The sequence below is a fragment of the Lampris incognitus genome, chromosome 16 (genome assembly GCF_029633865.1).
Source record: "Lampris incognitus isolate fLamInc1 chromosome 16, fLamInc1.hap2, whole genome shotgun sequence".
In the NCBI taxonomy this organism is placed as follows: domain Eukaryota; kingdom Metazoa; phylum Chordata; class Actinopteri; order Lampriformes; family Lampridae; genus Lampris; species Lampris incognitus.
The window spans coordinates 11,701,114-11,845,292 of NC_079226.1; the positions used below are offsets into that span (position 1 = coordinate 11,701,114).

The following is a 144,179-nucleotide window of genomic DNA, read 5'->3' on the forward strand; positions in this document are numbered from 1 at the left end:
AACCTTCCCAGGCTATCCATATCAATCCCAAACTGCCCAAATCAACCCCAAACTACCCCAGGCTATCCAAATCAACCCCATACTACCCCAGACTGTCCAAAACACCCCCCAAAACGGTGCTAACCAACCCCAAATGACCCAGACAACCCCAAACCACCCCAGGCTATCAAAGTCAACCCCAAACTGTCCTAAACAATCTCAAACGATCACAAACCACCCCAGACACATACCTCAAACAATCCAAAACACATACCCCCAAAACCCCAAACAATCCCAAACCATTCAAAACAAACCGAAGCCACCCCCAAATTGCCCCAAACTGTACCACATCCCCCCAAACAACCCACACACTGCCCCTCTCCCAAGTCACCCCAAAGTGTCTCATTCAACCCCAAATGACTCCGAACAAACCCTAAATGTCCCAAACAACCCCAAATTATCCTGAAGAACTCCAAACTACCCCAAACAGCCCACCCGTGGCCCATGTGTGCCCTCTGCTGTGTGGAAACGGAACTCAGCAGCGCCGCATCTGCAGCTATCACTAATGTCTCCCTAACATCCTGCAGCTGCTTGGAGGAGCCGAGTCCTTCACATCCAGTCAACGACAACCGCAAGACACTGTCTCGTCATTTTATCGACTATGTAGTGTGCACCAGCACCATGTCGAGACACACAAGCCGCCTAACTGCATCTCTACATGAACAGGACACAGGATATGTCCTCCTGGGGGAATTACGTTCACATCAGATTTCATGAGACTGGACGAGAGACAGAGAGAGAGAGAGAGAGAGAGAGAGAGAGAGAGAGAGAGAGAGAGAGAGAGAGAGAGAGAGAGAGAGAGAGAGAGAGAGAGAGAGAGAGAGAGACAGAGAGAGACAGAGAGAGAGACAGAGAGACAGAGAGACAGAGAGAGAGACAGAGAGAGAGAGAGAGAGAGAGAGACAGAGACAGAGAGAGAGAGAGAGACAGAGAGAGAGAGAGAGACAGAGGGAGAGAGAGAGAGAGAGAGAGAGAGACAGAGAGACAGAGAGAGAGACAGAGACAGAGACAGAGACAGAGAGAGAGAGAGAGAGAGAGAGAGAGAGAGAGAGAGAGAGACAGAGAGAGAGAGAGACAGAGAGACAGAGAGAGAGAGAGACAGAGAGAGAGAGAGAGAGAGAGAGAGAGAGAGAGAGAGAGAGAGAGAGAGAGAGAGAGAGAGTTACCTGTGAGAGACAGGAGAGAAGGCTTATGGGTAAAGGGCTTGTTGATGTCGGACGGAGAGGGACTTAGTGCTTCAAACTCTGTGTGTGTGTGTGAGAGAGAGAGAGAGAGAGAGAGAGAGAGAGAGAGAGAGAGAGAGAGAGAGAGAGAGAGAGAGAGAGAGAGAGAGAGAGAGAGAGAGAGAGAGAGAGAGTGTGTGTGTGTGTGTGTGTGTGTGAGGAATTCAGAGTACTGGAGTTTGCTTCCCCAACAAGACACTGGGTCTGGGTCTGGGTCTGGTCTCCGCTGGAGCTGAAAATAAGGACCAGCGGCAAAATGCGACGAGTCCGGGATGAGAATGCGTCCTTATTAAAAATTCAGCGCGGGAGAGCAGACGTTATTATCCTCCCTTCAAGTGACTTGCGGCTCCAGTAAGAAAGGAGAGAGAGAGCGAGAGAGAGGGGGAACACACACGCACGCACACACGCACTCACACGCACGGACGCGCGCGCGCGCACACACACACACCGCTTATGGGCCGTTCAAACGCTGAATGGGGCAAACGAGAGGAATTTCCGAAACCGAGTCTAAAACGTTTGGAAGCGCCCGAAACGGAACGAGAGGGGAGGAGGAAGAGGAGGGAAGGGAGGGGAGGGGGGGTGCAAAGAAAACGCCCTTTATTGCCTGTTGCTGATATCTCTAAATTCAAACTTTTTATCGCCGTGTGGGACTTGCGTCCATCAGTTACGGATCCGTGATACTCCCGTCAAAGCTTTCCGTTGGAGAGATCTGATCGGCGGCCGAGTTTTAAGGAGATCAGATCCTCTCCCGGGGGAATATTGAAGTTTTTTCTTCTTCTTCTTCTTCTTCTTCTTCATCGTGCGTAGTGTCCTATCGGGGAGGCGATTTGGGTGGGCTCGAGAGTCCGAGGCTGCTGCTAGCTAGGCCCACGGCCATTGCCCATAGGAACAAAAGAGTTCGTCCCGATGTAAACGTTAGCTGTTTTTGTGGGGGGGGGGAGACTTCGTCGTTATCTCGGTTTTTTTTTGTTTTTAAACCGGGGGGTGGGGGTGGGTGGGGGTTTTAGCTAGATTGGACATATGTGTATGTAACCGGCGGTGCAAAGATGTCAGTCGGCGCGGAGAGGAGGATGGAAACCCGGTTGAAAAAGCTGGAGGACATGATCCGGATCCGAGGTCTGCCGTCAACTTGGAAAGTTTGGTGGTGAGTCTGCCGAAGTGCTCGTGGGTTATTAATGGCCATGCCTCCGTGCACCAGGAAACACTAGACAACTCTGAACAGGCTTGTAGCGCCGGTGTGCCGGCGGTCTTTGTTTTGTCCGTTTCTCTCCTGCCCGGGCTGCTTTGACCGCGCCGCGGTCGTGAAACCGCGGGGTTGCGCTTCATTTGCGCATCGCCGGTCGGTAGTTGCGCATTTTTAGACGTGCGGCGAGTAACCGTCACGGCTTTAGGACGCAACCTTGGTAGTTGGCTGTTCGTGGAGGTGCCCCGGGGGAAGGGGGGTTTCTAACCCTTTTTTGGGGGGGGGGGGTGATGATGTATCTGTAGGCTACTACGACTACTACTGCTTTCCTATACAGCCAATGCATAGTCGTACACAATCGCACTTGCAAACAAATGGACCCCCAGATAAGAGCCCATGCTCGATGGGCCTAAATCATAATTAAGCCTTGGTACAGACAATAATCCATCAGTATAGTCTTTGCAGATTAGGATTAGCGGGGAATGTGCACGTCCCAGTCAGACAGTGTGTTTATGGAGACGTGAAAATTTCCGGCCGAAACTCCCGCCTGGAGAGGAATTAGGGCCTCTAGTCAGGAATAAATCCAGTGCCTGCCTGCCTGCCTGCCTGCGGTCCACTGCTGGCCATGCACTCTTGACAAAGCAGCGCTCAGACCCATGCATCTGCAGCCCCCCCCCCCCCCCACCCCCGTGATAGATGGATCACAACAGGCAGGGCGGTTGTTATCGTTGTTGATCTTAGTTTTTTTTGCAGCCTGGTTAAGATTCCTGCGCACGAGCTCTGCATCTTTATTAGACTTTTGATTGTTTCACGCGTCTCGGCAGTGACCGCGTCAGATGTGAACGCAGCACCCCTTGTAAGTTTGCAGGACTTGTCAGAAATCCTGATCTGATAACCCCTGTGTGGTGGGCCTGCAGCCTCACACACAACAGAGATAGTCTTTAAACGAGGAGGAAACAAGCAACGCTGCTGTCATGTTCTGCCAGTGTGCTTTGTTGCACTTCAACTCGGTACAGTCGTAGTGAACATACTCCAGCTTTCAAAGCACTCACGAAAGCTTGTTACTGAACAGAAAATAGTCTCTCTACTATGCAAAACATGAATTACATAGGTGCCGCTCAGGGGCTTTACCCTCTGATAGTAATTAGAGGTGTTGTTCCCTCCTGCTCTGAGTCTATTTGGTGATGAGTTTGGGGTTAAACTTGTGATTCCCAATACAGACGACTCAGCTGATATGTAGTTCAGACTTAAGCCGTTGTGTTTGCATTTCCCCTGTCATGTGCCACGACATAAATCAAGGAGTACAGACTTTTTCTGTCTTTTATCATTTAAGGATGTACCCATTACTCTATTGGATGTTGGGCCTAAACCAAACTGAAACCATGCATTTATTTTTTTTTCAATACATTTTGACACAGGGAGCCACGCACGTGTCAGAAGCTGTTGCAGAATTATTTCATTTCCTCCTTTTTTCCCCCACGTGGCAGATGTTTGACCTATAATGCAAATAAGCCGCCATTAAAAGTTTCTATTGTGCAGTAACTTGCTCGGCAAGTAGTGGCAGGGAACACACGCTGAGAATGTGTTGTGGTTATACGGAAATGGTGGCATCCACGCATACACTTTGGTGGCCTTGGCTTGCCTCATGTCAGGCCCCTGAGCTCACCTTAAGACGTTTTGAAGCTGAATATCTGGCTGAAGCCTGCTCCTGCTTACTCCTGCATATGAGCCGGAGAGATGGAGGTGATGAGTGTTTGAGACGAACGATGAGTGGGAAGCATGCGTCGGAGGGAACAGGCTGCAGTCGTCTGTTTTTAGCTACCTTGGTGCCGTCATTGGAATGGAGAAGGTTGGCCTACTGAGGGTGGGCTTCTAACACACACACACACACACACACACACACACACACACACACACACACACACACACACACACATGCAGGGCTGAAAAATGTATTTTTCTCTGGCCTGTGGCATCCATGCTCTTCATTCGTAATGGCACAGCAATAAGAACCAGGCTTGTTTTCAGTCAAGAATGAATCACAACATCGATGCTGTATTGGCAGACATACAAATGAGGGGAAAAAAACAACACACTCAGTAAAAGAAACAGAGTCGGGTTGTATTTGTGCAGTCTTACTGGAAACGAGCTCGGAAATAATGGCTCACTCAGATAAATTGATTGCTTAATTTCGCTGCGGTAATGAATTTCCTCTCGTTTGAAGTTCAGCTGAGACTGTGGCTTTGCACCCCGGGGCTACAGAAACCTGGCTAGGTGTGAATGAGCTCGTGTGAGAAGGCATTCGACCACATCACTCAACAGTGATGAATGGCATGCTTTTAAAGATATTTCCCATCCTTACTGGCTTTCATTGGAATGTCTCGGATGTGATGTAATTCGTTTTCGGGATGCACAGATATTACCTTCCCACTTCCAGTCCTGATTCCGAATGCAGATCTTCAAATATCGGCTGATACTGAGTACCTGAACGGAGCAGACCTAGATGACCAGTTTGGGGTTACTGGGCAAAATAATTCAGATAGATTTTTTTTTTCACTGTTAAAGTAATACTAGGGATGGGCAAAAATATCGATACAGCTAAGTATTGCAATATTTTTTTTCACGATACTTATTCATGTTTTAAACGGATTTCAGTTCAGTGTGTTCTGTGACACAACAAGAAAGCTTAATATGCCCACTTTATTTGCATATGATGTTGTGCCATTGACGTTGTAGTTCAGTGTGGTCAGTGACAGTGTGCACCGGACAATGCAAATATCATTCTAATATATTAGAATGGAAATTTCGAATTAAGTCGTTTTGACTCGGTTTGTCCACTGAGTTATCAAAATATAATGTGACGTAGTTATTTAAACTACCCAGGTGGTACACAGCAAGTTGTATTTTCAACTTTTTTCTTGAATTTTCAGTAAATTAGGTAGAGTATTGCAATGTACCGTGACCCTTGCATCATGTCCTGAGGTCATTGCCAATACCCCAGCCAGAAACACTACTGACCTCCGTGTTCCAGAAATGCAGTAAATGCTGCACCAATTTTGCTTTTATTTATTGCATGTTACTCATGACTTTTGGTAGAAGATTTTAGTTTTGCATAAAATCTCCGATACCGATCCTCCATTTTAGCCTGGTATATGTCCCAATATCAATATTGGTGCGTCCCTTAATGCTATAGTAAGAAGCAGGCCTAACCTTGCAGATCAGAAAGTGGCCATGTTTATATAGCTTGCTCCTGGTTTTATGTAAAGGACTGTATACCATTTCTGATCAAACAGAATTCAGATTCATTGTCCTTTTCAACAGGTCATTCACTAGTGACGCAGGCATACAAAATCTAGTCCTTTTACAATGAGGAATCCACTCAAAGTAGTTTTGCAGTCTAGAATGAAGCTGAGCTCTCCTGTGAAGAGCCATGATAAAGTCATCTGCAAACAACAATACATGCTTTAATGCACCTCCTTCACTTTCAGTTACACTTCGGACACATAAATCCTCAACTGTCCACTACGGTGGCTCTCTCAGCATTAGAATAAAAGGAAGCCAATATATCAGCAAACATTTTCCCTGTGCAAGTTGTAATGATCTCTATTTGGCAGTGGGCCCCTGCTGACTTAAGTACTGGACTCACTAGGCAGCTAGAGGCACGGTGAGTGATTACCGAGGGCAAGTGAAAGAAAAGGAACGTTTTCCTGATAAAGAAAGTATGAGTATTTTTGATTGCAGTCACATAAGTTTGCTTTCTGCCATCTTTAAGGAAATGACCTCACTGGGTAAATAGTTGGCAGCTAAATATGGGGCTCAAAGTCCCTCTGAATGGCTGTACTTTCCCCCTTCACGTTTTACCTTCTCTCTTTCTCTCTCGCTCTCTGTGTGTGTATGTCTGCCTATCTCCCTCTCTCTCTCCTCCCCCCAGTGCTTTCGTCCTATTACCATTAACTTGTGTATGTATCGGTAGATGTTGGGGAAGTTCCTATTTCTTTTGGTGCATAGCTGTCAGTGCCAGATCATTTCAAGCACAGTCATTCAGAACGCTGGGTCGCCGCTTGGGCGAGAGTGCGAGAACCACATAACCAGAAATCTTCAATAGTCACGGAGATGAGAGCTGCCGGACGAAATGAAGCGTTTATATACTTGGGTATTACCGTCGTGTCATTGCCTTGTATTTCTTGCATGAATTAGACACTCGTGCATCTCCCACTTTGATCCCTTCTGAGGCGACTACTAAAGGAACGTGAGACTAGATGTTCTCCCCCTTCATCCCCTTGTCCATTTTCATCCCTATCCCTTCGCCTCTCATCTTCATTCTCTCTATTGTACTTTCTAAACCTCTACCCCCCCCCCACCCTTGGAGCTCTGTCCTCTTAACCCCCCCCCCCCCCCCCTGTCTGTCTGTAGATTGCAGGGCAGTGTCCAGTTTGTCTGCGAGTGCAGCTGAACTGCTTGCAGGCAGCAGCAGCAGCAGCAGCAGCAGTCCCGTCTGCAGGGCTCTAGCAGGGAGAAACACTGCCTTATAAGGCGCTGGGGACGGTGGCCTGGGCCAATTTTTTTTTCTTTCTTTTTTTTTTTTTTTTGCAAAACAAGCCAGTCTCTCTGTTCCACACCTCCTCCTCCTCCTCCTCTGGTGAGACTACCGGGTCTCTCCATGGCCTTCTGGTTTTTTGTTGTTTTTTTTTTTGTTGCTCCATTCTAATGAAGAAGACCTTGTGTCCTTTGAGTGTAAACGCCCCTTATCGTTGTTAAGATATACTTCGAGTAAGGACAGTGGCTTATTCAGAAGTCAGGGTTTTCGCCGGGTGTTCATCTGTGTCTTTTTAATAAAACCCAAGTCAAATTGTGAATGCCAGGAGGTTGTGCCAAACGTCATCTCTGCGTCAGTGTTTTATTCTGTTGTAGGACGTTAGAATATGGGAAGGCGGTGGAAGATGCTGCATAAAGTCTCTCTCAGACCAAAAACCGGGAATCTTCTTGGATTTAAAATCGTGGACTTGTTATCGAGACACTTTTCAGACCGCTAAAATGATTGCAAGTTTACCCGGAAAGCCCCCTTTCAGATACGCTAAGCAGATCCGTGGATTTTCGTTATCGGTCCCTGTTTTGTGCTGCGATCGCTACCAAAATCTCCCCATGGTGTTTATAACGAGTTTCAAAGAAGTGGTGCGTGAACGGGATTATTCCCATGTGTTGCCATTAATTATATATTGCCAATACTTGCGCAACATGTAGTGTGCTTTATTTGTTGTAACTACATGAACTCCAGCACTGCAGGGGATTACACAGGAATACTTGGCAATGACAACATGAAGCTGACCTTTTTACTTCTGCTGAACAAAACAAACCATTTTTTATTGGTTGTTTAAAGTAATGTCAAACACAACACATTGAACATTTAAATCCTGGGATTCTGTTGGCACTGTTGCCAATCCGTCCCCTGGATTGATAGTCCAGGATTTTGATCCGCTGATCTTTTCCGACCCTCTCAAAGGCAGTCCCTGTTTGAATAGGACGAGGTCAAAACCTACTGTCTGGCTGGACAGTGTATGGTCAGTGCTGGAAATTTGTCTATTGTGTAAAATCCTGTATATTAAATGTTCATCTGCAACTTTCTGTTGTGGTGTCAGTGGTATTTGTTGTTAAAACGTGCTGAAGTGGCATCTCACTTGACGTGGTTGAGCTAGTCATAAATGCAGTTGCAAGAACAATACTTTCCACTCGTATCTTGGGATGTGTGCTTTGAAAGTGAAATTAATTTAATCGCAAGTATAATTATTCTAATTATCTGTTAACTCCCCCTCCTCTTCCATCCACTTCTATCTGCGGATGTCTCTCGTTTTTCTAAAAGCCCCTCTGTACTGACACGTGAATTCACAGAGTGGATTGCGGCCGCTGGTGTGATAGCGCCATGACGGTTGCAAGGTCCGAGTCACAAGATATTGCACTAATGATATTGCGGCGCAAACACGCCCATGAAGTTTTGCAGCTGAGTGCAATTTTCTCTTGTTTTGCATCTGATTGCAGTTATCCTTGTGGCAAAGTATAAAAGGTGGCTTTGCGCCAAGAACACAGTAGTCAAATTAAGTGTCAACCCTGATGTTATCAAATATGTAGCAGGGATTGTTTGACCTGGCAAACTATCTGTGGATGATTTCAGTCTCGGTTAAGTCAAAAAGTGATATTCTCCTTCTGAATATCCGCTTGCGAGCACGCCCGGCGTGACGAGGCCTTCACCTTAGCTACCATCACTGCTGCCATGATGACTGGAAAGTCTGGGCGCCAGTTACCACCAACTCTATGGAGACGCTAATAATTTTCACTGGTGTTTGTGAATTGGACTTTTTTTTTTTGCAATGAGGCTAATTTGCATAGTAAGGGGCTGATTTTGTGCCAAATGTATTCATATTTCATTCATTCATATATTCATATATTGTCCCTGTGATGGACTGGTGGCCTGTCCAGGGTGTCTCCCCGCATGCCGCCCAGTGACTGCTGGGATAGGCTCCAGCATCCCGCGACCCTGCGTAGGATAAACGGGTTGGATCATGGATGGAATGGATGTGTTCATATTATCTAATTTAAATATGTGCAAATAGCACCGGTCCACCGAGACACTGTTTGCTTGGCAGTGCAGTTAGGGGTGCATTTCACCCTTTACATGTGTTTTGAGAATTACGGGGGTTCTTTTCGTCTTATTTGTGCAGGTTTAGTGGCCACAAAAGTCACGCAGTCCTTTTGTGACTTCGCCAGTGAGTGTTTTGTCAGAGTTGTCATTTTTTTTGGGGTGCTTTAACTGTGTGCTCTTCCTCATACCTCTCGGCGCTCGGCCGACCAATTGTGTATCTTCAGTGATGTTATTTGGTCACCTGATCGAGGGGCCCAATCGTGTCAAACATTATCACTCAGTCAGTCAGTCAGTGACACTCGTATTTGTAGGGCTGGCCCACTAGTCCGATCCAGCAAAAAAAACAAAACGGGGTTTCAGTTTGGTCTGAAAGGAAGATAAGTATTGGGAAGCTGTTGCTGTATGCCATTCTCCAGATAGTTTCCCCATTTATCATCTACACCACCCCCTGAGGCCCTGACAGCACTTTAATATACCAGCAATGGATGAGACAACACTAGTCCATGCACAGCACTGATGGTCGGCTCCTCGGCGACTGTTTTTGGATGAACGGCATTAAATAATTCTCTTTTTAAAAAAGGAACCAGGACGTTGTAGTGTGCTGTAAAACATCCATCACAGAGACACAGCCTTTACACATCTCCGTCTGATAAAGCAGCGAGCATGCATGTAGCAGCACTTGATAAGACCTTACGTAACGCCCAAGACAAATGGCAAGAGACATTTGCAGGTCATGACGTCAAGTCCAAGGTCCTGCAGTGCAGGCAAAATAATTGTCCCCCATTAGAAATGAATCGTTGGGAGTTATACATGCAGAAGACCGTACCTCAGTTATCCAATACCTGAACGTTTGGACCTGTTGGTAGATGGGAGAGGGGTGTGCTGATGTGTTTGTTGTGGTGAGGGGTTCGTCTACCGAAGAAAACATAATTTTGCAGCCTGAGAGGAGACTATCTTAACCATATGGATCTTATTGTCTAGATGCAAGGCTTCTGGAGAGGCGATTCGGCAAAGCGTAATCCATACAAGAATAACCGCGCGGGTTGGGGCATATCACCTTCAATTCAGTAGGAAATTCTAAAATGTAAATTTAGAGAAAACTTGCTTCATGCATGATTAAGAACGACTTAAATCCAGCCATGCAAAAGGGACAAAATGGTGTGAGAGTTAAAGGATGTATTGCTGCACGAAACATCTCTTGCGAACTGTAGTTTTGTCTTATGCAACGCTGTCACATCATTATTCTGTGAATATTTAATGAGTGTTTTACCTGATTTTGACTGTATTTTTGGCTCCGGGTTCAGGGATGGGAACAGCACAGCAAAGAGCAGAGACTCCTACGCATAAGTTTGAATCCATCTGGTCTCGGCATTAACCATTCTATCCCAACCTGCTGGTGAAACACAACCTCCCACTCACATACTCTGTCTCACACACACACACAGACGTGCACACACACATGCTCACACACCCTTCCAAGCATGCATGTGTGTATACAGGCTAAGACACTTGTGCTTTATGTACACAGGATTGTATAGATTCACACACATACACAGGGGAGAGAGAGAGAGAGGGCTTCATGACTCACTTGATCTCAGCAGCGCTGAAGCTGCTCTCTAAGTAACTACTAGTCGTGTTGGAGCAAAATCCATCCAACTTCTCCTTAAAGAAATGCTGCACTTTCAACCAGCATCTGCACTTTGCATTCTCTCCCAATCCGCATTCCTCGTTATACTCCTCTGATAAAGCGTGGGCGCCAACCAAGAAAGCAAGATGGGACACAAACAAAAAAAAATCTGTCAAATGAAAGAATAAGACATACTCTTATTATCCCCCGAGGGGTCGTTAACCGTACTATTTGCAACTCTCTTCATCTCTCTCTCTATCTATCCATCTCTCTATCTAGGATTCTCGCCATTCTCTGTCTTTCCCCGGAAAGATATGGGCCCTGCCTGGCATGGTCCCCTATTCCGCCTGGCCCTCCGCTTATTCCCCCCCCACAACTATTTTTAAACGTCTGGAATTCCATCAAAACATTAGCTTTCTGCCCAAGCCTTTTAAAGCCCAGAGAGGATGACTTGTTTTCTGATCCGCATGCCGAGGGGGTGAAATGGGTATAGCGGGGGCGGGTTTTTACGGTAGATAATGAGTGCGAACGGAGGGGAGGTGGGGGTTTGCGGGTGGAGGGTGCGTTTTTTTTTTTGTCGGGGGCTTTGGATAGTTTGGTTATTCCTCCCTGTGTTTATCCCGCCATGCTTAACATCATCACATTCCACACCGGGTCGATCTGTGCGGCCTTTTTTTATAGTGATAAAGAGGAGACACAGCCAAAGGGAGAATGACAGCGCGGTCAACAGCAGGTTGAGTAAATAGAATAGAAGAGAGGAGCGTCTAGTGAAACCAGACTGTGTACGAAAATGAGGCCTGCTACTCCTCTATGGCCCCCCCCCAAACTAATTACAGCTTCTTCTTTCTTTTTTTTTTGTCTTTCCTGGAGTTGCCGAGCAACGCGGCTCCTACAGTATGGCATAGATAAATAGATGGAAAGCTTTAAAGATTAAGTCCCAACGATTTCAGCTTGAGCCACACCAGCTTTATTGTGAAATATTAATGTTAGGGGTGTCATTTTTCTCTTCAGCTTCAGAAGTATCATCTGACTTGTTATGACTGCTTTCCAGCACCCTCTCCGTCTGGACGCGGCCAGTTCACAAGTCCTTTGAATGATAACTAGCTAGCTCGCTAACTCGCATGATGTTGCCGGGCAACTGTTTGAACACAGAGTGACTGAGACTGATGATGACGTTTCATTGTTCCCTTTTTCACTCGCTCACTCATTCACTGTTCCCTTCAGTATGAAACTCTAATGAGGCTACTTTGTACGCAGTAATAAGTGGAGATTTTGGATGTTACTCAATCATCCTTTTGTGGCTTCTTCCCGTCCCGTCAGGTGGCGTTTGACAGTGAAGAGACTGCACGAGCAGAGCAGAGTCGAAGCAGTGCATTGTGGTATTTTTAGCATAAGGCCATTCTGAAAATGGCCTCCAGAGGTGGTTGAGGCGAGGTAAATGTAAAGCGCGTTTCACAGCGCATTTCACAAAATCCAAAACCATTGCAGTTTTACTGAATTACCTCTCTGTATTTGTTCAGTTCTATAAAGGCTGCGTCCATACTACATTGAAATTTATCAAATGCAATTTATCCATCCATCCATCCATTATCTGAATCGCTTATCCTGCTCTCAGGGTCACGGGGATGCTGGAGCCTATCCCAGCAGTCATTGGGCAGCAGGCGGGGAGACACCCTGGACAGACCGCCAGGCCATCACAGGGCTGACATACACGCACATTCATACCTAGGGACAATTTATTACGGTCAATTCACCTGACCTACATGTCTTTGGACTGTGGGAGGAAAGTGAAGCCCCCAGAGGAAACCCACGCAGACACGGGGAGAACATGCAAACTCCACACAGAGGACGACCCGGGACGACCCACCAAGGTTGGACTACCCCGGGGCTCAAACCCAGGACCTTCTTGCTGTGAGGCGACCCGCTAACCACTGCACCACCGTGCCAACAGTGCAATTTATAGTTATAGAAAATTGAGCCTTAATCTCTTAATCTGCGAGTGACGTCGTCATGTCACACATGCACAATGGAGAAACGTTGGTTTTGATTGGGTCTTGTTCAGCCAGCACGGCCAGTCAGTGTTAATTAACCTCACAGCCACGGTAGCGCGCTTCTTTAAAAAAAAAAGTATAACATTGAGACTCCAGTGGCCTTATTGATTAATAGAGCTTGAGAGGTAGCTTGACATGGCACCTGCCAAAATCAGAAGAAGAAAAAAACTAAAAGATTCCCAGTTGTAGAGTCCCGCAAAGTACATTTTTAGCCAGGTAGGTGTATCTCGGCCCCATCTCGCCCATTCACTTCAGATGCTGTTTACACTTAACTCGTGGCAGAGGGCGCTTCCTAATGAAGGAATAATGGAGAGAGGGCAATTGGCAAATCTCATTCAGGTAAACCATCTCTGACTGCGTTTTCAGTTGTATTGTGGGAATTTTTGAGGGCACTAAATAGTGAAGGATTTTTGCAGTTAGAATTGGGACACTAAACAAAATTGAGGAAGTGAATATACTGCACTATATAGCGAATAGGAAGTGATTGTGGACACAACTGTAGATTGTCCAATCAAATCAGCGCAAAAAACCCCCAAAACTAAAAAACACTGTGATGATGAATTACTTATTTACAGTCAAAACACTGTAAATAAGTAATTCATCATCAGAAACAGGTTGGTTTTCTGAATCAGTTTGGTTATGTTGACAACCAGGACAATAGTTTCTCAAGGGGCTTTAGTCATATTTTAACAAGAACAGCAGTTCTAACATGTTGGTTAACTTAATTCAACAAACTTGTTAAATATTGCTGCAAGCAGCAAGTCGCCATGGCAACTTGATGTGATCATGTCGAAAGTGTGGCTGTAAGCACTGATAGCAAAAAGTGTTCCATCCATCAATCCATTATCGAAACCGCTTATCCTGCTCTCAGGGTCGCGGGGATGCTGGAGCCTATCCCAGCTGTCATTGGGCAGCAGGCGGGGAGACACCCTGGACAGGCCGCCAGACTATCACAGGGCCGTGGTTAAAGTCTCCAAGAATAAATTTGGGGGTTGTTGGAGGTGGAGGGGGTTATCAGGCTCTTATTTGATGTTGTGTGTTTTGGGGAGTTATTTTGCTCTTAGTTTATGACTAAATCTGATAAATATGACTTATTCCGCGCTAACTACGTGCCTCGTGAATTTCAACAGCTGTTCTTCACGATAGCAAAAAAGTTGTTTTTGCCCATTGCAGCTCCTCCCAGTGGCCACACAATGATGCAAAAAATTTTGCACATTCTGAGGAAGGTATACCGAGTCCATCTATACCAAGTTTGATGTCAGTACATCAAAGCGTTGCTGAGATATGCCCTCATTTCCTGTTTGGCAGCTTCGCCGCCGATGTTGATTGGCAGTAAGAGTCTTAACTGTTTTGAAAATCAAAAATTCATATAACTTGTGTGAGGCTTGGTCTGAACATCATCTGTATTCAGGAGAGTACTGTGAGGTTTCAGTCAGGGCCTTCAACAACAAACTGCCAAGCACCCCCCCACCCCCACCCCACACACAAATTTCTCATATGGGTGCCGATACACCTAACACAGCCACATACAAAGTACACTGTCACGCACTACTGGCTCAACACCAACAAGACAGCTGATCCTCAACAACCACAACGCACACCACTGTACACTATAGCAACTGTTGCAGCATTACCATCAGATCTTCCTTCATGTCACTTAGCAAGCACACCACATGGCACAAAAACAACTAGAAGAGTGCACTCAATAGAGTGCAGAGCTCCGCCAGGCATACATCCCCTTCTCCGGTGCTTGGCCTTGGTGACAAACCACTCCTTTTTTCGCCTACCAGGAGAAGGAGCCCTTATTAAAAGACTTCAGATGTGTTTAACCGTTGCGGTTTTCATGATATAAAATGAATGTATGAATCTTCGTTCCAACCCTCACCTATGGTCATGAGCTTTGGGTAGTGACTGAAAGGGTGAGATCGCGTATACAAGCGGCTGAAATGAGTTTCCTCCGTAGGGTGTCTGGGCTCAGCCTTAGAGATAGGGTGAGGAGCTCGGACATCTGGAGGGAGCTCGAAGTAGAACTGCTGCTCCTTCACGTCGAAAGGAGCCAGTTAAGGTGGTTCGGGCACCTCAACCTCCTGGGCGCCTTCCTTTGGAGGTTTTCCGGGCACGTCCAACTGGGAGGAGACCCCGGGGTAGACCCAGAACAATCTGGCCTTGGAACAGCTCGGGATCCCCCAGGAGGAGCTGGGGGGCGTTGCTGGGGAGAGGGATGTCTAGAGTGCCCTACTTAGCTTGCTGCCACCGCGACCCGACCCCGGAGAAGCGGCTGATGATGAATGAATGAAAATGAATGTGGGCAAATGAGTTAAATGCTAAAGCAATAATAAAACGGTAAAAAAAAAAAATAGCTCACCAAGGGAAATGTTTCATTGTAGCTACTGAGTTGACTTGTAGCTGTGGCTGTGATTAATCCTACCCTTGAACTTGTATTTTTAATAGCAAGAGTTTTTGCACTTTGACATTGTCGTCTATGGCACTTCCATGTCTAATTCCCCTCGTGATGTCAGTTAAACAAACATAGCGGCGAGGTGCATAAAGCGAATTATTTATGGTTCATCTATTGTTCCTCCAGTTTTCTTGTGCTGAGATCAGCAGGGAATTATTTGCTGATTTACAAAATACGATCAACGTCTCGTTTACTTTCAACACTCATACCCGAATGCATGATGGGGACTGTTGCTGCCCGAGCAAAATCAACTCTGTGTGCGTGCAGTGACAAAGAGCGGCACTGGGTCGAGTCCGCTAGGGTGAATGAAGAGAGGGAGCGGCGATATCGAGAACAAATGTTTTCTTAAGGTCTTTAATCGCCGTAACCATGAGAGCTTCTTCCTCATACAGTCGTAACTGTGCACAAAAATTTTAGGCTGATAGTCCAGTAGTTTGCAAGATTAACCGCAGATGGACACACACACACACACACATGACCAAATACACACCACCTGGTGGAGATAACAAGTTTCCACAGTTGATGTAGTGTCCACCAGTCACTTGTGCCTGGCGGCCTGTCCAGGGTATCTCCCCGCCTGCCGCCCAATGAGATGCTGGGATAGGCTCCAGCATCCCCGCGACCCTGACAGCAGGATAAGCGGTTTGGATAATGGATGGATGGATAGCCACAATGTTGTCAGTGCACTGCCTTCAATTCAATAAGAAAAATGTGCACAAGAACCTGGAGTTGAAGTTCCACCTCACTTGAGAGACTTGTGGCAGCCATCTCTCGCAAAATTCATCCAGTAATTTAGCCTGTTTGGGAGAACGTGTAAAAAAAAAAATGCAGACAATCCTACCAGATTTGCAAAGAGAATAAACGCTAAGTAGACCGGCAACAAGATCGTCAGTAGCTGTGAATGTGGCGGCCATTGCACTTAGTTTGCTCATAACCCGCCAAAGGCTCGCCTGAAAGTTGATGATGACACCGGGGCTAGTACTGACACATCGCAGGGCCCCTGGGGCGTTCAGTCACTCATCATCATCATCAGTTCCATTACCTATGGAGGTTGTAGGAGCACAGCTGATGCCTCAACAAGAGGTTGGGTCATCATTGTGTTTCAGTGGGGGGGGGGGGGGGCTGGTGGTCCCTGTCTCCTCTCCAGGTATGGGTGGCTGATGGTTCACAGAGGAACTCATCCACCCTTTGACAGGTTTTGTTTTTAGTCCTGCTGGGTGTCCACACATCCGTCTCACAACAACCCAAGGGTTGAAGTGGGGGTACCGGTTTTTAGACAGAAGAACTAGTGCAGCGACCAGGACACATACCCACAACCGGCTCCCCACCCACAGACACGGCCAATTGTGTATGTAGGGACGCCCGACCAAGCCGGAGGAAACACGGGGATTCGAACCGGCGATCCCCATGTTGGTAATCAACGGAATAGACCACCACGCTACTCGGACGCCCCAGCGCTACTGTAATTCCTTTACAGCTGACAGCACAGATATATGGCTGTGGTGCAATAACTGACATTGTGGTTTGTAATTGTTTAGATTTATTGTCCCCCCCCCCCCCCCAGAAGAGATAATCCTCTCGGGTTAAGATGAGCAAACATGATTGTGGGTGAAGAGCAGAGGAGCAGCACTGGCAGTCTGGAACAGGTCCAAATATGTCTGATATATTAAAGTTTGACCATCTTTCCAGTCCGGCTTTAAACTTCCCCCGGACTCGACCGTTGAGTTTGTTTTGATATTTATAAAACGCTTGCTTTGACTGAGTAGCCGAGAAGTGTCCTCCAGAGGCTTGTTATCGTTTTGCGACAGCTATGCTGGTGGAAGCAGCGGGGAACGGCGACGTGTAGCTGCTCCATATGTGTAGCTCGGATACGCTGCTCGACTCCCTAACGTACGAGCTGTGTCGAAAGAGTTTTATTTGCAACAGGATGTGCTCGGTAATGATTTGGGCGTGAATCAGCACCCGCTATAAAACTGTTCTGCAGCTTTAAATGTGTTTGGCATGCAAAGTGTGCGTGCGTCTGTGTGTCTACATGCATACGCTTTTATGCAGTGCCTGTATTACGTGCTCGGTTGTGTAAATTTTGTTAGGGTTTGACATTTGGGCTGTTGCAGCACAGTAGTAAGGGAGATACTCTGCCTCAGAGGAAATGGCATTCACACCAGGACTTGCTTCATGGCACAGTGAAATTATCTTGTCTGCTCTGGGGTGGGGTGGATCATTTCCCATTTCCTGTATTGGTGAGCGCAAAGGGAAATCCTTGTGTGTGTGTGTGTGTGTGTGTGTGAGAGAGAAAGAGAGAGAGAAGAGAGTATGTGTGCGGGTGCCCCCGCAGTGTGTACCATTTTCCCTTAAATAGTAGTTTTGTGTGAGGTCAGTCCTTTAATGGGGAAGTGAGGTTTCGATGATGAAACGGAGTGTGCAGCTCACTGCAGGCCGACCGGAGCAGAGCGAGATGGAGGGAGCAGGAGAGGCAGATAAGATAGAGTGAGAGAAGAGGCAGAAAGGGGAGCGAAAGAACTGCGGTGGAAAGGGAGACCGGTGGGGGTGCAAGGTGGTGGTGGTGGGGGTCACATGATCCTGCTAACATGACCAGCATTGTGGTCACCGCCGGGAGGGGGCGAGAGGGGACAGACGGAGTGTGAACGAAGCAACTTGACACCAGTGGATGAGAGCTGGGTTGCCTTTCCACTCTGTTGTCATGTTTGGTTTGGTCACACCAAACCAAACATGACAACAAGCACACACACACAGAGTTTTGGACAGACTTGACTGAGGAATGTTGATGAATGACTTCCTGGTTTCTGATGTGTTGTTGTGGTGCTCGGCGGTTCACATGTCTGCCTTTTGCTTACTTATCAGTTGCCATACTTCAGCCGGGGTCAGACTGGGTCAGTATACAGTCCCTGCTGGAAAAAATACCTCCAGAAACCATAAGAAGAGCCCTGATGATTTCCAGTAGAGAAAACCCCATCACAACCATCAGGTTTTAGTGTGTTTTTGGTTTCAATGGTTTCCATCAGAAACCATCCATCTGATCTTGACGGTTTCCAGCTTGCTCTGATGGTTTTCCAGCACACATACCAACACAGACAATTCATTGCATACCATCCATAACCATAAAAATTCCCAATAGAACCGTGCAAGCCATCAGAAAACACTGATTACAGTGTTTTTGTTTTTTTTTCAGTAGGAGGATAAAAAAAGATTGAATATAGTCCAAATTCTTGCGCTCAGATAAACAGAAAACCTTAGGTCATTGTGACATTTTTGATTTCCCAACCCTGTCCCCCTTATGAGGCACGTTTCAGATGGCGTTCATCTTAAATGGGGAGTACATCGCCACCTAGTGCTGGGCGATGTAGAAAATATCACAATAGTCGTGGGAATGTGCACATCACCGTCGTATGTCACGACATTTGCTATGCAAAAACAGCACATTTAAGAACCACACCGGTTCATTATGTGGAACTGTTTGGCAATGTAAAAATGTAATATAAAACCAAGATGAGTTTTCAAATAATACTGCCTCAAACATGACAAAGACTTCATTTTGTGAGACATTTTAGGCAACAGATTTTTGTTATCGTTAATTTACACAGCAGAATTCTGCATCATGACGTGACAATGTCCAGATTTCATCCTAGTGCAATATGATTTAAAGACGATAAGGGATATCCTAGCACCACCCATGGCAGAGCTTTTACCCCTAAATTCATTTGCTGAATTTCAGATGGACCAGCAAGCCTCAGCAGGAAATGAGATTTTGATGAATTTGGTAGAAAGAGCTTTTGTTTTTTTTGGCCATTTGTTTTACATGGGACCAGACGTGGGCGTGATTTGACCGTTTCGAAGAGAGCATCTTCTTTCAGTGAGTTTCACCCTTCGAATATCTATAGAATGTGTGCGTACTCATCATACACTACTATAAAACGTGGACTATGGATGAGCATGGTGCTGTGGTGTTTTGCAATAGCTAGAATTACTCATATTGATCCCCATAATTTGTTTCTCCCTGTATTCCCTGAAATTTCACCAGCCAAAGTGTCGACCAGTGATTGGGGGGGGGGGGGGTTGCTTGAGTCAGACTGTGCAAACAACAAACAGCAGATATTCATAAACTGCCTGATTCTGAAGACTGACACCCGGCTGTTGTCCTCATGTCAGACTGGAATAACAGCTGTTTGGGTGGTAGCTTTTATCTTTTCATGTCACGGGGAGGTGGGCTTTCAGTTCAAACTATTATTTGTTCTGTGTTTGTTTGTGTGTCTTGTTGTTTACTGTTGGATGTGGCTGAGTGGACTCTCGGAGAGGAAATGTCACTATTAAAGGTTACTCTAGGTATTTATTCAGACACGCCTTCCACTCAGCACATCCTGCTGTGCGTCGAGGTTCTGCTGGTTTCTCTGCAGCTGTGAGAAGATACAGAAACGTGTACAGTTTGGGTGTCCGGGTAGCGTAGCGGTCTATTCCGTTGCCTACCGACACGGGGATCGCCGGTTCGAATCCCCATGTTGCCTCTGGCTTGGCCGGGCGTCCCTACAGATACAATTGGCTGTGTGTGCAGGTGGGAAGCCGGATGTGGGTGTGTATCCTGGTCGCTGCACTAGCGCCTCCTCCGGTTGGTTGGGGCGCCTGTTCAGGGGGGAGGGGGAGCTGGGGGGAATAGCGTGATCCTCCCACACACTATGTCCCCCTGGTGAAACTCCTCACTGTCAGGTGAAAAGATGCGGCTGGTGACTCCACATGTATGGGAGGAGACGTGGTAGTCTGCAGCCCTCCCCGGATCGGGAGAGAGGGTGGAGCAAAATGCGACAGCTCAGAAGGTGGGGTAATTGGCCAAGTACGATTGGAGAGAAAAAAGGGGGACGGGGAATCCAAAAAAAAAACATGCAGTTTGGACATAGGTTCTGTATTGCTCTGCATGCATGTCCCATTTGGTTTGGCCAATTATTAATATTATTTATTTGTTTTGCATGAAAGTAATAACAGGATTTTCTTTTCCGGATGGACCTGCGATTTAGGATCACAATATGTACCATTATGCAGCATTTTAATATCTAGATACTGGTTTTCACCTCAGGAAAATGGGTAGATTCAGTGATTCAACAATGTTGTTAAGCAGCTTCAAATGCTATTGTGTAAGGATGAAAATTTGATAGTTGTAGTACACAAGTGAATGATCTGTAACCTACACTTTTGCTCGAACTGAGGTCAGATATAATTCGGGGAGTACTGGCCTTGGTGTGAATTGTAATTCATATGACCAAACAGGTCAGTCAGTTGGACTCACTTGTGTGGTATTTTTGTATTTGTAAGTGGATATCATGGTGTATATCAACGTTGTGTAAAAGTCCCAGTGATTTTCACAATATTTTCCATATTGCATGGCACTAGGTGGGGGTGGTGGGCGGGTGGGTGGGTGGGGGGGGGGTTAGGTCGTAGCTATTCTCTCCTTTCCAGTGTCGGTATAGATTGACTTGATTGGTTAACATGATCTTGCAGACTTAAAATATACAATAGATTTTGTTACATACAGTCGATATTACACGATGCTGCACATCAGCCATGTCCGTCAGTCAGAAAGGGACCACAGCCGGGCCTGGTTTGGTTTATTCTGGTTCCTCTCTCTCCAGGTATTGATTGCGGTGACCGCGCTGTGATCTGGTGCTCTAAAATGGCCGTGTGTGTCCAACGTGATATATCGCCAGATTTTCAGCAGTTATTCTGAGTTTTCACAAAATGGCTTTAGCAGAGCGACTGGCACGGAGCTGCGAGGGGTGTTGAGCTCACTGCCACGTCTTCTGTCACTCAGCCGTGTGGTGACTGGTGTCTCTTTTCTTCTAGGACTCTCTGAACGCTTTGGTGTTAGACCTGGACTACCCTGCACTCCGCAAGAACAAAAATATTGAGACCTTTTTAAACAGATGTAAGTACTTTGTGTAGTGTGTGTGTGTGTGTGTGGTGTGAGAGAGAGAAAAAGAGAAAATGTTCCTCTTGACTCTTTGTTTATAGTTTTAACTTGACAATTTTGTAACTTGTGGGAACATTAGTTTGCCTCCGCCGACTTCTGAATGGGTACTGTCTTTCTTCAATCTCAGATGAGAAAGTCATGAGACAGATCCGGGACCTTCAGATGAAGTCGGAGGACTTTGAAAGAGTCAAAGTAATCGGCAGGGGGGCATTTGGCGAAGTTCAGCTGGTAAGTCTTTTACTTATGTGAAAAATACTCTTAGGTTAATGTTGATTTGATTTTTGTTTTTTTCAGGGTGAGCTCGAAAGTGTTTGGATTTGTCGTCCTCGTCTGTAGAATAAAGATTCACATTGAAGGGTGTCCGGGTGGCGTGGCGATATATTCCGTTACCTACCAGCACGGGGCTCGCCGGTTCGAATCCCCATGTTACCCCCGGCTTGGTCGGGCGTCCCTACAGACACAATTGGTGGTGTCTGGGGGTGGGAAGCCGGGTGTGGGTATGTGTCCTGGTCGCTGGGTTAGGGTTAGGGTTAGGGTGCACTAGCGCCTCCTCTGGTCGGTCGGGGCGCCTGATCAGGGGGGAGGGGGAACTGGGGGGGATAGTGTGATCCTCCCACGCACTACGTCCCCTTGGTGAAACTCCTCGCTGTCAGGTGAAAAGAAGCGACTGGTGACTCCACATGTATCGAAGGAGACATGTGGTAGTCTGCAGCCCTCCCTGGATCGGCAGAGGGGGTGGAGCAGAGATCGGGATGGCTCGGAAGAGTGGGTTATGAAAGGATGGAGCATTAAAACAATCAAAATATTGAACCACAACAGTTCTGATACCGTGATCCATCCCTCCATTATCCAAGGTGCTCATCCCGATCGAGGTCACGTGATGCTGGAGCCTATCCCTGCAGTCACTGGGCGGCAAGCGGGGAGTCACCCTGGACAGGCCGCCAGACCATCACAGGGCCTCTAATATTTGGAAAAATAACACCATGTGATGAATCGACACTACGATATTGTAATATCATTTTGAGAGATCCCCGCCAATTCCCAGTCCGGATATGAATGCTGTTCTGTATAAGGATAATCTAGCACGCCATGTAAAATATACCCAGTTGCTATGCTAAGTTTGAGCGTGAGGGAATGTGATTGGATAGCACCTGTCCTAAGTTGACCCTGCCCCCTCCCTCCCATCTCAGGTGAGACACAGAGCCTCCCAGAAGGTCTATGCCATGAAGCTACTGAGCAAGTTTGAGATGATCAAGCGCTCAGATTCGGCCTTCTTCTGGGAGGAGAGAGACATCATGGCCTTCGCCAACAGTCCCTGGGTTGTACAGGTAAGACTCACTGAGGCACACGGTCGGTTTCAGGTAACGGTTTAGTCCCTCCAGGTTTTTTCATGGTAACTTCAAATCACAGGCCGTTCATCACACTGAAATAACTAATTAATATACAATTGAAATCGATGTAATTGAACTGATGCGTGACAATATATGAGTAAAATAGGCTTTTCTGTATCTCTTGTTTGCTTCCTTGTCATTATAATGTGATGTTAAATATATTCTACATCAAACACTGTGTGGGATAAATCACATTGTACCAAGCACAAGTATTATAAATCCTCTCTGTCACACCACCTTGTGTGTTATTATCTGTTAAACTTGAACATAAAGTGAATGTTGAATGTCCTGCTGAGTAACACAACCATAGTAAAGATAGCGCCAGATAATTACTATTTATTCCTGTGACACAAAGGGTTCACAATACTTATGTTTGGTACAATGTGATGTGTGAAGTTACCCCACACAGTGTGTGATATAGATTATATTTAACAGCATATTATAAGGACAGTGAAGCAAGCTGGAGATAAAGGGGAAAAACTGTTTTACTCGTATATTACTCAGTAATTCCAATTAAGTTACATCTATTTTACTTATATATTTGGTTGTTTCCGTGTTATGAACAGCCTGTAATTCAAAGGGTAACCTTATTTTCGCTTCCAGATATTTTCAGTTAAGTCTGTTCTGCTTGGTGTGACGATTCAGTGCTGTAGCTGTGCCACTCATGGCCCAAGATGTCACATTCTCTGTCCTGTTGAATACAGAATGTAAGCACTTGAGTACATTGAATGGTGTTATTTGAAGGACCAGAGATTATTATCCTGTGTTATATTTAGTATGAATTGCCTCTCACACTGAAAGCACCCTGACCAGCACACTCTTACATTCCTCAGCTCAAGTGTGCGTGAAAATGACAAACGCACTTATGTTAAATAAGTGTGTGTGTGTGCGTGTGCATGTGTGCGCGTGTGTGTGTGTTTTCAGTTGTGCTGTGCCTTCCAAGATGAGCATTACCTCTACATGGTGATGGAGTACATGCCAGGAGGGGACCTGGTCAATCTGACCAGCACCTATGACGTCCCGGAGAAATGGGCCAAGTTCTACACGGCCGAGGTGGTAATGGCTTTGGACGCCATCCACTCGATGGGCTTCATCCACCGTGATGTCAAGCCGGACAATATGCTACTGGACAGACACGGGCACCTCAAGTTGGCTGACTTTGGCACCTGCATGAAGATGGACTCTGTGAGTTGTGTCCCGTCAGTAAACCAGTTTTGTCTGCTTTCCCATAGACACCACTTTCTCTAGTAGGAATTTGCATTGAGTATTCCTAAAAGTCTTACTGAGTGCTGTTTGATGTCAGTAACTACAGTTGTTGGCCCTAGCAGGCTAACTATTTAGAAATGGATTGAACAGGGGTGCCCGGGTGGCGTGGCGGTCTAGTCCGTTGCCTACCGACATGGGGATCGCTGGTTTGAATCCCCGTGTTACCTCTGGCTTGGTCGGGCGTCCCTACAGACACAATTGGTCATGTCTGCAGGTAGGAAGCCGGATGTGGGTGCGTGTCCTGGTCGCTGCACTAGCGCCTCCTCTGGTCGGTCGGGGTGCCTGTTCAGGGGGGAGGGGGAACTGGGGGGAATAGCGTGATCCTCCCACGCGCTACGTCCCCCTGGTGAAACTCCTCACTGTCAGGTGAAAAGAAGCAGCAGGTGATTCCACGTGTATCGGAGGAGGCATGTGGTGGTAGCCTGCAGCCCTCTCCAGATCGGCAGAGGGGGTGGGGCAGCGACCGGGACAGCTCGGACGAGTCGGGTAATTGGCTGGATACAATTGGGAAGAAAAAATGGAGGGAAAAAAATGCAGTTTTTGGTCCTAGCAGGCTAACTATTTAGAATTGGCTTGAATAACACTGTGAAATGCAATGTAATTCTGTTATATACAGATTATTAAAGATGATTTTTCTGTTCTGTTTCAAAGTGGAGCCAGGTAGCTGATAGCTGAAAATCTGGAGTCTGAGCAACACTTGCTATCCCTCCTGTGTTGGTTGCTCCAAGATTAGACAGTGCTGACTGTGAATATGCCATGTAACTGTAAAACTCACATCATTACTCCAAAGCTACTCAAGAAAATGGAAAATGCCCATCCCATATTTTCAGTTATCCCTCAGTTAACGTTTTGTCAAGTGTAGCAGGGGTAAAGGTGTCCCTTTATTCAGACTATTATTACCCTTTATTTAACTTAAAAGGCACTTTAAAAGGACACTGATTTGTGCGTAATGCTGAAAAACATCAGACACTTAAGGTAAATTTAATGGTCCGTGCTAGCGTAAAGGACACATAAGCTATAAAATAAACTAAGCAAAAAGCTTCTTTTTTTTTCTTCTATCAAGAGTCTTGGTTTGAGCCAGAATTTCAGTATCGCTGTGCAACAGTACATCCATCACCCTGTTGGCCGTTCTTAAAGTTTTCAAGGCCTACTTGTAAGAGTTTCAATTCTGAAGACAACTGAATTGTGGATTCTCTGTGTTACAGACCGGCATGGTCCACTGTGATACGGCGGTGGGCACCCCGGACTACATTTCCCCTGAGGTGCTGAAATCTCAGGGCGGGGATGGATACTATGGGAGGGAGTGTGACTGGTGGTCCGTGGGGGTCTTCATCTATGAGTTACTTGTTGGTGAGTAGTTTAAAAAAACCATTCAAGGGCGTCCGGGTAGCGTAGCAGTCTATTCTGTTGCCTACCAACACGGGTATCACCGGTTCGAACCTCCGGCTTGGTCAGGCGTCCCTGCAGATACAATTGGCTGTGTCTGCAGGTGGGAAGCCAGGTGTGGGTATGTGTCCTGGTCGCCAAACTAGCGCCTCCTCTGGTCAGTCGGGGCGCCTGTTCGGGGGGGGAGGGGGAACTGGGGGGAATAGCGTGACCCTCCCACGCGCTACGTCCCCCTGGTGAAACTCCTCACTGTCAGGTGAAAAGAAGCGGCTGGTGACTCCACATGTATGGGAGGAGGCATGTGGTAGTCTGCAGCCCTCCCCGGATTGGCACAGGGGGTGGAGCGGCGACCGGGACGGCTCCCAAGAGTGGGGTAATTGGCCAGATACAACTGGGGAGGAAAAAAAAATTCCAAAAAAAAGACATTCAGCTCACTTATTTCACTGAACAAATGGAAGTCAGGCTTTAGATACTTACTAGCCTTGTGAGCTTTGAATTGTTATCAATAATATACTACATACTACACTACACTAGTAAGACTATGTTACGCTATGCTCTATCTACGATACAGTGTTTCCCAACCCAGTCCTCAAGTACCGCATGTCCTGCAGCATTTTCTGTTGCACTGCATTGGTCATTGGTGGGTTTGCTTGTAGTTACGTAACCAATCACACTGTACCACTTCATTAAGCCAGCGTGCCAAATCGGACATAATTAAGTGTTAATTGGTTGAATAAGTACAAGCAGGCCTACCTATGCAGGGTTACAGTGAAAATCTGCAGGACGCGGGGGTACTTGAGGGACTGGGTTAAAAAAGAAAACCTCTACTATGCTGTACTATTCTTAATATGGCGTTTCTAATCTTGGTCAGGTGACACGCCGTTCTACGCTGACTCTCTGGTGGGAACCTACAGTAAGATCATGGACCATAAGAACTCCCTCAACTTCCCTGATGATGTGGAGATCTCCAAAGATGCCAAGAACATCATCTGCGCTTTCTTAACTGACAGGTATTAGGAGCTAAAAGACATAACAAACTGACTCCTGTCTGCCTGTCTACTTCTCTGTTTGTCTGTCTGTCCATCAGTATACCCAACTTAACTATTAACTTTTCAAAGCTTCTGTAGCACATTTTAAAAGAGGATGAAAACTGCATTAAATGATTCATGGTAGATAAGTGCTAAATTGATTCATCTCTCCCCACAGTTTAAGAGATCATATGGACAAACTGCAGCTGTAGTCACTGGTTTACTACTTATTCAATCTTTTTGTTTTTTGAGGGAGGTGCGATTGGGCAGGAACGGCGTAGAAGAAATCAAGAGACACCCTTTCTTCAAAAACGACCAGTGGACGCTTGAGACCATCAGAGACTGTTAGTATAGCCAGGATTCTTTATTTTTGGGTGGGGGGGTGGTCTAGGTTTGGGTAGAGTTTGGGTCCTCTGATGTGTTTAGCTGCTAAATATGAGGCTTTGGCTGTTTCGCACGGATGCTGTTTTTCAACTATTTTCAGCCAAATTTTTGGCAATCATTTGCAGTCTATTACTTACTTAGTCTATTACTTACTTGATAGTTAATATCTGATGTATTAATGTGTTATAAATCAGTATTATGATGTTAGAATGCATTCATAAGACGTTTTAGGTTGTCAGGTTGGGAGCCTGCATGGGGAGAATCTCCATAGACATTATCTTGGAAACCACGTGATGAGATGAAGATATCTAAATAACTAACCGCTATTTAACCTTAACCCTAAAATTAACCCTTGTGTAACTGTAACCTTAAACTTCACCACTACCCAATTTTAACTTTAAATTTAATCACTGTCTAACCGTAACCCTAAAACTTTAGCATTACTCAATTTTAACCGTACTGTTGTTGCTGTTGCTACTGTTTGAAAACTGTTTTGCATATGTATTTCAGTACATTTTCAGTAGTGAGAGTAGGGAGCAGGTTGAGGAGAGGTGGAGATATGCACTGGAGAGAGGGAAGTCAGTATGAGCAAGACAGAATACATATGCGTGAACGAGAGGGAGGACAGCAGAATGGTGAGGATGCAAGGAGTGGAGGTGACGAAGGTGGATGAGTTTGAATACTTGGAGTCGACTGTTCAAAGTAACAGGGAGTGCAAAAGAGAGGTGAAGAAGAGAGTGCAGGCAGGGTGGAGTGGGTGGAGAAGAGTGTCAGGAGTGATTTGCGACAGAAGGGTACCAGCAAGAGTTAAAGGGACGGTTTACAAGATGGTAGTGAGACCAGCTACGTTGTATGGTTTGTAGACAGTGGCACTGATGACAAGACAGGAGGCGGAGCTGGAGGTGGCGGAGTTGAAGATGCTAAGATTTTCATTGGGGGTGATGAAGAAGGACAGGATTAGGAATGAGTATATTAGAGGGACAGCTCAGGTTGGACTGTTTGGAGACAAAGCAAGAGAGACAAGACTGAGATGGTTTGGACATGTGGAGGGGAGATGCTGGGTATATTGGGAGAAGGATGCTGAATATGGAGCAGCCAGGGAAGAGGAAAAGAGGAAGGCCAAAGAGGAGGTTTATGGATGTGGCGAGGGAGGACATGCAGGTGGCTGGTGTGACGGAGGAAGATGCAGAGGACAGGAAGAGATGGAAACAGATGGTCCGCTGTGGCGCCCCCTAATGGGAGCAGCCGAAACAAGAAAAAGATTTCAGGACATTTTCAGGTCATGTTATTTGTGTACTGCTCGCTGAGAGTATGAATCAACAGTCCTCGCTGGTCACGTAATTTCCGACAGAATTTCTATTAAGACTCTTGTATTGATAAAATGTGTACTCCCAACCTGCCACTGATCTTTTTATTAACCCGTTGTACTATTTTATTACTTATTTATAACACATAAACGAGTGATTCACATTATGAAAGTGATAAATAGTCACTAATATGCCCTGTATGAAGTATGCTTAAAGTTGTAAAGAAATTTGTTCTCGGCATAGAGCTTCCTTTTCAGTGTCCTCTTTTTGGTTTTAAACAGACATCCTCTCTCATGTCGTCCATCGCTCTCTCTCACTTTTTCCGTCCTTCTCACCCCTCAGCGGTCGCCCCGGTGGTCCCAGAGCTGAGCAGCGACATAGACACCAGTAACTTCGACGAGATCGAGGAAGACAAGGGCGACGTAGAAACCTTCCCCACGCCCAAGGCCTTTGTAGGGAACCAGCTGCCCTTTGTGGGCTTCACCTACTTCAAGGAAGACCAGTAAGACGTCCCCGTGTTTTCCTGGTCGCTTCGTGTTGGTCACTGAGGAACATTTTTTCGCTCAGTTTAATTTCCATTTGGGTAATTAGACGGGCAATGAAATATTTAAAGGATAAATGAACTGAAGCATTAAAGATGATGTTAAACGGCATTCAGAGCATACCTTGCTTCTGTAATGTGATGTATTTTTGCAAGGAGAACAGGATGTTGGGGCCGGACAAAAAGTCGGGAGGGATGTGATTGGATTGGATTGTGGAAAACATTTTATGATATTATTAGTTGGAAAGTTGCCTACCCGCCCACTCGGACTTGGTGCCGCAATCACAAAAACATTTTTTAGACGAACTTAGGGTGGTTTGATTTTAACGTAAAATAAGTAAACTGAATTTTTGTCTTTTTTTGGCATAAGTTGTTGCATAGGTGCGTAATATGGCTGAAGAAATGAGCTAACAAGGTTAAAAAAAAGGTTTTCGTATCTAGTCTTTAAGGACCAACGTTTTTTTGTGTTGCTTCACATTTAATGTGGATCATGAATACTTTACTGTGATTGTCCGCTTTCCCTTTGTCCAGATTACTAAGTGCCTCAAACAATTCCTCAACTCAGGACAACTCGCCAAACATGAAGGGAGAGGTGGGTACTTGTGCTTCGCTCGCCATGGGCGTTTTTCTACATTCGGGGCTAATGTGTACTTAACAGGAGATGACTACACCCAACATAGTTGTTGATGTAGTAATCATTCTGATTTTTTTTTTACAACACAATCATCATGAACTCAAAGTCCAAAGAGGATTTGTTTTTGCTGAGCCGTCGTTTAGGATGCATTTGTGGTGTGGTTCCTGTGTTCTTAGCCGCGCTTAAGCAGCTTTCGGGGAACGTGGCTAAGCTAAAAGCCAATCGGGTGAAATCCAGCTCTCGCTGAGCTGAGCTGAATGGTTTACACCCGTCATGGTCGAAACTTAACGAATAACCTGATTTTATTTACACCGTGAAGTATTAGATTGAAGAATTTTGTTGTGAATATGTAGTCCTTAGCTTCTTATTTTTTTTGTGCAGTTTTTGTGTAATATCAAAAAGAACTGACAGAATGGCGTTGCTAAAGATAAATGTGGTAATTATTTTGAGCCTGTAAGAGGTTTGTCTCCATGAACACTGCAGTAAAAAAAAATTCCTGAAAGTAAATATGATTTAGAAAATAGGTGCATATTTTCCAAGTTTTAGACTTGCGTATATTCAGAACCGTACCGTATGGCCATAATTCTTTAACAAATAGCAAATATAACACGTCATGTTGTTTGATTTATCAGTTTGTCATCTTTTTAAAAGGCATATACTGGGGTGTCCCCGGTGGCGGAGCAGTCTATTCCATTGCCTACCAACACGGAGATCGTAAGTTCGAATCCCCGCGTTACCTCCGGCTTGGTCAGGCATCCCTACAGACACAATTGGCTGTGTCTGTGGGTGGGAAGCTCGATGTGGGTGCGTGTCCTGGTTGCTGCACTAGCACCTCCTCTGGCCAGTCGGGGCACCTGTTTGGGGTGTGTGGGGGGGGGGTAACCGGGGGGAATAGCGTGATCCTCCCACGTGCTATGTCCCCCTGGTGAAACTCCTCACGGTCAGGTGAAAAGAAGCGGCTGGCGACAACACATGTATCAGAGGAGACATGTGGTAGTCTGCAGCCCTCCCCGGATCGGCAAAGGGGGTGGAGCAGCGACTTGGGCTGCTCGGAAGAGTGGGGTAATTGGCTAGATACAATTGGGGAGAAAAGGGGGGGGGGCGTATACTAATTGACATTTTATTCTATTGACTTATATCTAGAGTCTAGATCTGGACAAACAGTGCGTGATGGTCAAAAGGAGCCTCGGTGACGTGTGAGAGTCCTTTAAGATTGAGTTAGTTTCACAGTATTTCTGCTTTATTGGTGTATTAGTCAACGAGGAAGGAGGAATTGAATGAAGGTACCAATGGCTTGCAGCTAAGACCGTCGTCATGACTTACATTGTTCAGATGGTTTGTGTGTTTGCTATTGTGGGTGTTTGATTCTTGACTTGTTTGGTTTGCTTCACTCCACAGTCGGTGGCGCTGCAGAAGAAACTTCACCAGGTGGAGGGGCGGCTAAATGATGAGTTGCAGTCCAAAGATGAACTCGAGCACAAATACCGGTAAAAGAGACACAAAAACGGAACAATCTAGAAGTATAACTGCAGTGGCGAACCGATAACGGCGACTTCAAGCAGCTGTAACTGTCTTAACTGTCCTCTTGTGTCGCTTTTCCAGAACGGCCAGCAGTCGTCTTGAGAAGATCTCCAAAGAACTTGAGGAAGAGGTCGGTGAATCAGAGCTACGAGAAATGAAGACCAAAACATCTGCTGCCGTTAAAGATTAACTTTGCCTGCGTGGTCCAATTTCATTCTTTTGTGTTTTTCCAAAAATTCCTATTTGACTCATCACGATAACTTCTTCATAATGCAAGCCTGATGATGTGATTCACCAGAGCTTTGTTATGATTTGGACGCTGTAGTTTACTGTCAGGATGCAGAAGTCATTGCCTCATTTAATAGCATGTTGTTTATGCAGACAACAGGATGTGTTGTTAAATAATACCAAAGGGCCACAAAACAATAATTAACCTTAATAATCGTATTAGTTTATCTGTCCGGTGCTTTATCTTGTTAGGTCCCACTAGTAAACTCGAACAGTAATTCTTGTAAAACTATGGTATGACAAAACAGGGTTCCTTCATGTCCTGGAAAATTATAGATGTTAGTTTTCCAGTTGTAGAAAACACCTGGGAAATGGGCAAATTGATCAGATGTCGAGGAAACAGTATTGAGGTCATGCAAAATTGGGAAAGTTGGGCAATAAAGTTGTCTTTTTACCTGCTGGGATTGCCTGTTTATAGCATACTTCTTAGCTAGGATCACATCTTTTTGTAACCAGAAAAAAATGGGGGGGGGGGGGGCCCAACAGGCCCAAAAAAATAAACCAAACAGGGAGCTTTTTGCTTACAGGCATGGTGTATTGTTTATTCAAGCTGAGATACGTGGAAAATAAAGGAACGCACAAAGAAAGCAGGGACACAGATAGGCACGTGCACAAGCGGCACATTTTCTTTTTCCAGGCAGCGTGTTTTCATCCATATTTTGATGCAGATTTCCAGCAGCTGAGATGTCACGTCAGTATTGTGTAGTCTGGGCTGTGTGTTCACGGAGCGGCTAAAAGTTACACATTTAGAGATTGTTGAGACTTCCTCTGATAGTTAATGCTGAATAACGTGACCTTATGTGATCAACAGCTGGGATTCAGGTCTGAGCAAAAGTCATGGAAAATGTGCTTGAAGGGTCCTGGAAAATAATTTCCCTAAAAAAGAGCGGGAACCATGATGAGACCAACCGTTTAGGACTCTCGGACTAGGACGTGTAACGATTTATAGATAATGGTAGCTGTTTTAAGATAAGTGACTGATTTGCTGTCAACTGGCTGTAGGTGAACAGCAGGAAGAACCTGGAGTCCAGCCTGAGGCAGCTGGAGAGGGAGAAGGCCCTGCTCCAACACAAGAGCCTGGAGAGCCATCGCAAGGCTGAGAGTGAGGCAGACAGGAAGCGCTGTCTGGAGAACGAAGGTGAGAGGACACACGTGGATAGGTGAGACACACATGCATGTGTGTCCATGCTCATCACACACACACATGCATATTTAAGGTATGTGAGGCTTGGCATCTATCTGTTGAGGTCACCAGAAGGTGTCGACGAGTTTTAAATGATTGAAGGAGAACTTGGATTTTCCCTCGTTGGATGGAAGAGATCAGTTGAGCATGGACGGATTTACCAAGAAAGGTGGACAAGTTTTGCAAAATAAAGAAGATTTACCCTATTGTATAGTTGTATTTTCGTTGCAACAAAGGACAACTGTGGAAAAGAAAAGCAGTTTAGAAACATCTGTACCTACAGTCTCCAGTTGTGCATGAGTTGATGTGATGACATGCTGGGTTTTTTTATGTTGCCATGTGGTCAACAGTCAGGCCCATGTGGTGCCATGTGGTCAACAGTCAGGCCCTTGTGGTTGACTATAAACTAGAGATTTGTCAAAATGGTCCATAAACATGCTTGGTAGTGGCACTAGTCCACGTCTTTACTCGATATTGTTTTGCTTTTGCTTCGCTTTCTGAGTCATGTACTTTTTGTGTGTTTACAGTCATGCAGTATGTATGATGTTCTGTTGCAAAGTGTTTCTGTTCTCTAGATGCCAGAAATTCAAGTTTTGCAACGGACAAGGAGGAAAAAGTAGCTCATGAAAACTTTGTCTCTCAACATGTCACTTAATATACCAGTATCTATATATACTATCTATATCTATATATCTATATCAATCTAATCTATCTATCTATCTATGTAGATGTATATATATCTATATCTATCGATATATATATATTATCACTTAATATACCGGTATATGTAAGGCCTACATCTTGTGAAATTCTGTTGTCTGTCCTTTCACGTCTATTCTAAAACCTATTGGCTGTTAAGTGCAGGATGATTTAGTTCTGAAGAGTGAAAATAATACAAATCAAAAGTCATCTTGTAGTATGTGGAACAAAAGATTTGTAGTTATTTTCTTACCAGGATGATAGGAACGCGAGTGTTGTTGGAGTCAACGCGTTTCTTGTGATTTTTTTTTTTTTGGTTGTTTTTTTTGGGAAGGAAATCTACTCTAGACTTGAATTGCAAGAGAGCCGTCACACAAAATAGATTTATTCTTCACATTTTGCAGTCAACAGCCTACGAGACCAACTGGACGACATGAAGAGAAGAAACCAAAACTCGCACATCTCCAATGAGAAGAACATCCATCTGCAGAGACAGGTCAGTCAGCCCGGACAGACATCAACTTACTGGTCATTGTGACTCATTTTCATTCCAAAACGAGAAATCTGCCATTTAATGAAGCTATGCCTCAGACCGACAAAAATACCCCACGGTAAAGGTGAAACACATCTTTGAATAATATTAAAGTTACATCTACTTTAATCCCTTTAACGCATTTGACCATGTGTAGATGGATATAGATTATTTATTGTCCTTGTTGCTGCATTCTGTACAGAAGTTTACTAAAACATTACCTCCATGCAGATTCAGATATATACATATTTGCATACATGAACTCACTCCTGGATTCAAAGGTACAACTACATACTGCTGATGTACATCCATGATATTGGACAAAACACCAGACATCTCTTTTTTTCCCCAAAATGGAGGGATGGTGTCTTGGAAATAAATCCTTCACGTGGACGGTGTTCTCAGATAGTAAACTGTAGCCTGCCTGTACAGCAGCACTTCTCTATTATGAATCGGCATTTCTCATTTATAACACGGCAAGATGCGAATTTCGAGAAGTAACTTAAGCCTTAATGGATCACATTAGACAAAATGTGTTGGCCAGTACTGACTGTACCAAGTCCAACCCCTTTATGTTCTGTGTGAAACCAAAGACTTTGACCAGCCTGTCCTCATGTGTTTGTTTTTTGTTCACTAATCTTAAGTTTTGTTGTTTTTTTTTTCCCCCAATGGGCTGAGTTTGGGGAGTTTTGTTAGAAAATCGCGTGATATGATAAGCAACGTTCCCTGTAAAATGTTCACTTCCAAAGCAAACAATATGAACTGCTTGTGGTTGAATGCAATAATAAAATGTAATCATATGGGCGTCCGGGTGGTATGGCGGTCTATTCCGTTGCCTACCAACACAGGGATCGTCAGTTTGAATCCCCGTGTTACCTCCGGCTTGGTCGGGCGTCCTTGCAGACACAGTTGGCCGTGTCTGCGGTGAGGAAGCCAGATGTGGGTATGTATCCTGGTCACTGCACTAGTGCCTCCTCTGGTCGGTCGGGGCACCCGTTCAGGGGGGAGGGGGAACTGCGGGGAATTGTGTGATCCTCCCACGCGCTACGTCCCCCTGGTGAAACTCCTCACTATCAGGTGAAAAGAAGCGGCTGGCAACTCCACATGTATCAGAGGAGGCATGTGGTAGTCTGCAGCCCTCCCCGGCTCAGCAGAGCGGATGGAGCAGCGACCGAGACGGCTCGGAAGAGTGGGGTAATTGGCCGGCTACAGTTGGGGAGAAAAAGGGAGGAACTTCCCCCCCCCCCCCCAAAAAAAAGTAATCATATGTGCCCCTGAAATAAACTATGAAACCATTGTGCCTCTCTGTATGTTTCTGAGATATGTAACTTTCGGAGGATCGCCTCATAACTTTACCACACCTTCCATCGCCGTACTACAAGTAACATCTCTGCCTTGACCGCTGTTCTTTCAAGTGACATTCGCCAAAATAACTCTTAATCTTGATGAATTGATATCCCTCATTACTGGGACTTAAGTGGAGAAATGAAGCGCCGGAGCAAATACAACAAATTGAACTTGAACTCACAATGCGCCTTTTTCATGTCATCAAATCAAGTCAACTATTTGTATAGCATGTTTAAAACAACCGAACTTGACCAAAGTGCTATACAATTATAGCGAAAGGCACAATAGCGGAAAAAAACAAATACAAAAACTGTGAGAACAACCAAAGGCCATTGACAACATATACGTTATCTGTTTGGGCCTATCATCCATTTGCTCAGTAGATTAGTGGGAAACATGAGTGGGTTCTCTGGCTCTATAATGTTTGTTTTTTTTTTTTGACAATTCTGTCTTGTCTAACAGCTGGAAGAGGCAAATGCCTTGCTGCGGGCCGAGTCGGAGGCATCGGCACGCCTCCGTAAGGCCCAGACGGAGAGCAGCAAACAGCTGCAGCAGCTGGAGACCAATGTCCGCGAGCTGCAGGACAAGTGCTGCCTGCTGGAACGCAGCAAGTTGAGTCTGGAGAAGGAGTGCATCGGCCTGCAGGCGGCGCTGGAGGCCGAGAGGAGGGAACATAGCCAGGGATCCGAGACCATCACAGACCTGATGGGTGCGTGTGTGTTCTTGTACTTCTATCTAAGTGAGGACTAGTTTGAGGTTTGAACCCTCAGAGGGAACACATTTTGGCTGGTCCTCACTTTAAGGGTCTATTCAGGGTTAGGACTTGGGTTTTAGGGTTAGGCATGTAGTTATGATGGTTAAGGGCTAAGGAATGTGGTCAATGAGGTCCGTACAAATACAGAAGTTACGAGTGTGTGCACGCGCGTTTGTGTGTGTTAAGTGTTGTACAGAGCTGCAAAGGACATGAATACAAATTCTACACAGGGAGAACAAACTCAACTCAGATTTTAAGATAAGACAAAGAGCTTGTTCCTATTTTTCTGCGTTAACGTGCATCTGGTTGAGGTTTATTTTTCTGGGGCAGGTGTACTGGGGATATCCAATCACACACACGTATTTCACAGCGACTCGGTTCAACTTCCGCCTCATACTACTTTCCTCTTGGCAATTCTAGCATGTTCACACTTGCATACCACCTTGAGAAAGGCGATGAAGCAGAAACCATGGTTGACCCGGTGGTTCAGATGAGAGAGGATGAAATTCATTCATTCCTGTAGGGGATTTGGTGTTGCACATCAGTAAGCAGGATCAAAGTGATGTAACGGTGTAGACATGGCAAAAAAAGGACTTAACACAACTATTGTAAAAGCTATACACATTACAAGTTGTGTGTAATGTATCATGTAGTATAGTATAATATGTGCATCACATAGTAAAGTGTGCAGAAACGTAACAATATACAAGAGTGTTAATAAAAACTGCCTGAGAGTGGAAAGTAGGAAGTAAAGTACACTACATGGCCAAAACTGTGTGGTACCCAAATGTGCTTGTTGAACATCTCCTTCCAAAACCATGGTTATTTATGTGGAGTCCCCCCCCCCTTTCTGCTATAACAGCCTCCACTCTTCTGGGAAGGCTTTCCACTAGATTTAGGAACATGGCTGCAGGGATTCACTCCCATTCAGCCACAACAGCATTAGTGAGGTCGGGCACTGATGTTGGGGAGAAGGCCTGGCTCACAGTCAGCGTTCCAGTTCATCCCAAAGTTGTTTCCAGTTCATCCCAAAGTTGTTGGATGGGGTTGAAGTCAGGGCTGTCTGCAGGCCAGTCAAGTTCTTCCACACCAAACTTGACAAACCATGTCTTTATGGACCTTGCTTTGTACATGGGGACATTGTCTTGCTGAAATAAGGAAGGGCATTCCTCAAACTGTTGCCACAACGTTGGAAGCACAAAGTTCTCTAGAATGTCATTGTATGCTGTAGCATTAAGATTTCCCTTCACTGGAACTAAGGGGCTTCGCCCAGATCATGGAAAACAGCCCCAGTCCATTATTCCTCCTCCACCAAACTTTACAGTTGGCACTATGCATTCAGGCAGGTAGCGTTCTCCTGGCATCCGCCAAACCTAGATTAGTCCTTCGGACTGGCAGATAGTGAAGCGTGATTCATCACTACAGGGAACGCGTTTCCACTGCTCCAGAGTCCAAGGGTGGTGTGCTTTACACCACTCTACCCGGCACTTGGCATTGTGCATGGTGATCTGAGGCTTGTGCCTGGCTCCACAGCCATGGAAACCCATTTCATGAAGTTCCAGGCAAACAGTTCTTGTGCTGATGTTACTTCCAGAGGCAGTTTGGAACTCGGTAGTGCGTGTTGCAACCGCGGACAGATGATTTTTACACTTCAACACTCGCCGGTCCGGTTCTGTGGTTTTGTGTGGCCTACTGCTTCACAGCTGAGCTGTTGCTGCTCCCAGACGTTTCCACTTCACAATAACAGACTTACAGTTGACTGGGGCAGATCTAGCGAGGCAGAAATTTGACCAACTGACTTGTTGGAAAGGTGGTATCCTGTGATAGAGACATGCTGAGAGTCACTGAGCTCTTCAGAACGACCCATTCTACTGCCAATGTTTGTCTATGGAGATTGCATGGCTGTATGCTCGATTTTATGCACCGTTTAGCAACAGGTGTGGCTGAAATAGTTGAACCCACTAATTAGAAGGGGTGTCCACATATACTTTTGACCATCTAGTGTATGTTCAGAGAGGTGTAAGTGTCCATATATGTGTACTTGCTTGGGAAAAAAAAGGGGGAAGGGCCCAAGAAATAGAAACATAAATGTATAACATGTGTGTGGCATTATTTTTTAATATGACGTTATAATCCCGCTGTAACTCTGTGCTCCTTTTCTCCTCACCCCCCGTCCTGGTGTGTAGGAAGGATTTCTGGTCTGGAGGAGGAGGTGCGTCAGGTGCGACAGACTCTGTCCAAAACTGAGATGGAGAAGAGACAGCTCCAGGAGAAACATACTGATCTAGAGAAGGTAAACTGCGTTGATTGATTTGTTCATATCTATTCATTTCCCCTCTTAATATTTGGTGCACAACATGATTTGTCAGGATTTAGTATCTTTGCCCTTTTTGCGAGTGATATATTTTTACTTGGGTTTAGGCCTGCTGTAGGTTTCGGGCCTAAAAAAAAGTCCTCTATGAAACGATCCAAACATGCTGTATAGGGATGCTCCAATATCACTTTTTCATGACCATTAGTTTGGGATTAATTGGAAAAATGATTGAGATAGAATATTTTTTTCCACCACTTAAATGAAGGCTTCCATATGCCAGAAATGCAGTAAATCACACCATTTTGTTTTTATTTATGACATATTACTTGTGGCTGTCGGTATTGGTTTAGGTCTTGGGTAAAATCGCCGATAGAGTTACTCCAGGTACCAATACCAGTATCTGCACATCCCTAATGCTGGAATGCTTATGATCGGTTTGAGGAAATAACCCCCTATCTCTCCGTTGATCTTTTTGTTTTCTCTGTTTAGGAGAAAAGCAACAAAGAGATCGATTTGACATACAAGCTGAAGGTGCTGCAGCAGGGCTTGGAGCAGGAGGAGGCCTCCCACAAAGCTACCAGAAATCGGCTTGCCGACAAGAGCAAGATCAAAGAGACCATCGAGGGAGCCAAGTCTGAGTCCATGAAGGGTAAGGGAATCGTTTTTCACACAAACAGTTGGGGTTTGCGGATTTTGGGTGCGCTCCATTCCAGTCAACTGTTCCCTCCTGTTCACTGGAGTGCACATCTCCTAGTTTTTTTCTTTGCATTGCAAAACAACGAGATGGTCCAGTCAGATCTTTTTTTAAAGGAGCGATCACACATATGAGGTTCACAACTCCTCAAATGGAGTATTGCACGTCGAGGACAACAGCTCATTTCACTCAAGACCACCACTTAACTAGGTAGAACTAGGTAGAACTTTTGGTGCAAATTCTACTGAGCTGGCCGCCATAACTGTGGCAATTTGGTATCTGCACAGTACATAAGTCAAAGAAAATAACTAGTTTGGAGGGGGGGGTGCAGGTATGGAGTTTCTGTGGTCAGCACGGAAGCCACCTTTACTCAGTTTTCGTCTCTCTCACCCCCATCCAGAGTTGGAGCAGAAGCTGGCGGAGGAGCGGGCGGCCAAGTTGCGGTTGGAGAACCGAATGCTGGAGCTGGAGAAGCACAGCAGCATGATGGACTGTGACTACAAGCAGGCTCTGCAGAAACTGGATGAACTCCGCAGGCACAAGGACCACCTTACTGAGGAGGTATGTGTTTGTGTGTGTATCTACGTATAGGTAAATCTTATACAGTTTGGGATGTTTGGAGTGAGGAATGAGCCGGGGAAAATGTGCTATTTAGACTATGATGTGCAGATAATGTGCACCACACTACAGACCCCTAAAGTGCAATGTAAATTTCATGCCTCGATAAGGGACTCCGGATTCAACCTTGTTTCAACCCAATGTCAAAATGTATAGGGGTGTAAATAATTGTCCTTCACTATGTCTATTGCTAATATTGACTCCTTGCTCTTTTGAGGCTTGATCTTTTATGCATTTCTAGACTGGCTGAGGTGGAGTTTGATGGGTTCTGAAGCTGCATTAAGAAATAAATAGCAATTGTTATCCTAGCATGAACTGTATTTGCCCCTGACATCTACCGGCAGCACATGCAGAGCATTACTAGTGAGCCCAGTGACACAACATCTGCACCATGGCTGTTGGCAAAATAATTCTTAGAAATTCACTAATGTGTTTAAATATCTAATTATCTCATCATATGTCATTTCTGCTTATATTTCTTATTACATTTTAAAAGCAGGATGGTTGGCAAATGAGATTCAAAAAGCATAGCCTATTCATTTTCACCAAAGATGAAAAGTAAATGGATCCGGATGTAGTGTGAGAGTGAAGAGAGGTCTTCGTAGGTCTATATGGAAGGGTAATACCGTGCAACTACTTGATTGCAGAGCAGTATGAAAATGTATGACAAAGCAATGAAAAGTGCTTTACAGTCATTGAAACAATTCCAGACACATTCCTGAAACTGAATAAAACATGGTCAAGGAAGGGATTGAAACTATTTTACTATTCTGAGAAGAAGCAACCACATTCTGATCAGGCAAAATCTAGAGAAATATTGATGGGTTGGCACCGTCGGTACCGCTTCATCAGAACAGTGCCATCATCTTCCATTCCCGACCTCTGAACCTCTCCGTCTCCTCTCCCCTTCCTTCCTTCCAGGTAAAGAATCTGACCCTGAAGATTGAGCAGGAGACCCAGAAACGTAATCTCACCCAGAACGACCTGAAAGCCCAGAACCAGCAGCTCAACGCTGTGCGGACCTCCGAGAAACAGCTCAAACAGGAAACTAACCACCTGCTGGACATCAAAAGGAGCTTAGAGAAACAGAACCAAGAACTGCGCAAGTCAGTCTCTATTCTTCACTTCTGCTACTACTACAACAAATAGTACTAAGACTACTACTATATCTAATTTGTGGCGATGCGCTGATATCACTGGCACACTGATTCAGAGTATGAATCTTTTTGGTATTGGCCGACGCCGAGTATCGATCCAATCCATTACTTACAGTGCAGAGTAAGGCCATTAGTTTGGAGTCAGTGGGCAAAATTACTACTACTACTTTCAGCTGCTCCCATTAGGGGTCGCCACAGCGGACCATCCGTTTCCATCTCTTCCTGTCCTCTGCATCTTCCTCTGTCACACCAGCCACCTGCATGTCCTCCCTCACCACATCCATAAACCTCCTCTTTGGCCTTCCTCTTTTCCTCTCCCCTGGCAGTTCCATATTCAGCATTCTTCTCCCAATATACCCAGCATCTCTCCTCCACACATGTCTAAGCCGTCTCAATCTTGCCTCTCTTGCTTTGTCTCCAAACCGTCCAACCTGAGCTGTCCCTCTGATATACTCGTTCCTGATCCTGTCCTCCTTCGTCACTCCCAATTAAAATCTTATGGGCAAAATTATTTCGATAAACCCCCCCCCACCACCACCATTAAAAGAAACACAGGCTTCCGTGTACCAAAAAATGCAGTAAATCAAGCCATATTTAATTTTTGTTTAGTGTCTCAGACATCGATACTCCATTTTAGGCTGGTATCCAGTACCAGTATCGGTGTAAGTGCATCCTTACTAATTTCAGCTCTTACAAACGAGTTTTTTTTTCTTCACCTTGTGAAATGTGAAATATGTTCAGGTTGCACTATGAATAACCATGATCTGCCACCGTGACATACATGTCATAGAAATTCTTTCATAGTCTATTTTTACCCATCGTATTTGTTGTCACGTTTACCGATATAATGTTTTGCATTGCATTTGTGTATATGTGGATTATAATGCTTTAATGCACCATACCTGGCCTTGTAAGGGTTGTGTTTAACAAAAATATTAAAAGTTATGCAAAGGTGGGTGTCTGGGTAGCGTAGCAGTCTATTCCGTTGCCTACCAACACGGGGCTCGCCTGTTTGAATCCCCATGTTACCTCCGGCTTGGTCAGGCATCCCTACAGACACAATTGGCCGTGTCTGCGGGTGGGAAGCCGGGTGTGGATATGTGTCCTGGTCGCTGCACTAGCGCCTCCTCTGGTCGGTCAGGGCGCCTGTTCAGGGGGGAGGGGGAACCGGGGGGAATAGCGAGATCCTGGTGAAACTCCTCACTGTCAGGTGAAAAGAAGCTGCTGGCGACTCCACATGTATTGGAGGAGGCATGTGGTAGTCTGCAGCCCTCCCTGGATTGGCAGAGGGGGTGGAGCAGCAAGCGGGACGGCTCGAAAGAGTGGGGTAATTGGCCAAGTACAATTGGGGAGAAAAAGAGGGAGGAAAAAACCCAAAACTATTGAATGTGCTGTTGAAATGCTAGTAGCTTCCTGTACATAGAAAACCATGCAGGCTACGTTTTGGTGATGCTTTAAAAAAAGATGGCTGCTTGTATATCCTTTCTGAATCATAAATAGTGTCTCCACTCTGTAACTGACAGGAATAGATAGAAATCAGTTTTCTCAAAAGGCCAACAAAGCCTTTACTTTATGTTGATTCCATCAAAATGACAGGATGTCATGTGGAATTTATCCGTCAGGGCTTTTAAAATCTGTTAAATGACAGAAAATTCCCAGTTCATGCCACCCCTGCGCAGCCCTTATTTGAATTGGTTCACATCAGCATCATGACAGCATGTCTTAAATGGGGAAATTTCTACCAGGGGGTTGAGGAGGGAGGTTATGTGGAGCAACCTCGGAAATAATCTGCCTGTTGTCGTCCGCAGAGAAAGACAAGACTCTGACGGCCAGATGAAGGAACTGCAGGACCAGTTGGAAGCTGAACAGTATTTCTCTGTGAGTGTGTTGGCCACCCTGTCATTTGAATTAAGTTAGTAGAAAACTGCCTTGTTTATAATACCATGGTTTGTGAATTCCGCTGAGTGAGTGGACCACAATGCACCAGCAGCTTTACGTGGTTAGTCGTCCTTTTGGCTTTAATTAGGTTGTGTATTTTAGTGGTGAATGTGGCGTCACTTTCAAACCTTTTTTGTGTGTTGTGAAAACATGACTTAGAGAACGCTCTACTCTTCCTTTTCTGCTGAGCAAGGCTGATGGAGCCTTTGCATATTTTTCCTTTCTCAAAGCAGATTTATGGGGCGTCTGGGTAGCACAGCGGTCTATTCCATTGCCTACAACACGGGGTTCGCCAGTTTGAATCCCCGTGTTACCTCTGGCTTGGTCGGGTATCTCTACAGACACAATTGGCTGTAGGGATAGGGATTCTTTTCACCTGACCTCACTGTCAGGTGAAAAGAAGCGGCTGGTGACTCCACATGTATCGGAGGAGACGTGTGGTAGTCTGAAGCCCTTCCCGGATCAGCAGAGGGGGTGGGGCAGTGACTGGGATGGCTCAGAAGAGTGGGGTTACTGCCCGAGTACAATTGGGGAGAAGGGGGGGGGGTGGATTTATGGTTTTGCTACTTATATTTTGTTTCTTTCCACGACTTTGCTGTTATGTTCAAATATCTTCATTGCACAAGAAAACAAACTCCTGCTGGTTGATTTTTATGGATGATATGAACTTCTGCCTTCATGAAGCCATCTCTTTTATTTAGGGGTGGGGGGAAAATCGATTCACTGAAATAGCATGATTTTTTTAAATCAAATTTTTGATTCCTGAATCAGGAAAGGACAGTTTTCAAGTTCACGTTTGTGCTGTGTGCAGCTTCAGGGGCTGTATTCATTTTGGCCGAGCATCTTATTTTATTTATTATTTTCTTACGGCGCTAGCTCAATGAGCAGGAACAGCTAAGTGTAGCACTTCCCCTCAGAAAGTATTTTGTCACTTTCATATGCAGTACATCAATGATGCTGCTTAAGTAAAACTCAGACAGACTGACTGACACGTGATGTGCGTTGTTTTTTTGGCAATATGGCTCATAATGGGTCGGACCCTTTAGTTGGCTGGTTAACATTGTTGCCTGTGGTGCGGTAGACCCGGGTTCGCGTCCCGGCTGCGGCGGTTCCCGCCTACCCCCCCTGAACTCGCTACATTGGTGTCAGAAGCGGGACGGTGAGACCGTGAGGCCATCGGAACACTGATCTAAAAAAAAAAGACTGGATCGCGCAACCCATATTTCCGTGCCACCAATTTAAGAAGGCCAATTGAACTTCATCGGCGCCATCTTAGGTAGACCAAAAAGCGATCAAATTGCGTTAGAATTGCCAGCTAAAATGCTGAGTTGCGGTGCATACAAGTGCTCTAACCGCACAGGGTCGAAAAAAAGTGGCAATTCAGATAATATAACATTTCACAAGTAAGTACCCTTTTTTATTTGACTCTTGCATTCAAGATGCCATAGCAACTGCTGATTTAAGATGCCTTGATTTGTCCAAAAAAATTCTCCAGCTGGCTCCTCACATGTTCGACACTGCTGTCACGGATAATCATGTTTTTATTCTTATAAAAGTAATCTTGTAATTATTGCAAGATACGACTGCATCATCTTGGCAAAGAATGCACTGCAAAGCTAGCTGGCAAGAAGCTGCGAAAACAGCTGACAAAACTTCTAAATGTAAATGTAAGATCATGATGCAGAACATGAGAATATGAGACTCTGTTGTTTACAAACAACAGACTCATTGGAAAGTTTAATAGTCTTGCTTGCACATATAGGTGATCGTAAAGTAGCCTAGTATACTGTCATTTTCTTAGGTAGCGAGCTAGCGTGTTGCAGCGATGGCGAGCAACGGCCTGATGAAGCCAGGACGCACCGCTCTCTCCCTTGCGAGCGGCACGCTCTGTGTCATTCTTTCACGCACTCGTCTGAGGAGCCAGCTCGGGAAAAACATTTTGACAAATCAAGGCATCTTAAAACAGCAGTTGCTATGGCATCTTAAATGCAAGAGTCAAATAAAAAAGGGTACTTACTTGTGAAATGTTATATTATCTGAATTGCCACTTTTTTTCGACCCTGTGCGGTTAGAGCACTGGTATGCGCCGCAACTCAACATTTTAGCTGGCAAGTCTAATGCAATTTGATCGCTTCTTGGTCTACCTAAGATGGCCGCAAAGTCGCCCATGCCGGCTTCACTTCATATCGCGAGTTGCTCGATCCAGTCTTCTTCTTTTTTTTAGATCAGTGCATCGGAAGCGCGTGTGCCCAGAGGCGTGAGGGAGTGGGGGGTAGTGTAACGTGCATGGAGAAATAGACTCGCTAGCCCTCGGCTAACGGGTCAGACCCTGTAGTCGACTGGTTAGCGCAGTCGCCTGTGGTGCGGGAGATCCGAGTTTGCGTCCCGGCTGCAGCGGTTCCCGGGCTGCCGCCTGAATTCACTACATCGGTATTGACGGGTCACACGAGTGTCTACCCAATACCACAGTAATTATGAGTCATACGGTCTCTAGAAGTGCATGATTTCAACCATGTTTCTCATGGTCTAGTGTTAAAAAAGCAAACAAAAATCGAAATAAATTGTTATATTGAATCACAATACTTGTAGAATCGCCATACTTAATAATTGTAGTACATGTTGAATCAGCACCTAAATATTGTGATGGTATTGAATGGGGAGACAAGCATATCGTCCCAGCCCTACTTGTGTTCCTCTCTGAACATACAAATGAACCATCAATGAACCAGATGTATGCGGTATGCATGGGTCGTGTGTGTGTGACTGTATTATGAGGTTTACGTTTTCTTCTGTGTCTTCCAGACGCTGTACAAGACCCAAGTACGTGAACTGAAGGAAGAGTGTGAGGAGAGGAATAAGCTTTACAAAGACATACAACAGTCTCTGCAGGAGCTGCAGGAGGAGAGGTGTGTCAGATTAACTCAACTGCTTTGGTTTGTAATGACACAAGCAGGGGATTTATTTTTCTATTTTTCATTGAAAAGGGTTTTATTTATTTATTTATTTATTTGTCTATTTATTTATTTATTTATTTATTTTATCTCCTCCCTTAGGGACTCCCTGGCGGCTCAGCTGGAAATCACGCTGACCAAGGCCGACTCGGAGCAGCTGGCGCGCTCCATTGCTGAGGAGCAGTACTCTGACCTGGAGAAGGAGAAGATCATGAAGGAACTGGAGCTGAAGGAGATGATGGCTCGCCACCGCCAGGAGCTGACCGAGAAGGACATCACCATCAGTTCGGTGAGCCGCAACAATTTCCACCTTGCTCCTCCTGACATCGATTACAGAATTAGCTGATGACCTGTCCAGCAGAAGCATGGTCATATTGTCATCACATTTCAATCCTTTTCCCTGTGTGAGTAAGAATGTGTTTGCCGCTGCACCAGTGTTCATCCTACCCAGTTAAAAATGGCCAACAGCGGTATATGTAGAATGTCTCCACCCATGGGTAAGACGCCAGTCAAGAGTATTATGGACCCTTACTCCATGGTCCAGATGGATGATAGCTGTTAATGGAGAAAAAAATCCAGAATTTCAGCTTTAAGGGAAGATTGGTGATAGTGACCATCCTGAGTTTGGGGGGACAAGAAAAACAGACGCTCCATTTCATAGCTGTAGGTTGATTGCTTGTTTGAGACCCTGAAATATTTCTCTTAATTGCCATTAATATAGTAGCTACGTTCTTTGCCCTGTACAGTTGGAGGAAGCTAATCGTACGCTGACCAGCGATGTGGCTAATTTGGCCAACGAAAAGGAAGAGCTAAACAACAAACTGAAGGAGACCCTTGAAGGTAATACACCAGTATACCAACCCTTTCTGTTCCAATCATCCAACATTTCGTCAGTGGCAGGCTGCACATTTATAATTTCATTTGTGTACTTTGCTTTCAGACACGGAGCGGTCGAAGGATAGGGAGCAGCAGATTAGCCAGATGAGGCAGACATTTGAAAAGCAGCTGCAGTCAGAAAGGACGCTGAAAACCCAGGTAGGTCTAAACAGGCTGTAATGACAAAATGACATTTCCCAAAGTGGATCAATGGCAGTTGTGCATATAAAGATCCTGGAGAAAATGATCTTAGATTAGCAGTTTGGCTGTTTTCAAGTAGTGTAAATCGCAAAAGATCAACATCCAACAACACAGTTGTTGGCATTCTCTGATGTGTTTGGGCTTAGTTTTGTAACAAGATAAGATCTATTTGCGGTAACCCCTTGAAAGGCAAATAGAAACTTCTAGACCCAGTCAGATCATGAAGATCCGGCTGTTTTGGCAAACTATGCCAATGAGCTAACGGTGACTGCACCTGTGTCTACCTGCAGGCTGTTAATAAGCTGGCAGAGATCATGAACAGGAAGGAAGTACGCGGCGGAGGAAGTCGCCGTGGCAACGACACCGACATGCGGCGGAAGGAGAAGGAGAACAGGAAGCTCCAGCTTGAGCTGAGGTCGGAGAAGGAGAAGCTCAACAGCACCATCATCAAGTACCAGCGAGAAATCAATGACATGCAAGCGGTCAGTGGCACAGAATATATGATTACCTCTCATGTGTTCATCACATCTCTCAAATTAAAACATGTTATAGGGTCAAATACCGTCTCACGCCATCAGGTGTTTCACAACTTATTTCATGATGCAACATGATGGTAGAGGATTTGCAGTGCACAATAAAGGAGGTCAGCAAACTTGTTGTGGTGAAAGGCCACTACTAAAAGGTACTCATTAAGAACATGCAAGCAGTCGATTACTACTACAGTTACTATTACTACAGTTTCTGCTACAGGTCCTACTAGATCCTGTACTGACACAACCACTTTATCTGTGTGTCCACCCTGTGCCATACATCAACTATATAGGAGCAAATAGAAACAAACCAACATACACAATAAAGTATAGACATCGTGTATAGAGTATACAGAACAAAATGAGACAAAATCTGTAAAAGCGAAAAAAGTGCATAAAGGAAAAATTTCCTTGGATTAATTTCAGAATCATATTTATTGCCAAGTACAAGAACATACAAGGAATTTGTCTTGATGTGTTGGTGCACGAGGGAAAGATTCACGGTAAAGATAAAAGTTAAAAAGAATAATAAATAAAACATATATACGAGATAATATAAAAATAAAAAGTAAGGTGCAATCACTATGGGTTCAGAGTTGAAACACATGGCAACCTCTGATGCTTGGCACTGGGTGGCAGGAGCTGTGTTTACAGAAAGTTAAAACGAGAGTTTTAAGTTATTTGCAGAATAAGAGTTTTTTACAGGGTAGTGCGGGCTTTATGCAAAGTGTCCATATACAGAGAGCACAGTAAGGAAGAGAGGTGGGAGGTGGGAGGGCGGCAGTATCAGTAACTGTGGGTGTCTGGGGGCTTGTTAGAAAGGCCTACTGCTGTGGGGCAGAAGCTGTTCTTGTGGGGTGAGAGTCTGGTTTTTATAGACCTTAGCCTCTTGCCAGAGGGGAGTGTTTTGAAGAGACCATGGCCTGGTTGAGAAGGGTCAATCTTTCCTGCTCTCCTCAGTGTCCGGGAGGTGTACAGGTCATGGAAGGATGGCAGGTAGCAGCCATTCGCCCTCTCAACAGAGTGAATGATGCACTGTAGTCTGCCCTTGTCCTTGGCAGTAGCAGCAGCATATCAGATAGTGATAGAAGTGTGAAAGTGCACCATCATTGGCTTTGGCAAGTTGGAATTTTTTAGCTGCTGCAGGAAGTACATCCTCTGCTGTGCCTTCTAGGTGAGGGAGCTAATGTTCATTTCCCACTTGAGGTCCTGGGTGATGTAATGGGTACCCAGGAAGCGGAAGGATTCCACAGTGTCAACTGGGGAGCCAAACAGAGTGATAGAGAAGGGTGGGGCTTGGTTCTTTCTGAAGTCCACAACCATCTCAGCTGTCTTTAGAGCACTGAGCTCCAAGTTGTTTTGGCCACACCAGGACACCAAATGGTCAAGCTCCCGCCTGTACGGGGACTCATGCCCACCAGATATGAACCCAATAAGGGTGGTGTCATCAGTAAACTTCAGGAGCTTGACTGAATGGTGACTGGAGGTGCAGCTGTTCGTATACAACAAGAAGAGTAGAGGAGAAAGGACACAGCCTTGAGGGGAACCGGTGCTGATCGCATGGGAGTCAAACATGTTTCCCCAGCTTCACATTTATTTCAGAATATACAGTTGCTCATTAAAAAAACAGTATGCTAGAGCAGAGAGATTGTCACACACACACACACACACACACACACACAAAGGCTTAAAAAGAGCAAAAATCTGAATCTGAAGTTGGGGAAAGATATATTCCTTACAGCTTAAGGCTGCAAAAGCTTTGATGGTCTCCCCGGCTTAGTTCTACCTCCACCCAGTGAAAGGACTCTGTTTCTCCTTTCATTTGTGTTTTGTAGCAAATAGCGGATGAGAGCCAGATGCGCATCGAGCTGCAGATGGCTCTGGACAGTAAGGACAGTGACATTGAACAGCTGAGGAACCTGCTGCAGTCCCTCAGTGTTCAGTCGATGGACTCCACAAGCGTCAGCAGTGGACCAGAGTTTGACACGGATGATGCGTACACAGGTAATACCTCAACTGGTTGAATGAACTGGTTGAATAGGGTTAGATACTGGGGGGAAACAGTACCTATTTGGACTGTGCTGAATTTTGATATTAATTTGACAAGTTTACTACTACTACTACTACTACTACTACTACTACTACTACTTCTTTCGGCTGCTCCCATTAGGGGTCACCACAGCAGATCATCTGTTTCCATCTCTTCCTGTCCTCTGCATCTTCCTCTGTCACACCAGCCACCTGCATGTCCTCCCTCACCACATCCATAAACCTCCTCTTTGGCCTTCCTCTTTTTCTCTTCCCTGGCAGCTCCATATTCAGCATCCTTCTCCCCATATACCCAGCATCTCTCCTCCACACATGTCCAAGCCATCTCAATCTTGTCTCTCTTGCTTTGTCTCCAAACCGTCCAAACTGAGCTGTCCCTCTAATATACTCGTTCCTAATCCTGTCCTTCTTCATCACTCCCAATGAAAATCTTAGCGTCTTCAACTCTGCCACCTCCTGCTCTGCCTCCTGTCTTTTCATCAGTGCCACTGTCTCCAAACCATATAACTTAGCTGGTCTCACTACCATCTTGTAAACCTTCCCTTTAACTCTTGCTGGTACCCTTCTGTCACAAATCACTCCTGACACTCTTCTCCACCCACTCCACCCTGCCTGCACTCTCTTCTTCACCTCTCTTCTGCACTCCCCGTTACTTTGGACAGTTGACCCCAAGTATTTAATCTCATATGCCTTGGTCACCTCTACTCCTTGCATCCTGACCATTCCACTGTCCTCCGTCTCATTCACGCCTAGGTATTCTGTCCGTCTTGCTCCAACTGACTTTCATTCCTCTTCTCTCACGTGCATACCTCCACCTCTCCAGGCTCTCCTCCACCTGCACCCTACTCTCGCCACAGATCACAATGTCATCCGCAAACATCATAGTCCACGGACAACTTTAATTTTTCAAAAGTTATGAATTCAGACAAAATATTATTTTCTATGTGCTTTTTTCGTAAATGAGAGCTGATTTCGTTTGCTGGTTTTTGATGATAATTGTATATTACAAAGTTACACACATCATTTAAATAATTATGTGTGCTTTTACTCAACAAAGACAAATATTGTTTGTGAATCTGGATCGGTATTGAGCGTTATCCACCAGTACTGAAGATGGATATCAGTTCATGAATGTCGTTTGAAGAACTATGGGCAGTTTTTAAACAAGACGGGTGACAAAAATGAGAAGTATCACTTCATCTTTTTTTATTTGCTCTGCTTTTGATCTGACATACTGTTGTGCGGTGTTTTACCAGGATTGCAACAGTTAAGAAGGATGTTTTAACATACCTGTATCTTCATCTCCTCTTCCTCCTCCTCTCTCTCACTTAGAAATGAGGCTGGAGGGGTGGCTCTCTCTTCCTGTAAGAAACAACACCAAGAAGTTTGGATGGGAGAAAAAGGTAGAAGAAGAAAAAAAACGTGCTGTTTTTTTTTTTTTTCATGATTTGCATTTTTAGTAGGTTATAAAATGCAAAACGGACAAAGAAACCGCAACAAAAGATAGAAAACCTGTTTTCATGCTTTCTCACACCACTTTTCTGCCTGAGGAAATATTTCTGCTTACATTGTGGTTCTTGTCGTTGTAGTATGTCGTCGTCAGCAGCAAGAAGATTCTGTTCTACAACAGCGAACAGGACAAAGAGCAGTCTATTCCCTACATGGTGCTGGATATAGAGTAAGCACAATACTTCAATGCAGCACGTTTTAAAGGACGCCATCATACGAATGTTAATCAAACCTACAATCCTGAAGATCTGTCCTTTTGATAGGTTCTGTCACTGGTGTATTTAAGATGGTAGTTTATCCGTGATGATCCAAACCATGGTCGCTTTTGTAGCCGCTTACTTTAAAGGTTACTGTTGGAGAGGACTGGGATAGATGAAATGGCATTAACGTGCTTTATGCCTTCACCGTAGCAGCAAAATACCTATTCAGAAGGCAGGTAGTGGGGCATTCGGGTGGCGTAGTAGTCTATTCCATTGCCTACCAACACAGGGATCACCAGTTCGAATCCGTGTTACCTCTGGCTTGGTCGGGCATCCCTACAGACACAATTGGCCGTGTCTGTGGGTGGGAAGCCGGATGTGGGTATGTATCGTGGTCGCTGCCCTAGCGCCTGCTCTGGTCGGTCGGGGCGCCTGTTCGGGGGGAGGGAGAACTGGAGGGAATAGCGTGATCCTCCTGCGCGCTACGTCCCCCTGGTGAAACTCCTCACTGTCAGGTGAAAAGAAGCAGCTGGCGACTCCACATGTATCGGAGGAGGTATGCGGTAGTTTGCAGCCCTCCCCGGATCAGCAGAGGGGGTGGAGCAGCGACTGGGACGGCTCAAAAGTGTGGGGTAATTGGCTGGACACAATTGGGGAGTAAAAGGGGGGGGCAGGTAGTGAAGAAGCAAAGTTTGCTTGGCCTCAGAAGCAGATGTGGCGGACCGAGCTTGTGGAAGACCTTTGCCAACAGATGAAACTCAGGTTCAACCAGGGTTTGTTAAACCTGAGTTTAAACAAACCAACCACAGCACTCTCATTTCCAATGAATCTCTGGGATTTGAGTTTTCAAACACTACTGCAATGACCAGCATTACCATAGGTCTTCATTAAGTTAAACAAAAACAATGATCTTAGGGATTGGAGCTTTAACGTGAGTTTGTGAGACTATAGATGCACTTTGTAATGGAAAACGAAGCAATGGTTCAGTGTTGGAGCTCAAAATTTGCGACACACACTATAAATTTGTCTCTCACTTTGCAGCAAACTCTTCCACGTGAGGCCTGTCACTCAAACGGATGTGTACCGCGCTGATGCCAAAGAGATTCCCAGGATATTCCAGGTCTTTGCCACTTTGTTTTAATGCTTGGATTTATCCAGTATGTTCAAGGCTCAACGTTTTCGGTTTTTATTTTTCAAAGCCATCCAGCATGCCGAATTTCGCCACAAGAGGACACTGTTACATAACCTCACACAAACAGGAACAACTTTTGAATCTGTGGAAACATAAAATCCGGGTGACAATCAGTTTAAAAATCTGGGTATTTTTCGGTGAAAATCGGTAAAAACCAAAAACGCTGAGCCTTGAGTATGTTGTGGTTTAGAGCTGGGCAAGATATCAATAATGTCAACACCATGGTATGAGACTAGATGTGTAGTGGGATTGTGGTTCTAGTAATATGGTGATATAATTTAAATGTTGTCATTCCTTGGTCTTAAAGGCTGCATTACAGTAAAGTGAGACAGTTTTCTGAACTTATTCGGCTGTTTTAGTGAAATGAACAATGAATGTCTTACCTGCTTGGTCACCATATCCACATCACTAATGATCATTTATCAACATTTTCTTGTGTGTAAATATCTTATGGAAGCACCAACAGTCCTCAAAATATCATCACATTATCAATATTGAGGTATTCAGTCAGAAAAAAGTGATATATGATTTTGTCAATATCAGCCCCATTGATTTTTTTTTTTTTCCCAACAAGTCATTCAAACCGCATCAGTCGGGAATTGTTCACTTGTCGACCTGCATGCCGACCTGCCGGCTGGACTATAGCAAGTCCCTCCTTGCTAGTGCCCCGGTGTCGGCCATCAGACCTCTGGAGCTTGTTCAGAAAGCTGCAGCTCATCTGGTGTTCAGCCGCCCTAAGTTCTCCCACACAACTCCCCTTCTCATGTCCCTACACTGGCTCCCAGTAGCTGCTTGCATCCAGTTTAAGACTCTGGTGCTAGCCTACAGGGCAGTGAAAGGAACAGCTCCTTCCTATCTCCAGGCCATAGTCAAGCCCTACACCCCTGCCTGACCACTTCGCTCTGCTGCCTCGGGACGCCTGGTTGCCCCGTCGCTCAGAGGCCCCTGCTGCCAATCGACTCGGTCAGGGCTCTTTTCTGTCCTGGCCCCACAGTGGTGGAATGAACTCCCCACTGACGTCAGGACAGCGGAGTCGCTGCCCATCTTTCGGTGCAGGTTGAAAACTCACCTCTTGAAGAACTACTACCCTGTTACTTGTTCTTAGCACTTATGGTATTCACTCATTAAAAAAAAAAATCTCTTTCTTGCACTTTTACTTTAGCACTGGTTTTGCTCTTAGATGCTTGTTTAGATGCACTTATGACCTCTGATGACTAGTAGTGCTCCTGATTTCCTACGTTAAATGCACTTATTGTAAGTCACTTTGGATAAAAGCGTCGGCTAAATGACTGTAATGTAATGTAATGCATGCTCTCCCACAGTCAGCTCGCCTCAGCTTCCAAGTAAATAACTGTAGCTACGTAAAAACAAACAAAGCAGAACATCTTCTGTCCTAATCCACTTTTCAGATTCTTTACGCTAATGAAGGAGAGAGCAAGAAGGAGCCCGAGTTCTCTGTCGAGCCGCTGGCTATCGGCGAGAAGTCCAGCTACATCTCCCACAAGGGCCACGAGTTCATCCCAACGCTCTACCACTTCCCCACCAACTGTGAGGCGTGCACCAAACCGCTGTGGAACATGTTCAAACCGCCACCTGCCCTGGAGTGCCGGCGATGCCACATCAAGTGTCACAAAGATCACATGGACAAGAAGGAGGAGGTCATCGCTCCCTGCCGAGGTAAGGGGACGGTGGGGGAGCAAGTCCAGTTAATTGATGCCAGATTTCACCAGTCTCCCACATTAATGCGCATGAAGCAGAATTAGCATCAACACTGATGTGACTGTGGGGAGTTTGAAACCGAGGTTTCGTGACTTTTTTGTACCTTTCACACATGCTTTTTAAAAAGCAGGATTGCAAATCTGTTTATTCTAGGGATGTCCCGTTCCGTTCTGAAATATCAATATCAGAGCTGATCAAGGCATATTTTAATTGATAAGTATCTTCTCTATTAAGCCCGATCAAATTCCAATCCGTTATTTTAGCCCATTGCACTCAGTCAAGACCAGCTGTCATATGGGTGTCATAAATGGACGTTATCCACAACTCACGGCTAAAATGTCTGCAGTGTTGGTCTGATTTAAACTGGAAAATGAAAGGAGCCCAACAACCACTTGTAATGTTTGCAGTGTGTTCACAAGACATGACCAACATGATTATAGTTTGATGATTTTGTAAAAAAAAAAACCAAACAAACAAAACCATTAAAGGAAAACTGTCATGCACACTTTTTTTTTTCTTAAACGCATGGCTAAAATGTCATCAAGCATTTCTAACCTAAATTGGATTGATTGATTTTACTATGAAGTGTACACTGTATGGCTGTATTATGTAATGTGATATAAATGTTGAATCTGGACCCTGATGGCCTGGCGGCCTGTCCAGGGTGTCTCCCCGCCTGCCACCCAATGACTGCTGGGATAGGCTCCAGCATCCCCGCAACCCTGAGAGCAGGATAAGTGGCTTGGATAATAGATGGATGGATGGATCTGGACCCTGATACAGATACAGGGCAAAAAACAACTTGATGGGACATCCCGTTTATCTGCCAAGTACATCATATATATACAAGAAATTTAACTCGCCACATTTCTCTCATTGTCTTTACAAAGAACATACAACAAAAACAGGAAACCTAGAAATAAGTAAGGAGTTAAATAAAATATAAATACATAGCAGAGGTCTTTACAGCTAAACTTGGAGCCTTTGTATGTAGGGTAATATATTGCACAGTACAGGGTTCATGTGGTCATGAAAAACCTGGAAGAATCAGTAAATTTTAAAATGCAATTTCCAGGCCCTGGAGAAGTTATGGAAAATTCATGGAAATCTGGCTAAAGCACCATCTACTCTAATAAAGATTAACCTCTTAAAAAGAAAGGCCAGGTAGAACCATTGTGGCGGGAATTGAGTGTGAACATGGAACAGTTTGTGTCATTATGCTAACATGGGCCTCCGCTGGCTAGCTTTCATATCAGTTAGCTAGCTAGGTAGCGTTCGACAGTTTACTGGGCAAGTATACTTTCAACAATCAGTGGCTTCAAATGGACAAATACTGAATATGAATAGATGAACTTGAGAACAGAGGGGCTCTTACACAGTATTTAAAATGTAGTTTCTTTTGATCATGGAAATGAAGCTATAAAAGTTATGGAGAGGTTATGGAAGGGTCATTGAAGTCCACCAGTGTAAAAAAGTGTATCAGGTCTGGTAGTAGCAGCTTTAATGTCCAATAACACAACAATGTCATGAGAATATTTTGAGAACAGATAATTAACCCTCTTTGGGATTAAAAAAAAAAACTTTTAAATTTAACAATTTCTCCCCAGTTTACTATGACGTGTCCACGGCCAAGAATCTGCTCCTGCTGGCGGTCTCCCAGGAGGAACAGCAGAAGTGGGTGAGCCGGCTGGTCAAGAAGATTCCCAAGAAGCCTCCGGCATCAGAGCAGTTTGCCCGCTCCTCACCGCGCGCCTCCATGAAGGTCCAGCCTAGCCAGTCCATGAGGAGGCCCAGTCGACAGCTCCCCCCGAACAAAAGCAGGTGAGACCTGGTCGAGGGAGAGAGCGTGGTTTCGGCAATGAAAAAACGTACGGCGAAAGATGTCCTTTTGATAGTTTTAACCAAGATAAGCAAAATCTAAAAAAAATAATTTAAAAAATCAGCTCACCTTTGTGAATACAAACTTGGAGGAAATCACATTTTCCAGATTTTGTTTACAAGGGGATCAGAGGAGGTTGAATCAGTTCATCTGGATACAACGTTTATTGTCTGTCAGTAAACGTTGTATCCAGATGATCTGATTCAACCTCCTTGGATTTTCTTACCTGTGTTATTGAGCATGCATCAAGACATCTTACAAGGGGGACGTTTTTTATCGAGTCTTCGACTCACACTTAGTTTTCAGCAAGAAAAGAACAAACAGGCTTATTGTGTTGATTTAAAACAAGTTTGATCACACCTGCCTGACCCTCATTTTGTCCAAATCCCACTAAGGACCATAAGTGAATTTTCAGTTGTTGGCCAATTTCATCATGGAAACAAGGTCGTGGATTAATGTTTTTAGTCACAGGAAAATAACACTGAGGCTAAGGGCCATCAGTGTCATCTGGACAAGCTTCAAAGTCACGTCCCACAATATCTTTGATAATTTCACGGCCATAAGATTTTTTTTTCTCAATTTGTATGTAAGATGACAGTCAGGCATAAGACTAGTGAGGGTAACATTCAAGATGCGTTGACAATAAACTGTTGCTGACGAGCTCACTATATAGTCATCTGCATACAACTGCCAAGATAGTGAGTAGGGAGTAGTGAATTATTTCAGACACAGCGTTAAACTGGTAAAAACTGGAGAAATGCTAAGACTCAACACAAACAGTGTTTAATTTAATGTGCCTTGGACTATGGGACTTGACAGTCAGGTCAAGCGGTTCTCCATTCTGGTAGCGATTTAGTAAATGGACGTCATCACCTGAATTCATTAAAAGCTGTTGTCAGACAGCTTGTGAGCAGCTGTTTGGGCCCCGTTTGATATCCTTAAATGCATACTTACCAAAGTGAGTCACTTTTGAATACAAGCAGTGTCCGTTTTAGTCATCATAGATTCACACTTTGGTTAGTGTCATTTATCATTGGAGTTTTTTTCTACCTGGCCATCAAAGCTAATATCCCCTTACAGATTGCTGGACTGGGATTGTGGTCTTCAGGACTGGGAATGGGCGTTGGATGAGATCGATGATGATTGTTCATCTATTCGTTTCTGATGAGCACGTTAGGGTAAACCTGTGTGCTGTGCTGTGTAATGATGTGCTGTTTGAGTCTGGCTGGTCCACGTTGCTTTGCTCAGTATAGCTCACATCCCGGGTCATACACAAAGCATCAGTGCCAACATGCAGTGATCCTCAGAAGGGAGTGAAACGCTGAAAAACCGGTTTTCAGTCTTGAAGGAAAGTGAGCAGCGGACTTTATTGGGGCTGTCAGTTATTTCGTAAAATCAAATTCGAATCTAGATCTATTAGAATTATTAAAATTTGCATCTTAATCATTATTTTAATCGTTAGTGAATTCAAATATGATCTGATTAGAGACACAAAAGTATAGATGGACAAAATATGTTGAAGTCATCTGATCTTGAATTTGTAAAGGATGAGAAAATGGGTTGATCAGACTGACACACTTGGCTACAACATACCATGTTGGACACAACAGGCTGTCATACCACTACCGAGATAATTCACAAGCAACACCACATCCACATCTCTGAAATAGATATAATTTTTAATAAAAACATGTTACCATATACACCATGAGTTTAAATATTTGGAATTACTTAAATTGATAAAAGTGATGCATTTTCCTGTTGGAAGCATTAGGATTCAAGCACTGATTTTTATTTTCAACTTCGACGTGGATTCGACTCTTATTATTCGATCCGACAGCCCTAATTTGTATGTCAGAGCTCAACTCTTGCTTTGCTGTCATTTTATTTTTTAAACTTGGAAAGTTAAGGAAAAGAATTAACTATTTTCAACAAACCCTTATCTATATACATATATATATATATATATATATGTATGTGTGTGTGTGTGTGTGTGTATAATATATATATATATATATATATATATATATATATATAACTTTGTTAAAAGAAACACTCAATGGTAGGGAAAGTGCTCAACAAATAAGGAGCAAAAATAATCCAGTTGATGTCGTTGATGAATAGAATAGAACTTTATTTGTCATTGTACAAGTACAACGAAATTTGAAAGTGCAGTTCTTATCAGTGCAAAGATCAATATATAAAAAGAATAAAAAACAAAACACAGACACATTCATTTCTACATTCTACTGGACACCAACATATTGCACAAAAATTGACAGTTCATGTCAATTTTTGTGCAATATGCTACTGGATGACTGACAGTTCATCCAGCAGAGACGTTGACTTGGTGAATTTCTCAAACACCTGAAACCAAACCGGACAAACAGGAACAGGAAGAGAAGATTTAAATTAAAAAGAAAAACACTTCCTTGTTACCAAACAACCATTCACAAAGCTGTGCATTGTGTTACATGTGAATATTGGGAGTATTCAACACAGCCAGCACATATCTTGAACCAATCGGGATGCTGTATTTTATATATATATATATATATATATATATATATATATATATATATATATATATATATATATATATGTGTGTGTGTGTGTGTGTGTGTGTGTGTGTGTGTGTGTGTGTGTGTGTGTTATAGGGATACGTTATACTCCATGAGCAGCCAAAATACTGACCAGTCTTCTGTGTCACTCTTAATGGATGCTCCATTTGGGTGGCACAGTAGCCCAGTGGTTAGCGCTGTCACCTCACAGTAAGAAGGTCCTGGGTTCAACACCGGGGTTGTCCAACCTTGGGGGTCTTCCCAGGTCGTTCTCTGTGTGGAGTTTGCATGTTCTCCCCATGTCTGCGGTGGGTTTTCTCCGGGTGCTCCGGTTTCCCCCACAATCAAAAGAAACATGCATGTTAGGGTTTATATTCCTGTCTGTGCCCCTGAGCAAGGCAATGGAAAGAAGAACTGGAGTTGGTCCCCGGGTGCAGCATGAAAGCGGCAGCCCACTGATGCTAGCTACACAGATCACAGCTAGGATGGGTTAATTTGCAGTAACTGAATTTCCCCAAGGGGATTAATAAAGGAAACTTAATTTAATGAATTTAATGTAAAGCCATCTTCAGTAGCATTCACTACATCAGCTGTATGCAGCGTTGGTGTGGGCATTTTCTTTTACAATGCAGACTATTTCAAGGTAGCAGCGACCAGGAAGTATGGTCTATAGTTTTCACATTCACAGGTTGTCCACCAGTGACACTTTTCCGTACAATTTGGCAGCGCTTCAGAGACATACAGAAGTGTTCAGTAGTACGACTACTCGAGGGTTATCCCTACAACATAAGAATGGAGAGATAATGTTGAAAATTGGGACCGTTTCCCTGTAACACTCAATATATACTATATTTATGATAAAAACTTGGATGAGAAGCAGAGCATGGACTTCGAGGATGCTAGCTGATCATAATTTGAAAACATATCGGAGGCATTTGTGAACTGACAGGTAAAATCACCCTTTAAATACAACAATAAATACATCACCATTGCTGTCAGATCACCTCTATATTTTACTATTGTTTTAAGCACCTCAGGATGAGTACTTATCTCAGGTCATACAGTCCTGTCATTCTCATGAACGCAAAGGTAAACTGTGTTTTAGGTGATAATTGCATAGACGCTTTGTAAATCCAGTGAATCGTGACATCTATTCCTCTGACCACAGCCCTCGCAGGCCAAACAGCTCCAAAATGAGACGAGAAGATGCCAACTGTGGACATTGGCACAAATCATGACTGACCTTTCTTTTGCCCAGATGTTTTCCTGTACATGACCGAATTCCTGAATGTTTGTATGTTCATTTAAAATGGGGAAAAAAAAGAGACTTTTTTGCTACCGGCCCTTTAGACACGTGGTTCTGGTTGGACATTGGTGGTGGTGGTGGTGGCATAATGTGCATACTAAAGGCATGTTAGACTGAATGTGTAAAAGCTTTGAACAGGCCACTAGTTGCATGAAAGAAAGACGCAAAGGCACAAACTTTCCTCAGGTCGTGTACGTAATGAATGAATCCTTAAGATAACCACATACAATTAATACATATGCCAAGTGTCACATGCACACTTCTCCTAAATGTTCACAGTGCTGAAAAGTATAACAAACACTTAAGACTGTACTTATTACCATAGAACACACACATCAAAACAGTAACCTGAATGTGTATTCTATTGCTTAGTACTAGCACTTGCATTAATGTTTACAACTTTGGATACGGGTAATAAAATGAAATGTAATTTATATAACCAAATACAGCAATTTACAAAATAAACTAATAAACTCAGCTCGTTTCTATTGTGCTGCTAACACTAACTCGTCATATTTTTACATACAACACTAACAGTGCTCAAGACATTTCGGCAAACACGTACAGGATAGTCTACAAACTACAGCACCATCGTGTGGTGCTCCCACGGTACTACGCCATAGACCGCAGCGCGGTTAGCGTTATATGAGGTTAGCCTGCAGTTAGCATTACACTAGGTTAGCCTGCAGTTAGCATTACACTGGGTTAGCGTGCAGTTCGCAATACACTAGGTTAGCGTGCGGTTAGCATTACACTAGGTGAGCCTGCGGTTAGCATTACATGAGGTTAGCCTGCGGTTAGCATTACATGAGGTTAGCGTGCAGTTAGCATTACATGAGGTTAGCCCGGTTAGCATTACACTAGGTGAGCCTGCGGTTAGTATCACATGAGGTTAGCGTGCGGTTAGCATTACATGAGGTTAGCCTGCGGTTAGCATTACACTAGGTTAGCGTGCAGTTAGCATCACATGAGGTTAGCCTGGTTAGCATTACACTAGGTGAGCCTGCGGTTAGCATTACATGAGGTTAGCCTGCGGTTAGCATTACCTAGGTTAGTGTGGCTAACTTCTTCGTCGTCGTGTAATTAGCTTTAGCTTACATGGACATACCGTAATAAAACTACTTTTCATGAGCACATATACACATTCACCTAACACACCCGTGAACACGAACAGTTTATATGAGGGGACTCGTCTGAAAAGGGGACTAGTTGTATGAAAGATAATCGCACACAGACCACCCTCCGATCGTGTATTTAATGACTGAGGGGAGTAAGCGAGCGAGGGGCCCCTTAACGCAGCTCAACAGCGCTACTTTGCCCCCGCTGGAGCCTTCTGGCAACTACAACTACTCTTAGTGCTGGGTGACATTAAAACATAAGAAAACAGAAATTACTGTAGTCACACTGACAAACATTTCAAACATAAGATAAAATGTAATGTGAAAATGCATCAGTATATGAAACATACCACATATTACCATTCGCTCTGCTACTGAATATAACAATGCTGGTAATGCACATTATTCCATTTGTCACAAATGCATGTGTTGGTGTGGGGTGTCTTGTGTTTACATATAAAAACAACTGGCTGGGTCTTTATTGATGTAAAAGTACCTGGGATCACTTAACGACTGGGTGTTTAAACAGACTGAGTGAGGTATAGGTCTTTTCTGTAAGGACTAACATGAGATTAAATGGCTTTTATTTCACTCAAGTCATATGAGACGGTTCTTTAGTGAAGACATTGGGCATTCACATTACTTTATTGTCTTTATTGCAAGTACCCAAAATGAGATCTAGATGATAAAAGTATTTGAGTAATAAAGTGAGATTTTATTGATGAATGTGATTCACTCATCTTTAAAATAACAACCCTAAAAATGTCAAGTGCAAAAAGTCTTGTGGCTAGACACATCTATTATGAAGTCATGCCGTAGACATTTAATCTGATGCTATCCAAACTGATTTTGATGAAAACATGTCAGCGTCACCTCTCACAAGCCTGTCGCAAGTAATACAATATTTAGGAAAAAAATGGTATTCTGTACCCTCAACTGCTTTTTTTTTTCCTTCAGACTATGTATGATAACAATCCAGTGTTGCTTCTAGTCATTGCATGACCAGATGAATTACATGTGATTTGTAGAATTTAACCCTTCCTCTTCCTGTCTCTCCCTCCAGTTAACCTCGCTGCGGAGTGCTGTTCAACCTTGGAAGTGGTGTGTGTATGTGGGGGGTCCTCCTCCTCCTCCTCCTAAACCATAGACTCAAACGCTGCTCCACTTCACTCTGCCAGGCCAGCCCCATTCTCGCCCGTGAGCATTTTCGTCTCTTCTCCCATGTCAAAGTCCGTTTCCCCAGCCAAAACCACCCTTCTTGGATAATATATTATAAGACAGGTTACTATCAAGCGCACCGTTCGACACCTGTGATCTTTGGTCGGCTTGCAAGCGGCCCTCAACGCGTTTACGATTACAGCTATTGTGACTCCCTGGGCGCTACTATGGTTGACTGGAGTGGTTTGTTCAGCTCCCGTGGAACAGATGAGCACTCTCGAGAGAGAGAGCCTTTCCGTGTCCGGCGAGAACCGGATGCACTTACCTCAACGCTTAAAAACACAAAAAAAAACACAAAAACAAAAACCACAGCACACTGTCGACAGAAGGAAGTGACAGATGAACTTAATGGTTCGCCGCTACCCGCGGGAACCCTTGTGGCCAAAAAAAAAAGAAGTAAAGACAATACGTTTTAAATGATTGTGAACGACCTGAAGAGTCAAAGGGGGAACACTACGTTCACAGAAGAGTTCATTCTAATGACGTGTTTGGTGAATATTGCTGAGGGTCTTGGAACAGGTATTTCTTCTGAGGGCTTGTTTGCCTTTTTATATAACACATTAATAGTAGATTTCTTGCTTCCAACACAACACTACTTTCAACTCTGTCTTAATAAGGTACTCAAAAAATAAAAAATAACCACAGCTTCTTGGAAAAGTCGACGAGGTCTGGAGGAGTGTTGGGTTGTTAAGCCTCGAGTGCCTCTAATAGATTTCCGGCTCAAAAGAAACGCTATGAATCATTGATTTTTTTTTTTTTTTTTGCAGTGTATGAATATATCAGTCGCTGAATTACAACAAATGTGGGGCTTGAGATGGCACCCTAACAACCCTCACCTGATGATGATTTCATAGGTCATGTTTACTAAATGAGAAGGGTGCGCCAGTAATGTTTTTCTGACCTGGGTTTGGCTCCTTTTTGCTGCATGAATGTACACTTAGAGATGACACACAAGCATTGTATGCGATAGAAACGTTTCTTCTATCCAGATCTACTTGACATGCCTCCCCCTCTTCCCTTCCAGACCAACTCCTTTCTGAGTGAAACTTTTTTTTTTTCTTTTGCCTCTTCAGACCTCACACCTGATGCTGTTGCCTTTGACAAATCCACTTTCTGCTTAGGGTATTTTTCTAAAAGAAAAAACAAAATCAATCTGAATGACGAAGTAAACTTAGAAGGAAAAACAAATGCATGTGATCCTAGCCCCAAAGTATTGAACAGCACCATGGAAACCTTTTTCTTTTTGAATGTTTGTTCTGATATTTTTGTATTAAAAGTAACCAACCAGACTCCTAGTTTGGGCACGTTGTGGTGTGTAAATGACTCATACCGGAGGGAGAGGAAGTAAGTAAGTATGTAAGAGCGAGTGTGTGTGTGTGTGTGTGCGAGTGTCTCGAGTGCTCTCCTTTAACCATGAAGCATGTTTTATACGTATAAATATACACAGTATATATTTTACATGACATACAGAGCACATTGTATTATTTATACTGCCTTGTCCACTTTGTATCGATGGGCGCTACTTCCAGATTGCATGTTTGCTACCAAACAGCTCTATATTAATAACCACTTCATCAATAAAGACGTGGATGTGCATTTTTCTGTGCATTGTTCTTCTGCATAATTCAAAACACAGACTTGGGGTTTGAAGTTTTACATACAAGAATGACAATTTGCATAGAACAAGGTTTAATTTTTGCTTAAGAACATTTATAAAAGTACAGTATTTCTCATCCTGAGCTGGCAGACACGGCCATTACAGCATCTCAGATAACGGGTCCAAAATATACTACACATTTAAAAGAAAAATTGGTCACGATTTTACTAAATTCTCGTCGGTTTTAGTCACTGGAATGTTGTGTCGCGCGTGTGTGGGTACAATACTGAGGTAAAAGCAATATAAAAATCACATTGTAGAAAGGGCAGTATCACAAAGGTGGTTTGCAGAAATGCCATTAACTGTCTTAATCTGTCTGACGGAGCTGGAAGACGTAAAAAAGTTGTAAAAATACGACAGTCAATGTGGTAAAAAAACAAAAAAAAAACAAACGGGTATCTGACTTTCGCTTGCTTAAATCTTTTTCTTGGAGCTGCCGTCTCTTCGGTAGTGGAGCACGGTAGCCAGCACCCACAGGTTCAGCAAGGTCATGACAATGAAGCGGACCAGAACTGTGATAAAGGAGACAGAAGATTTAATACCTGGTCAACATGCCAACCAGTGCACAGAAATTAGAACTGGCGAGCCGATTAAAAACATAAAACAAAGTCTGAATCACAGACATGGTCTCTGTATGGGAAAACAAACACCAGCAAAAGGAATGAAGGCACTCCAAAAAACATTCGAAAATTCAAGACGTCAAACTTAATTTTCCGATATTATTATTACCCCCCCCCCCTTTTCTCCCCAATTGTACTTGGCCAGTTACCCCACTCTTTCAAGCCATCTTGTTCGCTGCTCCACCCCCGCTGCATAGCGCATGGGAGGATCACGCTACCCCCCCCCCCAGTTCTCCCTCCCCCCTGAACAGGCGCCCCGACCAACCAGAGGAGGCGCTAGTGTAGGGACGCCCGACCAAGCCGGAGGTAACACGGGGATTCGAACCGTGATCCCCATGTAGGTAGGCAACGGAAAAGACCACTATGCTACCCAAGACCCCCTAATTTTCCATTATTTATTGTGCGCTGATGTGTTTCACCATTGTGCCTTCAGCACCATTCACTTGGTACCAGCCCCTTTTATATTGCAGGTAATGGTCCCAACCAGTGAAGGGGGATTTACCAACAAACACATTTCTAAAATACAATTTACATGTTTCAGGTGTATGGAACAAGAAGGCAACTCCCTCAAAGTACAAATACAGTTTGTGTTTAGCAAGGAACTCTGTAAATGGCCATTTCACGGTAAGCCCACAATCAAAACACCATGTCTAGGGGCGAGCATCATAATCCCAATGGGCTACAAATAACAGCATCAAGCACATATCTTGTCCATAGCAAACGTTAATAGTTTTAACCCAAACAAGCACGTTTAGTCTCAGCATACCAACAGGCTGTTAATGTCCACAGAAAGGCTGATATGAGAAATCATTGTTGAGTCCTCATGGTTGCATTTTATCTAGCTGAATTAAACGAAGGATGCATTTCTCAAGTGTTTTTCTGTAGTTTAAATTTACATCGTCATCTACCTTTAAAGCTTCAAAAGTTTTATGGGGGATAGGTTCTCAGAGTAAAACGCCTCCATTTACTTTCGTTGGGAGGTTGTTTTGAGTCATTTGTAAGGAGATGGCTGGGGCAGACTTACCCTGCATGTCTCCAGTTGTCACAGTAGTTGTGTAAATCCGTGCTGAGAAAAACCATTTGGGAAAAAGAAAAAGAAATTACATCCTCTTTCTCAGAACATCCAATATTAACATGTGAAGCGTAGAGTCACTAATTCAGGAACCAAGTCAAAATCCATATTCAAGACACATTTTCCACCGGTATTTCTTTGGGGAAGGGTTTAAACAATTAAAAATTAGTCCGGCACGGTTCTTCACTAACAAAGCAAATCTTTTGTATTCGCTTCATTAAAAAGGACCTTTTGCATGTTTTTGCATGTTTTGCCCATTTAATGCAAATCATGTGTGCTTTACATTACTTCTGCCCAATTCTCCGAAGCGCACCACAGTGTTGTAGACTTTTTGCACGCGTTTCTCCTACCTTCTGGGCCAGTGGTTCTCAACCTTTTTGGGGTCCTGGACCCCCTGCGTATTTTTGATCTACCCTGAGGACCCCTCCACCTGATCTTGGGGGAGGGGGGTTGCAATTTGATAGAAACAGTAGAAACTGCATTTTAAATTGCATTTATTCACTCTTTGGGGCAAAAATAAGAGCTTTCAGTTGTAACTTAGATATAGTTAACAAAACAGAATATGTATTCAGTAACTTTCACATATATGTAACAGAATTTTTATGCAGTAACTTTTAACAATGCAAACGGGAGCGAGATCTCTTATTAAAATACAATAAATTACACTTGTGAAACAGATGTAATTAGAGAAGAAAGTCCCGTTACCCTTTATAGTTTAGGTAGATAAAGGTCTCAGTCACATTTGAGTAAAATAATCCTATTTCTATAAATGTCATAGGATCTTTTTTTAAAGATATTTTATTTTCACGGACCCCTTGCAATTACACCACGGACCACTAGGGGTCCGCGGACCCCCGGTTGAGAAACACTGTTCTAGGCAGCCACTGGTTTCCATTCATTGCAGTATGGTATGAAAATCAATTTGCCGGGGACTTGAAACTGGCTTGAGAGATTGCCAAAAATCTGTGGCGAAGCGTCAGGGTCTTCCCAAGGCTCCACAGAAAAAGGAAAACACTTTCATAATACAATCTTATAATCAATTTGTAAATATCGCATCACATTTCGATTTCGACTACACATACGAATTCGGGAGGCTCTGCTTGCAGTCTCTCGGCCAAAAAATAAAATAAAAAATCATCCAATCAGCTTTTTCCCCTCTGTTGTACCCGTGTGAGAAGACTCCTCCTGCCAGCGCCTTCGGCATCTCGAGTGAAGGTCTCCGCTGTCTAAATAAGATAGGCGTTAATACCGGAGTGATAGATTACTCAACCAATCAGATTTGGATGTGTAGCGGGTGGGCGTATTCTTTTAATACTTGCCCAGCGTCATAGGACCGTCGCTGTATACAGCCACGTGACCGATTGTTCAGCCTATCAGCAGCAGCGCCTAGGTCGCGGTAGTTGGTGGCTAATGTTAGCTAGCATTTGTGTTTTTGATTTAGTGTAAACTACTAATAAGACACGGTAGCCCCGAGCTAACGGGTCTGACCCTTTAGCCGAGCGGTTAGTGACGTCGCCTTGGTGTGCAGTACACCCCGCATCGAATCCCGCACCGGGCAAGAAAATAACCGGCTACATTAGCTAAGCTAGCTAGCCGTGAAAGAGAAGAATGTCTCAAGGAGAACTCGTGAATGACGTGGTGGCAGATTCATTAGTCACACCATTTTCAAGACGATCGTTTGGGGGAAAGCAAAGGATTGTGAAGATGGGCAGACCAACCACACAGCTAGCGGCTCTGACCCACCCGGGGAAGGCGTATGTGTGGCATTTCCAGGCAACCACCTAGGAAAGGTACCCGTGGCTCAGTGGATCCGAGCAAGGCGGAGAACTTGACTGCTGGGCGGGCTTGCTGTTCTCGTCAGAGAAGGGGTCATGGAGCCACGCAGGCTTCCGAAACCTGGCTCGTCTTATTTAAAAGCCAAAGGAGTGCTCTATGGCCGTGTGATCGACCGTTTCATCCAGAAAGAAAGGAGAATGGGTTTTGTCTTCAAATAGAAAACACTGGTGAGTCAAATGTATTTTTTTGTACAGGTATTTGATTTGCTTAATGTTTTATTGTTTTTATGCCCAGCGGCCCGACTGGGACGCGTTTGGTGAGTTTCTTGATAGCATATGTATTTGCCCAGTGGGATTACTTCCAGCAAGGCTGTGCGTTACACCATGTCGCCACACGATGTCGCTGTTGTGAAAGTGAAAAGTGTCAAATAACGACGATGGCGATGCTAACCACTTTTGTGACTAAAACATTGTAGCATGGCGATATGACGGCTGTCTTTGGGTAATTCTGAGGAGGTGACGTCTCACCGAAGGCCTAGGTGTGAAATGCACGGTCCGCTACTGAAATACATTATCATTGTGTAAACTACTAATAAGACACGTTAGCTCCTAGTTAACGGGTCTGACCCTTTAGCCGAGCGGTTAGTGATGTCGCCTTGTGGTACAGTACACCCCGTATCGAATCCCGCACCGGGCAAGAAAATAACCGGTTACATTGGTGGCAGCGGTGGGATCCGGAAGTGTGCAGATCCTCAGAAGCTCCACCGTCTAAATCTCCCTCCTCTTCCCCCTGCCCCTAAAACCCCCCTCCCACTCCCTCCCCCCAAATGCTCAGAATCATCTGAAATGCCGAGAAAAGTGGTTTTTAGCCATTTTTAGAAAATGCATGTTTTGCATAATTATGCATGATCATTATAATTATATTTTAATTTTCTGCTATTTTTCTGGTCCTCTCTGGAACAATACCTACCACCTCCAAAAAAAATTAGGATCATAAGTGCATTTTTGCAAAAATGCATATATTTTGCATAATGCCAAAACATTTCTAAGTCCCAGAAATTTTTTTTATACAGGTGAAAAAATCAAAGATGCTCAGAATCATCCGAAATGCCGAGAAAGGTGGTTTTTAGCCATTTAAAAAAATGCATATTTATGCATAATTATGCATAATTGTGCATAATTTTAATTTTCTGGGATTTTTCCCTTACTCTCTGGAACAATACCTACCACCTCCAAAAAGAATTGGGATCATAAGTGCTTTAGTTTTCGGTCCCGCTATCTAGACTAACACCACACACACACACACACCTTACGAAAATATATGAGTAGATTGCAGTAAACGGGCTACAACATGCAAAAACACAAGTATTGTCCCTTCTTAAGAAAAATATGAAAATCTCTTTCCAAACTACCTTAAAGAGGTGGGAATTCGGGACAGTTAAGGAGGCCATAAACCAAGAAAGTTTCGTTGTACATGGACAATACTCACCTATACAGGTGTAGGCGGCCATGGCCCAGGAGAGGGCGCTCACCTGCCCAGAGTCTTTGGATTTCCACAGGGACTGCAGCTGAGCAAACTTACTGGCAGCACTGATAAATGTGCAGAGGCTCTGAGAAGACAGAGGGGGTCCAGTCAAAAGTCCACAGAAATAAACGTGTGACATCATAATAACATCTCACAGGAATTAAAGCGGCAATCTCGGAGATTCGAGTTGTGCTCCTTTTTTGGCATAAGCTTCGTAATCGCTGACTAGATCAGACCACAGGGCCTTTGTTCTGCCTATCCTCTCAGGTGGACCAACCTCTGCTGGGAGACGTAAAACACGTCATTACCCGCATGGCCTTTGGAATTTTCGGCGGGAATGTCGCCACAGACACAATCTGTATGTCTTTGTATTACTGCAAATGCAAGGGGCTGTTATCAGTGGCTGACAGGTTTGTGTCGCCTCATTGGGGGAAATAAAGTACCTTAACGGACATCTGTTTAAAGTGAGACTCTTCGAGATTGTTACTTTAAATTATTCTGGTTGGAGTGAAACTCATCATTGCGCCACAACTTGAAATTTGGGAACCTCATCGCCAGACATTTATGAGCCACGCCGAAATTTAACAATACCTTTCACGGCGGCGAAATGGCATCCGTCTCTTTATCTGCCATGTTTAGCCAAACACATTGTTCTTCCCAATCAGCTAAATCTAAATGAAAATATTTAGGCAGGTAGAAAGGACGGTTCTCTGGAAGCCATCCAAACAGGCCTTTCATTACACATTCCATCACCGGCAGAGTCTTTAAGCTTTGACGGGTCTGGATGATATACTGTGGCCTGCCAGAGGCGAAGAGGTCCGGAAGACTTTCTTTTCAAATCCCTCGGCTTCATTAGTCTCCGCTGACATCTCGTAAGCTTGTTTATCACGTCATCCTGTGAATTTGGATTGATGCTAAAAATCCGGTCTTACCATGGCCAAGTCTATGATCCATTTCTGAACAGTGAGGAGCTGCCAGCCCCCAACAAATCTGAGCGAGACGGGTTAAGGCAGCCAGCAGATGCTATCACAGGGGTAAACACATAGACAGGGGCCATTGTAGCTGTTCAAATGTGAAAACTTTGTTCACGCCCACTGGTATTAACAAGTGAAAACCGTCCCGTGAAAGGATACACCAAGGCGTAGACGAGGCTGCGCCGCAGGTTTCCATTGTAGTAGAGAATCAAAAGCAGAAGGACGCCATCTAGAAGAACGGAGCAAATTATGACACACTTCTCAAACAACAATTATCCAAGTCTTTTTGACCAACATACCTCCGGGGGGGTGCGTAGCTGCATTTTGTTAAGTTCTGACACATGCTTAAGTCGTGTTTTCCCAACAAATAATTGAGATTGTGTTAACACTATGCGATTCCCCTGACAGCAATTCTCTATTGTGTTCTCTAAAATGAACCAACGTGGACACGCCAGGGACTTTCAGCTAAACCGCCATGTCCAGATTTAAAGGCTGCATGGTAATTCTTCACATTGATTATCCCCAAGGCGGTTCTGTGATAACAGCCTTCGTCAGTTGTGGTAAACCACAACCCTTGAGCCAAAAAAAGATAAATTGCTGTGGTTGAACTGGGAACGAACTAGACAGGGTTTGCCAGGGTATTACAGTCATTGTGTTTCAACAAAACTATAAACTGAGGACCTCCGTTCCAAAACAGGATATCCACCATTATTTTAATAATCAAAAGTCATATATTTCTCTTACAAAATGATTAAAAGTGCAAAGTTAAAACATTATTAAATGCCTATTAGGATGTGAGGCGGTTTACGTCCCTGACGAGATGGTGGTAACGACTTCACAAACTGGATCTTCCCTTCACCAAAGGTGCCAGAAGTTGAATTTCCAGTAGATCCAAAAGTGAAATCATATATTTTTATTGCACTGTCCTTCGCAGGGCTGTGTTGCTATTCGCAAGCTGCAAATGGGGCGCTAAAGTCAGCTAAACTCACCTTGAGCGATGAGGATCGGGTATTCGAGGTATGTCGGAGGTGGGTAATTGTAGTACATCTGGTACGTGACAAAAACGATGAACCTGAAAGAGGGACGGTGACAGTTAACTGGGGGGGGTAAAGGGGCTTGTCGCACAGCAGTCCGCACGGATTCAAATGGTGACGACGAGGCGGTGGATAACGGACCGCAGCAGATTTGGTGTGGCGTCAGTTTAGTGCAGCGTGCCCGATCTCATTTCTGATGAAAGCCGGGGGGGGGGGGGGGGGCTCTGACTTCTCATCTCAGCCAATCATGCCACGTCAAAGCGCTGGCAACTGGTGTTTTGTGAGCCGCTGATGGAAGCTAAAAATGAAAAGTATGACCCGTGATTGCTCAACTTAAAAAAAACAAAAAAATCAAAGTTGTTTTCCCACTCAGAAAAAAACCTTCTTATTAACTACAGGTGTACTCAGATCAAATCAGGCTCTCGGCTGGTGGTTACAGATGATGGGCGGTAGGACCCCAGGCTGGCATGCAGCCGGATGCTGATGTGATGGTGATCACACGCAGACGTGAGATACACTGTTCTCTCTCTCTCCCTCTCGAGCGAGAAAGAGTCGAGCAACGATTGAAAAGACGGGTGCAGAATTAGTCATCATCCACAACAGATATGATGGATTCAGAAACCGAATTCGGTGTTGACTAGTTGAAATGAAGCATGCACGCTGGGACCGAGTCGCACTCAGCGGGTCGTTGTTGCTCACCAGCACAGTAGGAGGCATTCATGACAGCAGGCCTGCTGCCAGCCACAGGAGAGACAAGACACTGATCACTTCTGCAGACCCACACACACACAGACACACACAGACACACACACACACACACACACACACACACACACACACACACAGACTTACTGTTCCCACAAAGAAAAGCAGCATGCTGGGTGTTAGCTGACAAAGGTTACTGTTGTTTTTTCACTGAAAACACAACTTAACACAAGTAAATCCCTACCAGGGTGTCTGCATTCAAACGCTCCTTGGAGAAGAGCCACCAGTTACTCAACACTGGATATTCACCGGATGTCACAGCATGAACTGAAAGTGAAAGAGTGGCGGTGGAAGCGAGTTATGTGTCATCGTTAATCCCTTCCTCTTTCATAGCTCACATTAACGTCCCTCTGGAGGAGCAGCAGCTCTGCTCCTGTGTTAGCCGATGTTGACAGCAGGCCAAGAGGCGGGGGAAAGGGGGGGACGATGGGTCACACACACACACACACACACACACACACACACACACACACACACACACACAAAGGAGCACTTGTAAATGTGCTTTTGGTATGAGCATTTAAAAAAAACTGCTCAGTTTGAGCGGCTGTTGCAGCTAGAAAAGCGCTATGTAAAATGCAACTTGACTGATTGACTGATTGATTGATTGATTGCCCTTAATACATACATATGGGGGCCATTTGCACATACTTGTGAAAATGACATCCGTCCACAAAACGTCACTCAGATACTGAAACGCTGACAGAATTCCCCCTGTAACCCACATCCACACGGTGAGGTGGTGCCGCTATGACCCCCCCCTCCTCCTCCTCCTCCTCCACCTGCAGGATTATCTGGCCATGGAGAGCCAGCACCAGCACCAGCACACTCACACAGAATCCAAGCCAAAGCCTGCTTACCCTCTTCACCTAAAAACGGGGGGAGAGGCAGATGTTCTCCTGTCTGTGCACAACGAAAACACGTGTAAGTAAGTGCGCGAGATGTGACGGGGGAGTCACCGGTGGCTCCTCAGCAGGAGGTGCTGAGGAGTCACCGGTGGCTCCTCAGCAGGAGGTGCTGAGGAGTCCCCGTGAGGAGGAGGTGCTGAGGAGTCACCGGGGCTCCTCAGCAGGAGGCGCTGAGGAGGTTACGCATCCCGTGCGGTGGGGGTGGGGGGGAACGGACAACACGGTCACAGTTTCCGCCGACGCCGCGCCGCTAACACCGTTACACCGGTCACCGTCAAGACACATCCGGGGAGGTTGACCGAGCGGCAGCGAGCCGAGAGAGGTCAGCCGGGCTGACGCTAAACAGCCGTGACCGCATGCGGGTTTCCTTTCCGTTCCCCCCAAGCTGCGGCGGCGGCGGCGGCGGACTGAGCCGGGAGTCCGGCACTCACCCGGTGAGCTCCAGCAGCAGGCTGTTCAGGCTGAGCCCCGCCGTGGATTTCGCCCGCACCAGCACGAAGATCTGCGGGAATTTCAGCACCATGCACACCAGCAGCGTGCTGAAGTTGGCGACGTGCACCGGCAGGTCGGACGGCATCCCGGCGGAGAGGCGACGCGAAGGGAAGCCCGCGGAGAGTCCGCCGCGCGCTTATACACCACCCGGCGGTCCCCCCTACACAAACACGCCCAGATGCTGCTGCTGCTGCTGCTGCTGCTGCGGCGCCGCCCTCCGCCGCCTTCCACTTCCGCACACATGCACGAAGAGCGCCCGAAAAAGAAAAACCCGCTGGCGGTCAGTCTGGGACCCCTACGCCACCTGCTGGCGACTTGGGGAAGTGTGTACAACTTTCAGAGTTAAACCGAAACAAAACCCTCTCTTCTCCTTCTTCTATCTGGGCTGGGGCCTTTATCTTATTTCCAAGTATTTGTAACTATTTCCCCACCCCCCCTCTCTCTCAGTCAGTCAGTCAATCAGTCAATCAATCAATCAATCAATCAGTCAGTCAGTACATAAACTTTATTAACAGCGGATTTCGTACATTGAAATTCCACGCAATTCATTTTTCCATTAAGCAAAAGTGCAGGTATAATACAACTGTGAAGATAAATGAAGAAAACAGAAAAGAAACAAATTAAACCTTAATAATAGAAAAACGATATAAAATAAAGATAAAATAGAATGACACAAATCAAACTGAAAATTGAATGCAAACAGACAGAGCCCATGACCCTCTATTCTTATTTGTCATTCATATTATTATTATTATGAGTATGAGCCACCTCAACATGCTGGACAGAGACAACTCATTGGCCTATACTACCTGCAGCTACTTGGTACTTTTAAAGATTTTCCTTCTCAGATTTTTGTATCAAATCGTCTTTAATCATTTTTCCCCCCTGCACAGCCACCTTTAAGAGGAGTCTGTCAGAGTAGGCCCAAAAAGATGTACCAGCAGCTCTTGCATACAGGATGTGGGTGTTACATAGTAGTTTCCTTGCGTGACGGTGAAACCACGTTTATTTCAGGACCTCTTTAAGATGAGCTTTGACACTTTGTGAAAACTGTATTTGTGTCTGTTACACATCCACATCCCTGACTAGCAGATCAGCACACGTTCTGACCACTGCAAAAGTCATGGGTGGATCTTGGCAAATCAATTTTTCGGCCAAATACACAAAATAAAACCGGTTTGCCTTTGGTTGTAAAGGCTTTGAATGTGAACGTGTTCTCAGATCTGCTGTACCCAGTGACGGTGGCCAGCGGGGCCGCCACGGGGGTGGGGGGTGGGGGGGTTGAGGCCCTGTGGGAACTTGACGTGGAGGCCCTGCTCATTGACATGCATGCGCATGAATCACGGTCACACACACACACACACACACACACACACAGAGTTATTCTAGTTCTAGTGCATGCATAATCTCGGTGCAATTCATTTTTAACAAGTAGAATAATACATCATCGTGCACAAAGTCTAAACTATGACTTTTTGCTATTATATCATAGTCTCTCAGAGGAAAAAAAGTCAACTGTAAAGCTATTATTGCCTTTACATCATCAAGACAGTTTATTCCGCGATCCTCGCTGTGACTTATGGAATTCCTCCTTCTTTTTAAAACTTTTTCCCTTTCTCAGCACCAGACCCGTATTTACGAACCGGTCGTGCTGTCGTGCAGCCGACATCTTTTCCCCTTCTTCTTCTTCCTCACAGTGAGCAGCGAGATGGGGCACGCACTAAGTAATGGCGCAATATGGAAAATGAACAAACTAGAATAATGTGTTATAGAGTCTTTCATGTGACCTTGACTACGCATAATGGGATTGACACACAGGAATCTCCTTTCAGAAGCATGTTGAGTCAAGAACAGTCATAGAAAATTTAGACATTCAAAAAATACAAACTGCAAGACTGCAGGCCAGGAGCAAGGCCCCAGAGGCGCGAGGCCCTGTGCGGTCGAACACTTCGCACGGCCCATGCGATGGTTCTGGTGGACAGACAGTCCTCCTCCATCTGTACACGTTGTTGAGCCGTGTCCAGGTCGTAGAGACGTTATTAAATGCAAACCAGCAATGTCTTCATGCTCCCAGAAGTGAATGATTAATACAGGGACTCTGCAGAGGAACAGCCGAGGACGAGTGGATGCATCACCGCCTGGTGTGGGAACTGCACTGCCCTCAACCCCAAAAGAGAGTAGTGTACCCCTTCTTAACCCCCCCCCCCCCGCTTTTCCTCCCCAGTGTACTTGGCCAGGCGTTCCGGTCTGCCGATCCGGGGAGGGTTGCAGACTACCACATGTGGAGTCGCCAGCCGCTTCTTTTCACCTGACAGTGAGGTGTTTCACCAGGTTTCGCCAGGGGGGGCGTAGCACGTGGGAGGATCACGCTATCCCCCCCCCGAACAGGCGCCCCAACCGACCAGAGGAGGCGCTAGTGCAGCGACCAGGACACATACCCATATCCGGTTTCCCACCCGCAGACACGGCCAGTTGTGTCTGTGGGGCCGCCCGACCAAGCCGGAGGCAACACGGGGATTCGAACCGGAGATCCCTGTGTTGGTAGGCAACGGAATAGACCTACGTTACCCGGACGCCCGTATACCCCTTCTGTTACAGTAGCATAACAATGGGGTTTGAATGATCTACGACCCCCTTAAGCCCCGCCCCCCGACAATCAAATGCAAGCACCACCCCTTGACCAATCAAATGCAAGTTAAGCCGTCCGGAAGGATTTACGACAGCCCCTAAACCCATCCCTGGCCAATCAAACATAAGTTACGCCCCTGAGCCCCGTCCCCGTTACTTCGACACGTGACCGAACACGCACGCGTGGCAGCAGCTAATTAGCATTGAAAGTCACACACACACACACACACACAAACGTAACTGGACATACACAAACACACAAACATGCAAACAACTATACATACACATATGCATATTATTAAGGCAGGGCCTACACACACAGCACTTTACACACACTGCACACTATTATTTATATTACTATTGTATTGTGTTGTGTTGTGCTGTGTTGTGTTGTGTTGTGTTGTGTAGTGTTGTGTTGTCAAAGAAAGCTGAATCAGTTCATCAGTTCCTTTTCTTACCTGGGTTATTGAGCATGCAGTAAGACAGGTATTGTGTTGTATTTTTTAGTAATAATTTTACCGCTCTTTCTATTTCTATTGTATTGCTATTGTTGCTGCAATGTCCGGGAGCCGAAACACAAGAATTTTACTCTCTTATACTGGTGCAACGGGATGAAACAATATAGGAAACTTTGATCTTGGATTGTGTTGTTGTATATTTAAGTGAAGCAATGGAATTTAACGAATTCAGCATTTTGCTACCAAGCCGGTCCTCTCGGGCCTCGGGCTTAACAGAACACTGTTCTGTTCGCTCGTGTTTCTATCTAAATTACATCAGGCTTGACTGAATGAGTCACATTAAATCTGCAGCCTGTTTCGCAACATATGAATTAGAGTCAGAGTCAGAATCAGGTTTATTGGCCATGCGGGTTTGCACCCACGTGGAATTGGACTCCAGTTTCGTGGCCCTCTCGGTGTACTTAACATAGACTAACAACATCACAACACAACAATCTACAGATATATACACAAGGACTGACTTATACAGGCGAAATGAGAGGTGATAAAATGCAACGGTGCAGAGAACATATCAGAGGTGGTGAAATAGATGTTAGCAGGTTACTACATATACATGCCTGAGGTAGACGGACATGACAGAGTGTACCAGTGTACTGTTCAGTACAGTACAGTACAGTACAGTATACACAAAATTGTTGGATTTATTTGACAGTGCTGAGCGCTTATTTGAATGACAGCCCGCGGAAAGAAACTGGTTTTATATCCAGTTGTTTCGGGGTACAGTGCTCTGTAGCGCCTACCAGAGGGGAGGAGTTGGAACAGGTTGTGACCAGGGTGTGATGGGTCTGCGGTGATGTTGCCTGCCCGTTTCCTGACTCTGGAGGTGTGTAAGTCCTGGATGGAGGGCAGGTTGGCACCAGTGATTTTCTCTGCAGACCTAACTGTCCGTTGCAGTCTGTCCCTGTCCTGTTTGGTGGCCGATCCAAACCAGACAGGGATGGATGTGCAGAGGACAGACTTGCAGTGTAGAACTGAATCAGCAGTTCTTGAGGCAGGTTGAGCTTCTTCTTCTTTTTTTTTTAACCCCGCCCCCTCCTTTTTTTTCTCCCCGGTTGTATCCGGCCAATTACCCCACTCTCCCGAGCCGTCCCGGTAGCTGCCCCACCCCCTCTGCTGATCCGGGGTCCTGGGAGATCGTGGAACCCAGTAATCTATAGGTTTTCACCGTAGACACAGTGCTGTTGAGTATGGTGGGGGGGGCAGTGTTGGGGGGGCTCCTCCTTAAGTCCACTGTCTTCTCCACTGTTTTGAGCGTGTTCAGCTCCAGGTTGTTATGGCCGCACCGGAGGCCCAGCCGATCAACCTCCCATCTATATGCAGATTCGTCACCATCCCGGAGGCCAATGTTACTTAAACGTCTTAAATAAAGCTTTCTAAAGTCATGCAACCGAATGCTAACAAGCGCCAATGTTCATATAGGAAATGCCACAAATGGAAGCTCTAACTATTTCAAAAAAGTCCTTTTTGGGCCTGCTTTTATAGAGGCTGCCTTCAGTACGATGGCTTTGCTAAAGTGTAATATGATTGTAAAAATGTGTAGGAACCCGAGTGGTCGTGATTAGATTAGACTAGATTAGATTAGATTAGATCAGATTAGACTAGATTAGATTAGACTATATTAGACTAGACTAGACTAGATTAGATTGCTTTATTAGCAACACAACCAAGGCCGGTGGAATTGTTTTTGGTACACATTAAACTCTGCAGCACAGTACATACATGGCCAACAGACACTCCACATATTATCATGAACAATACAGTTACACAATAACAGAAATAAACATATCACATATAACAATTAGGTGAATGGTGGTATTTATGCCAATGGTGTGTGAGGAGGGGACTATAGGGGGGAATTCAGAGTCCTGATGGCTAGGGGAGAAAAAACTACTGATTGAAACTGACTGAAACAAAGTAAAAGAGTGATGCTGTCTCCTTTCCCCAGATTTCTGGATTCAAACACACACGAGCCGGGCCGCTGGTTGTTTTTGTTGTCTGTAAGCCCCAACCCTCCAAAGCACACCATTTACGTCTTTAAACCTATTATTTTGTATTGGTTTGTGCTAGGCATGAACAAATTTGCAAATTCAAATGGCTCTCTGGGGCTTGCAGCGTTCAAACACCACAATTCCCAGTACCACCAGAGTTGTCCCCAAGATAAATAAAGATAATTTTCTGGATGGTAACTTCAAATATGATGCAAGAAAAAGCATTTCTGCACCAGTTGTTCATTTTCGGGCACCGTTCAGCCCAACAGGGCTCAATCAAGATCCTTCCACTGTGAAACCTACAGAGGATCAAGAAACTCTGTTGTTAAATTACTACTCGTTGGGACATCTTATAAGCTCCATTTAGCCGTCCTAAAACACACATGAGCGCTAACCCTGCAGAGTCCAACACAAAATAGTTTCATTTTAAGTCGGTTAATTAAAATGAGATCATGTTAAACAGAAATATCATTTGAGGTTTGTTTTTTTTAGCGGGAAGGGAGTGAATGTGTTCTAAAGATGTCTTTGGGAAAACCCAGTGCAGGTGTTACACTACCCCTGCTGACTTTACACTGGGAAATCCAGCCAACAGAAAACACCTCCCACTTCGGTTTTGTGTGGTGTGCAGAATACAAGGCCACAGAGACAAAGCCATGACTACATAAAAAAGGCAACGCAAGATAACCTTCAATATGGGATCATAATCAGACATCCAACAGGTAACGTCTTCTGCCCTCATTCTTGAATTCAGATGGTGAGCGATCAGATTAACACGTTGTGCAGTTTTTGTACGGTTATGCTTCAGAGAGAGAAAGTGTGAAGGGTGTAGATTTTACAAAACAGTGCCCTTGTTCCAGATTGCACTGCCAGATCTCATGGAGAGACGGGACACTGATGAGCAGCATGCTTCAGCCCATCTGAGGTGCTCTCCTGTGGATGGCGCTAGCAGGGCAGCGTCTCTGGGTCTTTTTTGCACTTATGATGGCTCGGATTAGAAAGTAGCAGCCTGTCCATCCTCATCAGCTCCCTGCCAAGCGGCGTGGACACTCGGCTTCCAAACGTCTGGTTGGTGGTTTTGGGGAGGCAGTCGGAGAAGAGCAGCACGGGGCTGGGTAACGGTGTCTCCGGCTTCAGCTGTCCCTACAGGCACATGGTACACATATCACAAGTTATGTTCTGTGACAAAATTTGGAAATGGTGAGAATAAACGTGGGTTATCGTCCCTGGCCAAAAGAGCTTCCCACATTGACATACACAGAAATGTGTTCACGCTTCACTAATTGGCTGACTCAGAGGTTTAGGCTACTGTTTTTGAACTGTCTCAGTTTGACTCAACACAAAGCCATTATTACAGTACTCTGCTGTGTCTGCACCATCATTGTTTATATTTTGTTTTTTATATCAAGAGTCAGGCACAATTTATTGTCATCTCATTCATGTACACAAAAGAGACTAAATGTCGTTTCTCCCAGCCCACAGCAGTGCGACACAAACGACAAAAACACACATCCAAAACACACTAAAAATGACACCATCAAAAACATACAAAACCAGAGAGAACAAAGCACAAAAAAAACAAAACAAAAGCAAAACACAAATAGTCAACAACACAGTCCATTTGGTAAATTTGCAACACAATTATAAAAAAAGATTCCCTGTCCAGGAGAACGAACGCCAGCCAGGATGACTGTCGGAACCGCCGGTCTGCATGGGCTAACAGTTAGCGTAGCCTGCCCCGCTTCCGCTTCCTGTCAGACCGCCCTCGGTGTTTCCTCTCGGGCCCACATGACGCAGCAGACCAGGCCCGCTCAGCCGATCCAGCGCCAGCTCTCCCAGCCAGACACCTTCGACACACCTCCCCCGCACTCCACACCACACCACGACACAAACGCAGACGCAGACAAAAGCACGGCACAGCAGAGGCCAGGCGAGGCCGCCGCCAGGCCTCCCTCGGCGTTATCTTGGTGTTATCGGAGCCGCCGGTCTGCAAGGGCTAGCAGTTAGCTTAGCCTGCCCCGCTCGCCCGTCCGATACAACGCCAGCTGTCCCAGCCACCAAGCGAAATCGACGATCACAGACATAAATCCTCGTAAAAGTTGTTCACACGATGACACAAACTCCGATGTAGACGTGGACCAAGACACTACATAGTCGGCTCTGGGTGAGGCCGCCGCAAACGCGAGTTCGCGCCGCCATCTCCCCACACCGGAGGACCGGTATTTATGCAATACATATGAAAAGTGCCAATTGTAGGATCGAAGCTGTAATGCTACTGCATCATAGATGCTGATGTCTGTGTAGTTGCACTGAAAATTGCACAGATATTTTTGATATAATGGCCAAGCCTTGGTAGGCGCTGGATATGGGAAAATCATGCATCTGCTGCACGCCTTTTCACTTTTCTGTACACGTTATAGCCTTGAAACGGCAAAATCACTGGCCGAAATCATTTCAACATGTCACAGAGTGTCAAACGAAAACATGTAAAGGCATCACTGATATCCTGAATGTGTTCAGGGTTCAGACATGGTCCTAGTAAATACTTACAGCCTCAACCAACACAGCCACTGTTTTGACTACTCAGTCACGAGTAGGCTATGCAGGATTTCATTGCAACCTAACACTTAGCACACCTTCGGTAAGATGGTGGAGGCCCACTCAATGAAATCAGCTGGTGCAGTGTTGGGTTAGAATGAAAACCTGCACACACACACACACACACACACACACCTCCATGGCATATGGTTGAGCATATGCCATGGAGCATATGATATAAATCATATAAAGACAGTTTGCGAAACCTTTTCTCTTACCATCTGATCATACTGTTTCAGAAACCCCCAGTTCTTCTCCCTGTGGACCACAATGCAAAGCACACGTTGCATCAGATCAGATGCAGACAGACAGGTTGGACATCTATCAGAGACGGTGTCCCAGACTTATATAACACGCAGGTTTTCCCTCCCACAAACTGGAGGGAAAACGTATTCTTGGCCCCCTCCGTGGCACATGGTTCCCTGCCTGCGTCTGTCTGATCTGCTACGCCGCAGCCATACTCACCATTCCCTGACTCCTCTCATCTCGGTTCGGACAAAGTCTCGCCACAGCTGATCCCGTTTGACAGCATCGCTGCTGTCCGCGTGTCGGCGCGGACCGTCCTCTCTTCTGCCGTTGCGCGTCTTTTCCGGCACGTCTTGCGCCGAGGCCGCGCGCTGCGGCGCGGGCCCCGGCCGCTCCGGCAGCCGGTAGCCCGCCGACGACACGCGTCTCGCTCGGGTAAGTTCCATTCAGGTTGGACCAAAACGAAACGCTAAATATGTAGTAGAAGGTCCAACGGAGATACCGCAGGCATCGGTTAAAGTCGGTACTCCAAATAGCTGCGTGTGTGCGTGTGTGTGTGTGTGAAATCACTGCCTGAGCACACGGGGCATTCGTGTTGACGTCTCCACGGGAGACGGGGGCGCGCGCTTTAGGGAGCTTTGTTAGTGTGCTCACGGGCGGGGAGTAAGGGCACGACATTGACCATTTCTAATAGCAAAGTCACCGCAACTATTAAAACCAAGCCAGTGATTCAAGTAAATTCTTTAATGGGTGGTACAAGCCTGTTTCACAACATAAGCAATCATAGCAACCATCAACTGTAAAAACAAAAAAAAGAGAAAATATATATGTACAGTTAGTCAAGTAAACTCTTTATGAGACGGTACAAGCCTGTTTCATACCATAATCAATCATAGCAACCATCAACTGTCAAATATATATATATATATATATATATATACATACAGTTAGTCAAGTAAACTCTTTATAAGACAGTACAAGCTTGTTTCATACCATAATCAATCATAGCAACCATCAACTGTCAAATATATATATATATATATACATAGTTAGTCAAGTAAAGTCTTTATAAGACAGTACAAACCTGTTTCATGCCATAAGCAACATGAAACAGGTTTGTACTGTCTTATAAAGAATTTACTTGACTCACTGGATTATTTCGCTCCTTATTTGTTGAGCACTTTCCCTAACGTTGAGTGCTTTAAACAAAGTTTCTATCTATCTATCTATCTATCTATCTATCTATCTATCTATCTATCTATCTATCTATCTATCTATCTATCTATCTATCTATCTATCTATCTATATATATATATATATATAGATATATATATATATATCTATATATATATCACGCAGTTCGAAATATCAATAATACGTCTTTAATGTCCTTACTGTATAATGAGTACTGTTAATTTGAAAGAAAATTCGTAAAACCGGAAGTGGATTGTGTAGCAGCGGAAGTCCTCAGTTGCTTCTGCCAGGATTTGTAAATCTGTTTTTGGGGGTCTCCAAGCAGTTTCCCAGATGTCTCCCAGCGCTTTGAAACGAACGGCAAAGTCGAGGTAATCCAGACATTCCTGAGCAGGCTGGTAATATTAGCCGCGACACTTAACGCCTGTTAGCGGCTACGGCCGCTGTGCGTCGGGGCCGGGCAGAGGGGCTTGGCCCGTCACGTTATGCGGTGTAGGTGCGCTAACGCTAAGCTAGCCTTCGGACACCTCTGAGCCAAACCCCTAACGGGAGCGAACACCACGCAGTTAACCCGGGGTTTCCTTTCGGCATTCGTGACAGTTATACGCTGTACATGCATTTGAATATCAAGTAAAAAAATAATAGATGTGGTCCTGGTTAGCAAGTCGGGTAGCTGTCCGGGCTAACTTGAAACTGGAAGATGGAGTAACGTTAACTACCCGCTGCAACTGTGACTACCATGGCTTTTGAAGTGTAGGAGTTCAGAGGTCACAGACACGACCACGACTCTATGTAAAACTAGTAAGGAGGATGCAGTCAGCTACAGTCTAATGGGATTGGACACAGAATTTCAATCTCATTGGCATTAGCTCTGTTCATATTGGAGGACTGTTTCATCTGCTATACTTTACCCTTACCCTATACATCTGTCTATGTTTACTCCTGCTTTAATTTCACAATGTAAATAACATATTAACTATAGTACTAGTAGTTTTATTAGTAGCACATAATGCCTCCTTGCACCTGTATTTCACTTACAAGATCAAAGTGTGTACCGTCCTGAGAACATGCACTTCCACGTTCTGCTGTTGGCTGTAAATGTACATGAGTGACACATGTATTGTGATGAATCTTATCACAATACATTTGAACTGAAAGACAATAAAGCTTCACCTTACAGCAGTCTAAATAATATGCAACAGAGAGAGGCTGCTGTTACATACAGGTTTAGGCATTTGTAAAAAGCTTTTATATATATATATCTCTATCTATCTATCTGTCTAGCTATATATAGTATCCTTACAAACGATGCGACCTATGCTTAGCAGAGAAATATTTCATTATTTGCAAGCCTGATATGTCTACACTGAACAGTAGGAATGAATTGGCCACCAGCTGTAGACACAGAAAAAAATAACTGCTTTGCAATTACAAATAAGCCATTGTCTTCATTATCCGCCCCCCATTGGATGATAGACATGTGTTGACCGATATTGGATGTTGTATTTTTATGTTTTGCCTGTCTGTTCTTTCGGCTGTGCTCTGGACCCACTCCACTAGATGATGTACGTAAAGTACCCCACCCATTGGATGTTATTTTATTTTGTTATATTTTAAACGTATGCTATTTCAACAATGCCCCGGCCCTTTAAGCCCTTACTTTTTCAAAACGAGCCCCAGTCCCTCCTTCATTGGTTGTAGTGTTCTGATGTTACTTATCAAATGTTTTCTATCCTCCCATTGGTTGCTGTGCACCGTAACTAGGGGCGTGGTGTGAGGCAACAAAGCATTTATTCGCTGTTCTTTGTTGTTTAGCCAACTTGGCAGCTGATGAGTGCGTGATGCACAAAACAGTCTTGTATGGCTATGTATTAAAAAGTTTCCCCCCTACATCTATATATATGTATGTATGTATGTATGTATGTATGTATGTATGTATGTATGTATATATATATATATATATATATGTGTGTGTGTGTGTGTGTGTGTGTGTGTATGTGTGTATGTGTGTATATATACAAATGTACATATACATACATACATACACTACATTCATATACATATATATACATACATATACACACACACACACACACTGCCCTTAAGTTAAAGGTTAAAGAGTTTTTTTTTTCATTTTGATTTTGATATACTCTATTGATCCCCAGATGGAAATTGTGCCACTTAGTCCACATTAGTTCACTTAAACTGGAATTTTCCTTTCACTCCACGCTGTCAAGTTGGTGAACTTGAACAACTTTAACGAAAAGCTTCCACAGAACCAAATCCTTCACAACCTTGATTGTTGAGATCAATTAAGTTTAATTTGACTGCAGTGATTTTAGTTTGTATTCACATGAGTCATGATCCCCAGGTAATTTTTTGGCCATTGCCAGTCATGACTGAAGTCTTGCTGCTGTTAATCCAAATTGCCAGTCAACTTTTTCCAGGAAAAGTAATTTTGAAGTAAATTAATTCTTAAAATCAATCACGAAAACTGTCCAAGAGGTTGTGTGCCCATATTGCATATTGTATTGTTTGTTCACTTTGTTGTAATTAAAGTTTCAGGTACATGGCCACCGTACTACATTTTTCTCAACAAAACTGTGAAGGGCTTATTACAAAACAAGGCCACTGTCACAAGTGACTGGCAAGTCCTAATTCTTGGCAAAGCTGGTCAATGACCTCAGAGAGGCATATGGCTTACTATGAATTCCCTATTTCACCTGTCTCGGAGTCTTCAAAAAGGTTTGTAAGCGCGTAATAGGCACAGGTATATGTAATGTATGTAGAGAAAAGGTTTTATTTTTCTGGCCCTACTGCGTCTTGCTGTTCCTGCTACAGTTCTGAAGCTTGGCTTAAATACTGCGACTTCTGACTCCAGAATTGAGTTACAATTGTACTTCCCCTTACTCAAGTCGGAGAAATATTTCATTCCACTTCCCCTTGCATACGGAGGTCACAGAACCAATGTCTTCCTCAAGGACACCAGCAAGGGCAGGTCTACTCCTATTAGCAATTGACCTAGACTTGCTAAGTGAAGTGTAGTCTCGTTAAACTACTGTCACCCTGGTATGCCTTAACATAATGTTTGTTTGCACTGTCACCCTACAACCACATTCTCTGCATAGCTACTTTATTGTGGTCAGCTTGCTAGATGAGGTCGCATTAGGAGTCAGTACACTGACAAGTGATAGTGACATTCCAGCCAACTAGAGTCGTAGACATGAGGCTATCATCCCCTTGGTAGACTGCAGGCTGTAAATAGCTACTGAACATGGGAGTCAGGAGATCAACAGGGCATGAGCAGGGAGAGGGAGCATGTTATAGGAGACTGGAGAGGGCCACCTTCCATGGGTGGCAGCTATTTTTGGATGTTTCTTGGTCAGGCTGTATCAGACCCAGTTTGTGTCTCTTGTGGTAGATTTTTAGCTTAGCTGCACCAGGAGACTGATGGAACCCAACAGGGAAGAGGATAAAGAAGATGTCAGTGAGTGTTTGGTCAGGTTAGGTGTTGGCTGTCCATGCTTAGGCCTGTCTGTTGTTTCTAGTTAAATTTCTGTTTCTATCTCTCTTCTCTGATTTTGTCTCTATCTCGCTCTTCCTTGCTTTTACTTGTCATAAAATCACTTTGATGATTAGTGCAGTTTCTTAGCTTCCCTGCCGGGCCATGCTACAAGGGATACTTTCTATTTAGGGGTCCAAGCAGCGAAGCTGCTGGAACCCTTTTGTATCTGTTCGGATTGTTTTTCTTCTTCTGCCATAAATGTGTCTGGGTTCTCAGAAACCGTAACAGCTGCAGTTCCCAAACTTGGCAGATTGATTGGAAATCTTACCCACTACTCAGACAAAAAAAAAAAAAAAAAGAAAGAAAAAAGATTGACCTGATGGTGGCGCTATAACAAGGAACTGTAAATTTTGTCCTATAACTTTTGGATCGTAAGTCTCAGAAACAAAATTATTTTTCTTTTTTTCTGGATTCTGTTGGTCCAGACAAATCTAAAGATAGAAGACGACCCCATTTGAGCCTAGAAATATTTTCTGCAATTTTGAATTTTGTCCAGATCTGTTTTTTCACTACTCCTACAAATTTTGAGCAGTCGTCACCAAGTTTGGTACAGATCATCTCAGGACCAAGCTGGGAGATGTTAATTTTTGGGATTCTTGACATTCCATACAGTTTCACTATACAAGCCAATTACATTTGATCAAAATAGCTAACTTTAAAACATTTGCAATAACTCATTAATGCATTGACTTATCAGTCTGAAACATGAGTCAAATCAAGTCAAGTCGATTTTATTTGTGTAGCCCAATATCACAAATTACAAATTCAGGAGTTTTCTCCAAGCTTGTGTATTAAAATGCCTCTTAACCTCTAGGGGGCGCCACAAATATGAAAGTTTTATATTTTGTAACTGACTGCATGCATTCATACGAAATTTGGTTTTCAGATATGTCAAACGACCAGTCGGCAGTGACATTCAGCATCTTACTCTAATTCCTACTGTGTGCACAACATTTTTATTTCACCAAATGTTTGATCAAACTTCACCAAAGTATTTGACAATACACCCGAAACCAGCAGAATGGCATGTGTTTTTTCCCCCCCAAAATTGTATCACCAGCACTTAAATTGTAGTGAAGTTTTTTTTAAGCTTAAACAGACAAAAATACCCCAGTCTGACAACTGTGATGTCATTGCCTTGAGTTGTAAGAAGGTGTGTGGAACGCCATGTCCCCCCAGTGGTGCAGTCAGTAAGTCGCCTTCGCAGGGCATACAAAGGTCGCTGGTCCAAATCCCAAGGTGTCCATACAAATTTACCAACCTTGTGGCAATTAATGCACGTGGCGTGTTTTCAAATCCTTCTGAAGGTTTTATTAAGTTGAAGACTGCCTTTTGGTAAATTTAAAAATTTCCGCCATTTTTAATTTTGTCCAAATCGGTTTTGTTTTGTTTTTTCGCTACTCCTTCTACAAATTTTAGCAATTGTCACCAAATTTGGTACAGAGCATCTCTGGACAAAGCCAGAAAAAGTTAACTTTTCTGATTTTTTTTATATTCCATACAGTTTCATTATGCAAGCCAGTCACATTTTATCAAAATAGCTAAATAAAAAAAATTGCAAAGTCTACGGTGGTGTAGCGGTCTAAGCATTGGCTTTGTGTCAATGCAGTTGCCCACTGGGGACCGGGGTTCGCGCCCCGGTCTTGTCAGATCCGACTATGGCCGGACTCGATGAAGCAGCAATAATTGGCTACGCTGTCTTCGGGAGGGGGGTGGAGTCGGCTTGTGTTCGTCACATGAATGTGTCTCTGGGTGTGTCGCAGGAAGCCCTGGTTCGGCCTGCAGGCGCCTTGTCACGAAGGTGGCGAGGCGTCTCCTTCGAGACTGCCGGCCGGAGAGATGCAGTTGTTGAACGCATGCAGTACGAGGGTGGGTGTTTGAACTAAAATAGGGATCGATTGGCCACTAAATTGGGAGAAAAAAGAGGAAAATCAGAAATAAATTTAAAAAAAAAAAAGGCAAAACTTATGACCGCACTGAGATATCAACCTTAGATTTGAGGCACATATTCAGCAGTTTTCACTAAGCCTATGTATTAAAGTGCATTTTGCTTAGTGCTTGGACCCTACCTATTGCCACTTGCGGCTATATTTTCTTGTTCTTTGAGAAAATCTGTAGCTCTTAACACTTACGCTCTGTTTTAATGGCAGTTGAAATCTTAAATGCAAATCGCCCCAGGGTCTCCCACACAGGCCCATATCTTAAAAGTATTTTTTTTCCCTACTCTTGATTTGCAAGATTGGTTGTGTCTTTAAACTGTGTGAAAAATTGCTCTCAACAATTAGATGCACAGACCTGTTAAATGAGAGCGACAGGTGGTAGGTTTTTGAGATATTCGGGGCTTGCTTAAGTGCCCTGGGCTTTCCCCAGGCAACTGCACAGCCTCATGGGAGTTGCTGAGAAACTTTTCCAGACAGTCCTGGACTTGACCTAATGAGGCCACATGATACCTGATCACATACCTCAACCTGCTCCAATGCTGGGAACGGTGGGAGAGCTCGCGGTGCGATATCATTGCAGTTCATGGTCCATATGATAATATTTTGACTTGTAACTTCATATATATATATATATATATATATATATATATATATATATATATTTAAATATATTATAATATTTGTACATTTTTTATTGTTCATATTTTTTGTTTTATCTTTTTTTTATATTTTCACATTTTTTTATATTGTCTTTATGGTTTATTGATTTTATATTGTCATGTGTTACAGTGTCCCTTTCTATTAAGTTTGACCGTAGTGAAAAGCTGATCTACTAAAATGTCATAATCAATATATATGTAAGAATACAACACTATAAATCAACTGGGCTACTTGATGACACTGAAAGAGAGAAAAAAATCACTGTAGTGGGTGTTAATATACTGCTACCATGTTTAAGGAGAACACGGTGATAATTTACTGTGTTGGTGGCTTTGTGTCCTCTTATGTTGGTGCTGTGACTTTAAATCCCTTGTAACCTTTTTAGAAGAGTAATTGAAAAGTTTAGTACTTCACTACATGACTTGAAGGCAGAGGTGCTTCGTGATAAAGTGCCGGCGCGTTTTGCCCTTGTCGAGAATAGACCCACTTTTGGTTATGTAAAAGCTCTTCACCCTGTTCCTGTTTCTCTGTCTCCTGCCTCAGGCCCTGAGGGGGAGATGACTAAGGAGGATGTTCCAGAGCCTTCTGAGGGGGACAGTGTCTTGGGACACCATAGCAGGCTGTCGCCTCATCAACACGTCCGCGGCCTGGAACGGCCCGTCATCCACCAGGTGGCTGCTGCACCCATGCCCACTGACTGTGGTGAGGATGTACACACGTGTCTGCAACACATACACATGCGTGCACACACATGCATATATACATGACAACATTAACCAGTCAGCCTGTTAACACTTTCTCTGCTGGTAAAATAGTGGAAAAAGTCCTCAAATGTCTTTTGTTACCTTGAAAGTGGTATTATCTGAACTCCAGGCCTTAACAGGTCTTGAGTATAGTTAAACATAATATCTTATTTCCATCATGGTAATCTGTCTTTGTAGTCTAGTTTATCATGTTGCAGTTTTCTCAGTGTACTGTGGTTAGATGTGGTATATCCTATCCAATAGGGTGTTTTCATTTGTAGTTGATTTGAATAGCTACATGAGTATATATTTCCTTCTAATCGGCATTGGAAAGGAGATAAATAGACCCAGGTTTTGACTCAAATAAGCTGTGTCACCCTACTAAGGTATCCCCTGTTTGTAGGCAAAATACTTCTGCCCGACATAGTTGAAGTCCACAATTACCTCAAGCACTTAGCAAAGGTTTGCTGCTGTCTGCTCAGTTTTGCATCTGCTCTCGTTATGAGTGAAAGATATAGAAGGTGACGGCCTGTTGTCGATCAACACAATGGACCATTAGCCTTGATTCAGCCCCCTCTTATTGCCTTCATAAGCATGTAAATTAAAATTGAAAAAGTTTTTGTTCAATCGAATTAGATGTGTTGGGCTTCAGAGGGGAAGTTGTTCATCATGGGATGCAGAACCCCCCCACCACCCCCTCTTATTTTTCAGCCTTGGTAATTTTCAAATGCTTCATTTGGTTCACGGCATGCCATCCATTGTCAGATCTTGTTTCGTTCATCGCTGTACACTGTAGGCACAGCGAAGACATTATCACCGGGATAAGATCATTTGAATGAGTTGATTTAGGATTCTCTCGTGGAACATTAACAATGACTATCTGTGCCACGGCACATCACACATGCTCTTGTTTTCTCCGGCTCACATAGCTTTAGATTTTTGGGTCTGATAACAGAACTACATGGTGGTAATCTGGTACTTGTGTTGTCGTTCTTCCACTGGTAGAATTCTCATTCTTTGATCCCAGCGAGCCCCAGTGCAGGGAGGTTCTGTTGGACCCCAGCACCACCGTACCGGAGCTATTTGCTGTCCTCAGACAGTGGGTGCCCCAGGTCCAGAAGAACATCGACCTCATTGGCAACGAGGTGAGACAGATTATCTGACACACTGCACACTCTTTGTGGCCTCGTACAGCTCATTCCCCCACCGCTTCGGGATCAAGACTGAATATTCTTTGTTTGTACTCGCATAAACTGAACAATCTGCCAGTTATTTACTAACCGACGCGTAAAGATGAAAATGTGACAAAAAAAGAAAATTCAACCATCTTTGACAGAGTACCTGACTCCGAAAAAACCCCCAACAGTAAAACAAACGCCGGTTGTGTGCCTCCCCCCAAGTCATAGGAAGTAGCTGCATTGCGGTGGAATGAGCTCTCTGTTGAAGCTTTTGTCTCAAAGCAAATGATAAATTTCCTCTTACCCCCCCCCCTCCCATTAATAACGGCTGCCCTTGAGAGTGACACATTCTATTTCTACACCAGTTTGTCAGCCAGTCTTGTCTAAACTTGAAGTTGAGTTGAGCAGAGTTATGATAGGCCCTGTTTGCTTGTCTTTTATCAGATCAGTGCTGTCTGCTTTTAATTTATAGCCTATTATATGATATTACTGCAGAGTAATAGTAATGGCCGTTTGCCACACATTGCATGTCTTGTCATTGCGTAGATCCTCAAGAGAGGCTGTGGCGTGAACGATCGAGATGGCCTAACTGATATGAGCCTCTTGCACTACTGCTGCAAGGCTGGAGCCCCTGGCATTGGTTAGTATGGAGACGAATGTGCTCTGTGTCCTTGTAGGAGGTATAGACTCAGCAGAACTGTAAAAGTGTGTTTACATCTTTAGTATCTCTCTGTGTATTACTTTATCACAATTTCTGACCTCGGGTCAAAGGACAATGCTGTGTTCATCACTACTGTCCTTCTATCCCAACCTTGAGCACTAACACACTCTTTTTTCTGTGATTACACCCCGCACCTCCCACATCCACTCCGCGCAGGAGATGCAGAGACGGCAGCCGCTTTCGCCCGCCAGCTGCTCACCCTGGGAGCCGAACCCAACCTGCGCTCACGCTGGACCAACATGAGGGCCTTGCACTATGCCGCCTACTTCGATGTGCCCCAGCTTATCAGGGTGGTGTTGCAGGCATCCCAGCCTGGAGGTGAGAGCAAAGCAGAGCGGAGGAGCTTGAGGAGGGAGCTCAGGGCCTCTGCAACTAGAACAGGGCAGACGTTTAAAAAAACAAAAACAAAAAACAAAAAAAACAATTGCAGTAAAGATTAAGCCCACAAAATAAATAATACAATAAATGGACTATACATACTTTATTTTTATGGAAAATAGATGCAGTCTTGTGGAATGGGAGAAAAAGTTAAATCTGCATATTAACTAATTAACCTGACTCGGTACTTATTTCGCTTATGCACATGAACAGCTATTTGTATGGCTATGTGACATTGGACCCAGGCTTGCTGGCATGAGTTCAGTCCAGAAATTGAGGAGAATGTGCAGTCGGAAAAGCGGGTACCAGGCGTAAATTGCTCTGCCAGCTGGGGCAGATGGTTGAAAGAATATCTCAGCCCCCTAGTGGATGCTTGATCTATAGTGATCACTCCAAGCTCATTATGCAGATTTATTCCCCCTGCTGGCTTGAGGAAGAAGTGAAGGATGAAGAGGAGAGTGCGTTTTATGCCTGTCGAAGGAAGCTTATGAGATGATCCATGGGTGCAGACAGAAGATGAGTGGTCAATTGAAATTGGGCATCAGCAAGGGATTTAAGACTGAGAACTGACGTCTTGCTGAGAGGCAAATTCTCCTCATCTTTTCCGTCCGTCCAGTGAGGATTCTTAGAGGTTTTCATCATTCATTTGTGCTTCATAATAAGGCCAGAGTTAGGTGGTGTGGAGTAGCTTTGGCTGCATCAGTATTGTTTGAACATGATAATCCTGCTTATTTTCCAGCACATTATTAATCACAAAAGATTAACTGATTAACTTCATCCCACAGTATCAGATGTGCTCTGCCCGTTTCTGATGTCTGATGTGTATGTCTGTTCTATTAGCACAGACAAGATAGGGGACGGGGGGGATCGCTGGTTCGAATCCCCGTATTACCTCCGGCTTGGTCGGGCGTCCCATTGTGTCTGCGGGTGGGAAGCCGGATGTGGGTATGTGTCCTGGTCGCTGCACTAGCGCCTCCTCTAATCAGTCGAGGCACCTGTTCGGGGGGGGGGAGGACTGGGGGGGATAGCGTGATCCTCCCACGCGCTACGTCCCCCTGGCAAAACTCCTCACCGTCAGGTGAAAAGAAGTGGCTGGGGACGCCACATGTATCGGAGGAGGTGTGTGGTAGTCTGCAGCCCTCCCCGGATCGGCAGAGGGGGTGGAGCAGCGACCGGGACGGCTCGGAAGAGTGGGGTAAATTGGCCAGAAAATACAGTTGGGGGGGAAAGGGGGGGATCCCATCCCCCCCCCCCCAAAAAAAAAGATAGGGGCTGGAGTGTCTCTGATTAGTGGGGGCGGTAACATTCATTCATTCATGCACATTTTTTGCATGTGTGACATGCCTGTGGACAAAAGCACTCAGACACATTTTGGACTGCAGGTTGATCTATGGCAGAGTTCAACCAGCAGGGGTGCAATGTTGGCAGGGCTTATAGGAAATACGGCTGTTATTATATTTCACATAAACATTGAGATTTCATTCAGGATTGATGTCTTTCATTGAAACGAAGCCATATAGTTCAGTTTTTCACTCAAAAAGCCCAGGGTGCAGTCTGTTGTTATGATGTATAATTATCATCGACATGTAGAGCAAAATGATTTTACTTCACTTTCTGCATCTTGCAGTATGCCAAAACCTACCCCCGCCCGACCGGTCTGCCCCACCTGACCCGCTAAAATGTGCGTTAATTAACCACCTGAACCCAAACCTGACCTGCAAACCTCCAAATTTATCCTAGGCTGCAGCAAAGTGAGCAGTGTTGCACTATGTTGTTTTTGGATTCTTTGCCCAGCCTATAAGACACTGATTGCAGGGCATCGCCTGTTTGATCTCAGCCTAATAGCACCCGGGTTGAGGCCACTAAATAAACACACTAATTTTTCAAAACGGTATTCTTTATTGTTGAATAGCAGCAAAACAAGTACCCTATAAATAAATACATGAACTCTTGTCTCTTGCTTTCTCTTGCTCACTCACACACACACACACACACACACACACACACACACACACACACACACACACACACACACACACACACACACACACACACACACACACACACACACACCTCTTCTTTCTGACCAAAAAAAGAGTTTTAGCGTTGTAATCAAAAGCTACGGATACCAGTTAGGGGGGGAAAAAACTCGTAGGTGAAGCCTCAGCACTCTAAACATGCATTGACCAAAACCACAATCACAAATTGGTGATAAAGCTGCTTGCGTGCGTGCGTGCATGTGTGTGTGTGTGAGAGAGTGAGAGAGAGAGAGAGCGAGAGAGAGAAGGTGGACTAGTAATGCACAGCCTAGCCTATTGCACTCAGTGTTTCTGTAAGTTATTTATACTCAGAGCGCTGCTTTGTCACTTTTTGACCTGCCTGCCCAAACCCGTGTTATTTTCTAGTAAGCTTACCCAAACCTGCAGGACCGGCGGGTCGTGGGTCGACCCGCACATCACTAGTGGGAACTAAATCTCAGTGTGTGCTACACATGTGCAGTCCTAACAGTGGAAGTAAGTGTGAGTTTGAGGATAAAGGATGAAATAAGATGTACTTTATTAATCCCCGTTGGGAAATCCATCCTCAACACACACACTGGAAGCAGTGGGCAGCTGTGTAGCTAGGAGCAGTGGGCAGCTGCTGCGCAGTGCCCGGGTTCAGAGTTGGGGGGGCTATGCAAGTTTCAGTCCAGTGTCTTGCTAGTGCATGATATCTGTATCTCTCCACTGGTCTTTTGCAGATGTGGATGCCACCTGTACTGACTTTGACTTCGGCACGGCTCTACACATCGCTGCGTCCAACCTGTGCACCTCGGCTGTCAGATGCCTCCTGGAGCTGGGAGCGAACCCTGCCTTCAGGGTAGGTTTAATTTCTCTAATACACATGGGCACACAAGCAGATTTACTGGTGCACCAGTCAAGTCTCGACTTTGATTAAGTGGATTTAGACCGAAAGCCTGTGGACAAACCACAAAAAATATGACTAAATTTAATATAAGCATCCACTTATAGTGTGATTTTATGATGGGGATTATTCATCAAGTCTGTCTGTGGGCTCAGTGTGCGTATAACAAATAATAATTTCAGGTTCTACCTCAGGGAAAGTGAAAGAACAAATATCCACAGTTTAGATCAATGACGTCTTAACAGTTTCTGCACACCGCACTGACTGGAAATCAGCAATAATACAACTTTGGCTGCAGACAGAAACATAGTTCCTAAACATAGTTATTGCCATGAGCCCCGAGGAAAAAAGAACTGGATTTACTAAATAGTTTTACTACATAGTTTTTACAATAATGATGATGCCAGCTTCATCTTTGCCATGGCGATCACATATTCTATAAAGGGAAGCTGTTTTGGTCATATATAAAATGACATTTTTTACTCTTACAGTTGCTGTGTTAATGTTAAATTTTTTGTTGTTGTTGTTTGATGCCCCAAAACCAAAATCAATCCCCCCAATAAGACTTAACACTTAGTCCTCAGCAAGAACAGACGTGTAATCTCTTTGTGTGAGATTAGTTTTCATCAGGCTTTGTATTGACACCCATTCATACTACTTAGCATCTGTTTTGATCTGTTGGTGCAGAATTATCTCCAATTCAGTGCACCCTCCTACTCTTATGTAAATCCCATCCATATATCCTTCCTCTTCATCACATGCATGCCTCATGAATCTGTGCCCTTGGTGCTATTTCAGCAGGGTAGTTTTTTTTCCTGCACTTTGACCATTTGTTCCACGACTCCTAACTTTCAAAATCATGTTTGCTAATTTATTTTTCACAAAAATGGTCCACCCAGCAGGAAGAAGAACCACGCCATCAAAGCCGCTGTTGTAGGAACAGTAAGCACGATGTGGAAAATGCTTAAATGGAGATTGAGGCGGGTGTCCGGGTGGTGCGGCTGTCTATTGCGTTGCCTACCAACACAGGGATCGCTGGTTCGAATCTCCGTGTTACCTCCGGCTTGTTTGGGCGTCTCTACAGACACAATTGGCCGTGTCTGCAGGTGGGAAGCCGGATGTGGGGATATATGTCCTTGTCGCTGCACTGGCGCCTCCTCTGGTCTGTCAGGGCTCCTGTTCTGGGGTGGAAGGGGGAATGGGGGAACAGCGTGATCCTCCCACACGCTACGTCCCCCTGGCAAAACTCCTCACTGTCAGGTGAAAAGAAGTGGCTGGTGACTCCACATGTATCGGAGGAGGCATGTGGTAGTCTGCAGCCCTCCCCGGAACGGCAGAGGGGGTGGAGCAGCGACCGGGACGGCTCGGAAGAGTGAGGTAATTGGCCGGATACAATTGGGGAGGGGGGGGTTCCCCCCCCTATAAAAAGGAGATTGAGACAGTATGTCAGCAGCTGAATGGCTTCACAAATAGCAAGTGTCACAGAAAAACGATTTTCCCCTTTCAGAGTCCTCCGAGTGTACTTGCGGCCTTAACCTGCAGCAGCTTACCAGTGGAACATTTTACGTGGTCTGGTCAATTGATATCAGGCTGCTTTTTTTTTTTTACTAGTGATAGTTTTGTAGATGTTCCCGCAGCCCAATTGAGACTTTTGCACGTTTTCATCAAAATGGTCAGTGAAGTAGTCAGATGGAAAATTGCTCCATTTTAAAGGCAATTCTTAAATCCCATGTATGGCAGCACGGTGTGAGAGCTAATTGCAAGACAACGTCGATGTTGTTTATTGCTGGTGCAGATGCATATTTTTTAGCCTGTAGATGGGAAGGAAGAGTTATTGCTCCTGTCCTGCTGTATTTATCAGAGAAACAGCCCCAGCGTTAAATCTCCGTGCGCGCCCCATCTCGTCCCGATTTTCCCCCCAGGAATTTAATGAAACACAAAATGCTTCTATCGTCTTGTAAACTTTAACAATCAGTCATTTCATATGTTGCCGCTCACTGGAAAATACTTTCATTTCATTCATCTCTTTGCTTTAGTTCCACTTCAGTGCCCACATCTTTCGCCGCTATTAAACTTCCAAGGCCTTCCCTGTGTAATGGAGTCCCATGTCCCCTGTATTTACTGTATTAAACAGAGACCGGACGCTGATGAAATGACACCGGTTCTACTGAGACCTTTGTGGTCCATCACTCAGTTAAAAGATTTACGAAGCTGCACAGTCAGTCCAGCCTTTTATGCCATTGTTGATATCCTCTTGTCTGTCTGTGTGTGTGTGTGTGTGTGCTTCTTCTTTTTTTTTGCGCATTGCATTTCCCATTTGGCGGTTTTCTGACTCACTTGGCAGATAACGCTATGAAATGGCATTTGTGCGGAATACAAATTTCCCGGGCCTTGGAACTTGTTGGACATCTCTCGTGAGAGCTCTCTCTCTCACAACTTGCCTTTGTGCCTCTCGTTTGCAGTCGTCTGAAGACTGGGTTGAGAGGTATAGTAAATATCCCTGATTCAAGACTGACATTTACCTTGAATAGAGGGATATTCAGTAGATTCTCAGCAGGTGATAATGGGCTATGTAGACATGCAGCGGTGGTGTCTATGCGTTTCCTGTATTTCCTAGTTCTGACGATGCATTTCATCTTCGACTGATAGAACAGGCTGCAGTACTTTGAGATGATGTGCTGTCATGGAAAGTTCCAATCTTGGAGCTTTTATTTTTTTTATTTTGGGAGCAGATAGTCCCCCCCCCCCCCTTAAGAGAAGCTGCTTGATCTGTTAATGTACAAATTTCACCACTAGGGGTCCCCAAAGCACTGCCCACCATACTCCATGATGACTGTGCACATCAAAGACAAATGCAGAGGGAGCGTTTTCCCCTCGTGCTGCCCTAAAGCAATGGCGTGTGCAGACCCCCCCCCCCCCAAAAAAAATGTGTTTAGGACATGAACATGAATTGCAATCCTCTTAACCTTTTATTTAGAGACTTGTGGTCTGGAAAATGCATGTTTGGTTCTCATCTGACTGAGCAAATGCTGAATTGGCGAGTGGAGACGATTGTCTGTCTGCTTTGTCTTTTGGGGTTTAATCGACTCTTGGCTGCTGCCATCAGCCCCGGAGATACTGGCGACTTGTTTCTAGCGTTTTTGTCGTTGCTTTGTCAGCGATTATTCAGAGAATATTTCTCCCACCACACACACACACACACACACACACACACACACACACCATCTGATCTACAGCCACCTACTGTGAGTTGGCTAGTCAGAAATAAAGTAGGTTGTCTAAGCCACAGAGGGATGGCTGTTGAGTCAACTTCACACTTTACTCTGCTGTATGTGGGTTCATGTTTGTGTGTGAACCCAACCATGTTGGCCTCTTAATCTTCCTGTCATAATCCTGTTGATGACTGATGAGGGAGCTGAAGTACTCACCATCACCCAAACCAGCGCATTATAAATCAGTCTAGGTAAAGAGTCTGTTTGACTGCAAGCTAGTACCAAACTCGCTCTAAACTTTGCCAGTACTGCTAAAATTGATTTTCCTGTGTACAACACTGCACAAAATCTTTACACGTTGGCATAGTGATTTTAGTTTTGATAAACTCCTCCTGGATTGCTACATCAAGGATCTGCTCTGAGCCCTTTCTTGTTTGCAATGGTGATGGACAGGTTGACAGACGAGATCAGGCAGGAGTCTCCGTGGACTATGATGTTTGCGGATGACATTGTGATCTGTAGCGAGAGTAGGGTGAAGGTTGAGGAGAGCCTGGAGAGGTGGAGGTATGCACTGGAGAGAAGAGGGATGAAAGTCAGTTGGAGCAAGACGGAATACCTATGCGTGAATGTGAGTGAGGACAGTGGAATGGTGAGGATGCAAGGAGTAGAGGTGATGAAGGTGTATGATTTTAAATACTTGGGGTCAACTGTCCAAAGTAACAGGGAGTGCAGAATAGTGGTGAAGAAGAGAGTGCAGGCAGGGTGGAGTGGGTGGAGAAGAGTGTCAGGAGTGATTTGTGACAGAAGGGTACCACCAAGAGTTAAAGGGAAGGTTTACAACATGGTTGTGAGACCAGCTATGTTATATGGTGTGGAGACAGTGGCACTAACGAAAAGACGGAAGGTGGAGCTGGAGGTGGCAGAGTTGAAGATATTAAGATTTTCACTGGGAGTGACGAAGAAGGACAAGATAAGGAATGAGTATATTAGAAGGACAGCTCAGGTTGGGTGGTTTAGAGACAAATCGAAAGAGGCAAGATTGAGATGGTTTGGACATGTGTGGAGGAGAGATGCTGGGTATATTGGGAGAAGGTTGCTGAATATGGAGCAGCCAGGGAAGAGGAAAAGAGGAAGGCCAAAGAGGAGGTTTATGGATGTGGTGAGAGGGGACATGCAGGTGGCTGGTGTGACAGAGGAAGATGTAGAGGACAGGAAGAGATGGAAACGGATGATCCGCTGTGGCGACCCCTAACGGGAGCAGCCAAAATTAGTAATAGTAGGCTTTCTGCCCCTGTGTTGATAAGGTCCTTCATCAAAAATGATTTCCAGTGCCAGGTGTTGTGTGGTATCAATGATGCCAGAAGATCTTCTCCTGTATTGCCACCTTGCCGTGGTGGAGAAACTTGCGTGTATTAATGATCCTAAGAGCTATTCTGTCTGGAGCTTGGCTCCTGGTAGGGTCATCCAATGTGCCTAGGTCAAGGGGGAGGTTCCAGACGAAGTGCGATCCAACAAAGACCTCAACAGCCGAACTGGCAGAAGATGTCTGTAGGTCACAATGGTAGTGAAGGCGGATGAAGGCTGCAACAGAGGGTGGTCCTCAATCATCTTGGTTCTCCATGCCATTGGACTCTGGCCACCCCCTGCCAAGAAACATGTGGTGGCTGCAAGCGCATCAGCCACTCCACGTAAAAAGCTTTGACAGCTTTTTACAGGCGTCCTCCCATTATGTGGCTCCAGGATCAGCCTCTACACCCACCTGAAGACCCAGAGGGAGGACAATCATACTCGACCCCGAGTGACTACCAATGATGATGATGCCAGAAGATATCCAGACGTATTAACAAATCCTGATTGGTTATTTTCAGCTATCAGTCTTGGTATCAGCCATTAGATGTTTGCAGGCTTTCTTGGGTTCAGAATGAGAATACTTTATTCATCCCCGAGGGGAAATTGGGTCGTTGTTTGTCCACTTGTTCCACAAAAGACTGGAACATCTCTCTCAGCCACTTGACAAGGCACTTGTTGTCTGCATTCTTTCCTACAACCTTTTCTATTTATACTTCATACACAAACAGCGTGTGCACTGATTTTGGTGTATTTGTGTTTCACCTACAGCAGAGGTCCTCAAATTTATTACTCAGAGGTCCGCATCTGATTTTTATTCAAGGTCAGAGGTCCAGAACAATTGGTGATAACAACATAACATTTATTTAGCTCACTTATAACTTTTAAGCAACATGCATTCAATTTCAAAACAGCCAAGTTAGTCAAAATACAGTCGAGCCTAGTGGGAGAAATAGCATTGTTTGCCTGCAATCAGTTGCTTGAAACTAGGCACAAAAGGTGTCATTGCCAACTGGAGACACTGATCCAAATACTCATTCCGTAGCCCTGCCCTACTCTGACTTACTCTAACCCTAATGGAAACTCACGTACAGGTAGGCTACTCGTTACTGTCATTTATGGTCGTGCTGGTTTCTCTCCTCTCATCTGCTCCCTGTTTCAGTGAGGGCGGGGCTCCGCCCCTACACAGACACAGACACACACACACACACACACACACACACACACACACACACACACACACACACACACACACACACACACACACACACACACACACGGAACAGAAGTGAGGAGAGACAGTGAACCAGGTGAAGTGAAGATACTTGAGCTGGCGACAACTACACTCGTTACAATACTGTAAGTGCAATAAAAGCTTCGCACCACGTCCGAGTAGTGTAGCAGCAGTCTTTTCCATTGCCTACCAACACAGGGATCGCTGGTTCGATTCCCTGAGTTACCTCCGGCTTATTCGGGTGTCCCTACAGTCACAATTGGCCGTGTCTGTGGGTGCGAAGCCAGATGTGGGTATGTGTCCTGGTCGCTGCACTAGCGCCTCCTCTGGTCGGTCGGGGGGCAGGGGGAACTGGGGGGAATAGCGTGATTCTCCCACACACTACTTCCCCCTGGCGAAACTCCTCACTGTCAGGTGAAAAGAAGCGGCTGGTGACTCCACATATATCAGAGGGGGCATGTGGTAGTCTGCAGCCCTCCCCGGATTGGCAGAGGGGGTGGAGCAGCGACTGGGACAGCTCGGAAAATAGGGTAATTGGCAAGATACAATTGGGGAGAAAAGAAAAAAAGCTTCGCACCACCACCAAAGCAAATTCTCCGGTGTAACGTTAATGCGTGAACTCGGCAGCAGATACACACAAAATGGAAAACATTACACTTCATAACATATTGTATTCATAACATAAGGTATGGGATGGATCCAGATTGACTTGCCATTCGGGCCAGATGCGGACCAAGGGTCCGGACTTGGAGAAGTCCTGACCTACAGTATTGGTTGCATACGATAAAGGCTTGAAGTTTGAAGTGTATTAACTTGCTACCTGAGCAAAAACCTTCTGTTTGAACTCTCCCTCTGGCCTTTGAGTAAATGTCACACTTTGAATCAGTTCTATCTGATAATAGACTTGACATTACCTGCAGAGTTGTGAGCAGAGGAAAAGGCTGGAAGAACACAGGATGTGGTAATCAAGCATTCCCTCAACATTCATTCAACTCAACCCAAGCATTAAAGTCGAGAATTGGCTTTTTCAGCAAAATTATCACTTGGTGTACATGCCCTGTTCACCACTGTCTGAAATGAGACATTTTGGTGTATTTGGCTGATCCTTTCATCTAAGTTGGGGTCAAGTGAGCTGAAACTATCAGCAACAGACAACCCACTGACTTAATCCCCATTGTAACCTGCCGTGCTCACCATTAGCAGAAGGCCTGCCTCAGTGTATTTTTTACTGGCTTGATTCACATTTTAATTCTTTTCCAATACACTGACAGTTCTTCACAATCTGCATTTTACCCCCTTGACTGGCACAAGACCGCCCATCCATCCATCCATTATCCAAACCGCTTATCCTGCTCTAAGGGTTGTGGGGATGCTGGAGCCTATCCCAACAGTCACTGGGCAGCAGGGGGGGAGACACCCTGGACAGCCCACCAGTCCATCACAGGGCCCACACACACACACACACACATTCACACCTAGGGACAATTTAATATGTCCAATTCACCTGACCTACATGTCTTTGGACTGTGGGAGGAAACCGGAGCATCCAGAGGAAACCCACGCAGACACGGGAAGAACATGCAAACTCCACACAGAGGATGACCGGGACGACCCCCAAGGTTGGACAACCCCGGGGTTCGAACCCCGGACCTTCTTGCTGTGAGGCGACAAGTTTAGGTTAAGTGTGTCACCTTCTCCTACCTTCCATGACCATCAGAGAATGATATTTAAAACTGTTGCCTTCAGGTGATGTTTTTGCCATGGGGCATTGTCACAGACTGGGGGGCTTTTACAACATGGAACTTATGATTCAACTGGATCTGTTTTCTAGTTTTCTCACTCATTGTTTCCATATACATAACTCTAAGGTAGATTATAACACTGTTTCTCTCTCTATCTCGTTCTCTCACTCAACACATACACACAAATATAAAAATGCATCTATCTAATTCAGCCAGTCAGCAAAGTCCCACCCAGTGTGTGCATTAGCTCAATGTTGCAACATGTGAAAGAAAGGCCTTGGCACTGACAAGCAGCTTCTTTTGATGTCTCTCACAAAGTACCACTTGCCGTGTAGCAGGACGGGACGCTGAGCATGAGTGTGTGCCCCAATTATGCTGGAGCAGCGGCAAATGTGCTCCCTTCCTCTGTCACGCCTCCACAGCTATCGCAGTCTGCCTCCCCTGACACATTGGCTCGCTGACTCTGTCTCAAGTCTCACTGACAGAGGCTTCTCTGAGCCACTCCACTAAAATCCCATGGTGAACGCCCGCCGATGCGCCGAGGGTGGAATTTGTTCCAGAAGCAGAGATGAGATTAAAGTTTCTGTCAAGCCCAGCATCTTCATCTCAAAAGTGATGGCATCAAACTTTTACAATTAGAGGGCCAGCTGTACTATCATTTTGATTGGATATGCTCTCCGAGTTTCAACTTGGGGGTTTCTCCTCCCCGCTCTTGTTGAGGGGTGGGTCAGCTGCATGTAGCTAGCATGGTTTGACTGTATCAATTCGAGTCAAATATCTTGTTCAAGGATGCTTTGAAATACAATCCATTCAGAAAGTATTCACACCACCTCACATTTTCCTCATTTTGATATGTTACAGCTATACTCTAAAATTGATTAAATTACTTTTTTCTCATCAGTCTACACACAATACTCCGTAATGACAAATGTTATTATGACATTTGTCATTACGGAGTTTTCTTGTAATGACAAAGTCATTACATTGCAGATCTGTTGCTATGACACTAGAAATTGAGCTCAGGTGCATCCCGCTTCCATTGATCATCCTTGAGATGTTTCTACAGCTTGATTAAAGTTCACCTGTGATAAATTCAATTGATTGGACATAATTTGGAAAGTTACACATCTGTCTATATAAGGCTCCAGAGTTGCCATGTATGTCAGAGCAAAAATCAAGCCAAGAGATTGTGTCAAGGCACACATCTGGGGAAGGGTTTTGAAACACTTCTGCAGCTTTGACAGTCCCGAAGAACACAGTGGCTTCCATCATTCTTTAGACGTTTGGAACCACCAAGACTCCTTGTAGAGTAAGCTGCCCATCCAAACAGGAGAGAAGGGCTTTAGTCAGGGAGGTGACCAAGAACCTGATGGTCACTCTAACAGAACTCTAGAGGTCCTCTGGGGAGATGGTTGTCCTCTGTGGAGATTGTGGAGAACCTGCCAGGAGGACAACCATCTCGGCAGCACTCCACTAATCAGGAGATTATGGTAAGAGTGGCCAGATGGAAGCCACTCCTCAACAGAAGGCATATGCAGCTTACTTGGAGTTTGCCAAAAGGCACCTAAAGGACTCAGTCCATGAAAAACAAGGTTCTATGGTCTGATGAAACCAAGATTGAACTCTGGCCAGAATGCCAAGAGTTATGCCTGGAGGAAACCAGGCATTGCTCATCACCTGGCCAATACAATCCCTACAGAGAAGCACAGTAGCGGCAGCATCATCCTGTGGAGATGTTTTTCAGCTGCAGGGACTGGGAGACTTGTCAGAATCAAGGGAAAGCTGAACAGATCAAAGAAGAAGATCCTACAGAGAGAACCTTCATGATAACCTGCTCAAGAGCACTCAGGACCTCAGGCTGTGGTGAAGGTTCACTGTCCAACACGACAACAAACCATAGCACACAGCCAAGACACCACAGGAGTGGATTCGCGACAAGTCTGCGAATGTCCTTGAGTGGCCTAGCCAGAGCCTGAACTTGAACTCAATTGAATATCTCCAGAGAGACCTGAAAATAGCAGTACAGCGGCACCCCTCATTCAATCTGACAGAGCTTGACAGGTTCTGCATTGAGGAATGGGAGAAGATCCCCCAGATCCAGGTGTACCTAGCTTTTAGTGTCCTACCCAAGATGAATTGAAGTTGTAATTGCTGCTAGGGGGAGGGCGGGGTTCAACAAAGTACTAAGTAGAGGGCCAAAATACTTATGTAAATGTTATATTTTTGATAAATTAACAAAAAATTGTAAAACCCTGTTTTTGCTTTGTCATTATGGAATATTGCATAGATAAAAAAATGAATTTAATCTATTTTAGAGTATGGCTGTAATGTATCAAAATGAGGAAAATTGAAGGGATATGAATACTTTCTGAATCCACTATTAATGGCTGCTTAGGGGAAAATATGCCCTCCTTCACTCTGTTAATACCCAATTGTCTTTTTCCTTTTCTCACACATCAATATTTAAACATTTTGCCTTGCCTTTTTCTTCCCCTTCTGTTGGCAGAATGAGAAAGGGCAGTGCCCAGCAGATGTGGTGCCGGACCCCCTAGACATGCCCTTGGAGATGGCAGACGCGGCTGCCTTGGCCAAGGAGCTGCGGTCTCTCCTAAGAGAAGCACTGCCTAGACCCTGCTCCCCACTGCCCCTCAGTATGTCTGCTCACAACCCCCCTGCTCTCTCAGAAAGAGCCCGGACACAGCTTGGCACCATGGGAATCCGACTGGGCGACCGCGTGGTGATTGCAGGTCAGAAGGTATGTGGGGGGTCGACCATCAAAAGGGAACGCAGGGACAGCATCTCTTTATCAATCTTAGTTTTTGACAAATATAACATTAGTTGGAAGTTGATGTTTCATTGAAATGGCACATCAACTCAGAGCTTTGATGCATCTTTATTTCTTGATTATCAAGGCTAACCTTTTAAAGATCTCAGTAGAGGAAAAGTTAGAAAAAGGCTTAGGCATGGGGATATTCATAATGTGGCCTGGTAATGGTAACATCTCACTTCACACACATGTACTCACACACACGCAGATGAAGTCATAGACTCATAAACCGACTGACAAAACATTAACTGACTCACTCACTTTGGCCCAGTCAGATATTGACTCTGAAAGAATTAAGCATTAATGAATTTTTCCCGCCACACTGGGAATGCAATCGCCTAGCGTCGAGCTCTACAGATTGGCTAATCAAAACCCTATTATCTCCCTTGTGCTTGCTGGCGCAGTCCCATGCTTTGATCTCTATTTTCCTTTTAATTATTTTCTCTTTTGCTGCTTTTATAAATATAGACACGTCAAAAAATGGTTGGTATTCCAACAGAGGGGCTGCCCTTGCCATGTTGCATAGCGTTTGGAATCAAGATGTAATATCTGGGTTGTACTTGAGGCATAAGGAGATAAACAAATATGCATATTGAAAAGATATTACTGGCATACAAACTGCACAGTATGTTGGCTGATCCGTACATTGCATTCCTTGATTTGTGTTGATTTGTTTTGGCAGTGGGGCTTAAAAACACCATTAAGTGTTTAACCTCTGCCATTGGCCTTTGACTGTTTGTATAGCTCATGTATGTGTGTCTACACAAGGTTGGCACCCTGCGATTTTGTGGCAGCACAGAGTTTTCCGGGGGCCTGTGGGCTGGAGTGGAGCTGGACCTCCCAGAGGGGAAGAATGACGGATCGGTGGCTGGGGTTCAGTATTTTACTTGTCAAGCCAAACATGGTTAGTCCTTCCATAGTCTACAGGCATTTATCAGTTCTGCTGCTCTGAATGACCCACATGCTCACTCCATTACTTACACTGTTATTGATTAGGATGTAATTTAGCACACATCTGGTGTTAAGTGGTATCTAACCTAACCCCTGTAATCAAGGTTTTCTTTTACTCAGTTGTGAGTGAATTGGCTCTTTCAAATTGTGGCAGTCCAGTACATTAATGTATACTCATACTGTAAGTTAAGCTTTGTGCCTAATGCTCGCCTTAAGTTTCCATAGTCATTTCACTCTTAGCATTCAATTCTCCATGTTTATTGTATTTCCCATAGGTATCTTTGCTCCCCTCTCCAAGATTAGCAAACCCTTGGAACGACGCAAAACAAACCCCTCAAGGATCTCCACGCCGTTACGGCCCCCTCGTCGTATTGACCTGTCCCACATCACCTCAAAGATTAACACAGGTAAAGAACGGGCCACCACTGTAGCCAAAAGGTTAGAGTGCAAGCCACATGGCCACATGATCTCAACTGTCTCTGGTTTGAATCCAGCCAGTGACCTTTGTTGTATGTCTTAGCCCTCTCTCTCTCTCCCCATTTCCTGTATGCCTCCACTAGCTTTATCTAATAAAGGTATAAAAATACCACAACCCCCCCCCCAAAAAAACAAAAAAACCCACAGGTAACGGACTAGAGGTTCTTTCGACTGTTGTAGCTTAAGTTCTGGAATGGGGAACCTCTGGGGGTCGGCTACAAACTGCCAGATCTTTTGGATCACTGGGTCTCTTTCCTGCATAGTGACTAGGTCGGCATTGACAGGCTGTCTGCCTAGCTGGATCGTTTGCAACTTAGAGTCAGGATTTTCACAACTCCTTGGCTTGTTGCTAAGTAATAGCATTTACTGCACAACTCTGCCTGTCTGGGAGCCACTCCTCTGGAAACTCCCAAAGAGTGCCATCCACTGCTCCTGCCTTTGCCAGGCAGTTGGCCTTATCATTAACCATTTTATCGGGACCTGGGGTCTGGGAGTGTCCCTTTACCTTTTTCCAGTATACGGTCATGCCGTGATCTGTAACAATCTTGTCATAAGCCAGGAAAAGCTTGGCGTGCTATACATATTTGCCCCTGTTATTTTTCATGCCGTTTTGTTTCCATATGGGGAAGTGGGAAATTAAACTATGGCGAGCATAGTTGGAGTCCGGAACATATGACAAGCAGCACAATGTCTTTTTTGCTGGCCTGTTGCAACACAGTGAGTACTGCTGCTATCTCTGCATACTGACTTGTCTTTACCCCAAGTCGGTATTGTTGTGGTGTGTCAACCGCACCATTCACCCAAACAATGCCGACTCCTGCTTGTACTCTGCTCGCACAGTGGAATGAGCAGCCATCTACATAGACCTTTGGGAGGTCCTTGCAGACATTTTCGTTGTAGTAATTATGATCGGAAGGAAGAGAAGTGGTGGTGATGGGGTGTGATTGGTCCTCTTGTTCCTTTCCGCGGTCACAATGGTGGAACTCTGCTAAGCCCTTGCCTAAAGCCATTCTGTGGTTCTGGGCATACCTCACCTTGACATCATAACCTTGTAGTGCCATCATCCATTTAGCAATGTGGCTGTTGGACACGTCCTTCCCTTAACCTCTGGCTGTTCAAGAAAGAGACAGGGTGATAACACATCTCTATGACAAATTCTGACCACCAATGTAGCTGGGGAAATGTTCCATGCCCCAAACTGTTGCTAGCAGGGCTTTCTCACAGTCAGAAAATTTCAGTTTTATACTACTCATGGAGCGACTAGCATAGGTGACGACTCGTCTGTCTTTGTCATACTCCTGCGATAGGGTAGCGCTTAGGTAATTGGTTGAGAAACTAGCTTCTAGATCTTCAGAGCTTCCCTACTGGAATGCTTTGTCTTTTCAGAGGAGCCCGGTAGGTGGTCTGGCGATCTCTGCATAGTCCTCAATGAACTGTCTGGAGCACTTGCAGATGCCTAAGAAGCTTCTGAGCTCCGAGGTGATGGTTGGGGCATCGCTAACTTGAATGATCTGAACTCTTGGTGTCTAGAGTTCAGTGCCTTTAGTGCCAACAAGTAGCCCAACATAATCAACTTTGGTATGACACCACTGCCCTTTTGTGAGTGACAGTTTTGCTCCAGCATTAGCAAGCTGGTTGAGCACATGTTTGATCTTGATCAGGTAGGCTTCGAAGGTCTGTGAGCGGATCAGAATATCATCGACATAGATCAACTTGCTGTGAGCTACAGCATCACTCATGGCCTTATGAAGGAAGATGTTGAACTCGGATGGGGAGTTTGAGTATCCAAATGGGCACCGGTTCCATGTGAACTGTCGGTTCCCAAAGGAAAAGGGCCAGCTTGTACTAGTCTGCGGAATCTACCGCCAGGGTCCAAAATCCACTGCACACATCGGCAGTGGAAAAATGTGCTGTCTGTCACCTTCAAGAGTACCTGATCCAAATGGATCATTGGCCAGCGAGACAGACTTGTATATTTAGCTGCCTGTAGTCAATGGTCAGGTGCCATTTGCTGTTTGGCTTCAACACAAGTCAACAAAGGTGAATTGTATGTGGAGTTGCATTTTTGAATGATCTACTTCTCCAGCAGTGTGTCCAACATTTCCTGGATGGAATCGTAGGCAGCCAATGGAATTTTTACTGGCATATGAACATTGGTGGCGCATTTGGATCCATTTGGGCCAGCACAATGTGGAGGTTTGCGACGCAGCAATCATTGGGATCTCATGACCAGATATGTTGGGAGTTATAGAAGCGACAGAGCTGCTGTCTTTGAACATTCATTGGCATCTGTCTTAGCGAGCTGTTGTTGGACCTCAACTTCAAATCCGGGATACGGTTCTCCTGGTGGAGGAGATGCAACAACCTGTGATGAACTGTGCTGCTTGGGTGGGCAGCAAGGGCATAGATAACCATATACCGTTCTATGTGTGGGTTGGCACCTTAGAAATTTTCTTTCTGTAGCATTTCGTGTGGGTGAATGGAGATCATTTTGCTGGGGAAGGTGGTGAACGCCTGCCCAAAGTCTTCTACCCCAACCAAAGAAGATAGAAGTTTGCCAACCACTGACAGTCAGTTCAAACTCGTGAAAGGAGCTGTCAATCAACAGCCCCAAGGGCTGGCGTGCAGCCACAGAAAGTGAGGTGCTGGTCAGGTTTTGCACCAGCAAATAAGTGGAATGGTGGTTCAATTCAAGCAAACGGGAGCCACACACCGTTAGGCTGAGTTCCCGAAAGAGTGGCAAAGTTGGAAGAATGCCTGCAAGCCTAGAAGCTCTTGTGAGTTCAGCATCACAAGCTTAAGGGGGTACCCAGCTGTCCTATGTGTGTGTGTGTGTGTGTGCTTGCATGTGCTGCCACCCACTGGAGAGAGGAGATGTGTCTGTATGTGGGGGAGTGCATGTAGTGTATGCATGCGTGCATTTGTATGCCGAAAGGAGCAGGGTGTTTGTGAGAGGGAGGCTGTGCAAAATCACGCAGACGAGGCGGCGCACAAAGATAGGAGTGTGAAAGAGAGCAGCGGGTGCACAAACTTCATAATTTTGCAAACAAAGAAACGAAAAGGAAAGTATCAAATGAACAAAAGAAAGGTTGGCGGTCTGTCTACCAACTCTGTGGATCAGTGTGTGCAACAAATAGCGAATTAATTCAGCTAGCAGTGCTTTTCCCAAGTAACAAGGGAAAATTCAAACGAAAGAAAAATTAAATGAAAAAAATGAAACGCTAATGATCGGCCTATGTAACGTTTCACAGAGCACGGATGATTTCAATTAGCAACACTTTCCTCACGTGAGATAATTAGACCACTGCTAAAACTAACTGTCACTAAACCACTAAGGCTAAATCTTGTAACTACACCACCATTAAGACTAATTATGCCAAGATACCAACCTTATTTGAGATCGCTCTTCCCGTGGCAATCGGAGGTGCGTCGTTTGTTGTCTGGCGTCGAAGCACGAGTCCACGGAAAACACAGTCTTTTTTTCCCCAGCAGCTCATCAGCTGACAATCCTCAATGCTCTGTCTATCATCTGCTGATTTTTAAGGAGTCTAAGTTGCGATTGCATTGATGTTTAAGAAATAAAAGGGACCTGGTCATCTTCTCTTTCTGTGGAAACTGCGTGTCTTTTTTTTTTTTTTTTTAAATACATTTATTTCTAGTTTTTCCCCTTATCCCACCTGATTAACCCAATGGCTTATGGCCGGAACTCTTGTCCAATAACTCCCCTGGCTCACGTTTCCACAGGAAGGAGATAATCGTAACACCAGCTTCCTTCAAACTCGTGTCGGCTGCTCTCGCTATTTTACATGCTGAAGCCTCGCATGGATTGCATCACCTTCAGGCCGCAAAGGAGGCGTAGGGAGAATGCTTTCGGTTGCTTGGCTGCAGGCACCCGGGTGGGCCAGAGGGGTCGCTGGAGAACGACGAGTCCCCGAATACTACACCGATCTACACCCACTATCCCTCGGGTAAGGGTGGCCTAATGAATGCCTTACCCCGTGGACGCTCTGGCCGTGATCGGTTACGGTGAGTCTGGGATACCAACCTCCCAGCCACATGACGAGCGGGTTGCAAGAACGGCGGTTTATTCCGCTCGGCCACCAGAGCGGGCCGAAACTGCGTGTCTTGAAGGAAAACTTAACTGGTTATAACAGCTGATTGGCAGATGAACAAGACTAGGTTCCATCCATCCATCCATTATCCAAACTGCTTATCCTGCTCTCAGGGTCACGGAGATGCTGGAACCTATCCCAGCAGTCATTGGGCGGCAGGCGGGAAGACACCCTGGACAGGCCGCCAGGCCATCACAGAGCACAGTGTCTGACAGCAGTGGCATGGTGGATAAGGGCAAACTTTTTGTTACCAGATACAGTACTGCTGTATCCAATAATGTTACTGTGGAATGGAGATCACCTGTGAGGTTGAGCAGAGAGTTGTGGGTATTGTAGTCCATGGGCAATGCTGGTGTCCGTACAACACATTTATTTTGGACAGGAAACAGTGCAGGATGTTGGTGAATCCAAGAATTATCTGAGCCGTTTGGTTAAAAAGGGAACTGCCACTGTCGGTTTCCAGTCTTGTGATTAAAGAGCTACTTCTCGGGTCCTCTCGGGTCTAATAGAAAGAACCAGGGCATGGTCAGAGTTGGATCAAGCTATGACAAATGTTCGTTTGCACAAGGAGCTCTAGCACCATGATACATCAAACATATTGCCTTTTAGGAATCCAGTCACAACGGGGGAAAAAAGCGGTTTTCAAACAAAGAGAATCCGCACATACGAAGCTCAGGGCAAAGACATGAGCGAGTTAGACAAGCATCGGCAAAAAAAAAAGAAAAGAAAAAAAAAGAAAAAGGTACCATTATAGGAAGGTGTTTTCCTATTGTCACCATTTATTTCTTTGTGCAATCCCCTTAAGGAGTGGCTTCTGGAGATCACTGCACATTAATGCGTTATTGGAGACTACACATCACAGGCAACAATGGTGCCCCTCACATGTACTCGCATGAAAACTCGGTGGTAACCGCATTAGTCTGATGAAATCGCCGAAACCTTTCCAATATGCCCCGCTGGCAAGAGAAGTAACTCTTGACACTGACTCACTTGAGTGAGCCCGGGACATGAGCTACAGTACTCACACTAATGGAGATGGTGGCCCACACATCTCCATCTTCCACCACTCTGGGGGTGATTTGCTGAAAACGACAGGGGGAGCGCTTGTTGCAACAGGGTCCCACTAACAGGATTACCACACTGCCACACGGAAGGGTTGCAGATATGTTGGTTGCCCTCAACTCTTTTACCCCCTTCTGTTCTACACCCCTAAATAATCAATCCTTGTGTATATAACTGAGGATTGTTGTTTTGTTATTCTATGTTAAGTACACTGTGAGAGCCATGAAACTGGAGTCAAATTCCATGTGTGTGCAGACCTACATGGCCGATAAACCTGATTCTGATTCTGACTGATGTCCTCATTTATTATACAACAGAATATATCATTTCGATTCTTGTTATTAATACAGCCAATTTGTGAATCTTCAGGCGCTGAGTATTCTGGTGCAGTAGTACAAGAATAGTTGGTAAACCTGTGTTGGAGTACACGCTTGAAACTCTCTGAAAAATTGTTACAGCTTGCCGTCATGCTGTTTTTTTTTTATAGTTCCTGTTGTGTGGGGGGCACATTCATTCTGTTTATCTAAAATAGATTTCAATCCCAGCAGCTCTTTAGAAGCGCAGTGTGGAACCCTGACTCATGACTCCAGCTGATGGCCTCATTTGTGCTGAGAAGATGCCGTCTCGAGTTTTTGAGCCTGTGAGAGTTGTGTCACTCCATGGTGGGATTTATTGCCTTCCGTACCCCATATGACTCTTTTTAGAATATTTCAATGAGTGGATTCTGAACCGGTGCCAAAAGGGCAATGCTTGAATTATACCAATGGCAATGACAATGCTCTCACAATTCCTTTATTCCCCATATCCCAGACTCCTCATGGGGATTGTTATTAGATTCTGTTTATCTGAATACAGTCAATGGACGCTCTCTTGAAAAGTCTCTTGGTGGTTATTGCGCCCTCTAGGGTTTGTTACGTTGTTGTGGCGTTGTATTATTCAGTCCTTTTTGAAGGCCAATTGATCGAGACGTGACTCGAATAGTGGACCTGAGAGTGGCCTATGGAATTCTGTGATTGATGGTCCAATTAAGCAGGGTTTAATAACTTGGGCATGGACAGGCTGAACAGCCAGTCAGCTATTCATCACAAAGTGTGTGCGTATGTGTTTGTGGCGCGAGTGTTGAGGCTGTGTGTGTCAGCACCTCTACACAACCTAGGAAGCAGACTAATTTATGAGTGAGCACTTTTTTTAAAGGCGTTTACAGCCCGAACTGTCTCGGCCACCAATGTTTCAGCATCCCACTGGATTGGTAGTTCAGTCGAGTCACTCAGACGCGTCTGTGGATCCGTTGGGTTGTTGCTGAACTGGCTCATCTCGCTAACCAGGTGAGACAGACACAGCGGAGCACTGGGCTGGCCCCTATTAGAATGTGTCAACCAGAGCGCGGGCCTCGCAGTGCGGTGAGAATATAGACAGTGTTTACAAAGCACCGCCACTTGATCCGTAAAGCTCAAGTCCTTGGCGCGGCCTGTCACTTCAAGTGAATGTCAGCATGTGGAAGGGATAGATAGAGCCAGGAGGTCCCTTCAAGCAAAAGGTCAAAGCAACAAGAGATGTTTAGTATTCTGAGTTTGAACGTCGTCTCCTCTTTGAGGTTCAAAGGCAACAGGGCAGCTCTGCGGAGGCAGAGCCTCCCCGACACTCTGTAAGTGAACTGAAATGGCACTCGCCAGAGTGATTGGAGTTTTGAGTTGCCAGCTTTCTTTGGTGCACAAAACATTGCTTGGACCAAAACAACATTATTATTATCATATTATTATTTTTGTTGTTGTTGTATTTCCCCCCCTTTGTACCCGGCCAGTTACCCCCACTCTTCCGAGCTGTCCCAGTCGCTGCTCCACCCCCTCTGCCGATCGGGGGGGGGGGGGGGGCTGCAGACTACCACATGCCTCCTCTGATACATGTGGAGTCGCCAGCCGCTTCTTTTCACCTGACAGTGAGGAGTTTCACCAGGGGGACGTAGCATGTGGGAGGATCACGCTATTCCCCCCAGTTCCCCCTACCCCGCCGAACAGGTGCCCCGACTGACCAGAGGAGGCACTAGTGCAGCAACCGGGACACACACCCACATCCGGCTTCCCACCCGCAGACACGACCAGTCGTGTCCTTCGGGACGCCCGCAAAACAACATTCTTGAGTAGAGGGTAATTTGAAGCAGTTCGTCTGGTTAATAGATAACACATAAATTAGATTTCCATTAGAGTTGATCAGATGGTTCAGGCTCCTCCGGTGTCTGATGGATGTATCAGTTCCTCCTGGGACACTTGGTACACAAACATTTGTCATCTTTATTTACACTGAGATTGATTTAACCGTCCTTTTTTAAGATCAGACTGAAAACGTCTTCTAGATGCTGCGGATTTATGGCATGAGTCAGACTTCATTTTTTTTTATATACTTCTGCAGCCTGACCGAGGCCTTGGCGCTTACATGGCCAGTGGAGGGAAATTAATTATCCGTTAACATCCCCTGGAAATGTCATTCTCATTTTCTGCTGTTTGAGTCAGTGCCAAAAGATGTCTGTTTTTGTAATTATGTTGCTTTAGCTCTTGCGTGGGAGTGACCGCTAATCCGAGCGAGTTCCGGTGCTATTGTTCCGCGTCCTCGTGGACGAGATGACCTCCGCTCCATCAAGAAGCACTTATGTCATTGCTGCTCCGCAATGTCACACTGTCCTTCATTTCCATCACACCACTGCCTCTTCTCCCCCATGTCTTGTCTTTCCATTACATATTTCTCTGGCTCTATCCTCTTTATTCATTCTGTCTGTTATGGTCCCATTGTCTGCCATTTTGATCAGTTTTTTTTTTGTGTGTGTTATTCTGTTGACTTTCTGTTGACTGTCCTTTTCTGTAATTCTCCAGCATGAAATGTCCTTTTTATGAACCGACGTATTCTTTGAATGGCTACTTTTCCATGCAAACCAGTGCTCCTGTTTTGGATTATAACTACAGTAGCTGGTGAGCGGGAGTAATTATATCATAGTAACTATAGATAATAAATATATCATATTAACTATAAATAATAAATATATCATAAACTATAAATAATAGATGCAAAATGCAAGGCTGTGTGACTTTTCAGTGTTAAGGTCACAGTATTGTAATGTTGCGTTAAGTATGCACCGTTGCAGTACTTCAGCTATCTGGTTAGAATGAGCATTGGTAGGGTGTCTGGGTAGCGTAGCGATCTATTCCGTTGCCTACCAACATGGGGATCAACGGTTTGAATCCCCGTGTTACCTCTGGCTTGGTCGGGCGTCCCTACAGACACAATTGGCCGTGTCTGCGGGTGAGAAGCCGGATGTGGGTGTGTGTCCTGGTCGCTGCACTAGCGCCTCCTCTGGTCGGTCGGGGGCACCTGTTTGGGGGGGGGCTGGGGGGAATAGCGTGATCCTCCCATGCGCTACGTCCCCCTGGCGAAACTCCTCACTGTCAGGTGAAAAGAAGCGGCTGGCGACTCCACATGTATCGGAAGGAGGCATGTGGTAGTCTGCACCCCTCCCTGGATCGGCAAAGGGGGCGGAGCAATGACCAGGATGGCTTGGAAGAGTGGGGTAATTGGCCGGGTACAATTGGGGAGAAAAAAGGGGGGGGGGGTCCAAAAAGAAAAAGTATTGGGCATTGCATAAAAAGTAGTCATATCTTTTTTTCCTCCTCTTTTTCTCTGTGTGTGTGTGTGTGTGTGTGTGTGTGTGTGCGCGCGCACGGGCACGCTTGTGTGGGCGGAAAGGTTTGTCTCCATCAATCAAAAAAACACCTGATAAACCAAAAAGTCCACCTGGTCCTGATCAGGGCACAGAAGGGGATGCCTCAGGGACAACGCCAGGTACTGCAGTCACATGTGAAAGGGCATTAAATGCACTGGAAGGGGCAAAGCGAGAGCAAGTCATCAAATTACTACATCAGCAGCATTTAAGCTGAAATTGATTGGCGGCATCTTCAGATCCCCCACACTCCTTCAGCCGCCCTGACTTTGATACTCGGTGTATCTTAATATTTGAACCCGGCGTCGGTATCCGCGCACAAGCAGGTCAGTAGTAATAGAGGTATCTCTTTAAAGAAGGGAAGAAGATGTTCTGTTATATGATTGTGACCATGCAGAACTGACTGGGTATGTGGAAACACAACTTGGCCCTCGAAGCATTTAAAAAAAGAGAGCAGAATTTGAATTCCAAATCTTTAAATAAAGTACGTTACACAACATCGAGAACAGCACACTTACTTTTTAAAGTGCAGTTTCTACATTCACTAGGTTTTGAACCCCTGCACCTGTTTGTGAGGACAGAGCCAGCTATTCTATGGGTGATAGAAAAACCACGCCCCAAAGACAAGATCAGCTGTTGAAAAGAGAGGTTGACTAGATTAAACTGAGCTGACAAATAGGGATGGGTACCAGAACCCGGTATTAAATGGGCACCGGTGCTAAATTATTAAAGACCGTGGTACTAATAAGTTCCGACGTTAACGGCTCTGCTGTTGGTATTGGGAGAAATTAAGAAAAGAAACTTCCTATTTATTCAGGCTACAGGAACATTATCTTGCACCTTTTGTCCCACTGCAGATTAGAAATGGAGCTGGTAAGATTAAGACATTTGTGTATGATGCATATTCACTTTAGTGACAATGGTGGAGAGAGAACTAAACGGTTAAAAGTCTGGTTACACTTCACTAGAGTCGATGCTGACAATGCTCATTGCCACAAGTGCAACAAGTCTTTTGCTTGTAAGGGCGAAAACACAAGCAATCTTTAGAAACATCTAGAGAAAGTGCTTCAAATACAGGCGGAGAAATGCAGTTGTTCCCTTCCACCTCCGGTATGTTGTGTGTGCTCGCAGCCTGCAGCTGCGAGCACACACAACATACCATTCAGGGGGGCGGGGAATTGGGAGGAATGGCGTGATCTTCCCATGTGCTACCCCCCCCCCCCGGCGAAACTCCTCACTCAGGTGACCAGAGGCGGCTGGTGACTCCACATGTATCAGAAGAGGCATGTGGTAGTCTGCAGCCCTCCCCGGATCGGCGGAGAGGGGGTGGAGCAGCAACTGGGACGGTTCGGAAGAGTGGGGTAGTTGGCCAGGTATTGGGGAGAAAAAAGGGGGGGAAAATCTAAATAAAGAACAAAAAGAATTAGTAAGAGTATTTTAAATTTCCAGATCGATAAAACAGTATGGGTAAGAGTAGTAGAAGTATCTTAATGATACCCATCCCTACTGGCAAATGTCCTCAGCTATAATTTCTGTGTAATTCTGTATAGCCACAGGGCCCGTTAGCATACACCTGCTATTTTTGATATACCTTGAGACTTTCTTACCCTTTTAGTTGGTTTTTAATTTGTTTGTAACAGCATCTTCCTGCAGCTTAAAGATCTCGTGGCCTGGAATTAATCAATTGGCTTCGGCGAGTCGGGCACTTAATGAACTTGTGGCCTGTGAAGGTCTGCAAAAGCTAGAAGTTAATGGGGTGCTGCTTTAAAATGGTTTCTTGAGAGTTCATTTGGCCAACCCCTTTCCTCCCATCAAATTCCCCGAAGCTGGGGAAAATTAAAATGCTGCCCCCTTGCTGGATGATGGTAATAGGACAAGCCAAGAGAGGGTGCTCACTTGTCTGTCGTGGTGGTGGATAGATTTGATGTGGCTCCATTGGAAGTAGCATGAAAATGAGGGGTGGGGGAAAATTCTTCTGCTTATAAATATATAAATATAAATACAGTGATGAGATTCATTCTTACTAGGGATGACAGAATTCCCGCTTCAGGCTTAAATGAAATAATGTACGGTTTGCGTTAAGGGAGGCATAGAACATGCAGGGTGTTATTTTAAACAGACCAATGGGTAAGTGAACAGTTCTCAGCAGAGCGGAGCGGGTAATGACACCTGTTTATGCAGCTTTTTATTTCTATCTGGTGTTTAGTTGTCACATCGTAGTTTAATTCATTCTATCCCTCGAATGAAGGCCCCTCATTTGCACCTTTCATGTTGCAGGAGACATCCCTTTTCTCTGTACATGTATGTTGAAACTCCCCCCCACATACCTCCCTCTTTACCATAGGTGTTCCTCCTCGTTCCCTCTCCTCATCTTCCTCTTCCCTGGACTCTCGGCCCGGGCCGGTTGCCCGACCTCGTCCATTGCCGCGGCATCACCCTCCTGGCAAGCAGCGGCGGGAGCATGTTTTTCCTAGTCCCAGGACCACTCCTCCCCCGCCACTCCGCTCTTCTCCTGGTGCCTTCCCTCTTGCCAGTGCAGGTGAATATTTATCTCACCCCAGAGTGCTGGAATCTCCTTATCATTTCATTATTTGCCTTTCTCTATAACTATCAGTTAAAGCTGGATCGAATTGATGAAAGTGATTACATTAGGGTAAACCTGAAATGCTTCAATATCACTGTCTCCCCCCCAGGACCTCGCAGCCAAACTCCCTCAGCTAGCAGTTCTGTGTGTGAGGGCCCGGAGGTTCGCCTGGGAGAGAGGGTGCTGGTGGTGGGCCAGAGAACCGGCGTGGTACAATTCATTGGCAAGACCAGCTTCGCTCCAGGTTAGATGTGAATACTTGATGTTGTTCCCTTGAGGATCTGACAAGGACCTGTGCTTACATGGGAATTACAGTCACAATACTGCAGCGGCTCAAATTTGACTCACCCTGTTATCTTATGAAAGCTTGTCCAGCATTGCAGTGGTTTTGTTTGTATTATTCAGATGGCGCATCCGATTGTTTGTAAGAAGCAACACAAAGATTTTATGAAAGGACATAATTCCACCTTCTATAAACCTGTCAAGAAAAATATATCCAGGTTCCATCAGTTATTTCAAATGGAAAGCTTATATTCCAAACCATAATGAAATGTTTGTGACATCTTATTTGCAATTACATCGACAGTACATATAAATGCATTATGTGTAAAATTACATAGTATACATTGAACTCATGGAGGAATAAAGCTGTTTTTGTTTGTTTTGTTTTTTTTACATGCTATCATCCACAGTCGTACTGGATATTTCAGTGATGTTTGAGCTTTCCAAACCCCAACGCCAAACATTAGGTTAGACGGTGAATAAAAGGGAGAGCACATCTTATGTTATGTTATCATGAGCATAGACCAATAAGTTGCAGATTAAAGGACATTCCGACCTGCGACATAGTTCTCCCATTTTCCCTGTGTTTGTAGGAAATGGTGTCCTTAATGCTAAACCTAAACAAGCATCTCCCAAAGCTACAAAGAGAGCCAAGGCTTTTTGGATATTGAGAAATGTTGGATCTGTTGCTCCCGGATCCATTTTTTTTCTCCCCGTTCCTTTTTGATGTTGCTTTCCATGTCAGGGTTGCAGTGAAAACTGGGTCAAGAGCCGTGCTGCTGGGAGCCTTGTTCTCCTTGTAGGACTCATCCAAATGAAACCAAAAACCTCATTTGAAAACATGGAGTCGCTACTAGGTCTGTTTCCAATCACAAACTTAAGATAATGACCCTCCATTCTTCTGTTCGCCACAAAGTCACACAGTAGTTGTTCCTTGTATCTGTGGCTCTGCACAGGGCCGCTGCTGGCCATTTGGGTGCCCCAAGTGTAATTGCTTTGTGGTGTCCCCCCCCCAAAAAAACACAAGCAGAAACAAATCTTATATAAATACATTAATCAAATAGTTATATATATTTATTATTACTCAAACGTGATATGATTAGCAAAACGTTATTTTTGACATTTACATTCATACAGGAAATGAAGACATGATAAATAAGCTACAACTTAACCAAGATATTAAATTCCTTGATCTAAATAGAATAATCTGGGGGCGCCCCGGTGGCTCAACTGGTAGAGCGCGTACCACATAAGGCTGAGTCCTTATCGCAGCGGCCTGGGTTCGAATCCGGGGGCCCTCTGCTGCATGTCATCCCCTCTCTCACCCCTGCCTTTCCTGTCTCTCGACTATGGCTATCTAATAAAGACGGAAAATGCCCCCCAAAAAATCTTTAAAAAATAAATAAATGAAACATAATCCACGATAGATCAATCTAAAATGCATAAAACATATAAAAAAACTAGAAGAACCCCGCTACAATATAGAGGTTGGGTTATCCACCCGTCTAAATCTCCCTCCTCTTCATCCTGCCAGCTAACCGCCTTCCCCCTGCCCCTAAACCCCCCCCACTCCAACTCCCTCCCCCCAATGCTCAGAATCATCTGAAATGCCGAGAAAAGTGGTTTTTAGCCATTTTTAGAAAATGCATATTTTGCATAATTATGCATAATTATTATAATATTTTAATTTTCTGCTATTTTTCTGGTCCTCTCTGGAACAATACCTACCACCTCCAAAAAAAAAATTAGGATCATAAGTGCATTTTTGCGAAAATGCATATATTTTGCATAATGCCAAAACATTTGTCCCAGAATCTTTTTTTTTTATATAGGTGAAAAAAATCAAAGATGCTCAGAATCATCTGAAATGTTGAGAAAAGTGGTTTTTAGCCATTTTTAGAAAAATTCATATTTTGCATTATTTATGCATAATTATGCATAATTTTAATTTTCTGGGATTTTTCCCTTACTCTCTGAGACAATACCTACCACCTCCAAAAAGAATTAGGATCATAAGTGCTTTAGTTTTCGGTCCCGCTATCTACACTAACTAACACACACACACTCACCCCACACACACACATATTACGAAAATGTATGAGTAGATTGTTATTAAGGGCGTCCGGGTGGCGTAGCGGTCTCTTCCGTTGCCTACCAACACGGGGATCAGCGGTTCAAATCCCCGTGTGTTACCTCCGGCTTGGTTGGGCGTTCCTATAGACGCATTGGCTGTGTCTGCGGGTGGGAAGCTGGATGTGGGTATGTGTCCTGGTCGCTGTGATAGCGCCTCCTCTGGTCGGTCGGGGCACTTGTTCGGGGGGGGGGACTGGAGGGAATAGCGTGATCCTCCCACGCGCTACGTCACCCTGGCGAAACTCCTCACTGTCAGGTGAAAAGAAGCGGCTGGCGACTCCACATGTAACGGAGGAGGCATGTGGTAGTCTGCAGCCCTCCCCAGATTGGCAGAGGGGGTGGAGCAGCGACCGGGATGGCTTGGAATTGTGGGGTAATTGGCCGGATACAATGGGGAGAAAAAAGGGCAAAATTAGAAAAAAAATTGTTATTAAAAGACATTTCAATTGTCTTCTAAATACTATTACTATTTTAAAAAATCAGGGAAACAGAAATCAAATATGCATTTGCATTCAGCAACAACTATAAACATAGATAAATAGTTCTAATAGAGCAGAAGCTATGTGGTAATGCACTCTTTTGTGCAACTCTGCTATTACTACCACTGCTGCTGCTGCTGCTGCAATAACAAGAGGGACAAGAACAATACAGTATCAGTACATTTGTGCCTTCTACTAGGTAATGGGATGTAACTGTTGTGACGTGCTACCTAGATCCGTCTCTAGAGGGAGCTCACACATTTTTAAAGCCTACAAAGCAGCGCTGTATCATCGCCTAGCCTACAAACCGATTGTAAAATGATGTAGATAGAATCCAGCTACCGCATGAAAGTTCAGTTTTTATGCGTCTGCGTGAACAATGTCATTCTTCTCACCGCATCAGCTGGTTCATGACCATTGCCGCTCTCTCACCATAAGATATACGTGGCTACGCACCATTCGTTTTTTGTTTGTTTTTACTGCACGCCATTCTTTCCGAAATTGTCACAGCAGCATTGACGCCAGGGCAGGCACAAACCACAGGGAGATGGGGGCACCATGATTCATTTTATTATTTCAAGCAAATATGTATATCTCGTATTGCCTATAATGATCTAATGGTGCCTATTGTAATTGTGCTTCATCCATCCATCTGTTATCCGAACCGCTTGTCCTGCTGTCAGGGTCGTGGGGATGCTAGAGCCTATCCCAGCAGTCATTGGGCGGCAGGCGGGGAGACACCCTGGACACGCCGCCAGGCCATCACACAGGGCCGACATACACACACACATTCATACCTAGGGGCAATTCAGTACGGCTGATTCACCTGACCTGCATGTCTTTGGACTGTTTGAGGAAACCGGAGCACTTGGAGGAAACCCACACAGACACGGTGAGAACATGCAAACTCCACACAGAGGACGACCCGGGATGACCCCCAAGGTTGGACTAGCCCGGGGCTCGAACCCAGAACCTTCTTGCTGTGAGGCAACTGCGCTAACCACTGCGCCACCTAGTTGTGCTTCATCTTAAGAGTTAAATGATTTATCATTATGATGATTATTAGGCTGTTTTGGTGCCCCCTCTGGCACTTGTTGCCTATGCACAGCACGTGATATGTGTGTACATAGCGGCAGTGTTGGCTCTATGTGTCGTTGTTTATAATCCTGCCAGGTTGTTGATTAGGTTCACTTGTTGTGCCTGGTCTAAATATTCCCCGATTAGAAGGCTGACATTAGTGCTGAGTGACATGACCGAAAATGTCTTCACTACTGTATTGAACTTTTCATATCGCATGATACCTATCTTACCAAAGGCACTGATGAGGCAGAATGCTTTTTGCAGGTTGCAAAATGCTCTGCACTGCCCCCCCCCCTTTCATAGACTCGCCTGTCCTTAGCCTAACCATTAGTTTGCTGTCAAGGAAACTCACAGATCTGTACTTTTTATTTTGGCTAGCTAAAAGTTAACTTCCACGTTAGTTTTTGCTCAGATCATGGTAACTACGCTTGGTAGTCACATAGCTCTGGGTATCCAGCAACCATTAGGTTGTCCTCCATGTTGTCTCCACTTGTTGTCGTCATGTTGTTGGCAGGTGGCGAGTATTGGGCCAGATGTCCTACTTGCCAAAAAGGAATGCGAAATGGTGCAGTGGCCTCTCGGTTCCTGGTGTAGTGATCGCCGCGGGTCCATCAGGACCTTAGCATATGGCCGCTCCTACACAAATGTATTCACAGCAGCACCTTCTCGTGGTACCTCCTGTTTTTACAAAGTCTGCTGCGGGGGCGACCGAGTGCCCGGCGGTATAACCGGGTGGGTCGATTGGACTAGTTAGCCTTGGTTGGCAGTCAGTCTAGGAGAAGGGACAACTCTGATTTCAAACCCAGGTAGATGAAGCTCACTAGCCTTTTCAGGCAGTTCACCTAGGAGAAGGAAAACTCTGATTTAAAACCTCCACTGCCTTGCAGGTATACTCGTCTATAGGAAAGGCTTCGGGAAGAAACCCTAAGGAAAAATCTGCATCCGTCTCCGTCGCCAGTCATCTCGCTAGTCCTGCCACTGGTAGTAGTAGGTGGTGTCAGATGAGAGAGTGGGGTTGACGATGCGCAAACTCTTCCTCACTTTTAATCATCGCGCAAGTCATCAGTCATCCATCACAGGATGACCAGATGGTCCTCATCACTGCGACGGACGAATAACAACAAAACACTTGTTGTCGTCACCACCAAAGAAGGCCCTCCTCTCAATTCATCCGATTGAGACGATAGGAAAAAAAACACAAATGACGTCAGATACTTTTCTGCTCCGAGTTAAAGTTTTTTCAACTCGAGGCAATCGGGGACACTCCTGCAAAATGCGAGGTGCATAGAGTGGAAAGATGCGAGGCGCTCGCCAATGCGAATGCAGCTAGCAAAAAACTTCACTGTCGCTGAAAACAATTACAAAAAGCCACCCCAGGCTGCTCAAAAGTGCTCTGTCTGATTGGATCCTTAATGGGTTAATTTTGCTCCTGAATAAGATTAATAGTAACTGCACTTAACAACACTTTTTCTAAATGCCAGATTATGCCATTTCCCAAATCAGTGCTGATTACTGCAATTAATGCAGAGCAGTGAAATGTCGAATATAGAAGAGAACCAGCAGGGCTTCAACCCTGTCTGTCTGTTTTTTTCCCCAAACACAACAACCATCTTTGAATAAGAATAAAATAGGAAAATAAAGTTTCGTTTGGCTTCCTCTTTCAGTAAACGCAATACCTGTCAAAAAAATTCACAAGACCAATACAGGAAATAAAATCTTAAACTGTAATATCAACAGCTGTTAAACCATTTCTTTAGTCCTCTTAGCAAAAAAGGAACAGCAAATGCAAATGGCTAATCTACTGCTGTGATGTAGGGAAAAAAAGCACATCCATTTAGCTGTGACATTAAAGGGACAGGCCAAATCAGCTGCTCCCGAACCCATTTACACATGCAGTCTGCATCTGGATGTTATCTGGAAAATAAACCATCCAATCATGTCTTTTGCATTCACATCTGGTGTTTATCTGCGATGTTGCTGCCTGCATTGTGTCCATGTTGTGATACAACCTTTTATTTTGTGTTCACTTTACAAAGAAAAAGAGCAGGTGGGGACATGGGTAGTCTTTCTGTTGTCCTCAGAACCAACGGCCAAACAAACGAGTGTCAAAAATTGTCTTTAAATGTGTTATTTTAATGACTTTTTAATCATATCTCTACTACTACTACTACTACTATTACTACTACTTTCAGCTGCTCCCATTAGGGGGCGCCACAGTGGATCACCCGTTTCCAGTTCTTCCTGTCCTCTGCATCTTCCTCTGTCACACCAGCCACCTGCATGTCCTCCCTCACCACATCCATAAACTTCCTCTTTGGCCTTCCTCTTTTCCTTTTCCCTGGCAGCTCCATATTCAGCATCCTTCTCCCAATATACCCAGCATCTCTCCTCCACACATGTCCAAACCATCTCAATCTTCTCTCTTGCTTTGTCTCCAAACTGTCCAGCCTGAGCTGTCCCTCAAATATGCTCGTTCCTAATCCTGTCCTTCTTCATCTCTTCCAATGAAAATCTTAGCATCTTCATTTCTGCCACCTCCAGCTCCACCTCCTGTCTTTTCACCAGTGCCACTGTCTCCAAACCATACAACATAGCTGGTCTCACAACCATCTTGTAAACCTTCCCTTTAACTCTTGCTGGTACCCTTCTTGTCGCAAATCACTCCTGACACTCTTCTCCACCCACTCCACCCTGCCTGCACTCTCTTCTTCACCTCTCTTCCACACTCCCCGTTACTTTGGACAGCTGACCCCAAGTATTCAAACTTCGCCACCTCTACTCCTTGCATCTTCACCATTCCACTGTCCACCCTCTCAACGCATATGTCTGGACATGCCTTCCCCGTCTTCTCCTCCTTGGCCCAACAGTAGCATAGTTTCCAACGGCGCCCTGCTGGCCATCAGCGCCGGTGACTTTGTCATATCTCTCATAGCTGTAAATATTACCACAGCGATACTGAGTAAATGATAAACACCAGAAGAAGCTGTGGTGTGTTTAACTGCTAGGATTCTCTGGACGGTAGTCTCATCATGTCACCGCGCTTCTCTCATTGCGTTTATACCTGGCTATTTCTGGCAGAGATTGCTTCACAATGTAAGCGAGACTACCTCCTGAGGTGTTCTTGTGGATCCAATCATATCCCCATTATGATTGCATTAATATGATTTTTTTCCCCCATTATCCAGTTAACATATCTGGACACAGATGGCATATTAATTCCAGGTGTAAAGGGGGTCCAAATAATAACTGTTCGAGTTATAAGCCAGAGGGCTGTTCTCCCAGCGGTCGCTGGTTTTAGTCATTCTCTGTCCGGCAACTGTGGCTGTGTTTCCATCAGGCCATTTTTCAAGCAAATCTTGAAGTCATGAATAAAAACTCAAAACATAACACAAATGTTTTTAGGTGCGCCTGGGGCTGAAAAGGAGACGTGTCAGGAAGGAGATTATGCAGTAAAAGATGATGGGAACAGGTTCTTGGAAATCCTCCCAACAGCAAGCAGTACTTGTCAAGCCTTTACATATTATTTTTTTTTAATTCAAGTGAAAAATAGAAGTTGTTAACAAGCACAATGAGGTTGCTTAATCGCATATTAAAATGCAGCTGAAGAAAATGTTTAGACTTTTTCGCAATTATGCTTGAAATTCACTTAACGTTTGGACATAAAAGTGGGAAGTGTGAAATATTTCCTCTTGTACTGAAATCCCCTTAAAAAGAGTGAGTCAAGGCATCCGGGTCACGGAGCGGTCTATTCCGTTGCCTACCAACACTGGGATCTTCAATTCCCGTGTTACCTCTGGCTTGGTCGGGCGTCCCTACAGACACAATTGGCTGTGTCTGTGGGTGGGAAGCCGGATGTGGGTATGTGTCCTGGTCGCTACACTAGCGCCTCCTCTGGTCGGTCAGGGCGTCTTTTCAGGGGGGAGGGGGAACTGGGGGGAACAGCGTGATCCTCCCACGCGCTACCTCTCCCTGGTGAAACTCCTCACTGTCAGGTGAAAAGAAGCAGCTGGCGACTCCACATGTATCGGAGGAGGCATGTAGTAGTCTGCAGCCCTCCCCGGATCGGCTGAGGGGGGTGGAGAAGCGACCGAGACGGCTCGGAAGAGTGGTGTAATTGGCTGGATACAATTGGGAAGAAAAAGGAGTGAAAAAAATCCACAAAAACCTCAGAAAAACTCCGTCAGAGCTAATATGGAAAATTGACCTGTGTTTATTATCATTACCTGATGCAATAGAAAACCTGCAGTACCGGGGTCCTCGAGGAATGTAGACAGGAACCACAGACTTAGGAACCCTATAGCAGCTACCGTGGTTCAAAGGAAACCTCATTTATACCTCATACCTGGCACCAAGCTTGGGAATGGCCCTCGTCGACAAGTGTCTCGTGGCCCGGTGGACCCCGGTAGCTTACTAGGTACATCGCAGGGAAATGACACGGGGCCACCAGCAAAATGCAGGAACAGGCTTTGGTGCAGGAGTGACTCTGCTCCTTCGACAGTGAACTTAAATGACATAGTTGCCTTTAGAAGGAGATGAATACTTTTTGAACTGTCAAGGTCTTTGGAACTTTAATTTCTGCACCAGTGAAGACCTTTAAGTCTACTGCGTTAAGGTGCAGATAAACTGGATACGTTGACAGATGTCAAGTCGACGGATCCTATTCATTTTCTATTGAGAGCAGGATATCCGGCCGCACGGTGCATGATGGATATGGCACGGCAAGTTGAGGGACCATTCGGCGTATCTGAATTTGCATAAACACGACTTGACCTCAACTTTATGCAAATGAGTCCGTCCAGTGCAACGCACCAGGCTTACAAAACTCAGATCAAACTGTCAAACCAGGTATTCAGGTATTCATTCATTCATTCATTCATTCATTCATTCATTCATTCATTCATTCATTCATTCATCACCAGCTGCTTTTCCGGGGTCGGGTCGCGGTGGCAGCAAGCTAAGTAGGGCACTCCAGACTTCCCTCTCCCCAGCAACGCCTTCCAGCTCCTCCTGGGGGATCCCAAGGCGTTCCCAGGCCAGATTGGACATGTAGTCCCTCCAGCGAGTTCTGGGTCTGCCGCGGGGTCTCCTCCCAGTTGGCCGTGCCCGGTAAACCTCTAAGGGAAGGCGCCCAGGAGGCATCCTAATCAGGCAGTGCTGATCCAATATGAATTGAGATGCTGTTACTGCATTGCCTATTTCTTGGTTCAAAAGGTTTCGGAAACCCATTTTAGTTTACTGTTTAGCTGTAAAATGAGGAAGTTTGTGACCCGGCTGCCATGTTGAAAACAGACAAACCAAAACCAAGCACCACTCACTGGCCGGAGTGTTGAGTGGTCCAGTGCGTTAAAATGCATCCTGGTCGGAATCTGTATCTGCACCTTTAGGCTGAGCACACACTTAAGGGGGATCAGGGTGATTTGGCCTTTAGTCAGTCAGGACAATTTGAAGGGAATTCCTAATCTGAGAGTCTGCATGATGTGAAGGGCTCTCAGGTCCTAATCTGAGTGTCTGCATGGTGTGAAGGGCTCTCCGGTCCTCATCTGAGAGTCTGCATGGTGTGAAGGGCTCTCAGGTCCTTCTCCGAGTGTCTGCACGGTGTAAAGGGCTCTCAGGTCCTAATCTGAGTGTCTGCACGGTGTGAAGGGCTCTCAGGTCCTCATCTGAGTGTCTGCATGGTGTGAAGGGCTCTCAGGTCCTAATCTGAGTGTCTGCATGGTGTGAAGGGCTCTCAGGTCCTTATCTGAGTGTCTGCATGGTGTGAAGGGTTCTCAGGTCCTAATCTGAGTGTCTGCACGGTGTGAAGGCTCTCGGGTCCTCATCTGAGAGTCTGCATGGTGTGAAGGGCTCTCAGGTCCAAATCTGAGTGTCTGCATGGTGTGAAGGGCTCTCCGGTCCTCATCGGAGAGTCTGCATGGTGTGAAGGGCTCTCAGGTCCTTCTCCGAGTGTCTGCATGGTGTGAAGGTATCTCAGGTCCTCATCTGAGTGAGTGTCTGCATGGTGTGAAGGGCTCTCCGGTCCTCATCTGAGTGTCTGCATGGTGTGAAGAGCTCTCAGGTCCTCATCTGAGAGTCTGCATGGTGTGAAGGGTTCTCAGGTCCTAATCTGAGTGTCTGCATGGTGTGAAGGGCTCTCAGGTCCTAATCTGAGTGTCTGCATGGTGTGAAGGGCTCTCAGGTCCTAATCTGAGTGTCTGCATGGTGTGAAGGGTTCTCAGGTCTTAATCTGAGTGTCTGCATGGTGTGAAGGCTCTCAGGTCCTCATCTGAGAGTCTGCATGGTGTGAAGGGCTCTCAGGTCCTAATCTAAGTGTCTGCATGGTGTGAAGGGCTCCCAGGTCCTTCTCCGAGTGTCTGCATGGTGTGAAGGGCTCTCAGGTCCTTCTCCGAGTGTCTGCATGGTGTGAAGGGCTCTCAGGTCCTAACATGAGTGTCTGCATGGTGTGAAGGGCTCTCAGGTCCTAACATGAGTTTCTGCATGGTGTGAAGGGCTCCCAGGTCCTTCTTCGAGTGTCTGCATGGTGTGAAGGTATCTCAGATCCTCATCTGAGTGTCTGCATGGTGTGAAAGGCTCTCAGGTCCTTCTCCGAGTGTCTGCATGGTGTGAAGGGCTCTCAGGTCCTAACATGAGTTTCTGCATGGTGTGAAGGGCTCTCAGGTCCTCATCTGAGTGTCTGCATGGTGTGAAGGGCTCTCAGGTCCTAACATGAGTTTCTGCATGGTGTGAAGGGCTCTCAGGTCCTAATCTGAGTTTCTGCATGGTGTGAAGGGCTCTCAGGTCCTAACATGAGTGTCTGCATGGTGTGAAGGGCTTTCAGGTCCAGTCTTGGCCACCTTGATCAAGGTGCAGACTGATTTAAGCTGCCAGGAGATTAGTGAACATTTAATATTTACCGAGCAGCATCTGCAGGGGTCCCATAAGTGTTTGAGGATCAAAAACTTCTTCCCAGAGCAGAGACCACCAGTAACCAAAGGCAGCTAGTGTGTTTACAGTGAGGTCTGGCAGAAGTGAAGACTTTGAAACACATAAAGAAACAACATACATGGACCCAAAAGCATTTGTCATGTTTAGAGTTTTTTCCATTTCTATTCCTTTTTTTGTGTTTTTTGTTGTTGTTAGTTTTTCCATTTTTCGAGGCTGGCAACCGACCTGGGTTAGATTTGTATCATGATGGATTGTGCAAGTTGCTGTGGACCAGAGGTCCTGATGATGTCAGTGAGTTAATATCAGATATATTAAGTGATTTATTCCCTGTCCTTGCCCAGTCCTGTAGTGTGAATGCATTTACTGCAGAACGAAAACGCTCCTGGAGGGGCGCCCTGGTGGCTCACCTGGTAGAGCGCGTACCACATAAGGCCAAGTCCTTAACGCAGCGGCCTGGGTTCGAATCCGGCCTGGGCCCTTTGCTGCATGTCATCCCCTGCCTTTCCTGTCTCTACTATTGCTATCAAATAATCTTAAAATAAGAAAACACCTGTGGAAGCTGTTGTGTGTGTCTGAACCGCTTATCCTGCTCCCAGGGATGCTGGAGTCTATCCCTGCAGTTATTGGGCGGCAGGCAGGGAGACACCCTGGACAGGCCGCCAGGCCATCACACAGGGCCGACATACACACACACACACACACATTCACACCTAGGGACAATTTAGTACGGCCGATTCACCTGACCCACATGTCTTTGGACTGTGGGAGGAAACCGGAGCCCCCGGAGGAAACCCACGCAGACACGGGGAGAACATGCAAACTCCACACAGAGGACGACCCAGGACGACCCCCAAGGTTGGACTACCCCAGGGCTTGAACCCAGGACCTTCTTGCTGTGAGGCGACCGCGGTAACCACTGCGCCGCCCTGCCGCCGTGTCTCTGAGCCGTCCCTGTTGCTGCTCCACCCCCTGTACTGATCCGGGGAGGGCTGCAGACTACCACGTGCCTCCTCCGATACATGTGGAGTCGCCAGCCGCTTCTGTTCACCCGACAGTGAGGAGTTTCACCAGGGGGACGTAGCGCATGGAAGGATCACGCTATTCCCCCCCAGTTCCCCCTCCCCCCTGACCATGCACCCCGACCGGCCAGAGGAGGCGCTGGTGCAGCGACCAGGACACACACCTACATCCGGCTTCCCACCCGCAGACACGGCCAATTGTGTCTGTAGGGGTGCCCGACCAAGCCGGAATAGGCCTTCTAATTTAAACTGGTTTAAGTACGCTACAGAGAAACACCACCTTTGTTTTGGTAGTTGTTAAATATTTGAACAATGGCGTGGTTGTGATTTTTCGTAGGTACACATCTGCTCATGAAGTGGCATGCTTGGTTTTGCCAGCAGAGAATGATAGGGCTCATGAAGTTCTCCCCTTTGGTGCTGTGTGGGTCTACATATTGCATATTCAGCACCAGTTCTGACCGTGGCCGCTGTGGGGTTGGAAAGAGACAAGATGCTGAGAATTAAACGTATTTAAGGTTTACTCCGTCAGCGAGGAACGGCAGTAGAAAGCTTTTCACTGTTCATCGGTATTAAGTCCCTGGATCTGCTCGGCCATCAGGAATGTTTTAAATCAGTTCAAGCTTCTTTCACACGACTGGAGAATTTGCTTTATTTAATTGGTTTCATTTCACAGTCTTGAATACACTTTGATACTTTTCAGTCGTTTCTTGCCAAGTCCCTCTACCTCGTCCTCCATGCAAAAATGCTGACTCAGTATTTCTAAGCAATTGTCTTTGTGCTTCTTTTTTTTTTCTTTGCCCAAGGTGAAAACAGCACTATAGAAAACTCATTTTATTTTTCACGTTTCAACCGTGCTCGTGAGGTAATTGTAATGTATCCTAAAAATGAATATGAATGTAGACTTGAAATACTCTGTCCTTCAGACTCTAATGTCATGCTATTCTTAAAGACAAAATACAAGCCAAACACACAGGGCTTAAAGGAGAAGTAAACCCCAGGTAAAAATATAGTAATGAAGTTAGGTTATGATATTAACTTAACGATTCATTGGGTTAACAACTGACTTAACAATTGACAAAGATACACTTTTACAAAACATAGAATAGTCACACTGATGTAAAACCATCCTCCCCCTCCCTAAGGAAAAAAAAGGACAAAAAGCAACAAAAAAAATAAAATAAAATCTGAAAACAAAACACAAAGGAATGGGGCGTCTGGGTGGTGTGGCGGTCTATTCCGTAGCCGACCAACATGGGGGTCGCCGGGTTGAATCCCCGTGTTACCTCCGGCTTGATCGGGCGTCCCTACAGACACAATTGGCCATGTCTGTGGGTGGGAAGCCGGATGTGGGTCTGTGTCCTGGTCGCTGCACTAACGCCCCCTCTGGTCGGTCACGGCGCCTGTTCGGGGTGGGAGGGGGAACTGGGGGGAATAGCGTGATCCTCCCGCGCGCTACGTCCCCCTGGCGAAACTCCTCACTGTCAGGTGAAAAGAAGCGGCTGGCGACTCCACATGTATCAGAGGAGACATGTGGTAGTCTGCTGCCCTCCCCTGGATCGGTTGGGCGACCGGGACGGCTCAGAAGAGTGGGGTAATTGGCCGGATACAATTGGGAAGAGAAAGGGTGGGAAAAAAACACACACACACAGGAGTACGACATGACATAAAAGAGATGTTGTACTGCCTAGCGTCGTATGGTCGACATAGGGGTTATGGTATATCGGCATACCCCAGGGGTATGTCACCCTCAAGTTTCCAAAGCTTCCCCAAGCTCACAATTCTCCAAGAATGTAAGAAAGGGACCTCAAAACTTCATGAAACTCGGCTGATTTTTTTTTTTCACTGTGTATGTTAATTTTTCAAGGACAAGGCCTGCAGACAGCTCTTTAAGCCGGCGAGCGACAGAAAGGCTTTTTACATCCTTCCGACAAAGAGAGATCAAGCGTCTTGCTTGTAATAGACATAAATCTGTCATTTTCTTCTCTTTGCTGCTTAACATACAATCCTCTGGGTGCAAATTAAGAACACAAGGTTTAGGGCAGTCGGGGACTGGATTTAAGCAAATCTGAGAAATGCATTTTCTAACTTCGTTCCAGAATTTTTGTATCTGAGGACAACTCCATAAGCATTTTGATAAGGTGCCTTTTTGCGCACTGCATTTGACACAGATATCAGGAATATTTGGATTCATCTTATTCGGTCTAACCGGAGAAACACGAGTCCCCCATAATCCAATGCTTGAATCAGTTTGAGATAGGTATTTATTGTTATGAGTTGAGTCCTTGAGCGTCTCTCAATCCACTCCCCCTCTTAAATATCTTTTTGAAAGTCGTTTATCCATTGAGTTCTCTTGTGCTCAGTAGAATCTTTATGGTTTTTCACCAGTTTGTTATAGAGTAAGGATATTTGGTAACACTTTCTATGAAGCTTGCATCTATAACGCTCTATAAGCATCTATTGCCTCTATAACACCCATACTTTCCTATAATATGTATTACAATGACTAACAGCTATGGCTGAAGACTGAAATAGCACTGAAGTCTCATTATGCATCTCTACAAAACTTCAGCAAAACAAGTTTGCTATGACGCATTATCACATTTGACATAAACAGGCTAAGGATGACATATTTGTAATGCATAAATTCGTTTTAAATTGACACAATGTGTCATAAAGGTGGTTATGAGGTGTTGTGAGGGCGTATATGTGGTTATAATGAATCTTACAATGACATAGCTACACTTATAGCGCGTTATAGATGCTTATAGGGCGTTACAGATGCAAGCTTCATAGAAAGGATATTTGACCCCTACAGTTATTTTTATTATTATTTTTTCCCCCTACCTTTTCTCCCCAGCTGAACCCGGCCAATTACCCCACTCTTCTGAGCCGTCCCAGTCGCTGCTCCACCCCCTCTACCGATCCAGGGAGGGCTGTAGACTACCTCATGCCTCCTCCAATACATGTGGAGTCGCCAGCCACTTCTTTTCACCTGACAGAGAGGAGTTTTGCCAGGGGGCTGTAGCGCGTGGGAAAATCACGCTATTCCCCCCAGTTCCCCCTCCCACCCCAAACAGGCGCCCCGACCGACCAGAGGAGGCGCTAGTGCCCACGACCAGGACACATACCCCCATCCGGCTTCCCACCCGCAGACACGGCCAATTGTGCCTGTAGGGACCCCTGACCAAGCCGGAGGTAACCTTGGGATTTGAACCGGCGATCCCCGTGTTGGTATGCAATGGAATAGACCGCCATGCTACCCGGACGCCCCTACCATACAATTATTCACTGATAGATTTTCTAATGCGGGTAAAGGAGGTTGTATATCAGAGTGTCTCTGTGCATAAAGGAAGTTCCTTAACTGTAAATATTTTAAAAAGTGTGTCTGAGGTATACCATATTTATTTATAAGTTCATCAAATGACAATAGTTTGTTCTCCTTGAATAGATCCATAATTTTATAGATACCCTTTGTTGCCCACATATTAAAGCCACGGGGTCTCATTCATAAAACAGTGCATAGGATCCTTACTAAAAGTGTACGTGCGCACAAAAGCCGAAAATGGCCCGCACCGAATAAATGAATAAAATCGGACTTAAATGTGTGAGAGGCATCATTATACAATCTGACTTCAATTCACCACATCGCCGTCTGCGTGTGCGTACGGGTGTGCACATGCCCCCGTCAAGTTTGTTTTTATAGATCACAAATTTTGTGCGGGAAGTGCCGTACGCCTCTTTCAGGCTCTTGTTTTGTGCGTACACGATGGTTATAAATGAGACCCCTGGTCTTTTTTGCCAGGAGAGACGCTGTCATACCCCCATACCGGTTAAAAGCATGAAAGTAAAGCAGATTCACCCAGGAATGATTGTAATTCAGGGCAGACACTAGTTGTGTCTCTCACAAAGGGGTTGTCAGTGAGCCTCTTGAGTTTTTTGACAGGGGCAGAGTATAAAACAGTGTCAAGTCACAAGCCTCTGGTACAGATGATTTCACTTTGTACCCATGTCAAGAAAGGCTCGGATGAGAACCAGCACATTGCTGCTGTAAGCTGAGCAGCCCAAAAGTAACATTGTAAAGTGGGTAATTGTAGCCCTCCTCTCTCATATGGCAAATAAAGAAGTGAAAATTGTAACCTTGACCTTCAGTTATTCATAAATAAACGTTGTAAATAGTTACTTCATTTGTGAAAAGAACTGTGGTGGTGGGGGTAGAGGGACAGAGGGAAATAGATATAAAAACCTGGGCCGTATATTCATCCTGATTACATTTCTACATCCCAATAAGGGAAATTGGCATTTGGCAACAGACATGGGCACAAGTCCATGAATACTGGGATGGCATCCAGCTCTTTACCTGTGACCCCTGTCCATAGGGCTACTGGTTGTGTCAGGAAGGGCATCCGACGTAACATTTTGCCAAGTCGTTATGCGGATTGACAAGACCATGCCGGATCGATCGAGGCCCGGGTCAGCAACAACAGTTATTGGTGCTGTGCCCTCACAGAGTACCGATGGAAACTGTACAATCCACTGTGGCGACCCCTGAGAAACAAGGAACAAGCTGATAGAAGAAGAAGAAGATAAGGGAGGGCATAGATGACCAGCTGTTCATAGATTCAGTTGCTGCAGTCATCATAAGTTCATAGTTACAAGACACCCAAGTCCTCTCATTTGTCCAATTTGGGTGTAGTACTGGACGTCTTTAGACGCTTACCTCAGCTGCCTATCTGATTTGCTTGTGATGTTTCTCTTCATCTGTCCAGGACTCTGGCTGGGCATCGAGCTGGACAAGCCCAGCGGTAAAAACAACGGATCTGTGGGAGGTGTGAGTTATTTCAGCTGCCCACCTAAGCACGGTGTCTTTGCCCCTCCATCACGAGTTCAGAGGTTAGTAGAGACTTTTTTTAAAGAATCCCGCCGATGTTCATTTCGTGATTGTGGTCTTTTACTGTTGGAGAATCTGCCAATATCCACACAAAGAAACAAAGTCAGATCCATCGACCCAGAGTCAAATGATTTTGGTCCATGGATTTTTTTTAAAAATGTAATAATATGTGCCAGAAACCAGCAGCCGCAACTGGAGAATTTGGCTGGAGGTGGTGTTTCATTGCTCCCCCCTCGTCATTATGTCTGATTGCAGTAGTCACCGTCTGTTGACAGTGCCATTTGTGGGATTGGTGACATATCTGACTCTGCCTTCCATGCAGAGAATAGTGGCACTCAGTACTGTTGATTCACGGGAGTCAGACTTGTCAAAGGTGAAGCCTGAGGGCCCCCCCCCTCCGCCACGTCTCTTAAATTTGATGTGGCACCTAATAATGAACCAAACCACCCCCTGATAATAAATATAGGAGACAAATAATGAAAATATGTATCATTTGTTAAGGTCCCAATTAAAAATGTATTTCAGGTAGTAGTCTCCCAGAGGGGATTTGAATACCCTAAGAGAATTGTGGGTAAAAACACGAGCATGAATCAAAGAAAGAAACATCGACATAAATGAATCAATATTAAAGCTTTTACCCGTACACCTGTTAACACTAACACTGCATGTTATGAACTCGTATGATGTCTTGATGCATGCTCAATAATCCAGGTAAGAAAATCAAAGAATCGGTTCATCTGGATACGACGTTTATTGACAGATTCAACCCTCTTTGAAACTGGTATGATTTTTTTTTTATGTGTTCAGAAACAGCTACTACCTTGCTGTTGCATCTCGTCAAATGAATGTTTGCTTAATCTTGCATCCAAATCTTGATGAAAGGGGTTTTCTGTCATCTGGTAAGTTATACACCTGGTGGAAAGTGAGAGTCAGATCGACTCTGTGATATTGTTTGGACGTCTTTTATTCCTGCTGCTGACAGCCAGGCCTACTTTGACTGCAGCTTATGTGCCTCTTTGCCTACTTTTCGATCAGCTGCCTGCTGAGAATTGGACTCACGCCCGCAAGGCATCCTTAGTGACCTATCAAAATAGTACATGAACAAAGGTGAATTCCGCTAGAGGCCCCATTATTTCTTCAGATTAGATGGGGCCAGCAGACTACTGAGTCAAAGTGTTGACTCAACAGCAGCATAAAGTGCCAAACTGGATATTTTCAGAGATCTCCTAATCCTCGGGATATAGAAAAACATTGTCTGACATACATATTCAAAAGGCACTGAGCAGTGAGAGAGACCACGGTGTTTGCTATGAGACCTTGTTTTGCTCCGCATTATCTGCAAGTAGCACAAAGTTTTATGGGTTTTGTTTTGTTTTGTTTTTTACCCCCCCCCTTTTTTTCCCCCAAGTGTATCTGGCCAAATACCCCTCTCTTCCGAGCCGTGCTGATCTCTGCTCCACCCCCTCTGCCGATCCGGGGAGGGCTGCAGACTACCACATGCCTCCTCCGATATATGTGGAGTTGCCAGCCGCTTCTTTTCACCTGACAGTGAGGAGTTTTGCCAGGGGGACGTAGCGCATGGGAGGATCACACCATTCCCCCCACTCCCCCCCGAACAGGCACCCCGACCGACCAGAGGAGGCGCTAGTGCAGCGATCAGGACACATACCCACATGTAAGGGCCCGCTGGTTTGGATCAAGATATACCACCTTTCTGTATCCACTTGCCATGCATCATGATGCAGACCACCTACTCAGTTGGGTCATCCGACGCTTTACTTCCTCACTTCGGTGAAAACTGCAGAAAAGACGAAGCTGGCCCTTGCTTACCGTCCTATTGTCGTGTTCCCCTCTGCTCCTTTTGAAATGTTTTTTTTTCCTAATTAACCCTGGGGGCAGTCGGTATGCTTAGTGAAGCACATGCCCCGTTTCTAATGGAGAATCTGTCATTCCCACCATCCAGCAGCTTTCCTTTTTCCCTTCTGTCAGCAGCTATCAGCACCTATTAGGAAAACAAACAGCAAGTCCTTATGCATTCCTTTTCCCCCTCACGCTCTGTACCCCCCCCCACACACACACCCCTCAGTAAACAAGATAAGACTGTTTCACCCCCCCTTTTCTACCTCTCGTCCTTCTCACAATGGCTTTCAAAGTTTTGTGGTATTATCACTGTCGCGTGTAGGTCAAGAAAACATCACTAAGCTGGACAGGTACTCTTGTCCATACTGCAGAACGGTGTTTTTTTCTTCTGCTTCCTGTTGTGCACTCATTGTCAGATGACAGCATCCTCAAAGGCTGTCTCTGTCAACTATGTATGAACTCTGCAGTGTTCGCTAAATAGCAATACATTTTGGGACTTTGCATAGCAGAATTGCATTGGATATTTTCCCAAGTTCATTCTCTGTTTGGTGCAGCGGTGAAATGGGATTGACGTAAACCCGGGACAACAATAAAATGGATTTCCTAAAGTTTTACGCTGTGTGCGGTTTACCTGCATTGTATGAATATTTTTCAGGTTATTTGCATAGATAAGAGGAATACACCCTGAGGTTACTGCGGTTTGTTTATGTGCAGGATCCACGGTTCTGTTGACTGCCTTTCAGAGCTCTCCTCATCACGCCTCAATCGTCTTTACAGCGGTGAGTCTTGGCTGAGAAGATTATTTATTTGAAAAAAACGTGTCTTTGTGTCGGCGTCTTGCTGGTCATGGTTGTGTTGGCGTTTATGTGGTAGCACCTCGTTTTGTTGAGGCTCTTATGGTTTGCTGTGCCAGGGACCATGCGGCGGAGTTTCAGCACGTCGTCGGCCATTGCCCCGCCAAAGGAGACGAGCAGAAAAAGCCCCGTTAACAGGTGTGGTTCTCTCTCTCTCTCTCTCTCTCTCTCTCTCTCTCTCTCTCTCTCTCTCTCTCTCTCTCTCTCTCTCTCCCTCTCCCGCTCTCTCTCTGTCTCTCTCTTTTATATCCCACACAGCCCTCACTTTTCTCCTAGTGCTTTCCAGCTTCATCCTAATCCCCTGCAGTAGTGGCAGAATCAATACTGATAAGACTCAGTTGTATTAGTCAGCAAAAGGTGGCTTAATTTTTTTTTTAAATGCCCAACGCATGATTATGGTTATAATGAGAGAGATCACAGAATCCATGATCAATTCCCTTCACATCCGCCATCCAATAAATCTTCGCATTACCTCCTCTCAACCCACATGCCTTTGCCCATGAATCTTATTTATTTGTTTGTCTTTTCTTTTTTTTTATCTCACTATATTTACCCCTTCTTCCCATTCTTTCTTCTCTAAAAGGAACCGGTCCAATCTCACCCGCCGACGCTGGAGCACCCTCAGCAGCAGCAGTGGCGGTGGCGGTGCTGGCACTGGTGGCAGGGTCCACAGCAATACCGGCGGGTCTGGGACCAGCTCCTCGCCTGGTCCAGACGGCCAAGTCCGCCTCCACCTGGGCATGCAGGTCCTGTTGAGCAGCGCCAACGAGATGGCGATCATCCGCTACCTTGGCACGGCGGACTTCGCCCCGGGTCTTTGGCTCGGCCTGGATCTGCGCAGCCCCAAGGGCAAGAATGATGGCTCGGTGGGCGGACGCCGCTACTTCAGCTGCCGGCCGGGCCACGGCGTGTTGGTCCGGCCCAGCCGCATCACCTACCGTGGCATCAACGGCGCGCGGCTGGTGAATGAGAACAGCTGAGACTGCGGATTCGGAGAGAGAAGATGAGGGGTGTGTAGGAGCGGTGTTGCAGGAAGCCCTGAGGAGTGTGAAGTCTTTTCTTTCTATATGTTTGATCTGCTGCACTTCCTTATTGGCTACCTAAATTATACTACCTAATTAGTTTATCCTCAAGGGAAAAGTTTCACCTCGGTTCATTATTAGCTTCTCATTCATTTTTTTCCCTGTTAATTTACTTTCTCATGCAGGTTTCTTTTGTGTTCTGTGCTCCTCCTAAAATGATGTGAGCTCCAGAAGGGCACAGGTGTTGTAACTGAGACTACAGACCCAACTAGATTTCGACTGATGAGGGCGCAAAGAAGCACTTTATTAAACTCACCTACAAGGGTGAAAGGCTGAAATTTGGTTTGGAAGGGTATGAACATATTACAAGACATAATACCTTGCACTAGTGTTGGTCTCACTGCATTGAAAGGAAATTGTCAGAACGATCGACCAGATGATGTTATGGATCTGCACATGTAAAAAAAAAATCTTCATCCCAAAAGCTCATTTGTATCCCGTCATTATCAGCTAAGTGTGGGAGCTGTTGAAACTTTCCTCAACTGAAAAAGTACACCCATACCAAGATAAGCACTTTAAATAAATGAGGAAAGGTGTGTTTTCCAGGGGCAGAGGGTTGTTGAGTGACATACCTGTTAACAAATTGCTTTAACTTGAATCAAATCATAAGGTGAACTGTAAATGAACTGCTGTTGAATTATACTTGCGCCAGTTATTTCAATTTTCTAATGGTTGCACTAATGGAGTACAACGACCTATTGTCAGGAAGCTGTACACAGCCTTGTCCCGTAGCACGGCTGTTGGTCCACCTGTTGAAAACCAGCGTTGCCGCCGATACGAAGCGGCGTCGTTTCATTTCCGAGCTTTATATAAGCACTTTCCACACAGGGAATATGAGGTCATCTATAAATTTGAAGAGCCCGGATTACTTTTTGATGAAAGCTTTCTGGGCAGACCTGCAGATAGCATTGATCATGGCTGTAGAAACCGGGCCCACTGCTTAGTAAAACATCCATGTAGCATCCAGTTAGGGGTCGTGGACCACAACAGGAGCCCAAGATACCAATGTAGAATCTTCACTGTGGTTCTTCCATTGATCAGTATAGTCAGACCCTATGTGATTGAAAACCACCGTTAGGCCCAGCACAAGGTTGTCTGATTCCCCCCCCCCCCCATATTCAAGAGATAAGAGAAAGTGGATGCCTTGAAAGCTAGGACCAGTCTCATCACTCATTTCCATTGAAATGATCTTTTCTGACAATAGAAAGTTGTTTTTTTTTGTTTTTTTGCATAAAGGCCTTTTCTGTGGTCACATCTTTGCATCACTTCTGCAGTATGACAAGGTTTTCCATATAACATATCCCATCTATATATACACATGCATAACTAAGTATGTATGAATTACCCGAGTATTAAGAATATGACTGATCTCAAATTGCACTAATGGGTATGATAGTGATTTGGTGCTGTTTGTGTGGTTAACAGGTTGTGTTCATTCCTGAATTAATTAATGTGTGTATTTGCAGCTATGTGTGCAATTTGTGCTAAGGTTTTGGTGTGATTCATTTACACCTAGTGTAAAAAGCAGTATTTGTAAAATACTAAATAAAGAATTCTATTCTAATTTCACCAGCTGTCTCTGAAGTCTGTTTCTTCATCTGTTGTGGGCATCGAAGGAAAGAGGAGAGAGGGTTTTGCAAGAGTTTTTATTTTGAAAAGGGTTGTCTGGGGACTACAAGTCAAAATAAAAACATATAACATTTCTGCTCACTCCCTGTCTGACACCTCAGGGCCGGCCAAGTCAAAGCTTTATAAGCCATACTGAGGTGGCTTTATTGACTGTACTCTGGGTGCACAGATTTAATTATGAATGCAAATCTCTTCTGAGTATCTTTGTAGTGTTTTTACAATAAAAAGCTGTCAATTTGAGTGGCTAGCCCCATAATTTGCCCTCAATTTTCCCATAATTGCAAAATTGGGTTGTATCCAAAGGTGCCATGATGGGAAGTGATCTAGTCTGTTGCTCTTCAGTCAGTGGAAGTACAGACATCTATGTAGGTCCAAAAGGGGGAAAAAAATCAGATTTTCCAGCCATTGTGTGGTAAAGATCTGATCTCGTCATAGCTGTTTAGATTTGCATACTTATGTAATCGAGATTTTTTTTTTTTAGCATCTCAGCACTGAAGTATACATCTGATAGCGTGCTGGCTTAGTGATTAGCACTGCTGCCTCACAGCATGGAAGTCTGTTGGTTCCCTCTGGGTGTACTGGGTTCCCCCCACAGTCAAAATAAATGTGTGTCAGGTGAATTGGAGACTACATTGCTCATAGATATGAATGGTGCGTGTGTGTGTGTGTGTGTGTGTGGGTGTGTGTGGGTGTCGTGATGAAATGGCAACCTGTCCAATGAGTCTTCCTTTCGCTGACTTGCCTCTGGGATTTGGACTCCAGCACCCTTAATGACCCCGAGGTAGATTAAATTGGCATGAAGAATAATAAAAAAAAGTTCCTGCGTCGATATCAAATCTGATTCTTCTTTACGTTTCATGAATTTAAGTATTGAGAAGTACAGCCTCAGAAAAGTGGCAAATAAGAATAGGTTGCGCATCCACATCTGGAACAGGAGGAGAGATACTGAGCGATGGCAAGTGGGAGGAGGGGTACTTTCTCAAGGCCCTTTAGAAAGGCCGCCCAGGTCTTGTGAAAAGGCATAAAACATTTTTAAATGCATTTCTCTGTTCTTTTTTTGTTATTTAATCTTTTCTGTTTAGATGTTCCTTTACCTTTAAAATATATTTATATATTACGTCTATCCGTATTGGCAAGGGAAAGCCAATGAGTATTTTTTTTTGCCAGCAGTTACTGGGTGGTAAAAGAAACAGCGTGGATTGGCCAGGTCCTCTGTGAGCTTTGAGAAGGCTCCGCCAATGCAAAGCCAATTGAGACACGTTGTTGAGTGATGGCACAATCAGCCAATCAAAATTCGAGTTGAAATGGGCGCGGCCGTTTGGTATTTACAGGTGACAGCCAATCATGGAACGGAAGAGAGCTAGCCAAAATTGTTTGGCGTTAGCAAGGTAATAGCGTGGTGGTGCCAGGATGTCGTAACGAAAAGGAATTCGTTAGAAGCTAACAACCACCTTTTCTTTTTTCTTTTCGCGTGTGTAAATAACTAACCAATCAATCAATCAATTGTGAGCCGGTGATCGCCCACTTCACCAAAAAGTACAGGAAATGAGCGTCAAATGGTGAGTCCCTTTTTTTTTAAAAAAAAGCTAATCGCTGCTGATAGCTATCTAGCTAGCTACACGATAGGCCTCGGCGATTTCTTCCTGTTACGGGTGCTGAACTGGGAGGTTTTTGAGACTTTTATCAACGTTTCTTGCATGGACTGTTTCCTGGACTAGTTTCACCGTTTGTCATGGCCACTGTCAGGAGAAAATATGATACAACCGAGGTCTATTGCCAGCATTATCTCGGTATACAATGGAAACCCATTAGGGCCCACCTGGGCTTTACTGGGCCCAGTCCGGCTCAGCCCCTCATGGTACTGATCTGGGATATGAGGTATAAATGCTCTGTTTGTATGGCTGGTCTCTCAGTAAGCAGGCATGTGACCATTGTACCTGTAAAGTGTCTTCATTGCTGCTATGTTGGAAGTATTAACAGTATAATGTTGTGTTTTGCACGCATTGTGATCATTATTTTGTTTGCTGAGTTGTTAAACGTTTGATGGTTTGTCGGTCCGATGGAAGACGGAAGGCAGTGTGCATTCAGTGCCAGCACGGTTTGACCAGTCAGTGAAGTCTTGGCTGTTTAAATTAATTTCAGAGGATTTATTGGCGTTGTTTTAAGCAACACATTACGAGATCATTCTGCATATAAGCCATACTAAATTGGGTTTGCAAAGGCTTTTTCTCTCTCTCCACACCCCCCCCCCCACCGAAGGCCTTGGTGCAATAGCCATGGTTCACCGCTGGGGTAGTGTACTGAATTAGATGTGCAAGGTGAGGGGCAAAGCCTCATCTCTTGTCCAAATTCAAATGGTGTCCTGCCTACTTTTGCCATTGTTGTCATACACACTTTCCAGATGTAGTTGTAGTTATGCATGTGTCCAAATCTGTATTCAAAGTTATCCATGTCTTCCATTATGGGGATGATCATAACAGCAGTGGCAATAAACAGAAAAAAAACCCTCTCAACACCACAATGACCGTGTGACATATCAATTTAGCCACTACAATAACAAATATCAAATTATCTTTTTTTTTATCGTCTTCAGTTGCTGATCACAACGTGTTTGGAACCACAAGTCAGACCTGTAGTTGGAAACGCACCCCAGATTGACTAGACTGGCATCTGCATCTTTTTGCTGAGAAAAATGGATAGTTAGATTAGCTAGATTAGAAAATCAGATTAATATTAAGACAAGGATAAATGATTAAGATAAAATAGGATTAAGATAACACTTTATTGATCTCCATAAGGGAAATACAGCAGCTAAGCAAAACAGACTATACCAGTTACAATATCTACAGCAGATCCTATAACCTAAAGTACATACAGTTAAGGTACTATAAATAAGAAAAAACGTCCCAAAAGATATGTAAAAACATTTTTTTTTGCAGAAGGATGTGTGAATAAAATTAACTTGTGCTATTTTACACCTCAGTCATGAACCTCGATGTTCTCCATAACTAACCTGCAATACATAGAGACAGTTTTTTCATTGCCTGCTAAACATAACCATGTAAGACATTATGAGAAATTTATAGATGTATGTTTAGGATGGTAAATGTGCTTTTCCAGAGACTGTAGACTCTCATGATCACATCAATGTTCTGACAACACTCCTGGCTTTTGTTGGTCCTGAGTCCTGAGCCAAAAAGTAAAGTATTAACATCACACAGGGTTTACGTTGACAAACCTGTGTTCACCACACTATCATGTTTTGCAAGTTAGATAAACCACTTAAGAGCTGTACCAAGCTCGACTCTGCCACCTGGATAAGACAGCAGCACCTTTCCATATGAAGTATATTGTCCATCAGTGATTATAGCCAACTGTCGCAGGTGGGCTGGCTGGCCCCACTAACTTTACCTTTCCAAGTGCATATGGACACTGTTCGTTATCTTGGTTGGCAAACTGTTGGCTTCCTGCAGTTGTCTGCTATTAGATTTGTTTATCATCTGTGTCACGTCATCCCCTCTCTGTCATTTGAGCCTCTTCTTTGAGTGAAATCTGTCTTGTTGATGGCTCATTTGAATCAGCTGGTGTTTGAAGTGCACGAAGTCCAACATTCAACCCAACCTCCACCAGAGATCGCTCCAATGTATATGCACTATTGAAAGTTGCTGATCCTCGTATAAACAAGCAGATGAAGCTGTGCAAGAGGCCATAGAAAGGCAGAGTACTCTACAAGGGGAGCACAATTTTCGGGGAAACAAAAAGTCATGTTTCCAGTCTCTGCCCCCCCCACCCGCTCTCTGTGTGGTAATATATCTTTGTTGTCAGTAGTACAAGGAAGAATAAGATAAGATGACAAATACACAGTAGGCTGACCTTGGATGTGGCTCTGAGAGATAGAGCGGCTTGTGATGCATCACTTTATCGCTTTGAATCCCAAACCCCCAGTATCTAGAAGTGTGATTTTATTTTTTATTTTTTTGTCAGTGGTGTGAACACCTGTAAATACTGTGATAGATTTGAAAGCAGAGGCAAAGCTCAGACATGGCTTGGTGAGGTAAGCACTTATTCGCACCATCAGCACCTCCCTGATGGGAGACAAACACTCTGTCTAAAACCCTACAGGAAGGCCCTCGACTGTAATTTTACATTTTTGATAAAAGGCCTTGAAACTGGTACTTTAGATAATTATGGATTGCTATGAACAAGTGAATAAATGCTGTAGCATACTGGCAGTTGCACAGGCTTCTACAACACAGCAGCGATATCAGCGGTTCCTAAATTGCCCATTATGATGGTGTATCTTCTATACTTATTACATGTAGAAGAAATGTCCTAGTGAACTTGGGGGGGCAGATTTTGATCATTTCTTTGCGGGATTTGTAAACACAATACACAAATTTGTCCAATGATAGAAGAACCTAAGACATTGTAATTTTTTTTCTACTACCAATGTCATTATTATGTGCTTGCACAAATGTACATGTGTATGGAAAGGATGGAAAGGAGATGGCGATGGAGATAGTGGGACAGGCTGGTCCATTTTGGAGATCTTTGGTGGTTTTAATTTCCAAGAAGATCTTATTCCGCTGATCTGCTTGAACACACGAGGCAATGGGAAAAAAAACTCGACAATCTGGTCAAAATTGTCGCCTGCAATGTAATTCTCTGTTCACTCATTTGCGTCTGTCGAATTCGCAGTATAATGAAAAATTCTGAAATCATGACTGGGTGGTAGTTTTCATGATATTGCAGTTGGGTGTTTGTTTTCTTTTCAGTACAGAGGCTGAGATGTTTTGTTCCATAACTAATAATTTTTTCAAAAACTTTTTTTTTTTACCTTGAATGATAATTTGATAGAAAAGACTGTAGATTATTTATGATAATCTATTCAGCCTATCAAAATTATGGCATGATATACAAAATAATCCACACTTGTCTAACGTAAAGTTTGAAATTGTACAAAAACTTCAGTTGTGGAGATAAAATCCAGATGAACGTCCCACACTGTTCTGATGGTCACAGACAGTGGAGAATATTTTCTATTGCGTTCTCTCAAACATTTGGTAAGTTATATTTTCTAAGAGGTGTACAACTTACATTTAAACATCTATGATCACATAGGGGCGCCCCGGTGGTTC

General features: G+C 44.9%; 4 protein-coding genes across 5 annotated transcripts; 2 read left to right on the forward strand and 2 right to left on the reverse strand.

The window, feature by feature from the left end:
• The first annotated feature begins 2,274 nt into the window (after nt 1-2,274).
• Nucleotides 2,275-61,456, forward strand: rock2a (rho-associated, coiled-coil containing protein kinase 2a). Its single transcript, XM_056295276.1, has 32 exons — nt 2,275-2,406; nt 21,063-21,144; nt 21,317-21,417; nt 22,380-22,517; nt 23,505-23,765; nt 25,052-25,196; nt 26,104-26,242; nt 26,513-26,604; nt 28,294-28,453; nt 29,024-29,084; nt 30,525-30,613; nt 30,729-30,777; nt 31,938-32,073; nt 33,222-33,313; nt 35,159-35,405; nt 37,637-37,743; nt 38,254-38,413; nt 38,859-39,019; nt 39,998-40,182; nt 42,042-42,111; nt 44,974-45,077; nt 45,225-45,411; nt 45,869-45,962; nt 46,063-46,157; nt 46,490-46,681; nt 48,565-48,733; nt 50,111-50,181; nt 50,368-50,456; nt 51,529-51,607; nt 53,089-53,356; nt 55,006-55,219; nt 61,326-61,456. The coding sequence occupies exons 3-32, from the start codon at nt 21,328-21,330 to the stop codon at nt 61,327-61,329; spliced, it is 3,948 nt and encodes a 1,315-aa protein (XP_056151251.1). The 5' UTR covers nt 2,275-2,406; nt 21,063-21,144; nt 21,317-21,327; the 3' UTR covers nt 61,330-61,456.
• A 1,704-nt stretch (nt 61,457-63,160) lies between these two features.
• slc66a3 (solute carrier family 66 member 3) lies at nt 63,161-72,493 on the reverse strand. Its single transcript, XM_056296207.1, has 7 exons — nt 72,242-72,493; nt 70,093-70,175; nt 69,263-69,332; nt 69,062-69,119; nt 68,094-68,214; nt 64,782-64,823; nt 63,161-63,649 (listed from the first exon to the last, which is right to left on the reverse strand). The coding sequence occupies exons 1-7, from the start codon at nt 72,385-72,387 to the stop codon at nt 63,552-63,554; spliced, it is 618 nt and encodes a 205-aa protein (XP_056152182.1). The 5' UTR covers nt 72,388-72,493; the 3' UTR covers nt 63,161-63,551.
• A 5,885-nt stretch (nt 72,494-78,378) lies between these two features.
• On the reverse strand, nt 78,379-80,723 carry c16h2orf50 (chromosome 16 C2orf50 homolog). The gene is made up of 3 exons (XM_056296524.1): nt 80,497-80,723; nt 80,250-80,289; nt 78,379-78,576 (listed from the first exon to the last, which is right to left on the reverse strand). The coding sequence occupies exons 1-3, from the start codon at nt 80,721-80,723 to the stop codon at nt 78,379-78,381; spliced, it is 465 nt and encodes a 154-aa protein (XP_056152499.1).
• A 1,012-nt stretch (nt 80,724-81,735) lies between these two features.
• LOC130126389 (CAP-Gly domain-containing linker protein 4-like) lies at nt 81,736-138,958 on the forward strand. Of its 2 annotated transcripts, XM_056295878.1 has the most exons (16): nt 81,736-81,842; nt 88,180-88,338; nt 89,385-89,524; nt 90,104-90,197; nt 90,435-90,596; nt 93,397-93,515; nt 103,602-103,850; nt 104,691-104,826; nt 105,149-105,280; nt 114,257-114,352; nt 116,575-116,769; nt 116,924-117,058; nt 133,495-133,618; nt 136,191-136,255; nt 136,390-136,468; nt 136,914-138,958. In XM_056295878.1, the coding sequence occupies exons 2-16, from the start codon at nt 88,194-88,196 to the stop codon at nt 137,308-137,310; spliced, it is 2,268 nt and encodes a 755-aa protein (XP_056151853.1). In that variant the 5' UTR covers nt 81,736-81,842; nt 88,180-88,193; the 3' UTR covers nt 137,311-138,958. The 2 variants fall into 2 exon arrangements, with proteins under 2 accessions (XP_056151853.1, XP_056151854.1); XM_056295879.1 differs by lacking the exon at nt 114,257-114,352.
• The last annotated feature ends 5,221 nt before the right edge of the window (nt 138,959-144,179 follow it).

What these genes read in the sequence shown, in the direction of transcription:
- rock2a (XM_056295276.1), top strand. Translation starts at nt 21,328, where the DNA reads ATGAGACAGATCCGGGACCTTCAGATGAAGTCGGAGGACTTTGAAAGA. An exon ending in CCAAAGAACTTGAGGAAGAG is followed by an intron (nt 30,778 to 31,937) that starts GTCGGTGAATCA and finishes AACTGGCTGTAG; the next exon opens with GTGAACAGCAGGAAGAACCT. An exon ending in ACATCCATCTGCAGAGACAG is followed by an intron (nt 33,314 to 35,158) that starts GTCAGTCAGCCC and finishes CTTGTCTAACAG; the next exon opens with CTGGAAGAGGCAAATGCCTT.
- c16h2orf50 (XM_056296524.1), bottom strand. Translation starts at nt 80,723, where the DNA reads ATGGAACTTACCCGAGCGAGACGCGTGTCGTCGGCGGGCTACCGGCTG. An exon ending in ATGAGAGGAGTCAGGGAATG is followed by an intron (nt 80,290 to 80,496) that starts GTGAGTATGGCT and finishes TGTGGTCCACAG; the next exon opens with GGAGAAGAACTGGGGGTTTC. An exon ending in TGAAACAGTATGATCAGATG is followed by an intron (nt 78,577 to 80,249) that starts GTAAGAGAAAAG and finishes ATGTGCCTGTAG; the next exon opens with GGACAGCTGAAGCCGGAGAC.
- slc66a3 (XM_056296207.1), bottom strand. Translation starts at nt 72,387, where the DNA reads ATGCCGTCCGACCTGCCGGTGCACGTCGCCAACTTCAGCACGCTGCTG. An exon ending in CCCGATCCTCATCGCTCAAG is followed by an intron (nt 69,333 to 70,092) that starts GTGAGTTTAGCT and finishes CCGTTCTTCTAG; the next exon opens with ATGGCGTCCTTCTGCTTTTG. An exon ending in GGATCATAGACTTGGCCATG is followed by an intron (nt 68,215 to 69,061) that starts GTAAGACCGGAT and finishes CTGTCTTCTCAG; the next exon opens with AGCCTCTGCACATTTATCAG.
- LOC130126389 (XM_056295878.1), top strand. Translation starts at nt 88,194, where the DNA reads ATGACTAAGGAGGATGTTCCAGAGCCTTCTGAGGGGGACAGTGTCTTG. An exon ending in CACCTCAAAGATTAACACAG is followed by an intron (nt 105,281 to 114,256) that starts GTAAAGAACGGG and finishes GTGGGCGGAAAG; the next exon opens with GTTTGTCTCCATCAATCAAA. An exon ending in TGCCTCAGGGACAACGCCAG is followed by an intron (nt 114,353 to 116,574) that starts GTACTGCAGTCA and finishes TCTTTACCATAG; the next exon opens with GTGTTCCTCCTCGTTCCCTC.